At 40.4% G+C, this 121470-nt stretch overlaps 8 protein-coding genes and 1 pseudogene across 20 annotated transcripts; 4 read left to right on the top strand and 5 right to left on the bottom strand.

Moving 5' to 3' along the window:
* Positions 1–12043: 12043 nt before the first annotated feature.
* Positions 12044–13363, bottom strand: LOC113577102 (gamma-crystallin M2 pseudogene; annotated as a pseudogene).
* A 477-nt stretch (positions 13364–13840) lies between these two features.
* Positions 13841–21905, bottom strand: c9h2orf80 (chromosome 9 C2orf80 homolog). 5 transcript variants are annotated; one of them, XR_014123482.1, is made up of 13 exons: positions 21722–21905; positions 21275–21364; positions 20922–21097; positions 20736–20813; positions 20576–20609; positions 18134–20164; positions 17897–18005; positions 17668–17786; positions 17235–17327; positions 16730–16838; positions 16443–16543; positions 15045–15123; positions 14893–14953 (listed from the first exon to the last, which is right to left on the bottom strand). XR_014123482.1 is itself a non-coding variant. In XM_027009581.3 (9 exons), exons 2-9 carry the CDS (start codon positions 16768–16770, stop codon positions 14125–14127), a joined length of 627 nt encoding a protein of 208 aa, XP_026865382.3. In that variant the 5' UTR covers positions 16771–16838; positions 17235–17393; the 3' UTR covers positions 13841–14124. The 5 variants fall into 5 exon arrangements, 1 of the variants encoding a protein (XP_026865382.3); XR_014123480.1 differs by having other exon boundaries at positions 16443–16838; XR_014123483.1 differs by lacking the exon at positions 16730–16838 and having other exon boundaries at positions 16443–16524.
* Positions 21906–22191: 286 nt separating this feature from the next.
* uchl3 (ubiquitin carboxyl-terminal esterase L3 (ubiquitin thiolesterase)) lies at positions 22192–26256 on the top strand. Of its 2 annotated transcripts, XM_027009578.3 has the most exons (9): positions 22192–22402; positions 22590–22601; positions 22897–23025; positions 24314–24470; positions 24624–24709; positions 24863–24910; positions 25200–25275; positions 25417–25475; positions 25744–26256. In XM_027009578.3, the coding sequence occupies exons 1-9, from the start codon at positions 22361–22363 to the stop codon at positions 25825–25827; spliced, it is 693 nt and encodes a 230-aa protein (XP_026865379.1). In that variant the 5' UTR covers positions 22192–22360; the 3' UTR covers positions 25828–26256. The 2 variants fall into 2 exon arrangements, with proteins under 2 accessions (XP_026865379.1, XP_081569923.1); XM_081713797.1 differs by lacking the exon at positions 22590–22601.
* Positions 26257–29902: 3646 nt separating this feature from the next.
* Positions 29903–64378, top strand: lmo7a (LIM domain 7a). Of its 6 annotated transcripts, XM_081713790.1 has the most exons (34): positions 29903–30064; positions 30177–30247; positions 32285–32354; positions 35747–35853; positions 43012–43042; positions 43551–43664; positions 44443–44638; positions 45466–45703; positions 46070–46348; positions 46658–46936; positions 47239–47394; positions 47770–48510; positions 49628–49657; positions 50125–50239; positions 50794–50936; positions 51256–52183; positions 52681–52938; positions 53052–53166; positions 54023–54184; positions 56602–56777; positions 56881–56941; positions 57906–57962; positions 58985–59010; positions 59286–59393; positions 59756–59848; positions 60033–60577; positions 60960–61013; positions 61182–61237; positions 61429–61587; positions 61856–62060; positions 62217–62474; positions 62717–62825; positions 63511–63613; positions 63730–64378. In XM_081713790.1, exons 1-34 carry the CDS (start codon positions 29918–29920, stop codon positions 63750–63752), a joined length of 6213 nt encoding a protein of 2070 aa, XP_081569916.1. In that variant the 5' UTR covers positions 29903–29917; the 3' UTR covers positions 63753–64378. The 6 variants fall into 6 exon arrangements, with proteins under 6 accessions (XP_081569916.1, XP_081569917.1, XP_081569918.1 ...); XM_081713791.1 differs by lacking the exon at positions 46070–46348; XM_081713792.1 differs by lacking the exons at positions 46070–46348; positions 46658–46936.
* A 14448-nt stretch (positions 64379–78826) lies between these two features.
* On the bottom strand, positions 78827–80407 carry kctd12.1 (potassium channel tetramerisation domain containing 12.1). Its single transcript, XM_027009590.3, has one exon. It carries the CDS (start codon positions 80356–80358, stop codon positions 79498–79500), a length of 861 nt encoding a protein of 286 aa, XP_026865391.2. The 5' UTR covers positions 80359–80407; the 3' UTR covers positions 78827–79497.
* A 3363-nt stretch (positions 80408–83770) lies between these two features.
* acod1 (aconitate decarboxylase 1) lies at positions 83771–87391 on the top strand. 2 transcript variants are annotated; one of them, XM_027009598.3, is made up of 5 exons: positions 83771–83919; positions 84103–84264; positions 84396–84485; positions 85673–85872; positions 86088–87391. In XM_027009598.3, exons 1-5 carry the CDS (start codon positions 83908–83910, stop codon positions 87055–87057), a joined length of 1434 nt encoding a protein of 477 aa, XP_026865399.2. In that variant the 5' UTR covers positions 83771–83907; the 3' UTR covers positions 87058–87391. The 2 variants fall into 2 exon arrangements, with proteins under 2 accessions (XP_026865399.2, XP_081569915.1); XM_081713789.1 differs by lacking the exon at positions 83771–83919 and having other exon boundaries at positions 84246–84264; positions 84396–84489.
* Positions 87392–87623: 232 nt separating this feature from the next.
* zgc:162944 (glutamine amidotransferase-like class 1 domain-containing protein 3, mitochondrial) lies at positions 87624–89837 on the bottom strand. The gene is made up of 4 exons (XM_027009599.3): positions 89649–89837; positions 89087–89258; positions 88598–88796; positions 87624–87952 (listed from the first exon to the last, which is right to left on the bottom strand). The coding sequence occupies exons 1-4, from the start codon at positions 89754–89756 to the stop codon at positions 87757–87759; spliced, it is 675 nt and encodes a 224-aa protein (XP_026865400.2). The 5' UTR covers positions 89757–89837; the 3' UTR covers positions 87624–87756.
* A 92-nt stretch (positions 89838–89929) lies between these two features.
* On the top strand, positions 89930–96239 carry zgc:152951 (uncharacterized). The gene is made up of 9 exons (XM_027009593.3): positions 89930–90589; positions 91002–91249; positions 91623–91737; positions 93025–93098; positions 93265–93462; positions 93610–93747; positions 94573–94662; positions 94754–94897; positions 95058–96239. Exons 2-9 carry the CDS (start codon positions 91010–91012, stop codon positions 95184–95186), a joined length of 1128 nt encoding a protein of 375 aa, XP_026865394.3. The 5' UTR covers positions 89930–90589; positions 91002–91009; the 3' UTR covers positions 95187–96239.
* A 139-nt stretch (positions 96240–96378) lies between these two features.
* Positions 96379–108073, bottom strand: htr1fa (5-hydroxytryptamine (serotonin) receptor 1Fa). Of its 2 annotated transcripts, XM_027009594.3 has the most exons (3): positions 107864–108073; positions 100172–100380; positions 96379–98580 (listed from the first exon to the last, which is right to left on the bottom strand). In XM_027009594.3, exon 3 carries the CDS (start codon positions 98576–98578, stop codon positions 97475–97477), a length of 1104 nt encoding a protein of 367 aa, XP_026865395.1. In that variant the 5' UTR covers positions 98579–98580; positions 100172–100380; positions 107864–108073; the 3' UTR covers positions 96379–97474. The 2 variants fall into 2 exon arrangements, with proteins under 2 accessions (XP_026865395.1, XP_081569914.1); XM_081713788.1 differs by lacking the exon at positions 107864–108073 and having other exon boundaries at positions 100172–100405.
* Between the last annotated feature and the right edge of the window lie 13397 nt (positions 108074–121470).

The raw sequence follows: 121470 nt of genomic DNA, 5'->3' as shown, positions 1-121470 counted from the left end.
CCTGGTATGAAAGATCAAGATTGGAACTGTGAAGGAAAGTGAATGAAACTCCCAACAAATTTTCCAAGATTGTCTCATCAAGAAACACAACAAGCATTTTCTTGGAATAGTGTCTATTGGACCAGGTAATTTTCCATTAAAAGGGGACTGTCATGAAATATATAATTTGATTAATTCTGCTTTTGTGTAGGAAATAGCTAATCATGCTGCAGGAAGTGTTGCAAAAGAACTAATTTAAATGTAGACATACATGGTGTTTTCACCTTCTAAAGGTCTACCAAGAAAGGACTTACACAAAAGCAAAATTATTAAAATTATTACTTTGACACGTCAGAAGCACGTTTGCTGGCTTCAGTCAAAATTCCTGGTATGGTGACCTCTGGCGGTTAGAGCTAGAATTGCACCAGGGTGCATGAGTAGCCGTGCAGAAGAACTGAATTTAGTGCGAAATAAATGCTGACATTCTGCACTTCGAATTGGCATTCCTCTTTGGTGATTTAACTATATCCATCCCCATACACATTGTGCAGAACAATGTTGTGGAAACAGCAAACAGAATGCATCTGACCACCATTTGGAGTGCCACAGGAAAAGGTCTCAATACTGAAGAGATTTCTTTTCTTTTTTTTAAATAGCTTTTTGAAACTGTAGATTGGTAGATTAATAGATAATAATGACAAATATGCTGTCAGCAGTCAGACACACGGGTGCAATCAGCGGTGAACCGGTGTGACTAGTGAAGTCAGCCTTCTCATAAATCCTAAATCTGTGGGAGCCAGTGTACTATAGAAGTCAGAGACTGAGGGTTGGAGGTATAGGTATGTCACATTGAAACATAAATGTGTCTTTTAAAAGTATCCACTGTGGCACAGGAGCAAACAGCACTGCTGTAACCCGTCCATTCCTGGTAGCCAAGATACTCGCCCTTCCTCAGGAAAGCCGGATGGCCCATATCATTTTGCCTTTCCTCGATCACGTAGACACTCTCCATCCTGATGGGGCTGCAATGGTTGAAGCAGGAGTGCAGGTTCGTGCAGTGTTTGCTGCATTCATAACTACGACCTTGAAAATTCCTCTCCTTATAAAAATAATCTGAAAATATAATGACATACTCCAGTACTTAAGTAAATCAAAATATAGAAAGTTATTGTCCTTTCTCAAAACAAAGCTTTGTTATTCAAATGAGCACATTGTAATAAATACAATGACCAGAACACTTTGACGCTTGTACTAGAGAACAAAATTGTTTGTATGTGAAAAAGGAAAAATAATATCTAGATTGTGTTTTTCACATGCATAGACAAGAGAAAGGACTGGAATGGTCTTTTACCCATCCACAGTACCATAGCTGAAGGACAATATAGAACATCACTTTTGTATTAAAAGTGTTCTTTAGTAGTGAGGTCAATTACTGAGCTTGGTCAACACCAAGCACGCTATATGTCCTGCGAAGGTCAAGATGGAAGAATCCACACTCTGATTCCTCTCTCCTCCAGCAGTGTGGGCTCTGAAAACAACATGGTTATTTCATCATGTTTACTTTCTAAATCTGGCTAACATCATTGTTAATTCAGCACAGTTGAAGTTTTCTACTAAAAATTGTAACATGGGGTAAAAATGGAAGGGGCAAAAATATGGGAGCTACAGCTGTTCGTGCTTGCCTAAAGTGTACCAGACAACTTATAGGATATGCTGGAGCTTTGGAGAAACATACCAAGATGAATAAGAGCTGGATAAGAATAAGAACTGGAACATTTTTGGTGATATGAGCCTTGTTATGTCTGTTGAGAATAAAACTGCAATGGAAACAATCAATATTTTAGTCATTGTTAGTCTGCTCATCTTCAATTGTTTTATACAGAAAACAAGCCCACATGCTCATGAGTTATACATTTTGGTCAAGAAACAGGACAATGACCAAAACACACAAGAATAAGTTTAATTTAATTCTTAATATTTTATTTATTCCTTTTACAATTTTTCAGTTTCAGTCGTAGTGAACGCTTTTTAACTTTTAACTTCTGTAGTGGCATTCATTTCTAGGCAAAGTACATTTTTGTGAAGGCTGATGCGTTGTAACATGTTCATGCACAACTGAGCACCCAAGAAAACATAGCAACAAACAACAGTAAAAAACAATGAAGGCTAAATGTAATGTCACATAACTTCTGAAGGTGGTCATAATTCTGGGTTATTTGCACTGACATGATTTCTGATGTATAGGCTCATTTCATATGGCAGAGCTTTCAGTTATTTTTGTCTATAGAGAGCAGGTAGAAAAAAAGATTTAGGTTATATACTCTGCCTGCCAAAAAAAAGGTCAAACACTCTAATATTTCGTTGGACCGTCTTTAGCTTTGGTTACAGCACACATTCGCTGTGGCATCATTTCCACAAGCTTCTGCAATGTCACAACATTTATTTCTGTCCAGAGTTGCATTAATTTTTCCCCAAGATCTTGTATTGATGATAAGAGATTTGGACCACTGCGCAAAGTCTTCTCCAGCACATCCCATAGATTCTCAATGGGGTTCAAGTCTGGACTCTGTGTGAAATCCATGTGTGAAAATGATGTCTCATGCTCCCTGAACCCGTCTTTCACAATTTGAGCCTGCTGAATCCTGGCATTATCATCTTGGAATATGCCTGTGCCATCACCTGGTCGTTCAGTATATTCAGGTAGTCAGCTGACCTCATTCTTTGGGCACATAATGTTGCTGAACCTAGACCTGACCAACTGCAGCAACCCCAGATCATAGCACTGCCCCCACAGGCTTGTACGGTATGCACTAGGCATAATGGGTGCATAACTTCAGCCACCTCCCTTCTTACCGTGATGCACCCATCACTCTGGAACAGGGTAAATCTGGACTCATCAGACCACACGACCTTCTTCCATTGCTTCAGAGTCCAATCTCTATGCTCCCTAGCAATTTGAAGCTGTTTTTGCCGGTTAGCCTCACTGACAAGTGGTTTTCTTAAGGCTACACAGCTATTTAGTCCCAATCCTTTGAGTTCTCCTCGCATTGTGCGTGTGGAAATGCTCTTACTTTCATTATTAAACATATCCCTGAATTCTACTCTTGTTTCTCTACGATTTGATTTCACAACATGTTTAAGTTATTGCCGATCACGGTTATTCAAGATTTTTTTCCGACTAAATTCCTTCCTCGAAGATGATGTTTCCCCACTGTCCTTCCACTTTTTAATAATGCATTGGACAGTTCTTAACCCGATTTTTAGTAGTTTCAGCAATCTCCTTAGATGTTTTTCTGCTTGATGCATGCCAATAATTTGACCCTTCTGAAACAGATTAACATTGTTTCCATGACCACAGGATGTCTTTTGACAATGAGAAGCTACTCACTGCATAAGTTAGGGTTAAATAACTTGTTGCCAGCTGAATCAATCACCCATGCAGTAATTATCCAATGGAAGGGTCTTACCTATTTGCTTAGTTAAATCCAGGCAGTGTATATTTAACAAAATACAGTTCACAGGTTTTTGTTCAGATCTAGGTAGTAAATTCCTCAATCCTGTTTGGCAGGAAATCTAGCATAAAGTAATGCAATATAATGTAAGTGGATGCTACAGGTCTAATTGTTTGCTATAATTACTACAGAAAAGGAAATTATGTGCTTAAAATAATATATTCTGCCAAAGGATTCAAAATTGAATTTCCTAGAGTCAGGTGTACGCTACTGCATGACACAACAAAAGTTTATTTGATCAAGAACTTTTAAAAGTAGATCTCGTCTTAGAGATCAGAGTATGATCTCACAGAATCACTCTGGACCATCATTCAGTGACTGCATCAACCCTTTGTGTTGATGATACTTTTATATCTTCATATGTTTTGTTTTTTTTGTGTTTTTTTTCTAATAAAAGCCCAGGCCAGTATTCTTGGCCACCACCACCCCACCACCTCTTTATGGGGACATTGACTTCATATTTTATTTTCATGAATTCATATGTGATTGTGCAAATGTATAATCTTTGAGTTCATAATTAATCAGTGTTAAGTATTATCAAGTGTTCATGCTCAGACTATGTGTCACATCCACAGACCAGAGTGTTCCCCGCTTCCCTGGCAACCTACTCACTTCTGGGTTTACGTCCGTCTCTGTGGTTACCTGTCTCCTCCCCTTAGATTCCAGCTGTTTTGAGTTTGCCCCTAATTGTAGTGTTATATAAACCCCGTCCCTATGTATCTTGTTTCTTGGTCATTGTCTTTGTCTTAGAATGTTTCTATCATTGTGTTTCTGGTTCGATCTCATTTTTTCGTCTGTGTTTAGCCTGTTCTCGTTTGTTCTCCATGTTTGGTTACCCTTGCTGCATGTTGCTTTCCTTGTTTGGTTCTGTATCTTTGTCCTCAATATTGTTTGTTCATCTTATGTAGCCTGGTTCTGTGTTGTTCCCGTTTGTCTGTCTTTATGCTCACCGTTATGTTTTATTATTGTTGTTCTCTGTTAGTCTTTCTTTAATGTTTTATTCCCTCATTGTCCATTTCTCGGCCTCACCCTGTTATCATATTATTTTTCTATTAGTCTGTTTGTTCTTCATTTTATTCTGTATTGTTAGTCTGTGTCGATTATTAAACTTATTATTTGTTTATTCTTGTCAATCTGTTTGGTTCGTTATGGCATCATCACTTCGCACGTGTGTTCGCTCTCCACCCCCTCCCACATTACACTATGTGTGTAAGGCCTTTGTTCCAGCCCCAACAAAGGAGTTTCCCAGGTATGGTATGCCTGACCTTGTTCGCACTGTGTAACCCCTCCCTAAAGGCGCCCTAATAAAATAATAATTTAGGCAGAGCACATCTCAGAACCTTCATGTTAGTTCAATGGTAGCATCAACATGCAAGACATAGGGCTTCTGGGTATAAGCAAAAACCAACAGGCCTGGGTCAGCCTGCCTTTTAGCTCTTGAAAAGCAACATTGCACTCCTCAGTCCATCAGGAGCCAAAAAATTCAGAAGCCTTGAAGGTCTTACTCTGGATGGACCTGCCAACCTTTGATTTCCTGTTGTAATGCAGTGGATAGCACTGAAGTAACTCATTTAGAGGATGACATATGCTGGAAAAATCCTTTATGAAATGCTGGTAGTATCCACAAAACCCCAGGAAGGATCTGAGCTCTGACAGCATTTGAGGCTTGGGCCAGGCCAACACACCTCCATTTTTGACAGATCTGTGGTCACTCCATCTTGTGAGACAATGTGACCCACATTGGAAACTGAGGTCTTACCAAAGTGACCTTTGTCCAGCGACAGACCCTCTTCTTTCAACCAATCAAGAACTTTGAGAAGTCTCTTCATGTTCCTCCAGAGTTTTGCAAAAAACAATTAAGTTATCCAAATATACCAACACATCAAGAAAGTTCATATCCCCAAATGTTTGTTTCATGACCCTCTGGAAGGTTGCATGGGCTCCACAAACTCCCTGAGGCATGCGCTCAAATTGGTAAAAGCCTAGAGGACAAATAAAAGCTGTCTTTTCTTTATCAGCTTCACTCAGGAGTTTGATAATACCCACTTCTCAGATCTAAGACTGTGAACCATTTACTTCCTGACAGGCTGTGGAGGGAATCCCTAAGTCTTGGAATGGTGTACTGCTTGGGGATGGTTCGTTGGTTGAGAGTCCAGTAATCCACACACATCCTGAGTTTCCCAGACTTCTTACGCACCACCACTATCAGGGATGCATAGAGACTTCTTGATCCAGAGATGATCCCATTCTCGAAATTCATGAAGATGTTTGCATACATTCGCTATATCTGCTGGAGCTAGGAGATGAGATCTTTCTCTGAAGGGTCCATCAACCTGATCTCATGCATAGTACTTTTAGAACATCCCACATCCCACTCATGGTGAGAAACTTCCCCTCTCTCCATCATCTTCTTGCAGAGATGTTGCTTGGCACATCAGGAGACAATGTATTTTTCATATTAGAATTTGGACATGCCTCCAGCTGTGGAACCATGGTGACAGGAAAGATATTAGCAAGCGGCATTCCCCTTTGCAGAACAACAGGCTTGCCGGAGACATTGCTCACAGTGACAACTACACTCTTCCTGGACAGGACAGATGCTGAATGAACTTCAGGTCTCACTTGTACGTCCTCTGAGGAATATACCTCTTGATGCTGATCTACAAGCAACAATGAGTTAGTAAGTTTAACAGGGAATTTGGGCACGCCAGCAACACAAAGAACTTGACTTGGCTGCAAAGCGATGGGCTTACGCTGAACAAACCAGGCAATTCCTTTTTGTTCTGGTTCTTCTAAGGGATCTTCTGTCACTTTCAAAGACTCATAAGCTTTCCGGATCATGGGGTGTATAGTCAAAGTATTTAAAAATTGTTCCCCACCTTGAGTTCGACAGGAATTAAACAGCTTCCACACTATGAGTGTTTGTTCCCACTAACAGGGATATACATGACTCAGAAACAGGATCCGGACACACTAATGCCAATGTGTCTATTGTTTCCTGGACCCCTGCAATTCCCCCAGTAAACCCAAGCTTAATCTACAGAAATTAACAAACGTAACAATCAACAATAAATGGTTAATACAATTAATACGAACATGAACCAGAGTTTAGCTATGTCCAGTTTCGCACATGGATGTTCACAAGTGTCTGTGTTACAACTAGCTGGGGCCCAAACATTGGTGCACATTTGTAGAATACCTGATGAAGTGTTTGAGACACACGGAGTTGGTTGGTCCGATACTCACGAGTCCCTGACACGTATAAAGCTGTAGTGTCCGCAACGAGCAGCCACTCGCGTCTCCTCTCAGCTTCTCACATGACACAAATGCAATGATTTTTGTTAAGACTCTGGTCCTCCTTGTCTATCCACATGAGCAGCAGTGTGGAGAATTAAGTCCTCTTCGCTGAGAAGCAGCCATAACATAACAGAAGGACAGACAGGCCTTGAAGGAAGCAGCTGTTTTTAACTGGGCAGAAATAACTGGTTAAGTCTTCTTTGTCTCTGATGAACAATGAAGGGTGACAACATCCATGTTAAGACCTTTAAAAGTTTCTATCTGAGGTGCTTTCTTTTCTGCTGCAGTGAATGAGATAACAGCATTTGTGGCGCAGTCACTACAGGCAATAGAGAGGCGGAAGAAAACGCTGAGAGGAGCGAGATTTATAAAGGACAAATCCATCATCACAGTCCATAGAACAGTCTAGAGGCAAACATCCAATGTGAACAGATCCGGAAAACAACTTAACAGAAAGCAAAAATATGAAAACCGAAAACAAGCAAACTGACAGAAACACAATGAAATCAGGCTACGAGAGCGACAGGCAGAGAACAATAACCAGCGACATAAGTAGAAGACAGAGTAGCTATATGCACAGGGTAAGGAAAAACTAACAAGACACAGGTGAGACAAATGAAGGGTGGAATAAACAGAACGAAAATGAAGTACAGTAAAACCAAGACACGAGAAATGGTAATCATAGAAAAAGGGAACCAACCGTGACACGCTCATAATGCTGACAATCACAATTTTGGTGTGCATTGGTAACAATCAAAGTTCTAGACAGCAATAACATAAAAATCATGAATGATTTAGCATATAAAAGTGTTTGTTATTATTTGACATAAAACACAGTTACTGTGATCCATGTTGTAATGTTGTAGTACCAATCATGATGAATTTTTGTTTTTATTTACCTTTCCCATTTCCCATTGTGTAGTATGACTGTGCTGCATTGCCCCTGTAACATTTGTCTGATTAAAGTAAATTCCTTGGTTGTTTTATTCACCTTTTCATGCAAGGTAAGGACCTTGTGTTGGCATCGCTATCACTAGCTATCCATCCTTTCTCTACTATTTACTCACTCAGAATGATCAAACAGTCTCATGCTGTGGCAAGGATGGACTAATAATACATGGTGAATGCAGTGTATCTGCTAAAGAAAGTAAATGATTTTGAATTCTGGTTACCACAGCCATGTATGGTCAGAGCAGACACCCCACCTACAAATCACCCCACCATCAAGTTTCCCATCCAGAAGCCCTGGGTGGACAAAACCATCTGTGACGCTCTGAACTCTCGCACTGCTGCCTACACCATGGGGATAATCAGCGGGAACATGGTCAAGATGGCGCCGGTGAGGTCGGCTGCCGTCACGACTGCTCCGTCCACACCTGGCACTTTTTTCGCTCTTTTCGCCATCTACCCCTGATTTCTCTGCAGCCCTTCTTACACCACGACACATATCTCATACAGCAAAGATGCTCTTTTTTCTCTTAATCTACATAGCACTCACCTCAAGCCGTCTCTAACCCCAGACCCAAGATGGCTGACGGAGATCCTGAGGGAGAACAAAGGACGTGATGCGAGGAAAAGGCCTCGAGGGAAACGAGCCAACGTCAGGAACAGGCTGAGGGCTCGGGCACACCGAGCTCCCTTACCTAGCATCCTGCTAGCCAATGTCCAGTCTCTGGACAACAAGCTCGATGACCTCTGGGCCAGGATAAAGTTCCAGAGGGCCATCAGGACTGCAACCTCCTCTGCTTCACCGAGTCATGGCTGAATCCAACAGTACCAAACCACGCCATCCAGCCGAGTTCTTCTCAGTTCACTGTATGGACAGGATGGCAGATTCGGGGAAGTTGAGAGGCGGTGGAGTGTGTGTGATGGTAAACAACAGCTGGTGCAACCATGCCAATGTTGTTACTCTCACCTGCTTCTGCTTACCCAACCTGGAGCTGCTCGCCCTCAAGTTTCCTCCTTTCTACCTTCCTCGGGAGTTCACTTCGGTCATCATCAACATCGTGTACATCCCACTTCAGGCCAACATGGACACTGCACTGTGGGAACTTCATGAGCCTCTCATACAGTTTCAGGCACAACACCGGGACGCTGCACTTATCGTGGTTGGGGATTTCAACAGGGCTAACCTCAAGCGTGCAGTGCCCAACCTTTACCAGCACGTAACCTTCCCCACCAGGGGAAATAGGACACTCGACCACTGCTACACCCCATACAAGGACAGCTACAAGGCACTAGCTCATCCACCATTTGGTAAGTCAGACCACGCCACCATCTTCCTCCTACCAAAATATAAACAAAGGCTGAAATGGGAAGCTCCGGTTCAGAGGGAGGTCACACGCTGGACAGACCAATCGGTGGCCACTCTGCAGGACGCTCTGGATGACGCAGACTGGGACATGTTCTGGTGCAGCACTGATGATGTCAGCAAGTTTACGGAGACAGTAGTGGGGTTTGTTGGGAAACTGGTGGACGACACGATTCCAAGAACCACCATCAAGAAGTTTCCTAACCAGAAGCGCTGGGTGGACAAATCCATCCGTGAGGCTCTGAACTCTCGCACTGCTGCCTACAACGTGGGGATCATCAGCGGGAACATGGACGAGTACAAGTCTGCAGCATATGGAGTGCGCAGGGCGGTGAGGGAGGCGAAGTGGCGCTACAGGAGGAAACTGGAGACACAGTTCCAGCAGAGTGGCTCTAGATCCCTATGGCAGGTACAGTGGACGATCACAGACTACAGGAGCCACCCCCTGGACTGATGAGTGCAGATAAGTCTCTGGTGAATGAGCTGAACACATTCTTCGCTCGCTTCGAGGCTACATCTAGCAGCGCTAATGCTAACAGTTAATGCTAGCAGGGCTAATGCTAGCAGCGCTAATGGTGCTATCGGTGCAGCCAACGGCGCATGCGCAGAGCCCACCATAGAACAGCGTCTTCTCATCATCACGGAGAGTGACATGAGGAGAGTGTTCAAAACAGTGAATACCAGGAAGGTGGTGGGATCAGATGGTATCTGCGGGAGAGTCAGCTAGCCCCAGTATTCAGCAACATCTTCAATCTCTCCCTGACGCTCGGTATCGTCCCATCAAGCGTTCCACCATCGTCCCCGTCCCAAAGAAACCTCGACCCTCCGGCCTCAATGACTACTGCCCTGTTGCCCTCACATCAGTCATGATGAAGTGCTTTGAGAAGCTAGTCAGAGATTTCATCACATCTTCACTGGCAGCCTCCATGGACCCACTGCATTGGCATACTGCCACAACCGCTCCACTGATGATGCAATTGCACATCTGCTCCACACCACACTGATCCACCTGGACAAAGAGAGGGCTAATTATGTTAAAATGCTGTTTGTAGACTACAGTTCAGCATTTAACACTATCATCCCCTCCCTACTCATTATTAAGTTGGAAGATCTAGGACTGCATACATCCCTGTGCGACTGGATCTCCAACTTCCTAACAGACAGACCACAATCAGTACGGGTGGGCAACTGTGTCTCATCCACCCTCACCCTCAGCACTGGAGCTCCTCAGGGTTGTGTCCTAAGCCCCCTGCTCTACTCACTGTACACCTACGAATGCACAGCCACTTCCAGCTCCATCATCATTGTCAAGTTTGCTGATGACACCGTTGTCATGGGCCTGATCTCGGGCAACGATGAGAGGGCCTACCTGGAGGAGATTAAACACCTGGAAAACTGGTGCCAGGAAAATAATCTCCTCCTTAACATCAGCAAGACAAAGGAGCTAATCATGGATTACAGCAAGAAGCAGGAGCGGCACTACCAACCTGTGAGGATCAGTGGAACCAAGGTGGAGAGAGTCGATAGTTTCAGGTACCTTGGTGTTCACATCTCGCAGGACCTGTCCTGGTCCCGCCACACTAACTCCCTGGCAAAGAAGGCTCGTCAGCGTCTTTACCACCTCAGACGCCTAAGAGACTTCAGACTGCCCTCCAAGGTACTGCGGAACTTCTACACCTGCACTATCGAGAGCATCTTCACAGGGAACATCACAGTCTGGTTTGGGAACAGCACCAAGCAGGACAGACAAACACTCCAAAGGGTGGTGCGTTCAGCAGAGCACATCACTCATACGGAACTTCCTGACCTGCAGAGTATCTATTACAAGCGGTGCCAGACCAAGGCCAGGAGGATTGTGAAGGACCCCACCCATCCCAACAATAGGCTCTTCTCTCTGTTGAGGTCAGGGAAGCGTGTTCGCTCCCTGAAGACCAAGACAGAGAGACTGAAAAGGAGCTTCTTCCCACAGGCCATTCTGGCCCTGAATCAGGGCAACTGATAAATGTGACTGTAAATCTGTAAATTTGTAAACTGGAATTGTACATTGTGTACATACACACATCCATATATACATTGTACATTGTGTTTATATACATATTTTACATATATTGTGTGTGTGTGTATATATTTCCTTATGCACCACTGTTTCTTTCCTCAGTTTGGACAGAGCACTCACAAAACCATTTCACTGCGAGTTATACCGTGTATGACTATGTATGTGACAAATAAACCGAACTTGAACTTGAATCATGCTATAATCTTAGATCAAGAAAGCACTCTCAACCCAGACGGGAGTGGCAGGGGTTGATGGCAACTACAGTCATATACTCATGGAGATGGCCACCAAGCATTCCTGCCTTGAAAAATAACTCTGGTGAAAAATCTGTATGTTCAGGTTGTACATGTAAGTAATGAAACCCATCAAAAACCTTTCCTATGTTTGCATGCATGCATTTCATATATTTGCATGCATGTCAGCAATGGTGTTTACATTTATATAGAGCACATTTTCCAACTGTTTTGTTATTCAGAGTAAAGTAGACTCACTCAGCTGAAACTATACATTATTACAGCCATAATTATGTTTGCCACAATTAGTGTTTCCAGCAAAAGCTTATCCATTGAAATTTGCTGGAACATTAGGTCAGGTGGCCTTTACGCTCTTTTATGTTGTAAGATCATAAGGACCTGTACATTTTTGCCTTTATATAACAGAGATTAAAAAACTTAAAAGTGGTTATGCTGCAACCTTTAATAAAATGGACTCAAAGCAATATAAGTTCTTCTAATATGAATCCTTTTTCTTCATGGTGGACTAATGCTCCACACATTCAAAGCAATCTTGGCATGTACATATTCTAATAGAAAAATGTTCTAAAAGAAGACTATATACACAATATTCTTGATAAGAATAACTGTGATTCAAATAACAAAGCCTTTTAATTTGGTTAACAAGCTTATTAAAAATCGGATGCAAAAAAACACTAAGTGGGGCACAGATTCTATAAACCAGTGACACTGTAGAAGGAGCCATTTATGACACAGTGACTCTCTGGTCTGTGAAGGAGCGATTCTCACTGGGTCTTATGAAGTAATGGCGGCTGCAATAATTTGAATGCTTGTAAACTGTCCAGTAGTCCTCCAAAATGTTACAAGAGTACATACCAGGACTGTGGAGTTTGTCCTGAACTGACTTGCCATCATCAGAGAACTCCATCATCTGACCCTGGAAGTATGGACACTCATAGATACATACACACATGGTATGTCATGTCCTTGGCCTACAAAATAAGTGTTTTAAACTGAGCATTTACATAAAGAACATCATCACCTAACATTAGGTGGTAAGTGAAAGAGAACTGAAATGAAGATAATACAGAGAGTGTAAGCTGTAAAAAATCATTTTTGGACTAGAACACTAACACAATCGGAGAGCAACACAGCAAGTTTTATAATGTATAGTTACCTTTAAAGCAACTTTTACGACCACTAGATCAACCATGAGCATATATATGAGAGAGTTTGTGGTAAGGACATTTTTATTATTTTTTTTAAGTACTATTAAATAAGGGTGAAAGCAAAGTGGCCTATCATTCTATAAGTATATTAACAGTTTATTCAATATAAATTACTCGCATAGGAAAATGTATGGCAAGAGCAAATGGTGTCATTATAGCCCATCCAGCGTGGGTAGTCAGAGTCCTCTCCTTTGGTTAGCACATACTGGTACCCAGAGTAAATGGGTCTCTCATAGAGAACCCAGCAGCTACTCTCCACTTTAATGGAATTACATCGACTTAAGTGGATGTGTAAGTCGGGGCAGTCAGTGTCACACTCATAGTAGCGACCCTGGAAGTTCTTATCTTCTTAGAAGATGATCTCCAAAAAAGAAAAAAAAAAAAGATTTTTAACCAGACTCCAAAGACAATCTGTCAGAAAATCTCACTTAATTTTTTATGATCATGTTCTATAATATTGATACACCAGAAGAGCATTTCATAAAAGAATATACAGTATTTAAGTGATTTTTTTATGTGATAAAGTTAATTGTACTTTCTGAACTATTATGTAAACCTGTATTAGAGGCTATTCAGCTTAAGAACTATGGAGGCATCTATGGTCTTACATTTGTCATTCTGCAGCAAGTGTTAGACAAAGCAGCATGGCAGTCACACAAACAAGAGCACAGACTTAAGATAAAAACCCGAATTCCTCAGTGCAAATGCCTAAGGTCACATTACTGACCTTAGTTATACCACCCCATTTTGACTGCAACCACAGTAACATTTTTACAACATGGAAAGTTTAAACTGATCACAGAAGTCTCTTAGTAGCCTCATTACACCCTCTATTGATTTTGGTGTGCATATTCCTAATGTGTGGAGTGGAGAACTGTGGGAAGGTTGATACCGGAAGGTGAAACCCAACCTGCATTATTGTCTCCTGTACCTGCTTGGTCCTCTGTTTTCCTAATACCACCAAGACTTGTTTGATGGTACGTTTCTTAAGCAGTTTCCCTATTTCTTGCACAGGCGAAAGTCAGCAACACACAGGAAATGTAATAGTGCAGTAAAATAAATCTTTTAATGGATACTTATAATACAACCTTTCATTTATATTTCTATACTGTATAATAACTGAGAGCAAGTGTATTATAGCCACTTTATCTCCGCACAGGTGGAGTTAGCGTTGCGTCTGTTCATGTATGAGTTTGGAATGGAGAAAAACTGACTTATGTCTAAACTCATGTTTAAAAAAAAAAAAGGATATTCTAAGATTAAATGAGTGAAAAAGTGGAAGAGTAGCAAAACTATAATGAGAATGAGTCACTGGGGCATTCAGGCATAAAAACCTACTAAACAGAAGATGTACATGGTAGATGTACATGGTAGACTTCTGAAGAGTTTAGGCGCAAGTGAAATATTCAAAGCACTTAAAAAAATCCAGTAATCTTTGAAACATAATATCTCATTTAAAACTGGAAGTCTTAACGGTATAATAAAATGGATTGAGGTTGTACAGCCTTCAGTCTTGCAGAGTGTCCCAAGATCCTTCATAGTGTTTTGCTTGTTCTTTAAGGTAATCAGCACTATCCTGCACACACAAAACAGAAAAGTCTCATGTTCCCAAATACACTGTAAACAGCTCTAGATTACAAGATGGCAACTGCATCTGAGTAATCATTTCCTGTGTCTGCATTAGATGGGTTTAGAGGCAAACATGCACTGAAGACTAGGAGAAGGTGTTTATTTTTGAGTCAGAGCGACTCACACTGAAAGAGGTGTGAGAGAAGGGGCTAGAGGATGGCGCCTTCACTTTCTCCTGAAGTGCAGAGGCTCCTTGACTACGTTCGGTGTTCCAGCGCTTCAGCATCTGAGCTGGGAAAGTAAAAGGCACGTGATTGGACCATTTATGGTGATATTGATATGTGTACATATTATTAACTACTGAGTAATTAGTGAACCACTTCAAAGGAAACACCACATACTGTGTTTTCGTGAATGGTCAATGGCCTTAAAGGAGCTGAGCATGGCAAATGGGTGGTAGGATAAGGAGAAGGGGTGGATTATGCTGCTCTGGGCAAACGAAAGGCGAGAACGAGAAATAGAGGGGGAAAAGCATGCAGAACTTGTACAACATAAAAGGCTGTCTATTAACAGCTGTTTTGAATATACATCTGTCTTTATTCTATAGTTTTACACTATAATTTCATTTTTATTACATTGCCAAAAAAAAAATTGCAATCATAAATAAAACCACACATAACTTGCTTTACTTTAGTGTTTTGATCAGGGCAAGAGGAAGATGGCTTGCAGCTATACAGAGACAGGATGTCCTCTACTGGTAAACTATTCTGAAATGATAGAAAGGATACAAGTGGATTTATATATTAATACCAGAGTTCATCTGTTGAACACTAAATACAGATTTATTGAAAAGCTTACCAAAAGCATCCCTGCAAAGGAAGAAAGTATCATAGCTTCTCTTTCAAGATGATTGGGATACTGAGCAGGGCCGATTCCTCTATGAAGAGAGTTCATAGTTAAATATAGCCAAGAAGGGCAGAGTAACACTTTGTAAAGTCACTCAAAACAACAATAAAATTAAATATCTTACAAAAGTTCACTCTGAAATGGACTGTTTCCATTGTATTTCTCCAGCCACCATAAAGCCACACTTGCAGCTAAATCATAATGAGCCTGTTTAAAACATGAAAAGACTCATAAATATATAAAATACTTATATATATATTTGAATCTTCTACATCATTTCTATTTTTTTTCCTCAAATTATGTCCCTCAGTGATATTTAACTGGCTTGGTGTCATGGAATGCTCCCCCCTCCCCATGAGTGATGTGGTACGGCCCGCCGCGTGCAGGGAGATTCACGTGTTTTGTAACCAAGCTCCCCGGGACTGCGCACACCTGCACAGGGTTTACTATTGAATGTTTGTCTGTCTAATTAAACCCCTGTCAGTCTGTGCACCCTCGTTGGTCATTGTCGCTACGTGTGTGTTAATTCTGAGCTCTGTAGCTGTAACATTAGTTTGTGTAGTCACGTGTCAATGTGTATGTATTCATCGTTTAATGTTAAGTATAGAGTCATGTATACTGTAAGTGTTATGTGTGAGCTCCACCTGTGTTGTACGTGTTTAATGTTAATAAATGTCCTGCCCCGCGGCACTCGGGCCAGCAACGTTACACTTGGACAAAGCCCCATTTTGAATAAGGTGAATTTTAGTCCCAGTTCACACTCACTATGGAATTCTTCAAAATAATATGAACATGTGGAATTACAGTCACTAAGTTGGTAAAAACGTAGAAGTAAAAAAAAACCCCACCTTTTTAGTTTCTTTTTATGGAATGCAGTATTGCAATAGCTTATTTGTAAGAACTGCAGTGTCTTGCAGAAAAGTTTTAGTTTTTTCAATATTATCATCGATTTCATTTTTCAGAAATTGTTTAATTTTTTCATTATTAGTTTGCCCCAGACTACACAGATCAACTGGCTTATGATACTGTCCACTGGGGAAAAAATACAATACAGGTGCTATGGCAGTGATCCAGTGCATCAGTGACACAACTTCCTTATGTATGTCATATGCCATGTTATTCCATCAATTAATGAGAAAAGCAATACAAAGTTAAATACATTAAAATTTTAAACATCTTTTTCACCATGTCTTGTGGTTAGAAAATGACCACTAATGAAGGACTAATTAATTCAAATAGTGCATTACAACAGATGGAACATCGCTCCCAACTATAAACCTACAACTACACACCAAGGGGTTCCTGAAAATATGGCAGGTGAATGCATATGCCGAGTATGTAGTGCCTTACCAGATCATCCAGCAGTGAGAATGTGCCTTTCCCCTTGGGATCAAAGCCATTCTCCCTAAGTTTTTGTCCAATATATTCACCACTCAGAAAATAAGAAAAGACTTTTAAATGTTACATTAATCACAACATAGATGTTAGTAATACTGATTGAAGTGACTGGTATGTGGTAGATACTATATTTGAGTCTGAAAGTCAGATTACACGAGGCCAATTTAAGATTTAAAGTTTAATTCATTTAGATCTCTAAATCTGTAATTATATTTACTATTGAAATGCTTGTGACTCACAGAAGGGCTTTAATGTCTCGCTTAAGTTGTCTGGATCCCATGTTTTAGGTAGCTACCACCAGTCTGCGTTCTGGACTTTTACATCCAAATTTACAGGCAGAAATAAAATCTGAAATCATGTAAACAAGTACACGAAAAATCTAAATTCGGCATTTCAGATTTTTGTTCTCCATCTTGCCTGCCTCTGTATGCAAAATCTGTTACCAACACAACACTACACACAGTACAACCCTGAAACTCCATTTTGTTGTGACAATTAAGGAAATGTAATAATTTAACTTGGAATCCAGCAAGACAACTGTGTGGTCATCAGACATCAGCCAAATTCTAACTTACCACTCATGGAGTTAACAGTACTTGTTTGGTTTTTTTTGTTTTTTTTTAAATCAGTACACTAAAAGTTACAGTTCAAATTAACACCCTCGGCAAATTGGCATTACATTAAAGATGGCAATAAAGTACAAGTTTTTACATCTGAGTAAATGAATAAAACATTTAAACTCACCAATAGTTCCAAAGACAACTAAGACACTGAAGAAAATCAAATATCCATCGGTTGTTTCTGTGTATTGTGAGGTACAAAGCAGCTAGTCATGCTCTGCAGGAACAGTAAATGTCTCAGGTGAACAGCCGTTGTGAATTATTCAGGACCCGAGTGCCACTTTAATAACATGGCAACGAATACAGAGATTAAGTTTCTTCATAGCCCACAGGGCAGGGGAAAAGATAGAAGGGTTACTGAGGTATATCCAAACCCTTTCTTATAACAGCAGAATGTGTTCTGCTTTATGATTTTAACACAAATGCAATAATCACAATACAAAAACTATATTGCAGTCTTGACGATGGGGACTGTGCAATCAAGGAAACTATAATAAAGAAAAAACTTTATTATGAAATGACTAAATAAAAGAATGTGTGGTTAAAAAGAAACCCACAGTGACCGTGGGAAGGGTTTTAGTCCTTATTTTTCTTAATCCGTTTCTTCTTGCCATCTTTGAACACTGGAGAACGTAAAAATGTGTTATCGGAGAACTTGTCCCCACGTCTCATTTTACTGTGAAATGAAGAATTGAGAAAACTCAGTTAAAAACAGACAGGAACTCACAAAGGTGGTTGGCACAATGCTTTTAATAAGCAAAATGACATGAGATAAATAGCACTCACCAATTGAGAGGGGGTTCCTTGTAGGACACAACGGCTGCCTTTCTGCGGGTACGACCTAATGCATTAGTTGACAAGTCTGTGTTTGTTAATCTCTTCACTGCCCTCCCATCTATAAGAAATAATCATAGTAACAGAAGGTAAAAAAACTATCAAATAAACCAGCCCCTATGACAATCCAAGTGTTTTTAGATTACACAAATATCATGAATTAAGGTGTTTTGAGAAATCTTGGATTACCTGGGGACAGATTTGTCACATTAGAGCCAGGGTCCTCATAAATGTTTATAGTTCGAGTGGAGATCTCTGGTGGACTACAGGTAATGACTTGTGTGTCATAAGTAAGAATGTCAGAGGAGCCAAGATCTAAGGACTGCCATGGGCACCTCTCATCAGTGAGGAACCCACTCGGTTTCTCCTTCAACTGCTCAATGGATTTTGGAGTTGACTGGATGTTAATGTTATGATGTGGAATAATTGTTCTTCCATTTGTGACAAGAGAAATCCCACTTTCTTTCTTTGTTAATCGACTAGCTTCAGAGCCACCTTTTAACAGCAAACTGGAGGAAACAACATATGTTTCTCTGCACTTCCTCTTGTAGCACTGAATATTTTGTTTTAGGGTGACATCTTTCAGATTTGTGTCAAGGTCTTTTGTAGGACATATATTCTCACTTTTGTCAAAGTTTCCTAAGTGAAAACTGTCTGTGTTAGCAGTCTTGCTTAGAGAATCACCTCTAAAGCCTTCCTGAAGACTAGAACAATGCGGCCCTTCTGTTGGTTGCGGTAATTCATTATTGGAAGTGCAGTTTTCCTTTACACTGCAGGTATCAACCAGACCTTGTAATTCAGATGCCAAATGTCTTTTCTTTCCTAAAGCATTATGCTTTTCTCTTGAATCAACATTCTTCTTTCTTGCTTTCATCAACATATTTGTGCTGTCTTTCTTGGATGCAGTATGCCCTTTTAGAGAAACTTCAGAGGCAATGTCCAAAAGATTGTCATCATTGATAAGCTTTGAATGTTTTAAAAAAGATTTGCTTGTCATCAGAGGTAAAATATCTTGATGTGGTTCTCTGATCCCTGAAGAGGTGCAGTGTGCTTCAGGATTTGATGTTTCTACAGATCTGGCATCACATTGAATCTCCATTGCATCATTCAGAATGTCAGTGTGGATTGACTGATTGGCATGGATCACATATGTTCCCCTATTTCTCAGTGCGCTGGGGTCTGCTGTCAGAAAGGCTGACAGCATTGAACCTTTGCTTTGAGGTTTTTCTACCTGGACAGAGATTTCCTTGAAGTGAGTTTGAGTATTAGTACTATCTGAAATGGGAGTGGAAATGTCCTTACTTCTCTCCTTCATCAGTGATGTCTTTCTGCTCTTTTGTGTTCTAGATTTGGATGGAATTACATATGTTTTCCTGAGGTTTGTGCTTTCATTCTGGGAATCTTTTCCACATGTCTCAATATCTTCAGTCTCAGTGTGTCTGTCATTAAATAATCTGACATCACAGGAAATCTCTTTGTTTGTTTGAGCAATATTTTGACTTTCTACATCACTAAAATAGTCATCTAAATCACTGTTGCTGGAGACACAGTTTGTGGGGTGTGGAAGGACCACGTGTTTTTTTCTTGCTTCTTGGTTTCCTTCAGCCTGTTTTTGTGCACTACATGTTCGCCTGTTGCTTTTAGAGTTACGCGAGGTGATATGAGTCTTTGTGTGTGCAGTGACCAACTCTCCCTCTCCATACATGGTTTCATCTGGCTGTTGAAAACCCTCCTCTTCACTGTTGCAGGTGGACGTGTAGATGGCCTTATTTGTTTGAAGTTGGGCTCTAGAGGATGCCTCCATGGGCGAAATACCCATCATATCTTTTGCATGTGCTGACTCCATTTGTGCATCCCCATTAATGCACGTACTGCTCTGTCTACTCATCAGTAAACAAGAATCACTGTTCTCCATGCATCTTCTCTGTTCAGCCTCAGTGCTTTTTTTTGGCTTAGTCTGAACAGTGATTATTTCAGCCACATTGTCTACTATAGTAATCTCCATTTCAGAGACTTGCAGAAGATTCGGGGGCACACTATTGACTTTCTCTGGACTGGACAGCTTATTCTTACTTTTGGCTGAGAAGTGAGGAACATGATCATTCACCAGTGTGGCACTGATGTCTGGTAACAACACATTCTGCACATGTTTAGACTGAATGGTTGGATTCTTAATCCCAGGTAGCAATTTGCTTACAAATCCTTGTGGCTGGCATGCATCTAGAGATTAAAAAACAAACAAACAAAACAAAACAAACAAACAAAAAACCCAAACAAAAACAAAACAGAAATAAAAGAAAAACAATCACATTTGTGCAACATAGCATCACAGAACATAACTGGAAAATTTACTTGAATATTGATGTTAAAACATATTATTCATGCTGTTTAAACCTGTCAATGATATTCCTAACTGACAAGACCCATTATTGGCAGTATTAACAATGGTATACTTCATTTTATTATGGAACTTAAAAGCACAATAACTATAAACCTGGGCTGAAATGCCCATTTGGAATCCTGCTTCTGTTCAATCACACAAGCAACCTTCAGTGGGATGTCTGAAAAATTGACAGTCAGTACTGCAATCAGGTATTTTGGTATAACATAAGTAGCTAGTGATTTTCATACCTTCAGTGATCACTGATTCCAAGCTCCCTGGTACCTATTATGAAATAATTTAATAAAATTATGTTTCATTGCCAGTGATTCTGAGTAATTATTACAAGCAGTGGTGCAAAGGCATTCAGTTGCATATGGGGTAAACGTGGAATAGTGAGTGATGAATTACCTCTTCTTCGGAAATAAGATCCACAGCCTGAGCCATGCAGTCGAGAGAGGTGCTATAAAATTCTTTCAGAATAGCAAACTACAAAGTTAAAAGAGGTATTTACCAGTTACATAACATATTCCCTTTATGTATATTGCTTTAAAAAAGAAACAATCATTTTTGCTTTTGTGAGCTCCAGAGACCAACCATCTGTTTGTTTTTATAACGCTGGGTGGCAAGGTCAAAGCTCAGGGATTGCACAACTTTCTGCAAATGCACGGTCTCCATCTCTAGCTGCCGGGTTCTCTGCTTTTGTGCTGCCAGAGCCAAAGCAAGGGCCTTGTTGTTAGTTTTTAGTGAGATTTTGAAGAATGATGATGTGTCTAAGAGACAAGAGAAACACAGGCCAGTAGCTAGCAAACATTTGTGGGAATTATTAATTAAAGTTCAAGATACAGGAAAATACTATGTGAAGTGGCACATAAATTATGCAGCACTTAAAATTTACCAATGATTTAGTAGTTACAACTTTTAATTTACCGTAGATGAAAATTACTTACTATGAATTTTTGTTTTTATTTTAGCAGCAGTTTGTTTTATCGAGCTTTGCTTCTTCTCCATCATGAATGCCAGAGTCATTTTGCAACAGGCTTAACAGGAGCAAAAAAAGTCAAACCACAAATTAATCCCTCTGTTAGGTTAACTATTGTAATTTTACACAGGACAAGATGTCAAATATTCCGTGCCATTAGAACTTCACATAGGACCCAACCCATTCACTTCATACTCCGTAATTAACATTATGGAGAAAGATAGCTAGCTGAACTATTTCTAACATGGCTATCTAGCTAATATTAGGTCTGATGTCACATTGGCACGATCTAGCTACTGGGTTAGCTGACTACAATTAACTAGCCCTAGGTAACTGACACTAGGTAACTAGGCATCTAACTAGCTAATCTATTTTAGCTAGCTAGCTAACTATACTAGTTAGTTAAGTTACTCACCGGTAAGACGAGTTGCTTTATAATGTAATTTATCTAGCACAAATATTTGGCGCACGTTATACAACTTGCAAATTACTTGGAAGTAGGCATATAGTTCACTGTAGTTGTATAAACACGACGACTCTATTAACTTGGTATCCAAGTTTATGTATAGACGTGATTAACTGTGAATGTCATTTCAAACCCAAACAGTACCGCGCGATCTCAAAACACTTCTTCGAGGAATTTCTTAGATGAGTTGTATCGGTTTTCGAATGGACTACTACCACCTGCTGGACAATCATAAAACATACTCAATTTGGAATAATTAAATATTATATTTCTACCTAACCAGTTATAATTCTAATCATCAAAATACGTGATTGAAAAATATTCCTGAAAAAAAATTATTTAGAGGTAACGTTGCAATTTATACTGGCGATTTGTGTATAGGTTTAGACTTTTATTTTGAAAGGTCCATGAAACAGAAATCGGAAGACTACACTTAGTGGAGTAGTTGTATTTTGCTAGCTACCATCTATATGATTTCTTTCATCTGAAAAAGAAAGCTAACGACCACCAAATAGACCCTTGTTATCGAGAGCGAACTATTTTATCGTTTCACTATAACAAATAGATAGAGCGACTGTCGTTTGTGAAATGGAGGGCCAACGCTGGTTGCCGCTGGAGGCGAATCCAGAAGTATGCATGCTGTTAACCTACAGTAATTCCAGCTAGCTAACCACCCCTGTACTGAATTAATCAATCGATCATCGTAGATCAGTAGAATACTCTGCATGCTAGTTCACGTCTTTGTCCCGACACTTTAGTAAGATAACCTAGCTATCTGAGTTAGCTAACTGGTTTGTTTTCTTTTTCTGTCCTTCAGGTTATGAACCAAGTGAGTAGATGTTTCACGTTCTGGTACCCGGGAGTCGAATCTAGTCAAATTATTTAAACGAAAATTATTTATAATGTTTAAATCCAAGCCTTACACCGTAGCAGGCTTTCTCAAGCTATATAATTCGTATCCTACTCTATCTGAGCCAGAAGACATGAGACTACAAATTTACTCGGTCAACTCCCTTAAATTCACTTAAAATACTACATTAGGCTGTCGTTGCAAGACACGCCCTATGATTCAGTACCTTTAATATGTTAAACGCAGTTTTATTTTTATAACTGTTGTTTTATAGTTTTTACGACAGCTGGGCTTGGTACCTACTTGGCAGTTTGGAGATGTGTATGGTTTAGACCCTGAGCTGCTCTCTTTGGTACCAAGGCCCGTATGTGCTGTGCTGCTCCTCTTCCCGGTGACGGAGAAGGTAGGACTTTTTATGATGTCCCCTTGTAGTGCAGTTCCAAGTCATTGAAATTTTAGAAAATGGTCAGAAAACCCTTGAATGCTCAAGCTCTATTCAGTCTCAACTGTACATGGCTTTGGATAAAAGTGTCAGCTAAATGCCATAAATGGTTCCAATAATGTTGAAATGTGTCTCAGCTATTTACTCTGTAATTTTGGAACCCTGGAACCCAAAATCTCCTTTGAGATTCTGGGAACAAGCATTTTGAAAACCTTTCCCAGAAATGTGGTTTTGTGAAAGTGTGCTGGCACAGTCAGATCTGCATCGCTTTACACTGATTGAATACTGTTGTTGTGGCTTAATGTTAGTGTGTTGTCCCTTCATTTAAATTTTTTCCATAATTTGAGCCATTCCAATGAGAAACCATATATCAGCCATTTCCTCTTTTTGTGTAATCAGTTATATATTAGGTTTTGTACAATTTGTACATCAAAATAACATTCAAATGCTAAATATGCTTTATTTAGACTTGCCTTACTTTATTCTTGTAGGCATTTAAAAATAAAACTTGCGATATTACTTTATATTATTGTTTGTATTTTGTAGAATGTGGAATTATGTAAAGTAATCAAAAAGGAAAAACTGAAAGCAAGCATTAAATAAATGGGGTAAATGAACTCTGTCTGCAAACTTGTACATGCTAATCATATGCCACAGTTATAAGGTTCATGTTAAAACATAAACCTCTGCCAAGAAACTGGAATGCTTGTACTTGGTGTGTGTGTGTGTGTGTGTGTGTGTGTGTGTGTGTGTGTGTGTGTCTGTCTGTCTGTGTCTGTTGGGGGTGAGTGGGTGGATGCTGGCCAACTAGGGTATCAGCTGTCTAATAACCCCTGCAGTAAATGGGTAGAGTACTAGTCACCCTACAGCACCAACCAGTCTGAATGACAGATGCAAGAGACAGAGGCTGCTTTCAGGAAATAATTTTTTAAAATCTTAAACTTTTGCAGAGATGCGTTATATCAGGAAAACATGGTGTCGTGTCAGTGTGATGCACATGGTGTCATAGTTTTTCTGTGCCTCCAAATAGGAGGTGTGAGATAAAAATTCTGAAGAAATTCCTTACAGAAACATGAGACTGCAGAAAAATAGACAAGACAAATGCATGTGTATGGATATTTGTACAATAAAGTTGAAACAGCAAAAGACCCATAAATTGTGATTGTGTTGGCTTTTCTGTGGTAGCTAAGAATATTTAACTATAGTGAAAAGGGTTGTATCATCTTGTTTCTTTCTACCTGTTTTATAGTATGAATCATTTAGACTGGAAGAGGAATCAAAGATTAAGGCACAGGGACGAGATGTGTCCTCTGAAGTGTACTTTATGAGACAAACCATTGGAAACGCATGTGGCACAATAGGGTTGATCCATGCTGTTGCCAATAACCAAGGACATCTTGAGTTTGGTGAGTGTTCAGAAAGAAGCTTTCAAGGAGCCAGGTGACCTAGTCTGATTTTTAAAGTGTAATATAAATAGAAACATATTGTTTGTATTTTATGTATGGATATTTTTCCCTCTGACACATTTTGAAAAACTATGGAGAATTATTACTTTGCAGAGCCTGACTCTCCGTTGAAGGCATTTATAATGGAATCTTCCAAAATGAGTCCTGAAGAAAAGGCCATCTTTCTTGAAAAAGATGAGGTTGTTTAAACATATAATGCTGTTTTCTATGAACAGGTTGTGGGCTTAATTGAGTAATTTTCATATTGATTTATTAGGTGATAATGTCCTGTGTACTATGTGGAAGTTTTTTTGATGCTCACTCTAAGTTTTCCTCTTTCTTATTTAATCCAGAGTATCCGTGTAACACACGAGTCAAGTGCTCAGGAGGGACAGACAGAGGTTGGTGTTTTATAAACTCTCCGATATATTTACATAGCCACAATGGTTCTCTAAATGTAGGAAGCAACTTTGTTTGTGTGAATTTTTTTTTTTTTTTTTTTTAATGTGATGTCACAGATTTCACTACTTTCAATGATGCGTTTGTTTTAGTCCTAACGTTTTAAGGCATGTATAACTATGTAGGCATGTAGAGATCATGCATGTGCAAAACACATAATGGAGTAGCTAAGCGTAATAAAATACCTTTGAGTACAAAACTCAATATATTTTATACTCACTTGTGTAACAGGCCCCAAGTTTAGATGAAAAAGTGGACTTACATTTTATTGCCTTTGTGAATGTTGGAGGACAATTATATGAGTTAGGTAAGTAAAAAGATAATATTTAATTGCACTCAAGATAGGAGGGATTCCATGTATTAATCTATATATTTTATAGGCCAAAAATAATCTTAATGTCATAGTGCTCAGTTGAGATTTTAAGCATTTTATATGGCTGCCTTGCAGATGGACGGAAACCTTTTCCAATTGTTCATGGAAAAACAACAGAAAACAGTTTTCTTGAGGTGAATTAGCAGTAATTGCCTGACATGTTAAGATTTGCAAAAGAAATATCCACAACTTTGTGTACTGGAAAATCTTAATCTACTGTAAAATTGAGAGCATTTGACAAGTTGCATGTCCATGCATATATTTAAATGAAAACAAAATATTCCTATTTCTCTTTATGAATACTGAATATTTGTGGGACAATTTCTGAATTTTGCAAGTCAGAATAATGTGTTTAGAATTTATTTATTTATTCATTTGTTTGTATTCTCGTTTTGTCAACAGGACGCTGCAGAGGTTTGCAAGAAATTCATGGCACGTGATCCTCAAGAGCTACGCTTCACTGTAGTAGCCCTTTCCAAAGCATAAATGACCCATGTCCTTTGGGATTAGCCAAGGAGAAAACTGCCAATCATTCTCAAGTGCTAAATATCTTGAGATATGTTTGAATAGATTGTCTTTGATAAAAGGGTTGTTTGCTAAAACAATTTGACTATACTGCGGGTTTTCCTGTTTCACTATAAGAATGAAAATCACTTGTGTGGCTTAGATTGTAAATGTTCAGGAAAATGTTTAGACACTTTTTTAATGATAGCAGACTGCTCTGTCCCACGTACGACTGTTTTAAATGGTCGTGGATTCTCCACGTCACAACAAACTGGGTCCACTGGTGAAGGCATATATGCGTCATACTAATGTTTGTCTCTGATGGATAGGATTATATTAAAGAATAAGATTCGTAAAATGTTTGTGTCACGTTTTGTTGTCACGATGAATTAAATCACTTCATGACCACGAGACTGTTTTTTTTTTAAAATACAAGTAAGACGACGACCATAAAACTCACCAAATGCTAAATTCCTGTGATTGTACATGTCTCTTTAATCCTCGTTTTTGCGTGTAACCGTGATTGCTGTCTGCATGCCTTGGCATACCACTACCGCTGGAGGCTCAATGAACATGTTACAAAGGACACGTGACGAGTATACGCGTAAGGGCTAAACTTTGCTGAAAAACTTGAATTTATGAAAAAGCCCACAAGTAAAGTTGCGACAATCATTGGTATGTAAGAAACGATGTAAGAAAACTCGTTTATCGGTGTGCGCGTGGAACGTCAAAATAAACACTTAAAGGTAAACGTGACCTTGGAATGCGGGAATTCCCTGCGGACTGAGTGGGAAAACGAGTGTAACGCGATTATTTCTGAACTGAGCGTTCATATGATAATATAGGCTAACTATAGATTTAACGGAAATAATTTACAACAAGGAAGCCCTTAACACAAAGAACTCTGCCGTGTTCATGTAGGTGAGATGGAGTGGCGCGAGAAGTGTGTGTCTGAATGCACAGCAGCGTGTTTAGAAACACAGAGATGGATGGAGGTAAGAACCTCGGCAACAGCGTAGGTTACACACTTTTAATGCACTTTTTTCCTGTCTTTAAAAGTGGTGTTTTTTTTCTGAGCTTAAAGAAAAAGGAAAACTTTAACTGCCTAGAATCTTGTTAACCGGTCTTTTTGTTTGGCTATTTAATTTATTTGTATCACGTGCAGACTTGCAGAATTCCTCAGTTGTACAAGTGCACGCGCAGACGAACCCAAGCCTGTGACTTGCTAAAGCTTTTTGGTCTTGTGCTCGTAAAGACATCAGTCGCATCGGTGCTTACATGCCAGTACGGAAAGCAGACTACCGTTCTGCTCTGGGTTTAAGAAGTGTAGCCTACTCTAATTGTGACTTTTATTACTACTCTACAAAAAGTCAGACGTCTAATAGCAAATTTCATTGCATAATGATTTAGATCATAGTTCATGAAAACAAACGACAAAAACGAGGGTTTAGAGTTATTTAGTGTCTGTACCCAGGCTTACAATAGAACTTGGAATGGTTAACTTTGCCAGGATTAGTCCATCAAACCATGGGACATCCTTATTCACTAAAATAACAGAAAATAAGTGGGTGTTCCTAGCCTTCTGAATTATTTTCTCTGCGGGAGATGGCGGGGTCAGAGCAAGGGCTGTAACTAAACAAATATTGCTTCAGTTTCATGAGGGGTGAATCTGAATGCTTTCACTGTGACAGCAGATGCTAACACACACTAGTTCATTGTCATGGGTCGTGGGCCATTCAGAGCAGCCTGGAGCTGATTACTGCCTTGCAGAGGAAGGTAATGTGCCATTGGGTCTCTCATTTGAATGATTAACAGGCTGCCAGGTGCAAGGTCACACTTAACAAGGGTGTGTGTGTGTGTGTGCGCGCGCGCGTGCGTGCGTGCGCGCCTGCCTGCCTGTGCACGAGCAAGAGTAAAGGGCAGGTTGTTAAAGTGCTCTGAATGGTCTGGAGTCTGTCACATGCACATTCTTTGGCCAGGCTCCATGGTTGTGGGTGCACACATTCCTGTTCTGATGGTTTCAGAATGCAGGTTCAGATTCAGTCATGATCAAATTAACTGGTGTACTGGTGGTCAGAACACATGACTGTTGATAAACCCACGAGCTGATTTTAAGACAATATATTGCCAATCTAGTAAAAAAAAATGTTGCTCTTAAATTTGTGTAATTTTTATGATATTTGTGATTGGGCAATGTTAATTAACGGCTTGAAAGTCTTGCTTGTCATTTAGACAATAAGACTAGAGGCCATAGATGTTTATTTAATTTGTTGACAAACTATTACCTACTATTAGGGTAAACTATTACTATTAGGGTTAATTTCTTATGCATGTCAGCCACTGTTTGATTCTGCGCTGCATCAAGGTGTGAAAAAGAAAGTCTGAACAATTTATCCACCCATAAGGTTGAATGTGTGTTCAAAGAATGGATATTAGCTTGTTCAGTTCTGTGTAAACTGATTTCATTATTCAAAGAATAAGTTAACATAGAAATGTACAGTTGAAATGGCTGTGTAGACTGATGTTTCTTAACTAGCACTCACTGACCAGGAAAGTGTTTCACACATGGAGTCAGCATGCATTAACATTCAGTTTAGTATGCCATTTTGTAAGGATTAAAATGTCTTGATGGCGTTAACGATAGGTTGCACAACATGTGTTCACACAGGTCATAAATCCTTATTCTTCCTGATGGAATGAACAAACAGCTTTGTGCTATGGTTGTTTTGCGAGATGTGCAACTCCTTGATATGTAGGTTTTGTATCACATAACTCTTTACAGCAGTCATAAAAGCTTTACACCACAGAATGAGAAATAAATATCATCAAAAACCCTCTAACTGTAAGTCAGTTTGTCTTTAATGGATGATTGGAATTTTGTTGAATAACTTTAGGTTGATGATTTTTTATTTTTTTGAACGGTTGAAACTTACTATTGCATAGTGTGCATAAGCAGAATAGAGATGAATATTTATGCACACAGATATGTGCAAGTCCAGCACAGTCTGGTGATTTCCCTGATATAACATTTTTAAGATGGTAAGTAACTAAATAAGTTGTTTGAGCATGTAAATCATTGAAATACACAGGACTCCAGCCCTCTAGGAATGACTCTGGGAATCCCTGTCTTAAACCATGGAACTAAAATAATAAGTTGTTGAGGCAGCTCACAAAATAATGTTTTTTTATATGCAGTAATTGGTTCTGGAATGATTAATACCAAAAAGAAACACAAGGGGTCAGGATTTCTTATAATTAGAAATGCAGAATGACTTTGTAAACCCCTAGGTGTATGAGTTGGTTTACAGAGGCATATTTAAGAAATGTATTAGCATCGCAGCAGTGTGTTCATGAAACAGTGAACTGATTTAAATTGGATCTATGATAAAAACACGACAGTTTTCTCAAAACGTTGGCATGTATTGTATTAGATGAATCTGCACTTTATGGGAATGCCAGGATGAACTAAAACTCCCTTTCTTGTTTTTCGTTGGCAGTGTAACTGGATCTGGAGAGAAAGTGGCAGCGTGGGCCTGCAAATCAGTATTGTGAAAGAATGTTGCCATTATTTTGTTCCACTGTTGCTCTAAAGATATGTTATATGCTCTTTGAAGCGGTGCATATAAAGAAAGAAAACAATGAGTGAGCCATGCTCAGAGGATTGCTTTTCGGGCAGCGCCTACCGATCCCAGCTTAGCCAGTTCTACCTGTTTCACTCACGGAGTCCTCCTGATACAGCCATTGCCCCATAGTCTGCACGGCGAGCCAACTAGAGGTGGAGCTGTGGTGTGTGGTTTTTTTTTGTTTGTTTGTTTATTTGTTTTTTTAAATTATTTAAATAATTAGAATAGTTATTTTAGCTATGTTGGTTTGTGTTTATTGTGACTGTGTATATTTCCATCATTTGTGAGAATATGTGGAAAGTTTAATCTTTTAAGTAGATTTTTGCACTAATGAGTTGATGGACTCAAAATACATATGACACAAAGCCGACTAAAACCCATCCCGTACCATCTGGGAACTGGGCCACACTGACCTGTTTTACTTTCAGGAGGGCATATGCTAGTGCTACATGCTACACTGTCCTGGTCTTCGACTTGCAGATCCTCTTGTTCTCTGTGGTTTGGCCACTGGCCTCAGTGAAGAAGTGAAGTTGGCTGAAGGACTGGGAGCAAATGGAGGCAAAACCAAGCTCTTCGGGAGAAAACGCATGCTGTTGGTGTGCCGGTCATTTCAGGATAGCTGGTTAAAGTCTGCATCGTTCCTATAATTGCACACCTTTCCTTCTTACCCACTGGCTGTTGCTTCCTGTGTTTGTTCTCCCCTCACAGGCAGTTACTAAGAAGAGGTTTGGGAGCAGTAACTTCCGGATTTCTCTGCAGAATGGAATGCTCTTGTGTGAGTAAGTAATGCTATTTATACTACTGTAGTTCTACAGCAGTGAAACTTAATTGAGTTGGTTCAGTGTTGGTGCTTCCCTCTTCAGTTGTTTTAATAAGTGGTAAATAATTCAAGCATAACTCAGTATGGTGTATGCTGTGTAGCACTGATGTTCCAGAGAAATTATTGTTTTTGTGTAATGTATAGAAGGGATGCTTTGTCCTTGTACTGAAATAAGAGATTACATAGTTTATTACATAAGTACTTTCAGGGGAAATAACTTTAATATATAGTACGATGTTGTCTTGAATAACACTTAAATCATGAGTTACTGGAATTGCACCAGTGCTGCTCTAGGAGCTTGTGGTCAGCATGCGTGTTTTGGAACTTGCGGACAACATGCGTGTTTTCATGGGTGCGGTGCTGTTGTATCTGTGGTGTTTTTGTTGCTGTTTTGAAAAGCCCTCTTGCTGGCATGCAAAACTGCCCTGCCCATTCCAGTAATTCTTGATTGGGGCTTTAGAAGCTATGCATTTTATCTCCAGGCATTCAGTCACCCTCACACAAGCACAGAATAAGGAGGTGTGTGTGTGTGAGAGAGAGAGAGAGAGAGAAAGCAGGATGAAAGCACGGCTAGGAGGAAGGGGTGTCTAAAGGATGGCTTTTGATGAAGTGTTGCATAATGGCACTGCATTGTGTTATTTGCTAATTGTTATTTTTATATTGACCTTTATATTGCTGATGTTGCAGAATTTTCCAATATGCAAATGAACAAGTTACATATATCTATATTTTCAGTGCTGCAAGCATCCAGTCTGAGTATTCTCTGGGTTTTGCTAATGCAGCAACATGAGCCATAAAATAAATAAATAAAAATGCTGTTACACCAAATGTATGTTTAATATATTGCAAAGCGTATTGCAGTTACAATATGTAGCAGTAAGACTGTAGCTGAATACCAGTGTCAGTACTGTGCAGCACTGTATAGCGGCAGGCCTTGCAGGGTCAGAAAGGCGAGCAGCTCTGAGCTTTGAGCCATGCTGCTGAGACACGTGGCTCTGGTGCAAGCTCAGGACTTTGGCCTCCATCTGTGAACTTGACGGGATGCTTCTAGGATGAGGCGTGGGCGGCAGCACCTCTGGATCGACATGCTGCTGTCAGAGCAGTGACTCAGCAGAATGACACAGCCAGTCCACTGCCCTCTCCTCAAGATGTTTGCTACTTCATTAACACATGCACTGAGCCAAAAACAGTGAGGTTTTCACACTACTTAATATCAGAATGGCCAAGCTGCCTAAAAGCTGTCTGCATCCAGCGTTTACAGAGTTTTTATCCATATAAAAATACTGCTGAGATCTATAAAATGACTAAATGTTACTTGCAAACATGTATATATTCAGTAAAATCACACAACACAAATGTATGTACTTTGGCTACCATTCATAATTTTGCATCTTTGACGTTTGCTGAGTGTTACTAAGAGCTTTATGCAGCTTTTGGATTAAATCCCTTCTTTTAAATCACCACTTTTGAATTAACTAGTCTAAATTGGTTTAAATAAATCTGTTCAGACAAAGAAACAATGTCAGATGTAGCTCAATTCTGGCGATTTTGCTTAAGGGTCTAGAAATCTAGTGTCCGTTTTCCCTCGTTTTCACTGAAGAGGTTAAAGAGCTAGAGACATCCTTCTTTCAGTTTGGTTTTTAAGAGTAAATGCATGGAATTTAAACCACAACTACACACATAAATCATCTGAGTATTCCTCATTACCCTGCATACAGTCTACAAAAATGTGGCATTCACGTCTTCACCAAATTGCAGCAACTCTACGATTTACCAGTTTTCCCCACAAAGTATCCATGTTGGGTAGAAAGCTAGTCTTGGCTCCAACTTCTTTCAACAGACGCTTGCCCTTTCTTTTCAGGTCATGAAATGACTTTGGAATCTAAAGGCATGTGTTAAACATTAAACATCATTAACAGGTAGCAGATGCACCTTGCTGCTTTGTTTGCTGTGACCCTGCCTATTTTCTCTTTCTCTCTCTCTCTCTCTCCTCCAGTCTAGTTAACAAGATCAAACCTGGTATTATCAAGAGGCTTAACAGACTTTCCACACCCATTGCTGGCCTGGTAAGTTCCTGTTATTTATTACATTTTTTTAAAAGTGGAAGCATAAATGTGTACATCTCTGACCCTGAGGAAAAAAGTGTGGAAATATTGTATAATATGTACCATTCTTATTGTTATATGAATGTAACTGCCAGAGTAGCTGATGTAGAGTGGGCAGAATCTAAACATGAGTACGATGGGAACAGCTTAAAGTGTCCTGGCCTCCTGTAACATGACTCAGCACCCTTATGTAAAAAAATCTTTAATATTTCTAACCTGGCTGTATCTTAATGAGACGCTTCTGATGTGCAGAATTTCTTTTTGCACTATTACTGAGAGACAGTGAAGGATGACATGGTTGCCTTCTGCTGCTGCTGCTGTCATTCCAGTTGCAGACAGTCCTGAAAGATTTTCCCAAAGAACACAAAAATGACTCAAGTTAAGACTTGTATGTACTGAGGGTAGTGAGGTTAAACTGCATTAATGTCGCAAGCTTGTTTGGTAGCCATTACCCTTTAAAACAGTGGGATATTTACCAAGGTAAATCTGGATAAGCATCTCTGTGTCCAACAGGCATTACAGCGGTATTTCCTGAGGTGGTTCCAAAGCTAGAGTTTGCAGAGTATAAACTTTCAGTTGAGAATTGAAATGGCAATGTCCTCGGCAAGGCTTGCTAAAGAAAACATTTAAAAGCATACCCAATTTGGAGTGCATTTTTGTTTCCTTTTGAGTGACTTTATCATGAGAGTGCTAAACCAGGGCAAAAAAAGTGCAGAGCTGTGTTTGACTGATCAAATCTATTTTTTCCACTGAATGAAAGACTCTTCCAAGACTCTGAAACCATAGCAGCATTATTACTATGCTGTTTGTCAGTTTGCCATTGTTTTATGCTACTTGTTTTATGTGCATAGGCTTTCAGTCAGGGACAATGAAGGCTCATTAGGGTGAGAATGGAAAACTGTGGTTTAGTGCACCATTTACTGACTTTTGCCTGGGTGTGCTTTGCAGTATCTGCTGTTTGGTTTCAGCTTGTTCAGTTTTCCACAGCAGAACATTCCACGTTCCTTCAAACCCCAAAACTGTGGTTTTCCTCGCGGTCCCACTGGGTAGCTGATCTTCCTTTTAACAATCTGGAGAGGAAACCTACACTTCTGTGCTGTGCTGCTCAGCCACATTAGAAAAGTTGGTCTGTATCATCTGTGTTTTGGGCTTGAGCTGAGGAATGACTCCAACAGGCTTCAGAGCTCTGTAATTGAGCTGGGTGGATATATCTGAACTAAATCTCACCGCTGGGAATAGGGACCTGACAAAATAGATTATCTGGGTTTTTTTCCAGTAGACCACCAAGTTTGTTTACTTCATAGGTTAAAATTGTGTTTATTGTTTGATCATTTTATTGGCCCCAGTAGTATATTAAGGGTTATGTGTCAGATTTTATGTTGGTACCTTCTTCCTCATTTAACTTCAGTAATTTGATGTACAGAGGGCTTATATAAGAACATGTTTGTGTGTTTTTACTGTCTGTACTGACAGTGTCAGTCTGAGCTCTCTTAAACATGCATGTTGCTCTTATTAATACTACATGATTTACTTTTGTCTTTGGAGCAAGTGGCTGACATTCTTAAGAAGAGTCTTACTAGTTACCTGTGGGGATTGCAACTGTTGGTCATGGCCAGCATTTTTGACAGGATTGTGTGCACTGACTACAAAGTCATTGTGAGATGCTTTCAGTGTCATTATCTCTGTGATTTGAGGCCGAGTATTTAATTTGAACTTGCCTTGGTTTTGGATGGTAGACATGCTAAAGTTTATTACAAAGGACTGCTCTCTGTGAATTATTGGGCTTAAATAAGGACTTCAGCTATGGAAATGTTGGATAGATGCTGTTTCCTTACTAATTAAATCCTTTCATTTATACTTGCTTGACCTTGGTAGGAGTGGCATGGTTGAATTGAAATGAGTGAATATTCAGCAATAACAATTTCTATGTGGCATTTGTGGATTAAGCAAATCTATTGCAGACTTTGTTTCTACTCCATGAAACAAAAAGTCTGCAATAAAATTTATTTGGCCACAATGGCTATGTCATGGCACCTCCATCGGATCCAGAGAACAGGTGACTGCACAGAGCTCCTCCTATGATCTACCTATTTGGGACCAGCTAGCATGTCTGTTACCATTTCTGTATTCCTGCCTGTTCCTTTCTAGGAAGTTCTAGCTCAGTGATGAATGTACTCGACTGCCAGGTCGTCATCTGGCAGCTGGGATAAAAGCTTCATCTAAATGCTGTTCTTGCTCTGTGAGCTGATGAGGAAAAGGAATAGTGATATTAAATATAAATTCTTAGAGAGATTTTGCATTCTTCAAAAGTGAATATCTAGATGTCTGACGGATGAGCTGTTATTATTTAAAGTAATTTTTATGGAATGTTTACCAGACTTCAGAGTTTTTGTCCCATCACATAAAACAATTCTTTCCTGTAAACCAGGGTCTTTGGTGATAAATGGTGACCTCTGTCCACAGCTAGACGATAAATTTAACTGTCATTTAGGAGAGAACTGTTGTTGATCAGCGAGTGGCGTCAGATTCAGGAGGTTGCACTGCCATCTGCTAATAAGCATGTTGCTGTGTAAATATAGACCACAGCACCCCGTGATTATTTATGGCTACATTAAAACTATACACACCAGCAAAGAAGGGTTGGCTCGCACATGTCCAATGTGATATACTGATGGTGGAACACAACAAAGTAAAAGAGATTTAACATAATTTCTAAAATTGCACGTCAGCTAATCTAGATGTATGCAAATACACACTATTGTGGATGTAAGCACACATTCGGTGTGTAAACAGCTGAAACAGGAATTTCTTTAATAGGTGGAACCTTCAACCTTGTGGAACAATTGCTTAGGGGAAAAATAGTTTGAAGTTTAAGTCACCCTTCGTGTGTGTCATGGCAACCACATGTCTGCAAAATAATCCACCCCCCTGCTGCTGCCACAGGTATGCTGCCGAGAGCCACAGAGATGTTTTCTGGGTGTGAAGAGGAGAGTATGGCTGAGTTTGTGTGTGTGTGTTTGTACTTAAGAGGGGGCAGGGTGGGTGAGTGTATATGAGGGCCTTGCTTGACAGGGGGAGGGGACTTGGAGCGCTCACATACAGCTACAGTTCTTGGCTCCACCCCAAGGACCAGCTCCTGCTGTCACAGGCCGAGTGACAAATCAGTCACCACAGCCCTGCCTTCTTGCTGTATTGTCACTTTATTTGCCACCTGAAGTACGTCCTCTCCACCTCCCTGAGCTCACAGGAGGTCTGAACTTTGGCAGCAATGATTTCTGGACTGTGTGCCCAACAGAATTCTTGTATGATTACAGTCTGATTTGACAAGGCAGGCACATATTCTCTGTCAACAGGACAACGTCAATGTCTTCCTAAGGGCTTGTGCCAGGCTAGGACTGAAAGAAGCTCAATTATTCCACCCGGGAGATCTACAGGATTTATCCACACGCGTTACCAGCAAGTAAGTTGTTTTTTGTTTGTTTGTTTGTTTTGCTTCAGCCGTGAGCCTTTTCAGTTTATTTAATTAATTTGATCCTCTTCCAGGGTCAAACCTTCCTGCTGTGACGCTAAAGAAAAGTGAATTCTGTCTGGGGGTTCAAAGCTTGTTTATTTTGAAAGACACCCCATGATGTCCACATGCCTGTGTAAAGTGATCTTGTGTTACTGACCCTCAGTTTAAATTTAACTGAGCCCATTATCAGATCTACAAACCAACAAATCTGTGACTCCAGACAATAGCATTAAAGGCTTAAAACTGTAATGGGGAAATGTTGGGGTGTTTTGAGATTTTTGAATACTAAGCTTATGTCCATTATTTACTTTTTTTTCCCTTTCTTTTTCTAAAAGGAAAATTATTTTTTAAAAAGCAAAATGAATATAGGTGCAAGAGGGTGGAAGGGAATGCTATCTCACTGACCATGAAACTCTGATAAGGCCGTGGTAGCGATAAGAGGAGATGTGCAAGTCTAATTCAGACCTACATGTCAGGCCTACTAGAACCTGGAGACCTGATCTGGAAATGCTGCAGATAATAACAGCAGCAAAATGTTTGGAACTAATTTTTAAAAGTGCTGATGTTGTGGTGGTGGTGGCGGTTGTAGTAAGTTTAATGAAGATAATGATGATGACTATACCCTTAAAACATCTTTTTTTTGTGTGTGTGTGTGTGTGTGTGTGTGGCGGGGGTGGGGGTGGGGGGGAGTTGGGGCAGGTGTGGGTTTGTGTCTGTGTGAGTGCTCGTTATATTGTGCTGTGCTAGCTTTAGTGTTTTCTCCTCACCTTTAGTCTAAGGTGCAATGAACCTGGCATGTTGAACAACCTGTCCAGGTGTGTCTGAGAGGCAGTGGTTTGAACCATGACGGTGCTGCTCACAGCCAAGCAGCTTTATTTCACAAATCACTTACTAAGCATGACGGATTCATATTTTGTTCCCTTATTTTATAATAACTCAGCCTGCCAAACTACTTATTCACTACTATTGTACTGAGCTCTGGCATAAAACAGCCCATTCTAGTACTACTAGCTTTCACTGGGGTATTGTGCATTTAGAACTGCATGGTGATTCAAATGCAGGGAAGAAATGTAGTTCAGTTATGAGAGTTTTACTAGGAAGTAGTGAGAGGGTGTTCAGAATCAATGTTACGGGGGAAGATATAACAAAGCCAGCTCTGCTGCGTGACAGTAACCATGCCACACCTTCCAGGCCCTAGTAACCACACTGATCTGCTCCCTGTGGAGTGTGTGTGTGTGTGTGTGTGTGTGTGTGTGTGTGTGTGTGTGTGTGTGTGTGTGTGTGTGTGTGTGTGTGTGTGTGTGTGTGTGGTGCAGGGGGTGGAGGATGTCTGCCTACTGTCAGGTATTTGTCAGAGCAGGCAGTATACTACTTCTAATTTTAGAATGGGAAGGTCAGTTTGTGATGGTGCATGGGGTAGGACCTGATGACTAGCAGGTTCTATACTTTAGCTTTTCCCACCTTTTCTGTCTCCAGGGGTGGAACTTTACGTCTCCCACTAGACAGTCCTTGTGTTTACAGATATGTATGCTGTGTTTTGGTCTGAATGTTGTGCTGGGAGTAAGCTTTGCTGGGTGTAGGCCAAATGCGTGATCACCTGGAAAGGTTGCGCTGTTCCTCTCATCTTAAATGTTCACATTTATCTTAAATGTTCAATTACTGGATTTTTGTGGACTAAAATGCATAATGGATGAACACTGACTGTTGTCCCACGTAGCAGAAAAAAGTAATTACTGTAATAAGGCATCGCTGTGGTTTTCTGCCAGTGAAATGCAAGGTTATCTGGCCTTTTGGAACTTCTGACCTCATGCCTGGTGTCACCCAGAAGGCAAAGTGGAGCTGTTAACTGGACTCAGATAAGCTGTGCTTCTGTTTATTATGACTCATCTGACTGTAAAAAGCAAGTGTGTCAGTGAATCTAGCAGCTCCAAGCTCTGCTCCTCCTCATTATATCATTAGTGCCGTAAGAGGGGACCCTATGTGCAGAATGAACTTAGTCTTAGATGTTTACTGGACATGAAAATGACATGAAAGAAAAAAGACATGAAAATGGAAGACAGGTATATTTTAATTGGTTGGGATGGGTGAGATGGAGGTGTAGGAGGGTGCTGGAGAAGAGGGCATTGGGCAGTTGTGGTACTTCACCACCTTTTTATATATGTATACAAACAATGAACTGTGTGACATTACTAATGAAAAGGAAAAAATAAAATATGAAGTCAATGTCCCCATAAAGGGGTGGGGGAGTGTGCAGCCAAGAATACTGGTCTGGCATTAAAAAAAACAGCACTTTACAAATGTCCACCAAGAGCTTTTGTAACTCCAGAGCGCACACTGCTATTACTGAACAGTGATGACTACTGATGTCTGCTGCTTCACCTGTGGCTTACCTGGTAGAGTAGGTTGAAGAAGGTACCAACAACACCAAGGTCATGGGAGCACATGCTGTCTACTGATGAGTTGTTCTGGAGAAGAGCATCTGCCAGATGATGAAAATGTGAATCTTCAGGGTGTATTGTTTGATTTTCTCCCATGTGGAACTCATATTTCAGTTCAACACGTAGATGTTTGACATGAAGGCTCACCACCTGTGAACTGCACATTCTCTTGACAGAAAGTCAGGTTATACACAATCATAAATTGCAGTTCAGAGTCCTTAATTGTTGGTTGTCAGATGTGAACTTTGTACTTGGATCAAATATGCAGTATGCTAGCCACTGCGGACTGTACAGATTTCCTTGTTACCTACTATTATGTAATATTCCCGTTGATTAAAGTATGGTATCTTTTTGCATTTCAATAAAATACTATCTATGTGAGGCTCAAAAACAGCCCTATTGGACATAATAATGAGGATAAGCTCTAATTCTTGAATATTGGCTATATTTTTAGATATTCTCTTCCAAACTTTTTTTCAGGCTTATGCTTTGCTGTTTTTAAATGCCTTCCTCCAAATCCGAGATAAAATAACCTCAAACTCAGATGTTACTCATGCATGTTTCCTGCAGAAACTTTGTTCATGGCTGTTAAGGTGAGAGTTCAAGCAACCTCATAATCCATAAACAGAGCCCTGTTAGCCACAGCTATGGGATATCAGAGAATTCCAGTGCTGCATGAGACAGCCTTGTAACACATCTGTGGTTCTGATCTACATTTTTAGGCTCTCATGACGATTCACAGAGAAACCTATGGTCTTAGACAGCAAGTACTCAGGATTTCTTATTTCTCATAGTCTTTCTGTGGCTTTCAAATTTGTCACAGGTCCAGTTGTTTTCAATATTCATTTATTATGGCATCAATTATTGATTTAATTTAGTGGATACTTGATATTTAAATTAGATTATTTAGGGAAACGGTAGCTTTCTTTATTTGAACTTAAAAGCCATAGACCTTTGGGCTAAATTCTGTATAAATCCAGCTACAGTTTTCCAGCTACTTTTTGTCCTATAAAAATATTACTTGCATAAAAAGATTTCTCCAAATTCTCTCAGGGTAATAGAATTTTGAAATATGTGTACTTTCTGGAAAATACTTCAGTAAGCTTGAGTCACTGATGCTGCAGTATTTGCCTAAGGTTTTTCATCATTTGTGTGATGGCTTTGAAGTTCAGCTTCATTTGGGATTTTAAATTTATTTGAAATCTGTGTGCTCCCTTCAAAGGCATTCAAAATATTGAAATGGCATACTTGAGCTAAAAGGAAGGACAGACACTGCAGTGAATGTTGTTTGCGCTTTGGGCATGTGGGGCTGTGAGGTTGTCCCTATCACAAGAGCACTGATCAGCTTGTCCATTACAAAACAGGGAAAAGGCATTATGGTGAACTGCACGTCAATAAAAATCCCTTTGGGAACTGACTGTACCATAACCTGGTGAGCAAGGGCAGAGTTTGTGACTGTTGACTGATTATAGGTACTCGAAATTGCCAGTTTCACTATGTTTGCTTATGAATAGTAGGGGCTGGTGAGTAAAAGAATGAACCAGCCTCTCACGGACATATTTGTGACGTAACTACAGACCTTCTCTGACAGTCTTTCATGTCTGGCAAGATGGTGAGCTGGGAGGTGAAGTTTTGGCTTATTCTTAGTAGCAAACCTCATGTGGTGGCATTTGTTGGGAGTTAACATGTGAGCATTCTTTAGGAGCTGAGTGTTTGAGCAGGGCTTGGAGGGCACAGTTGCCCAGGTATGCATGTGCACACACCTCTTACTTCTTCTACTCAGCAAATTATTCTAAACGGCGGCGTTGATGTTTCATGCCTGATCCTTCCCATCTTTTGTCCGGAGGTTGCATTTGGATAACTCAACAGGGTTTGGTGAGGTTTGACTGGTCTCAAGGTTTACGTTGTACAGATACTGAGAATGGGTGTTACTCCTAATATCTAGACAATACGCAGGATGCTGTGTAATTTGAAAGTAGTAGTGTGGGATGGAATGCGTTATTGTGAGTTTGATTCTGTGTGTTGGCTGCTCCCTTTCACCCACACAGTGCTTTGTCATGTGTGCACAATTTACATGTGCTTCACTGGTTTTGGCTTTCTCATAAATGACTCATGCAGCATGAGTCACAGAACATTCAGAGAGCATCATCATTCTACACGCTTGACTAAAATTAATAAGGCATTCCATCATACATCACTTTGAAAAAGATCTCAGTGAGTCGATTGCTGCATTCCCAGATGCACTTTGTGTTGGTGCCCTGAGGGCTCTTGAGCTGCTCTGGCGTTGGGCCACTCAGGAATGCTAACTAGGTTGTTTTCCCATTCAATATACATGTGCCCCCAGAAGCATGTAGGAGCCTGGCTGTGGTTTGGATGTTTTTTGGCCCATCTCCCACTTTGTGGGAAGCTATCGATGTAAACACTCAGTGCTACATAGTGCACACAGAATTCTTTGCCATGAGCACATAGCTCAGCCGAGGGCACTGTGACTTACTCTATGATACCTTTGAGCAGTCTAACATGGGATTCCACAGTAAACACACACATTGACAAATTCATATTGACAGCATTAGATATGAGAATCTTTGACCTGCAGTACTAAATAGTTATTCACATTTTTGTTTGAAATCCCAAATTTTACCCTGCAACGTAAATAAATCAAACAGTATTAAGATGCGTTATGTAAAATTGCCGACATATCTTCTTAAGCAGCTTTTAGTAGCAGACACACCACATTTTATTACAATTTGGTTTTGTTCTGTCAAATATCTAAAGTAGATATTTAATTATCCTCTTCAACCCCCCTCCTTTAGCCAGTTGGATGTAAAACAGAAAAGCACCAATTAAATATGTAAATAATAATAAAAAAAAAAAACGTTTTAATGCAAAATTGATAGGTTTGTAAAATGCGCCCATTTTGTTGTTTTAATTTTTTTCCTTCAAACCAGACCTCAGAACTCAATGGGTCATGATGGTATAGAAGATATCACCAATATGAAAAATCTACAAAAAATAATTAGTTGTTTTGACATGATGGTAGCAGTTCTCTACTTGTGTATGCTTTTTAATAGAAGTGGCTTTTTGCCATGAACGATAGTAAATGGAAAAAATTGGATGCATTTTGTGGATTGTAACATTTTTCTCCTATCCTGACATTTTCAGCAGCAGTAAGACTCAATGACTCCAACTTGTAATTTTGTAAAATATTGTCATTGACCATGAACTCAGACAAATTCTTGCACCAAGTACCGGCTATGACTTTTTTTTGGGGGGGGGGGGGGGGCGGACTTTAAAAGAGTGGAGCACTGGTTCCTGATGTATTTTTACATCTCTGTTTCACATGAGTAAACAGCTACTCCGTGGGAATCCATGGGCCAAGTTTTAGCTGTGAGCAGAAGGCTTTCTCTCATGCTCTGCTCTTTGAAGGGTTCTTTGGCTTTTGCAGGGCTCTTCACTGCTGACATGGATTGTTCCTGAAGTCCCCATTCCAGAAGCACCATGAATGTGGACTTTGACAAAGTGCAGTATTTTTACTCCCCCACCATCTCCCCACTTTTATTGTGGTAATAAATATATATGATTGGGCTGGATGAATGCCTCGTTTACTTCACTTCACCTGAAGTTGTTCAGTTACTTGTGAAAAGTGAATACGTCACTATCTGCTCTGAGTGAGGTCATCACTGAGTTTCTGTGGTTGGCTGTTGTGGTCACAGTTTGACTTAGTTTCTTTTTGTTCATAAAATGTGCTACTGTAGGAATGTTGCCTCTGTACAGGAGCTGCTGCCACTGTGACTCAGGTGTCAGGAACTAGGGTCACACCTTGCCTGCCTAATTCTGTGCAACCATTGGGGAAACAAACCAGGATGGCCCTTTACCGAAGCTGAACTTCTCGATCACTGTGAGATCAAATAGAAAACAAAGATCAGTGCAGTACTGGCCATGGACTGTCTTGAAAGTTATGATTCAAACAGTTATGATTAAAAACAAATCTTAGTTGGATTTTTTTTGGCTTGTATTGACACACCTGTAGATTTATTGAGGTGACAGATACTGCTGGATGTGTAAAGGACAGTAGTTCAATCTGTATGCTTGTGTGATGTAGGCTGGCTGCATATCACTAGGATGTTGAAATAGTGGAGTGAGAGACTCCACATTTATCACAAACCTATGGTTGTTTGTGATGTCTCATTCAAGCTTTTGAGACAAAGTGCTTTAGCAATAGTCTTAGCCACACTTTAATGCTTGTTCATAAGAACTGGGTACAAGGGCACATGCAGATCCAACACATTCCCACTATATTCCTACTGTACTACATACCTTCTACACTTTTTTCATGCTCATACCTACACAAAGAGACTCATGCATTTCATAGCTCCCTGTTTGGGGATAGGAGAGCAGAGGGTGATGACAACTTTCCTGACTTACTAGAGTTGGATGTTGTGGTTGCTAGTTTTTCCTGTCATAGTTGTAGCCTGTGTGACTCTGTGCTGTTTGCACTCCTGCACCCAGTGCATGCAAGGATATTTTTGTGCAGTGCTGTGGGGCAGCCTGGCACTACTGACCAGGCTCTCACAAGGGATCACTGGCACCCAAACAGGCTGGCTATTCTTTTATCATCCCCATCCCTGACTGTTAGCAGTTAACCACATGCTCCTCTCCTCTCCTACAGGCAACGGGAGACCAGCAGAAGGCTCAGAAATGTAAGTGCAAATGCCACTTGCTTGTTTGTTTGTTTTTTTGGGTGTTTTTGTGTCAAATTTTAATGTTCATGACCTAGTCAGATTATTATGCGATGCCTTCAGAGGTCATGCACTGGTGTCACATGGATTGTAGCATTTGACCAATGTGAAATATAATGGTTATATATATATAGTACTGGTTGGTGAGGTTTTTTTTGTATGTGGTGTTTGTTTTAAAATCTATGCTGTCAAATGCAACCCTCACCACAATATGTTCAGGTAGTGGTATGTGGTTTCTTAGTTGCCTAGTATTGTGTAATTGAGTACTATACCACACTTACTGGAATGTGGAGATCAAACTAGAAACAATAGCCCAAGAACACCCAGCTCGTAGAATAAAGCTAAGGCAGATGGTGTATAGAAGTTTGTTTGTTTGTTTGTTTTTGTTCCCCCCCACACTTATTCTTGTTTCTGACAGACATATTTGCATTCAGCATTCCTGTGAATATACTTCTGTATTGATTTACAGGTTCTGATCACTATATACTGGCTGGGAAAAAAAGCACAAGTTGATCCTTTATATAATGGACCACACCTAAACCTGACGGCGTTTCAGGGGTTAATAGGCACAGCACCACATAAGGTAAGACCCTCGTAATCCTGAGACCATTATGGTAGTTTTCTCCCTGTAAGCGCCAAAGTAGCCATCACCTGAAGTCCCCTTTTGTTCTCCAAACCCTCTGGTATTTAAAACAAATGTTGCTGAATGGAGCCAAGTGGCTGCATGGCAGGACCAAAAACCGAATCTAAAAACGCACAGAAAATCATAGCATATCTGCTTCGCTCAGTCAGTTATTTTGGTCCTGTTTACTTACTCTTGTTATGTAGTAAAAAGACCACACAGTCAGTCGCAATCGGAAATCACTCTTAAATCACATACACAATGTACTACACCTCATTTTTCCCCATTGCTGTCAAGTTTACTAGAGATTTGTGAAATGTATTATATCGAATGCATATGCTAAGTCAGTAGTCAGCCAGTGCAACAGCAGCTGGCCTGGGGCCATAATCCTGCCACTGAATGGTTGCAGCAAGTCAGAGCATAGTTCAAACAAGGTGGTCAGAATGAATGGCAGTCTCCTTGATGTGTCTATGCAATGTCTGTCACAATGAGCTCAAGATGGTCAGAACAAAACACAGCAGCAAAGTTTTGTATGCATTCAGTCTCATTGATGTGACTGGAATGGACAATTTTCTAAAAGTGATCAGTGTCTGTGGGCTTACTGAGACAGCAAACTGGGAGGCAGTAGATTGAGAACTGAGAAACGCAGCCTTTCAACTGCTTGTGCTAAAGAGCTGAATCATGTTTGTGTGTGTGTGTGTGTGTGTGTGTGACTGACACCTTCCAACGTGCTTGACAGGCATCAGAAGATTGTCCGCCTGCACCGAGCAGTGACGGAGACAGTGGCTTTGGACACAGCTGGTACTCGGACAGGCAAGAGCTCTTCCCAATACCAGGCAGACACAAGAGAGAAGACTCACTAGACAGCTGGGATTCGCTGAGCTCCAAGGCTCGCGGCACATCCTCAGACACCACACTTAAAGACAGCAGCGAGGGTGAGACAGCCAGCCTTCTGTGGACATCAGTCAGCTTTCATTTCTTAAGCTTCATTTCTGTTATCCTTACCTTCTTTCTGGTAAGTTTTTGTTCATACAATATGTGAAAGTGCTCTGTGTTCTTGCAAGAGAAAGTTGCACACTGGTTTTCCTAATACTTGCAATGTTCAGCAGCATTTGAAATAGATAGATATTTGACACTGATCGTACAAATATCTGCATTGGTTGAATGAAAATCTCAAAATCCCGAAGCTAATGTTCAGCAGGTGAGGGGCATTACATACCGTTTGAGTTTGAGGAGGTTCTTTTTGTAAAATGCGCTTAGCAATTTCTTTTAGAACTAGTGTTTAGTGCCCTCTAGTGGTAAGCTTGGTCTCTGGAACACACTGAAGGCCACACAATACTGTTCAGAGTGGGTTTTTTAAACGCATGCCTCCGCTCTGTGTGTGATATTCAACTGATTCTTGTTATTTTGAGACATTGCAATTACCCTTCCTTCAGACTGTCTGTCTGAGTTCTGTGTCTCTTCCTGAGGCATCTCTGAGAGTTGTGGTTAGTCGAGAAAGAGCTGTGGTGACGCTCTGGATTCAGTCTGAGTTCACCTCAGTGAGACATTCCGCCATGATCCACACCAGCCTGTAAATGAGCCACGCTCTGTTCCCACGGTTACACCATCCTTGTTTTTACCATAGACAACTGTGTGTGTGTGTGTGTGTGTGTGTGTGTGTGTGTGTGTGTGTGTGTGTGTGTGTGTGTGTACCGGGCAGGGCGGGGGGGGGGGGGCAGGTATAGAAACAGCTCTTACCCGTCTCTCTCTGTCATTCCAGGTTGTGGTAGTGACTCTGAGGCAGAGCAACGATTCAGGATGTCTGAGAACTATCGCCGCTCACAGGTGATCGCACCGAAGGCGGTCAGTCAGTTCAACCAGTTCCTGCCAAGCAAAGACAAGACGACATCAGGATATGTGCCAGCCCCACTGCGCAGAAAACGGGCCGAGCGCAATGACGACAACAGGCGCAGCTGGGCCAGTCCCATTTACACTGAGGAGGGTGGAGCGTTCACCAGGTACAGCCAACCTCTATACAGCTCGTGTTATAGTGGTGTTTCTGGCAAGGGCGATCCTGGATGACAGCTTCATCCACTGCAATATGCAGTCCACATTTACTGCATGCAATTTTGGAGTTTGGCTGAAAAGTAGGTGTTATTTCTGACGACGAGACCGCTTCCAGCATGTTTACTCTTTTTCTCTGAGGAAAGATTAAAGCTCAGCTTTGTGCGTGAACAGATTTCTGGAAGCTGGCATATGTGGTTTTTATCCAGTTGGTGTGATTGGTTGTGGCCAGAAGGAACCGTTCAAATGCCGGTGCCTTCTCACCTTACTCTGTGTCCTTGTGATATGCACGTGTGACTGCTCCTGAACACCAAACGCAGGGGTGACCAGACAGACAAAGGCCCCTCCCCTGTCAGCACCCCTGCTGCCCACCATGCCTGGGTGTCCGAGTATGAGAGCAGTGATTCCGACGCTGACCGTCCGGACCCCGACCTGGTCCTGGATGACCTGGCCAGCCGTAGGTTCCATAATCGTTCTCCTGCTGCCCCACCAAATTTTGCCATACCCATGAGGTCGGTGGCATCCACCCGAGGGGCCAAAACCCTAGGGCCCCTGGTCACTGTCACTAACGTGCCCCAGCAGACGCTGACCTCCCTCAGGTCAGACTCCGCTCCCACGTTCGACACTCTTCCTATTTACCGTTGTCGCCTAGTCAGCGCTAACATGTGCTCTCTCCCCATTTTGAGTTTTTCAGTTGCTGTGACTTTACGTTTGACACCTTTTTGTTTTGGTTTGACTCTGCGATTGCTTTCATTCGGAATATTTTCTAAAGCACTTTCCTGTGGACTTTCCTTCGGCTTGGTTTGATTCTGCTTGGCATTCGATGTGCTCGCTCGTACCAATGGTTTGGTGTGTGGTGACCCGATACAGTATTCAGTGACTCATCTAGTCGACTGTCTCTTGATCAGCGGCGAGTTTCGGCCTGTTCGGACGTCCATTGGAAGGCCTGAAGGTACTGACGTCTGCTTGTATGACTCTGGGGAGGAGGAGGACGACATGGGTTGCGCTGACCCTGTTCATGATGACCTTTATACTCGTAAGGTGGGTCTGGTGGCACAGCCCCCTGCAATGATGTCCTACGACAAATTTCTTCCCAAGTTCTGGACACCTGAGGAGGACGTGCACGTGCAGAAGATCAAGACGGGTTCTCAGCGCCGGCCCTGGTACCGAAAGATCCAAGGGTTCAGGTGTGTTTTGGATGTGAGGGCAAGCTTCCCGCTTCTTCACATAGATGTATATGAAAGCTTTGCGTCTTTATTTCCTTATGCTCAAAGAGCTTTTCTTTAGCTGTCCTGATGGTGTCTTATACCACTGTAAATCTTTTATGGGTTTCTGGCTTGCTTTCTTGGTCACTTCCAGTCTTTGCATGTGTGGTGTTTGTAACATGTCTACTCTGCTTTCCACTGGCTGATGGGCTCTGATTTTTGTCTTTGTGTCCTTTCCCCTCTCTCCTCTCTTCCTTTTCCCTCGCCGGCCTCTCTGCGTCCAGCCGGAAGTCACCCGGCTCCTCCTCAGAGGACTCGGACAGCGACGTCAGCCCCTGGCTCTGTGCGTCCTCTTGTGCTTGTTCTCAGTCTGAGCCCCCTCCCTCTCAGCCCCACGCACCTGACGGCTCCGCAGGGGCCAGCCTCCCCACCACACCCAGGTCCTTATCCAACCCCCACTGGCACTAACTTCTGCTCCGAGCTAATGTGTACTAACAATCATCCTACATTGTTTACTCCAGTTCTCATTCACCTTTTACAGAAGGTAGTCATCTTGCTAAATTACCACTTTGTGTGGATTATCTGTATTTGTGTATAATGCAAATTTAAAATTTCAGATTAACACCGGTTGCTAATTTAAAAGTTTAGAAATTTTTGTTTTGCACGAGTTCTTTCTGCAGCTCTAGTATCCGATTCACGCCGTCTTCTACTCGTCTCCTCTCACTTTGTCCCCTTCTGCACTTGCGTACTGCCCCGGTGCCCCTGCTTGCTCTAAATCTCCTTCTGTGCTCTTCTTCTCTCTCGCACAACCACAGTCCTCCTGCTCAGCAAACCACTGCGCCCCTCAGGTTTGATCTGCCAGATTTCTGGCCGCACCCCAATCCTGCCTCGGGGCCGAAGCTCATTAAGTGTGAGCGATTTCCTCTCCGGGGCCGCGAGCACCCAATGGACCCCTACAACGTGTCTGCAGACATCCTCCCTGATTTGGAAAATGACGACATGTTCACTCGCCGCATGGCTGCCTTCCACACCAGCGCCGAGCTGGCCTGGCTTAAATATGGAGGCCTGCTCCAGTCTCGTCATGCCTCTGAGCCCTGCATCAGAGTGGTGATCCCAAAACGGTTCGGCCAGCCCATCTACCCGGACATTGAGAGGGATGACGTGCTCTACCGCAGGGTCCAGCAGCAGTCTGTGCAACGCCCCCCATCGGGGGCGCCCGATAGCTACCACCCTGTGCCTATCCCTGACCCCGGGGCCCTGCCGCCACACCTTCAGGCCAAGATGCATTGCACCCCATACTGCCCGATGTGGGAGGAGCCAGAGGAGGGACAAAGGCAGAGGGAGGAGCATCCAAAAGAGGACGACATGCTGGTTAGGAAGCTGAGAGTAGGGCCCATCCAGGGGGTGCGTAAACCCACTGGGGCATGTCTGACTTCAGGCAGCACTCAAATGGGTCCCGCCATCCCTCCAGCCCGCTGCGAGGAGGATCTGCGGAAATGGCAGGCCATCAGAGAAGCCAGTCGCCTGCGATATAAGAAGAGGCTGATGGTAGAGAGGTTAGCAGAGTGCTGCTGAGCACAGGAACATTCTCGTGTACCCCTCACATACCTGTCCCTTCCACTAGCAATGTTTGTTGCCTGTAGATATGCATTAGAGTGCATTAATGCTGGCTTAAAATTTCCAATACAATGCATCAATGTAATGCAAAAGACGCTTTGCAGACAGTATCAATGTGCAAATTATACACTTGTTTGAATTCTTCAAAGATTTACTTATATTAAACAATTTTGCTAATATGTTTTAAAATATTTTCACATGTATCAAATATTTATGGTGGACGCTTTATCCATGAACCACCAGACGATATGGGTGTTATTATTCCGGAATGACCAGCTACTGTGTCTCTCTTCATTTTCTGAAGGAATGCGATTGTCAGTTATGTGTTTTTTTTGTTGTTGTTTGTTTGTTTGTTTGTTTGTTTTTAACTGTTTGTCTGGCAAATAAAAACTAATTGAAAGCTTTTGTGATTAATACATTTAAGCAAAATTGCACGTAAAGTCCACTTGTGCATATTCTAGTGGCTCGGCATTGTCTCATGTCCGGGGCCTCACACAGACTCGCGGAGGTGGGAGTGTAAAGACCAAAGCCGTGGAGGAATGTGAAAACCTGACTCACACCTATAAATAAGTGCCAGACACAGGCGCCCTTCACAAGGCTGCCTTTGAGTGTAGTGGCTAGAAATTCCCCATCGCCACAAGATCCAGTGAAAGCTGGCAGGGTCTCAAACTCGACCAGCCAGTGAGAGCCAAGAGAAACACTCCAGTTGGTTGGGTACATGCACACCTGTAATACATTTAGTTATAGCACCTTGACATGTGGGGAACTCCAGTTTCTAGTGACATCACTTAACCTCTCACTTTCCCTAAAAGTGAGCTATTGCTGAAAACCTGTGTATGTTCACATACTTTGGCAGCCACTCAATAATGTGATCATCAGCCCTATAACCTTTGCTCTGCTCTGAGAAATGTCGCGACTAACCAATATGGATCGGTCAGCTTTCTGAAGCGGAATGGTTTTGCGTTTGAGGGAGTGTGTGTTGCTGCGTTGGCATGACCCATTTGGCCGATGCGCCAACCTGTCATCTGACTTGTTTCTGACTCTCTGGTTTCCCAGATTGTTACAAAAGGACTCCACCGGTGACGGGTGAGTTGAGTTCTGGAGTGTGGCGCATTTTGCTTGTGTCTCGCCCCCATAGCCTCTGCTCTATCCTGCTTGGACAAACGCCTAGTCCTTTATAACACTACAAAGTGACCTCAGAAGAGGCAAAAGAATGCATTGCACTCTATTGGGGAATTGTCCCTCCGTGATTGACACAAACCTCCACCGGTAGTGTGTGACATTCCATCTGTACTGAGCAGGTTCAGTGTCATTGCTCACTCAGTTTTAGTGAGTTTGTTATTCCTAGTGCACTCTTGAGTACTAATACACTAGTGTGAGATGTGTCCAGCATGCAGCAGGCTGATTTACTAATTCTGCAGTATGTATTTATTTTAAAAAAGTTTACATAAAGAGACTTTAAAATGGATGTCTGTTTTACTGTTTTGTTTCATTATTTTTGCCACCTCCACTAAAATGAGCAAAGATTTAATGGTTTGTGGATCTTGTGACAGGACCAAGTCCATGAGTGACATCCTGGCTGAGCAGAACGAGTTGAGGAAGGTCCATTATGAAGAGCTGCAGCAGATCCGCACCCAGGTGAAGGAGACCGACAACAAGTGGCAGGATGTGAGTATTGGGCCGACCGCAATGCCAGCACAGCCACACTGCCACTGGGCTCGTGTGTCCTGCCTGTGTGTACCATGATGATTTGTCAACAAACTGCTATCCTTTTCTTCCTTTTTATAGTTGAGCCTAATGTTAGTCATAGTCATGCAGACATATTTGACACAGACATGCTCGTAAGGTCAGAAGCGAAGGGCTACACAGAGAGTGAATGTTGGACTGTAAACACTCCCTATAGTTACATGAACACCAGCGGTCTCATGAAGGATGATTTCTCTGGTCTTGCACGACGGTGGTGTTACATTATGAGGGTGACTGTTATGGAAAAGGACTTTTTCTCGGCACGGCATTTAGGTCACATACGGGGCCCTAATGCACAGGGGACAGACAGTTCCAAGCAAACAAATAGGACACCGTGAAAAAAGATCTAGTCCACTCCCTCCTTTTCTCCCTCCTCTGCTCGCTCTCCTCTGTCTTTCTTTGCCTGTGCCTGCCCCTCTCCCACTCCGGCTGCGAGTGCAAGTGGAGGATGAACGCTACTCTTCCGTCTCCTCCAGGATCTCACCAAGTGGAAGAACAGGCGCAGGAGTGTAAACTCCGACATCATGAAGAAGAAGGAAGAGCGGGAGCAAATTGAGAACCTCACTGCAAGCAGTAGCACCAGGAGAACCAAAACCTTCAAAGAGATGGAAGAGGAGAGGTAAAGTGCACCTGGTGCACACGCGCATTCTCGCAGGCAAAGGCACAAAGCTATGGTATCACTTATCACCCACTCAACATTTTTATAGCAGTTTTATAGCAGTTTTAAAATCATTTTTTTTTTCTTAATTAGCATTAATTAAAAAAAAAAAATCAGTTTGGTGCATTCTCAAGATTTTCCATGTAACACCACTCAACTAGTGACCAGAGGAAAGTGTAGTTGGTTATGCTCATGTGCCGAGTGTGAGAGTGTAATCTAACCCTGACTCCTGTCCTGCCTCTCTACTCCTCTCTCTACTCCTCTATCTTTTACTCTGTAGGGAGGGACGGGGGCCGGGCAGCTTTAAGAGTAGCTTCTCCACTTCTGAAGACCAGGACGTCTTCGAGGAGCTGACACCCAGGACCAGGAAGTTACCATCCCGCAGCTACACCATCGATAACCCCTATGCTCTGTCGGGCGATCTCGCAGCACGCTCAGAGGTGCCCCAGAGGCAGGAGGAGCCCAGCAGCTCGGAGTCGGATGACGCAGGTTCTCCACCCAGTCCTGTCCCCTCCAGCCAAGATAGGAGCAGCTCCCGTCAGCAAAGCCAAGACAGCATCACTAGTAGCCGCAGCCTTCTGGACAACTCTCTTCCCACCCTCAGCATCAGCAGGAGCAGACAAGCAGAGCCCACCAGCAGCGTGGTGAGCCACACTGCGCCGGAGCCCACCAAGAGAGTGTTCAGCCACACCACACCGGAGAACACCAACAGTGAGTTCAGCCACACCGCGCCAGAGCCCACCAAGGGAGTGGTGAGCCGCACCGCACCAGAGCCCACCGGTGACGAGTTCAGCTGCACCACGCCAGAGCCCACCAAGAGAGTGGTTAGCCGCACTGCGCCAGAGCCCACCGGTGATGAGTTCAGCTGCACCGCACCAGAGCCCACCAAGAGAGTGGTCAGCCGCACTGCGCCAGATCCCACCGGAGACGAGTTCAGCCGTACTGCGCCAGAGCCCACCAGCAGACTCAGACCTGCTGTCCCCCCCATGCCTGAACTCATGCAGCCTGATGGCAGGCCGCAGGACCAAAGTCCAGCTCTGTTTAAACCCAATTTGGTGGACAGAAAGCAGGAAGCAGCGGGTCAGATTTCTGCCTCCTTCCCCAGGACATACCAGAAATCGCATTCCGCACGGCTCACCACTGTAGTTGCGCCAAGGCCTTTTGGCACCCAGACCACCAGGATCTCCTCCCTGCCCCGAGCCCCCACGGTAAAGTTCTCTCACACTTGTCCTCACATTCTCAAAGCTTTTTGAAGGCTTTTCAGGAGTGGGAGTTTAAGATATGTTATTGCATGTAACCAAAGACCACCCACCTGTTACAATGTGTGATTTGTTTACAGTGACTGTAATTCAGATTACTCCAGTAGACCAACTGAATTACCATGCTGCACAATTAGAGATACTCTGTGAGGTGCTGGACAATTTGATAAATTAACATTTTGTAAACTATGTCTGCGGACATATTTACTCCATTACAGCCTCGTAGTCTTAAATATGTTAGCATGTAAATGGACTCATCATCTGCATTGTTCTTCTCAATTTGTATGCTGTGCTGGACTAGAGATTATCAATATGAAAATATAAATATATCAATATAAAATGTATAACATATGAGTGAATGCAGTATAATTTGAATCTTTTTTTTTTTTGTGCAGCAATCTACATTAATCAGCACTAATATAATCTGCTAATCTAACCACTCCCAGGTAAACGACTCTCACAAGCGCTTCAATGGCGAGACAGAGAGCTCCAACAGGACTGCAGCCCCTCGACGGTATCCACAGCTAACAAAAGAGGATAAGGCTCTGTCCCAGGGCAGCTCTGCTCATAGCAGTGATGAAGACGAGAAGGAGGAAGATGAGCTGGTGGCTCCAGCTGTGCAGGCCTCCTCCTCTGCCCCTCACGTAAGCCGTGTGTCTGCACAGCCCAAGGTGGCTGTGGCCCCTGTCAGCAACACCAAGCAGGTGAGTTCACCACTGGTCTCGTCATCTCTGTGCACTAGCACCTGAGCTTGGACTAATATGAAATTCTTGTTGCCTGTAACCTCTAATGTAACTTTTTTTTCTGTGTCTTTCAGGAAAGCTACAGTGACATGAGGATCAGTTTGGCTCAGAAGCCCAAGAGTAGCCATGACTTTGGCTTCCAGACCAGCTGGGATTCCTCAGGGGCTCATGTCAAATCTATACAGCCAGGTATAAAAGAACAAAGTAGTGCAGGTTTTTTTATACATAAAAGTAATAATGGCTTTTCTGAAGTTACCATCAACACAACATATTATTTTGTATTATTTCACTAAATCCACCAGGATGAGCTGAGCATATGTTGCCAATAAGCTCGGTGCTCTGCTACAGTGCTGTTACTAAAAGAAAACGACTCTGCAGGTCTTGCTACAGCTATATAGGGCAGAATCTTTCTAGGTCATTTCTAATGAGCCACTCAGAATAACAGGCGTGTACTGGGCACTTGAGTAGCAGGAGGGAAGCTGAAGGGTAGTTGTGTAATGCAAGCTCAGATGACTTTCAGCTGTAAACTATGAAATAAAAATACCAGCCATTGTCATCTCTCAAGAAAAGGATATCTTGTTACTGTTCCTGTCTTACTGTAATGTAACCATCAGGATTGTTTGTGTTGGCACTGAGCCTTTGTGATACACATTTAGATGTGCTGGTGTTTGTCTTATTCTGCGTTCTTTGCGACACTGTTGCTAGTGACAAAGCCAGTCTTGTTTCAGTTCCACAAGGATGTCTAGAGCTGAGGAGGTTCTTGTAATTAAAGGGAGGGGATATAATTAGTGGTATTAGAAATGACTTTATTCACAGCAGTAAATCTCAGCTCTAGTCCTCTCTATGACTTTTGGATATTGGTAGAGGAGAATGACTGATGTATGTCTCACACTTGTACCCTCTGCTCCAAAGTGTCAAGACTAGGCAAAACTTGGTCTAAATGATGCACAGAACCTTCCTGACAGCAACTAAGAGGATGTGTTTGTACTGATGACCCTTTCTGTTCATTTACTTTAATGGCACGTGCCCATGTGCGTGTGTGTAGGCAGTCCAGCAGAGCTCTGCCACCTGCAGGTGGGGGATGAGATACTGGCGGTGAATGGACACAAGGTGGCAGACATGAGCTATGAGCAGTGGAATGGGAAGATGAATGAGGCCCTGCAGCAAGGCAGCCTGTTCATGGACATCCGCCGTTATGGCAAGAACAGTAAGTCCTTCTCCCTGCATCCCGAAGCCTCTTAGCTGAAGGAACGCCTCTATAAAAAGACTTGTCTAGCTCTGGTAATGGTTCCAAAGCATGGGGGTGAGCCTTGCTTAAAGGGTGTAGGTGGCCATATGCTCATTGAACACGAAAAAGGGCAGAACCCTTTTTTTACCCGGTGACACAAGCAATATAGCAGCCAATCAGAGTGACTGCAGGGTGACGCGCATCTAGTCAGGTTTAACGTGCATTCCAACCAGGTATGTGGGAGGCTTTGGGTGGTAAAACAAAAATGAAAGAAAATGTGTAGAAATTGGCAAAAATGAAAAAGATTGTTAAAAAGTAATGCAACTGGACTATTATGGATTTGTTGGTTATAGATTCAGAAAAAAAGTACATCCTCTTTCAGTTCCAGGGTTTTAGTGATCAGGTTTCAATATGTAGTCCTTTTTTCTAAAAAGGTAAAGCAACATTCAGAAAGTAGGTGGGAAATGTAAGTACATCTTATAATATAGAAACATGTAAAACCACCTGTGGGAGTTTTTTTGAGGAGTTCATTGGTCTTGCATCGTTTTGGAGAGATTTTGGCCAACACTTAAGTCAAATTTATTTCTATTGTGCGTTTTACAACAGCTGTTGTCACAAAGCAGTCTTACACATGTCTGAATCTAAGCCCCCAGTGAGCAAGCCAAGGGTGACATTGGCAAGAAAAAACTCCCAAGAGCATGAGGAAGAAACCTTGAGACCAACCAAGACTCAAAGGGGGTGGCCCATCCTCCTCTGGCCAAAGGGGGGCTCATCCTCCTCTTCTTTACAACATTGCTTCAGTTCATTGATGTGTGAGGGCCTTTTTTATGCTCAGCTTTTAAGATCCTGCCACATTATCTCCAAGGGGATGATTTGACTTTGCCATGCCAGACACCTTTTTTTTTTTTTTCTTTAGACATTCATTATGATGATTGGCTGGTGTGCTTGGGGTCACTGTCCTGTTGCATGACCCAGTGTCGGCCCAGTTTAAGATTCTGGACACACACACTCACATTTGTCTCAAGAATATGCTGGTATAAAGTTTCCCAGGTCCTGCTGCTGCAAAACAGGCCAAGATAAGCATCATCTACCATCACACTTGACAAGTCAGTCTGAGGGGTTTATGGTGAGTTTTCACCAAACTTGATGCAATCAAACCTCTTAACCAGACATCAGTCCAAAGAATATAGTTCCAGAAACTTTGGCCTTTTTCAGATGTAATTTTGCAGTAAGGTTTGCTGCCTTATTCTGTTTTTTAAAGAAGTGGCTTTTTCCTAGCTAGCCTTCCATGAAAGCCATACTCGTTCAGTGTTTTTCTAATTGTGCTGTCATGAGCATAAACATTTAATGTGCCTGTAGTTCACGCTATATTACTCTTGGTTTTTTCTTTATATCTCTGTACTTTAAAACGGTCTGACTTTGGTACTTATTTTTTCCCATCTGGTTTCTGAATATTGGGGGGGGGGGGGTTGTATTTGTTTTTTTATAAATGTTTGTGAATACCCCACAATTGTTATTTAGGCACTGATTAATAAAACATGGAATTGAAGGAGGGTATTCTCTCTTGCTTTGCTCATGACTATATTTTGTATATAAGTGCTAGGATAAAAATTGTAATAAGCATTTGGGGATAAATCTAATATAAAGTGTATGTATGTATAAAGTGTCTGCATGTTTTTGGGTTTCCCGTTGAACTAAATTGGTTTCACACCAGTTTTCAGCTCATTTACCCTTGGTTGAGTGTCTGTTGGCTGACATTTGAGAAAATCTGTTCGCTTTCTGTGTTTGTGTGTGTGTGAGATATAAATGCATGACTGTGCTTGTTGTCCCTCTTCTGTTTGTCTTGAGAGGGCGTTTAACATCCCACTCCTGCTCACTTGCATGGAATGAGTGTTTGATGGTGACATCTCCAGGACACGCGCGCACGCAGATGTTACTGTCTCTATCTGCTGAGCTGCCTCTCTGTAGCTTTTCCTTTTTCTTGTCTTTCTGGTGTGGTTTTGTCTGCCTAATAAGTGTGAACTATGCGGTTTTAACCCATCTTAAGGTACATGTGAGACTGTAGAAATAGTGGGGTTTTGTTTTACTGCCCTTACCAACAATCTTACAGCATTGATGACATTATTATTATTATTATTATTATATTTGTGTACATGTCCTTGTATGAGCTGAACTAAGTGTGAGATGCGCTGGGAGCTCTAAGCTTGTTGGTAAGCTGGTTGTGTAGATCTGTTTGGTCTGCATGGCAGGGGAAGGTGGTCTGTATGTCAAGCCCGGTGTTCAGCAGAAGCGAAAGGCTTCTCCATTCCACGTCTGTGTGTAACCGTGTGTCCGTTATTAGAGTCGCTAATTCTGTGTTTTTAAAATGGATGGCTCCGTCAATGTGCCTCTATCAGATTGGGCCAGAGACCTACCTTCCCTTCCATATAAAAGCCATAAGACCATCAATCTGACCAGTGCGGATCCTCTAGGTTCCCCTGTGACATACTACAACACCAACCTGGACTTTACCTCCCACCCAGCCACGGATGCAGCTGTGAAATCTCTGGACATAAGCTCCCAGCCTGCCAAGGCAAGTGTTTAATATACTGTACATGAGCAGTGTTTCTGTATTGCCTTTGTTATCAGTACATGCAGAGTTTTTGAAATCCTCACTGCTGGGCTTCCTGCTGTAGGATTTGACTTCTAATGGTGTTCATGGTGCATTCCAGGAGCCGGTGACCCTGAGAAACAAAGGTAACGCACATTTCTCAAAGATTGTAACTGGCGTACGATATGCTAAGTGGAAAACACACAGGACATCTCTTTTGTTTATGCCAGGATCTTATGCTTGTTGTCTATAATGCCTTCTGAAATATTGACCCCGTTTACACAATCACATACATCACAAGTGCAAATGCACCCAAACACATTTAAAACTGATTCAGTCAAGCCACCTCAGGAGGTGGTCTGAGGTGCATTTTAGCGTTTGTTATTTATGATTTGGTAGTATAAATGCATCCACCTCTTCATGCCACATTCAGCAGAAGACCTATCACCACGGGGAGGTCCACAGCACGATACGTTCCAACCAGTCTTCACTCTGTTCTCACCCCCAAATTGATTTGTGGACCGTATCAGCATTTGCTACTACTGCAACCAGGGTCACTGCTGTGTTAATTATCCTATCCAGTCGTTTTCTCATTAACATCAACTGCCACAGCTGGTGCCTTCCTCTAAGTTTAAAGAAATGCATGACCCTATGCAAAATTTCAATTTTTGAGGCAGCGATAATCTTTTGCATAGATGGAGAAACGGAGGCAGTTGATCATTGCATAGGAGCTGATTTCCATATTACATTCTACGCAGCAACATGATTTCAAAGTGACAGACTAGAGGGGCTTTTGACTACCAAGTGTAAAATAGGGTTAAAATCTTATCAGGAATACAGATACAGGTCTCATGAAAACACCAGGTGTAAATGTGGTCATTGTTTGATTTGCATATTTGAGCTTTATTTCTTAGTATCAGAGGTCCACATTTGTTTGTTTGCATTTGCTAACCTCACAAAAAGGAAATGTATTGTTTACCAAAGATAAACACGTGTCATTGTCTTACTGCAACATTTTTTCAAATGTAACCCACAAGTCCTGTTTCCTAGGTGAGCTAAACTTTATTCCATTCTCAATGTCCTGCTCTAATCTCTTTATCTCTCATGTAGAATCAGAACCAATTTCTTTGAAAAACCTAAAAAGGAGATCAGAGTTTTTTGAACAAGGTAAATGCGCAGCGCCAACTGGCCTTGGGCTTCTGGGGCCTGGCCCTTCTAGGCCTTCATCCTGACCTCCTCCTCTTCCTCACAGCCAAAGCCCTCATAAACCATGTGCTCTTCTCTCAGGCTTGGCAGGGAATGGAGTCCGTGCTCTGGTCTGTCTCTGTGGTAAACACAGCTAAGTGTGTGTGTCTACCTCCATATCAACACAAAGATAGGGGGAAGAGTGAAACCAGCGTGCACAGAGTTAAACCCAGATCAATGACTCCCTTTATTCCAAGGCTTCATGGTATCTTGTATGATCAGTGATTGTGCATCCAGAAACTGATGCCCAGGCTTGGCAAGACTGCCTGTCATGAACCATACCAACATATCAGCCCTCCGAGACCGTCTGAGCCATCACATACAGCCTTGGCGTCTCTGCAGTGCGGTGCTATCTCCTCTCCTGTATAAATGATGCAATTGAAATATCAAGAACTTGATTAGCATTCAACATATCACCGCTTGGCCAACATCTGTTATTGCTGGGAGTGTCATCTTCTTCCCAGGCTTTTGGCACAGCACTTCCACAAGTACGCCAGCCTGTGGGGAAGTTTCAGAACTAGTCTCTGGGTCTGGGGCTGCAGGCTGTACAGTAAGATTCAGTGTGGGCCATGTTGGTATGGTGTTCAGGCTGCACACAGTGTTTATCTGTCCCTCTGCATGCTGTACTGAGCATGGATTTGGCATGCTTTTTAATGGCCAGTGGTTGCATGTGGCATAGGACTGTGGTGCGTCCATGGGAGTGCGGGCTTTAAGTGTTACTTTGTTCTCCAGCTCTTTGCATGTGGGTCTGAGTACTTTCTTCCAGTTTGGCAATAACATACTGATAATATGAGAACGAATAATTTTCAGTCCAAGTATTCTGAGAAATACCATGTTGTTTCAGTTCAGTGGATTTCAATGTAAATGATGCAATCCAGTTTAAACTGTTGCAATTTGCAGTGTGCTCTTTTTGAAACAATACAAAATTTTGCTTTCTTTTGTAGGTGGAACTGAAAATGCAACATTAGATGTAAGTGAAGTGGTTGCTCTATATAAATGTTCTTCCACCAGTATGTTTTTAAGCTTGCTGTTTCATGTTCACTAAGCATAAGAGGAGTTCATTTCCTCTGCCCTGGAGCTGAGAATGTTTTTACACCTGGCAGCGTTTTTGGATGAAAAAACGAATCTGGTTTGCCTATGTGTAAAACGCTACAGCCAGTCATATTTGTAGCCTGGAGTTGATCTAGTTGATCTGTATGCTATGCACATTTGCAGATAGCAGGCATCTCGCCCTGTGCTCTCTAGGTCCCTGTTCCCCCTCTCTCCACCTCCTCCAACCGCTGGTCCTGGGACCCTGAGGAAGAGCGCCGTCGTCAGGAAAAATGGCAAAAGGAGCAGGAGCGCCTCCTACAGGTCAGCTCCCCACTAGACAGTCATTGTGAAGGACTCTATTTACTGTGTTTGTGGCAGGACCAGAGTAAATGGGTGTGGTTATGTCCTTAAGGCTATACAACCTGTTGTCATTATTAGTCAAACACACACAAATGCCAGCATTACCAAAGTTTACTAAGGGTGCTTGACTTTCATATGTGAAATATATCAACCTATGATTTTAATACCAATTAAATAATTTATTTTCTTTTAGTTAGGTTTAGTTATTTAATATCCCATGTTGAAGTACATTTGACAATTTTTGTACAGTTTACTGTACAGAAATAACGAAGTTCCAGACATATGGGGCGGAAAAGTTTTTTTTTTTTTTCCCCTTTCCACAGGAGAAATACAGGCAGGATCAGGAGAAGATGGAAGAGGAGTTTAGGAAAGCCCAGCAGGCGGCTGTGCAGGAGGGCACAAAACAACATGAGGAGGTGAGTATGCCACCTGTCATTTTTTTTTGACAATAACAAAAATCATATGACTAGTAGCAGTACTACAGAACTCATTTGACAAATGACATTTGTTCATATTTAAAATCTCAACATTGTAAGCTCTGTATGGGGGTCACTGTGGGAACTTGAGTGTCATGAGCTCCTTTGTGATTCCACTCAACAGGAGATGAGGAGGCTGGAGCTTCATCGACACAACATGGGCCTCCACTCCCCTCTGACCCCCCTCAGGCAGGACGAGATGGAGGCCTCCAGAGTGGCCCTCCAAGACCAGAAGGAGAAGAGGAGAAGGGAGCAGGAGATCCGCCACCTAGAGGAGGAGAGGAGAAGGATGGAGCAGCAAGGGCGTCTAGAGGAGGAGAAGAGAAAGAGCGAGCAGCAAGAGCGTATTGAGGTGGAGAAGAGAAAGAGGGAGCAGCAAGAGCGTCTAGAGGAGGAGAAGAGAAAGAGGGAGCAGCAAGAGCGTCTAGAGGAGGAGAAGAGAAAGAGGGAGCAGCAAGAGCGTATTGAGGAAGAGAGGAGAAGGAGGGAGCAACAGGAGCGCCTAGAGGAAGAGAAGAGAAAGAGGGAGCATCAAAAACAACTGGAAGAGGAGAAGAAGAAGAGGGAAGATGAGGAGCATCAGCAAAGGGAGGATGATGGGAGGAAAAGAGAGCAGGAGGCCCAGAGACTGCAGAAGAAGAGAAAGGAGGAGGCCCAGAAGAGACTTGAGTAAGTAGCAGCCGCTTCATTCAGACTGCTGAAGGTTTGGTCACGTTTCAGGTACAGAAGCATATGTGTAGGTACGTGTGCTTTTTGAGGCATTGCCATCGGCTTCACGCGCATGGCCTAGGCTCTCTGCTTCATATCCACGTGTCTAACGAAGAACCGTTCTGCACGCCGCACTACAGTAGCGTCAGCAGTATGGTGATGAAGAACTTTTACCATCGCTGCATGATTGTCATTCTGAGCAAAAACATGCTTAACCAAAACTCTGTTGCATGTTAATTCATGTGATAGTAAACCAGACCACTTTTGTGTTCTTCTGTATCCATCTGTGTGTGAACGCTATAAACCCCTGCTTGTCTGTGCTGCTTCTGCTGTTTGATGACAGTGATGTGGACATTGGCTATACCAATACTTTTCCTGAGCTATCCTACTCACACAGGTAAATATAATGATACACTTTTAATATGTACATGCTACATTTGACCTTTTCTTCACACATAAAACAAATAGAATTGAATGCTTAATTAGAACAAAAATACTTCTAAATGGCTAACATGCTTTTTGTTAAATGTTCATTATTTTACTACTTTTGTTTCATTTTGTACAGGATAAAGTCCAAGTCCACCCCAGAGCTTGATGAAACGGGAAAAACAGATATTAAAGGTCAGTATGTTTGCAGTTCTTTTCCCACTTTCCTTTGACCTTTATGGATCCCTTGATCCAACTTGGGTCATGTTAGATCCCTTCCCATGCAAGAGTGAACCAACCTGCTGAACCTTGGCATACATTGCCTGGTTCCCAGCTAGTCCATGTGGTACAGTGCTGGGTTCGAGTTTTTTTGCGGCTGTATGCAGGTGTGTATAGCAGGCACAGGGGCCTAGCCAGCTGGCTCCTGGAGGAGGAGATGAGAAGAAAAAATGATCCTCAAATTCAAAGACAACATGCAGCATCTGAGCTGGAACTAGAAAGGAAAAGGATCCTTAGTGCTATGAGATACAGAGACCCGGAGAGAGGTGGGCCCTGGTTCAAGACTGTCTCCATCAAGAAGCCCAGCCAATCAAATCATCTGAGATCTGTGATCAATTCAATCAAGTCCAATCGAACATGTGTCCTGTCTTCATCACTAAATTGATGTTCAGTAGACTTTGATTAATAATCACCATAATCTTATAGTCTGATCACAGCTACTTTCAGTTGGAAATGGAGTGACCTTCTGTGTGCAATTATTTCCGTTCATCACATATATGTGGTCGTGATCAAACAATTCCCCATTGCTTTCAGTAGTGAGTGGTGTTCTGGGTGAGAGCTCTTCGATTAAAGACATCCAGAAGAAGAAGGAGCCGTTATCTCAGGCTGAGCTGGAGAGGCAGCAGATCATACAGGAGATGAAGAAAAAGACTCCACTACTGACAGACCGCAGCTGGATCCGCCAGAACAGTGCGGTCACGAGCACTAGCAGTGAGGCCATCAGCATGCCCATGAGGAGGTACCCGATTTCTTTATTATTTTGAAGTTTATGAATGATGATCCTTGAATAATTGTGGATATGCTAACAATAACCTGCTATAATTCCTGAAAAAAAATGATATTTTTTTGGTGGGGGGTGGGGTTGGACACTAATGCTACCCTACCGACTTGGCAGAGGCGAGTCTCTGGATAACCTTGACACGAGTCGCCCATCCATGAGAATGTCATGGGCACCAGGTAGCACTTCCTCCATCCCAGACTACAGCAAGCCTCATTTGGCTGTCTCCGGCTCCACCTACCGTGGCGGGCTTCCAGGCTCTGCCACCCTGCCTGCATCCCAGTCTCTGAGCTCCCTCAGGCAGGCATGGTCCCAGCCTCAGCATGCCCCTAACACCAGCACAGAGCCTGGGCGTCAGACTCCTCCCCAGAACAGGTACTGCCTCACTGTGCCGGTCTGTGTCAAATCACCAGTAATGTCATACATTTCGGTGCCATGTGCTTTCCATATTCAGCCAGTCTGCAAGCAGGTCACTGTGTGTATACTGCGTATCCTGCCTGCCGGGCCTCGACACAGACGCAGTTGTTAAGCGGATGTGGCAGCCCAAACAAGCTATTGAGTGGTGTGGCGTTTTGTCTCGCTGGTGTCTCAGGACATGTTTACATTCTGTAATCTAGGTCAGTCAGTGGCAAGAAAATCTGTACTTACTGTCAGATGCCACTGGGCAAAGGAGCAGCCATGATCATCGAGTCTCTGGGGCTCTGTTATCACTTACCTTGCTTTAAGGTGAGAGTCCCAAACTACTCATTCTTGGTGATTCAGGTCATCCTGCCTGCACTGATGACTAACCTGCCTTACTCTGCCCTTCTTCTTTGAAGCTTAACTAGATCAACTGTTCCGCATACCAGCATCATTTAACCACTGAGGCAAATCACTAATTCCAAATAGTTAATCTTTAATAAATAACTCATGTCTTTTGAATTCTCTGAGTCTCTGTTTAACTGTTATGAAAACCCAGCATGATTTAGCTGCCCTCATCCACTTTGTCATCCATGAAATAGGACTAATCAACCATTTCAGGTTGTGTGTCCATGGTTACAACTGGACTGTGAGGATCTGTGCCAGAGAAGCCAGTCTCTGCAGAATTCAGAATTTATGTTAGTGCTCCAACACCTTCATAGCAACGTGATTAAATCTGAGCTAATCGGATCAATTCCTGGGCTTCTACTGCTACACCATGTATCATCTCTTAGTGCTTTACATATGTTTGTGCCTAAGTTCAGTGTCTTGTGGTGGTTGGTCCTGTTGGTGAATAGTTTCCACTCTGATTAAAGTTTCCCTCATTACTGAGAGAAGACTGACTGCATCTGCGAGTCAGAGATCATCTCTCCATTCAAAGAAATGTGTGTATGTACCTAAAGTTTTCATGATCCAACCTATTTATTTTGCATCCTTGTCTGTTGGGTTTCAGTGCATCGAATGCAAATCTGATCTTGGAGGCTCGCATGCTGGAGCTGAAGTCAGAATCCGAAACAAACAGCTATACTGCAACTCCTGCTATATTCGGTTCAAAAGTAAGACAGAGTTCAGCACATAAAGTGCTTCACTGATTCATCTACTGATTTATATTTTGAATAAAAAAATCATAGCATTACTTTCAAGTAATTACATAATGGCTTTCTCTTCTCAGATGCGCAGCCCTCTGCCCTGTGAGCTCACTGTGCTACAGCAGATTGAGGAGGAGCCCACTATAGCTAAGCAGCCATGAACACTAGCACCAGAGCCCATGCTTGTGATGAACACTTGGGGATTTGGGGAGTGGATATTAAACAATGAGCTTCAATATTTCCTTTTACTTCTGAGAGGGTGAGATTAAATAAAGTTATTTGTTTCCATAAAGTATTACAGAATGCTTGTACAAAGTATGCGGGACATGTATTTAGTTAGTGTCTAGTAATGTATTTGAAAGAATTATTGCATGCCATGTTTTTTACACGAGAGATCTGGGTGATTTCTGGCTGGCTGAACACGGTTTTGGGTTTTTTAATAGTACAGTAGTATACTGCTTACTGAGAATCTTTATAAGTCTGTTATGTTGTGGCTTATTGTCATAAATATTGTCATTCATTGTTGTGCCTTGCTTTTGGGGAAAGATAACTTGGAATAAATATATTACAGATCTATTTTAAAGTGACATGGTTTAAAGGAAGAGGTTTATTTGCTGATGGAATCCACTTAATATGTCTAAGGATTTTAAACAGTCTTGACATGAGACAATGTGAATTGTATTCAGTAATATTTGTAAATAAAGTGAAATTCTGGCTGAATTTAAATGACAACTGAAATCTCTGTATTAATTAGGTTTACTTGACTTGTTTCTATCTACGATGTGTACTGGCGAATGACTGAATTTTAATAAGCTTATAATTAGGCTGCAGAGGATTTCCACCTTGTATATCCAAACATAATGGATCATGTGTGCAGATCAGTGTAGGGTATGCAAGGTATTTGATTAACCTACACTGCAATGATTTCTAGGTTTCATATTACATTTAAACATGTCTTAATAAATTTTACATTTGCGTTTTGAAAATATGGGTAGAGCTCTGTGGCCCCAGAGCTTACGAACAGTACATTTACCTGGTGCTGTTATCCAAAGCAACTTACAGTTATGACTGAGTACAACTTGAGCAATTGAGGGTTAAGGGTCTTGCTCAGGGGCCCAACAGTGGCAACTTGGCAGCAGTGGGGTTGAACCAGCAACCTTCCAATTACAAGTCGAATACCGTAACCACTGAGCCAGTGCTGCCTGTAGATTTTGAAATGAACAGGGATTTCTGTAAAATGGGATTTTTCCTCAAGCGTAGCACACCTAATTTTTGGCATCTTCTTTTAAAAGAGAAGCTTGTCATCCAGGCCTTCAAAACCAGCTTGAGTTGTGAAGAAGGCGCCTGGCGTCTGAGTGGGAGCATCCTGCCCAGCAGTGGCCATGTTTACATCACTGTCCATAAACTGTCTGTTACAGTAAATTGTAGATGATTTATTTGTGTGTGCAGTCCAGGTTGAATATACATAGAGGACATCTGCTAATAAACCTAGATTTTGATCCATTTTGAATGCTAATGTAATGACTAATGTGCAGTTTTAACATCATCAGGTCCAGTGAAGATGATCCATAGCCATTCTTGTTGACTGCTAATTTCAGAATGGATTGTACATGCAATCCAGAGAGAGGAAGTGTTGGTTTTAATGTTCAAAAATAGCTTTTCCAGCTGTCTAGAAAAATACTTTGATATATTTAGGACTATACACTGTGAATTGACTCATTTCACCTGAATATGCTCAATAGTTCCAGGTATGTGGAACAGAATCTGGACATGTCTTTTGATGACTTGGGGTGCGCCGGGCGAGTGTCGTTGGATTAGGATATACGTAGCCATTAGATCTCTCAAATAATCCTGTAATCCTGTTAAAATTCATCTGGGAAATGTGGCCTTTGAAACATCATTTTCAGCTGTCTATGCACAGCAAAGAGACACTGCATTACTGTCTCAGATATTGCAGGTAACTTTGTGAAGATACATTGACTGAATATGTCTTTGTGAAATCAGGAATTCCTTGATGTCACATTTCTGCCAACCACCTCCATTCACAGACTCAATCCAGGCTGATCTTAACACCAATGATGACCCTGGAGTCATGTTTTTATCATGTCATGTTTACTTTTGGTGCTGGAGTGCTACATTTCTCAAGATAGCCATTTTTAAGAGATACATTTTTAAGCAATTTCTCAGTACATCATATGTGTAACAATAAAAAACTGTCAATGTTGATTTAAAAAAAAAAAGAACTTACCCTTTAGCATGTGAGACAGGTCATAACCCTTCACCTGGTCCCCGAGTTGATATACTGCCTGCAAGCTGTTAAGAACACACTGAAGCAAATAGAGATAATTTCAAAAGAAATGTGTGCTATGACACCCTACTGTATATCAAAACACGTACTGTATTCACAAGACCACAATGCACTAATGTTAAATGAAGAAGGATCAAAAAAGTGGGACCAGCCATGATTGGTTTTGTTTGTTTCTTTTTTTACACAATGGAACTGCCTTAATTATGACTTAATTTAAAAGCTGTACACAGTGTCACTGGGGTGCCATATTTGTATGTGCCTTGTTCTCATATTCCTGAAATTCACGCTGTTTTATCTACAAGAGTTGCATTTATCATTTCCCACAGCAGTGGATCTTCACTGATAGGGATGTTTAGATACATTTGAAAAAAGGGATTTGCCATGCAGTGGCCTATGACCTTTGATTAATTATTGAAAGTCAAGCAAACACTCATTGCCTTCTCTGCTACCTTCAGTATATACTGCTGGTTAAAAAGTCAGTCTCTGCAGAGAAATATTTTTTTACTTAACTCACAAGGTAAAGTGCTTTTAAAAAAAGAAAAGAGAAAAAAGCCTCTAAGTTGAATAGTTTGGACAATCAGATAAGCAAACTTGTCAATATAGTGCACTATTTGCAATAATCTCACATAATCTGTTTTGGAAATTTGCATAATATATTCAGTTTTATTCAGGTCATCTAGCATGCCATCCTCTGCATCATTGCTGTCATGGCTTGTTAACTTCAAAGATCGGGTCTGTAGCCTCTGTAACTTGGTTGAGGATAATGTGCTTATAAAGTGCTCATTATACCAACACTTAGTAACCTGCCTTTGTTTTTCTCCTGATCTTAAACTGTAATTTGCTCTGCTCTGAAGCACAAAGTGGCAACACCTAAGTGTGGCTCAGAGAGGTGTTGCTGTAAAGGAACATTTGTATGAGAAATGATCAGGAGAATTGGACTGATTCAACAAAGCTGAGTACTACTGTTTTTTACCAATAAAATAATATGTGCAGAAGACCCTGTAAATGACTAATCAACTTCCTTTTCTTGGTACTTGAGCATACATGTCTGATCAGATATTGCCACATATAATGTTGATTTCTAGTCCTTAATGACATATTTCTACTATACACCCGTCTCACAGTGCTCCTCTCAGGCTGTCCTAAAGTAAGCTTTCATTTGCACTGACTTAGAAAATGTTGCATTTCTCATGCATGCTAAGGCAGCCACAGCTGGGAGACGCAGATATGCTTGAGCAGCTATTATACTGAGAACATGCTCCCCATCTCCATGTACCTTCAGAAGCTTGATAAGCTGAGAGGGTAAGAGAACATTAATTCCTGAGTTAATATTCACACTCATCTTTCACACTAAATGATTCTCATGATCACTGGTCAGATATTATATAATACAAAAAAAATTGTATATTAAAATGTATAAATAATCTTTAAGTAGTTATATATGATGGTTTAAAACTCAAACAGATGAGTGTAACCATTTAAATTAAATATATTTATTCATCATAAATATTTATCAGTGTCTGTGGTGTCCTTTTGTGTTAGTTTCTCATTTATATTAATCTTCAGTAATGTTTAACAAATTAGTGATGACAAGTTTCTGGTGGTAGAATAAATCTCGAGGGTCACGACTACATGTAAAACTGGGTCCCGTTCTTGGCTCTCATGTCACTCCATTTTCAGTTTTGATGAATCCCACCAATGACATCACATCATTTTCATACTCTGTTAATTAGAATTTTATCAGAGCGCTTCAAAGACGGAGCACATTTTAAACTGCCATTCTTTTGATGTCAGGACTATCAGATTGGCTTTTGAAATGTTTAGGGTGTTGAAATGGCAAAAGGGTGACATTCAACATGTCCCTCCTTGGGGATCTCAGAGAGATTACCAAATCATGCAGCTAGAGTTCTATAGTAGCAAATTAGGTTTTTAAAAAATTTTAGTTAGTCAGATAACTTGGGATATAAAATATGACATTTCATAAAATGTTTTTGCAGTTGACAGGAGTCTTGCTAAAGGTATCATACAAAATCTGTGCTGCTATTAAAATCAAAATATGAGTTAAAACTGAAATACACAATGAAATGCAAGTAACTAAATTGCTGGAATTCAGACTGGTTACTGCTAGTTTCCTGTGTTTCAGGCCTGTTGGTCACACTAACTCATAAGCGAAGCAGAAATGTGCTCTGTGTTAAGTCAAGCTGCAGGGCCTTAATGCACACTGTATATCAAATGTCATTTCAAATAAGGAAATATAGCTGGAAATATAGCTTGGTATACAGAGGGTAGTGAGTTTTTGTCCTTCATTTTTTCAAAATTTTCATATAGGGCTGGGAACAGTTTGGTTTAATGCTTAGGGCACAATCCCTAAGGTCAGAAAGTATTAAATAAACTAGACCAGCAACCCATGAATTAAGTGACTGAGTGGAAAAGGATATCTTAACAGTTTTTGATTAGTTGTAAAGGAAAAGAGGGGAATATAACCTTAGATTTGCTGATCTGCTGAGTTTTTGGATGACCAAACTGATCTGTGAAAAAGAGATAAAGGAGGCATTCAGGGAAGGTTTATTACACTCAGTGCAACACGACTCTCCACACCATGAAGTGGTCACTTGCATCCTTACCAGTGACACTCCCCAAAGTTTCCTCCACCCTCTCCCCTCGTAGGCACTGACTGCCACACGTTTACAGTAAGGACTGCTCCTGAGTGACCATCCAGTTCCCAGCCTGACTCATTTTCTTGATGATTCAGCGGATTCAGACCCCTAACAGCCTTTCGCCTCATATAAGTAAAGCTGTGGTGTTCCTATTTCTAGCCTGCATCATTATTTTTCAAAGATTTTAAAAAACTGTGCAGAGCATTTATAAAAATATCAAATAGCCTACTACAAGCACTTACAAGATTGTTTATATAATTCATACTGAAACAACTGCTGAGTGTCACTGGGATTTGAGAAATGTTTTCTCTCCTGAGTTTGTTGTGCAATGCGAAGACTTTATAATACATTAGTCATTTTATGTTGACAAAGTTTGTAGACCAAGAGGTGTCATTTCAGTCTTTAAAATGGGGAATTGCCCAAAACAACATCATGACCATCTCTGGAATCACAGCAAGGTTCCATTAAGTGGAAACTAGTGTTATGGCTGGCCATGAAGGTACTGAAAGAGTTGTGTCTTCATGCACTGCAGCTACCATTACCCTCCATTAAAGAGATGTAAAATAAGTCTTTTTTTGTTGTTATTCTTATAATTTGGGATGGCACAGAAGATAAGAAATCACTGAAAATGGTTCTGCTAATTGGAAATAATAATCCCTGAATCTCCACTCAGTAAAGTAAATAAATAGAGCAATAATGTATGCAATGCTATTTTCTTTTTTCTATGGCAAATGGAAATTCAAGGCAGCAGGAGTTGGCAGGAAAAATGAGCTACAGCAAATCCAAACTCAGATCCCTAATACTGTGCAGTCATTCAGTGCTGTGAATGTGTCCGGCTGCCACTATCCATTTGTAAACTCTAAAACATCTGCAGATGTAATGGGATTCACACCCGACCCTGATACTGTGCTCCACTCCTTAAAGCATTAAGGCACTTGAGTTTGAAGCCACAATTAATGATTTTCACATTGTGCATTTTAAAGAAGATTTTCTCAGTGCTTGGCAATTCACCAATTTCCTGACAGAAAATTACTTCTTTCTGTAATTTCTTTAATATGCCCGACCTGCCCGAAATACCTCCCATTTTAGCAGACTTTGCTTGCTTTAGAAATTTGCATAAGCTACAATGTGTCTAATAAGCAACTTCATTTTCACTGCTCCAGTACCATCAATACAAACTTCCTCACTTCATTATACCTCTTTTGCTCAGTGACTGACTGAGTTTCTTTGAAAATAATATTTATTTTAAAATGCAACATTCATTTGAAAACCCCTTTTTCCCTTATGAAAAAAAAACTGTATTCAAAGCTTAATCATTCACATCACCTCACCTCTTTCATTGGCCTTAGGCCTCTGTTTCATCGCCTGCAGTTTACAGGTAATCACACTCCACACTCCACCATTTCACTGCGTGTTGTACTGTGTATGACTATGTATGTGACAAATAAACCAAACTTGAAACTTGAAACTTGAAACTGCACCCAAGTGATAAACATTTTTGCCATTTAATAAGGCCATGGTCTGAGGCCCAATCTTCCTCACAGTCATTGTGCTAAGAATGTTTTTAATACTGTCTGTTCCTGCTGTTGTTTATTTGAAGTCCTCTGTGGAATTTATGTAATTATCGCAAACATCCCTGGAACACCTGCAATATGAGTGCCAAACATTTAAAAAATGTTAAAGAGGCTAAATTTCAATTGTTTATATAAAGCATAGAATAGTGTTCCAGTGTCCATTTACAGTACAGTACAGTATTTACACAGTAGTTCTTAAATGGCTTATACTGCTCCTGTAGATTTGCAGGTAGGGTTTGGCACTAGTAAGGTTATAGGTTCCATTTCCAGGAAGCACGTCTACCATCATACTACTCCATATGTAAGAGCATGTGCTAAACGCTGTGCACGTGTCACACTAAGATTCAGTTACTGCTAAACTGCAGGGAATTCCAAACTAACACCATTTTGCTTTACTTTAGAATTTCAGCATTTTATACCTTCTAATCTTTTTTCCATTCTGAATGTGCATGTTAACATAAAATGTGTATTCCTTTTTGAAGGGGTACTAATGATTTTTATTAGCCACACTAATTAATGTTGCTGAGTTCATCCTCAGCATTATTTGTACTGAAATGTAATGTACACATTTAATTCCCATAGTTCCATCCATCATCTTCTGTTGAAATTTGAACTTCTAAAGTTTATGACCTGTACAAGCCACAGTAATTATGTGTTACAGATAGTCACTTAGAGGTCCATAATGAGTAAAGGAGAGTGTTAGGAAAAGTGTGGTTTTACTGGACCTGATTTTAAAATTCCAGGTACTGATAACATGGTGTAAAATTAAATCCTTGTCTAGTCGGATTGTGTAAACTCAGTTTCCTTATCAGCCTGTTAATCACACTGAAGTCATGTCCTCAAAATATGCAGAGCAATTTTCTTCTGTGTATATAGGTGTCTGTGAAATTTTGTGTTTCTGTCACATATACCAGAGTTTTCCAGGAAAAAACATTGTGCTACTACCGATGAAGTCCAAGGTGTTACGATTCCAATAGGAACAAGGCAAGAGGTAGAACGCAAATGCAGGAGGTGGTTTATTAAATGAGGGAAATACGAACATGAACGGCAAAACAAACAGAGGCAAAGGACTAACACTTACAGTAAAATAATACACGACCGGAGTAAACGGAGAAGCAATGGCGATGACAGTACAACAAGCATCCGGTAACCCTGACGGAAAGAACGTAACTTACTACAATAACCGACCACATGGGCAACCAAACACAGGGCTTAAATAAACAAGACAGTCAAGCACTATCAGGCACAGGTGAACATATGAACAGGGAGAACCAAAACAAGGACTGGAATGAAGAAACCAAGAAACGGAACAACCAGGAAACAAAAGGAAAACAGTCACAACAGGGAAACTATGGAAACAGGGATATCAGGAGGGTGGCCATTCGTGACACAAGGCATCATGAAGAAATCACGTTACTTCACTTGAGTGATAAGGAAATTCCTGGAAAGCCATACTTCCATATATAAAACTGCAATTCCCATGACTCAGTTCACCAGTTCAGTCTGCTTACCTTAGAAACCTAGACAGACAGCACCTATATGGATGAATTTCTTCACCAAAAAAAAGTCTTTTATTGAGAGTACTGAACAAGATCACATTATACTTAATAAACTCTTTGAATTCAGAACAGTTATATTGTACTGAATTGTTGAAACAACACTTATGTAACATTGTTAAAGTAAAAAATTCATGTGGAACCAGTATACCTATTGGAATTGTTTAGTTGGTTGGTTTGTTTTTTGATCACAGATTATTAGGTTGCTACAGGGGTGAGGTAGTTAATTTTACAAGATTGTTCTATTACTACAACTTGAATCTGAAGGTCAGCAAGACTAAGGACCTCGCTGAGGACTTCAGAAATCCCAAGAATAAACCAAATACTAATTAGCATTACTATAAATCGTCAGTTGCTTTTGGTTTCTTGGCCTATAAATCTCTATCGAAGTGTGTGCAGCTGTTCTGAAGACTTCCTGTACTTCCTGGTTATTAAATGCCTTTATTAGGAGTTCAAATAAAAACACCCCCTATTTTTGGTTAATATTAGAACTATACTCATAGCTATAGATGCACAGTGCTACCCAGCTTCTGGCTCATGTGCTGCTGGTCCAGATAACCCTTATGTCTGGTCCCAGCAGCAATGACACGGGGGAAAAAAGCTCTGCACATATTACTACAGCACCACAAAAAGTGTCCACACTATGTAATTGAGATGTACTACAGAAATCTTTAGGAACTGACATAGGTTTCATAATTGAGATTTATACCATCAGCTGTAGCAACAAAAACCAATGCATTATTCTACATTATTCAGAAAATAAGGATTCCAATGTATTGATATGTAGGGTAGTTTTTAGTTCTATGCTTTAATTAAATTACTGCTCTACTGTAAATGAGACCACTGTGATTTAGCAAATTAGAGTAACTTTACAGTATGTGGCTTTTATATTCCTTGTGTTCAAAGCCACAGGAAGATGCATTTTACTTCTTCTGGACAACGAACCGGCGATAGAGTTGAACTGTATAGCAACGCCTGAGGAGCAATTCGACTTAAAGTGTTAGGTCAGAGGTTTTCACACATTCTGGACAGGTGATCATTTTCCACTCACAGATAGTACAGAACAGATAGTACAGGCTCGTGCAAGTGTGGTGTTCCCTGGAGCTTGTTGGGGGCTTGTTCTGTCCCGGAGCGCTCTGTGTAAGAGAGTTTTCCTGAGAGGCAAGGATGGCTCCCTGATGCTCACTAGGGATGTTGGTGCCACTACCATCACACACAAGGAGACCTGTTCTGGCTTCCTTGCTCGAGGCTGCGAGGGGGCCATGGAGCAGGTTTTGCAGTGTTATTATGCTATTATAAGTCCTTTCTGTTTGTATGACGATTGTCAATCATTGATAATGTTACACTGGCTTTATTTATTTCTGGTTAGTGCACTTTTAATGTTTAATTTTGTTTTTGTCAGTTTTGTTAAACTCTTCGGGTGGAGACGTGTTTGCGTCCACCTTTATCCTGCAACTTCTATGCCCATAACAGTCTGAAAGCTAATAGTGGACACATAAACCTCTGAGACAAATCATTTGTGACTGTATTACCAGTGGACCTACATATTGTCTTCCAAGCTTTTCTTAGAATGATTATTTGTGCCATTTGTGGAAAGCTTTACTAAGTACGGTCTTCTGTGACATATTAGTTATATTAGTCTTGAGCAATATGTTTATTCTGCCTGTGTGCCTCATCATTATCAGGTCATTCATTTGTTTGTTTTACTCTTGGCCCTTTTTCATGCCCAACTGGTCTAGCAATTGTGATTTTTCCAAGTTGTTGGAAAAGCCATGTAAATAAGATTAATGTTGTACTGAAGATACAAGTTGCATAGTTCCTAAATTCTGATGCCTGAGTATTGAAAAGTATTCTTGGAAAAACAAGTTCGTTTGACTTTTGCTATTTTAAAAAGTATCTGAACTATTTAAGGTTGTCACAAGCAGCTGTTTTATCCAGAAAGTGGGCAGAGTAGTGAGTACACTCAGTTAAAATGGTACCATCTGACTGCACCCTGGTGGGCAGTTTCCCTACTGCCCCCCCAGCCTGATGTTTAACTCAGATCAGTATCCCTGCTTGCGCTGTCTCAAGCACGGGGTGCTTCCTCTGCCATTTGTGGGGACTGTATAGTGGATGAGTGTTTGACGCAGGCTGCAGAGGGGAGATAAGGGGTCGATGTAGAGGTGTGTGTGTGGTGTCTGTGCAGTGATTGCCCGACACAAAAACTGTTCCATTTCTGAGTCTCCTGTCATTTTAAACTGGGGCAACACACAAGCACACAGAGAGTCTTCATTAGTTTTAAACCAATTATTAGTAATGGTATCCCCTTATATTTAGATTGGTATCCTCCTATACTTCGACATGTAAGCTTTGACTGCATACAGCATTAATAGATAATACATTAAAATTACTGTCACATTTTATATATGCACATAATATGTAAAAGCATTATTCAAAAACAATTTATTTATGATGAAATAGAAAAAAATGATACCTAAAAAACTTAAAACCTCTGTTTATATGTGTGTGGCTGTTGGAATTAAAGTATATTCATCAAACAGAGGTTAAATGTGCAGAATTTTGTCAAGAACTAAAAAGCTTATTTTGAATAGTGTAGTGCCTGTAATGGATGGTCTACCTTTGTATTTCATAGCATGGTGGGGCATGGCCTCCCAACATGATACATATTTTATGCCTACACACATAAATCGCTTTATTTGAAGTTGAAATGGATCTTCGTGATTCGCTTTCCTCTGATAATCTGGGACTGTCTTATGCAGGATGAATATTTGCTTTCTCTAGTGGTGCTCCTTGATGTATGTAATGTGAAACTGCTCGAGGCTGCAACTCAAAATTTGTAGTATGCTTGCGTTGTCTGGTATACTGGGAAGTACAAAAGCAGCTTTTCTGATACAAGAAATGTCTATGAATATTCTACAACTGCTTAATTGTTTTGTAGCAGTTAGGCTGTTTTAGGGCGATGGATTAGATTACAAAAGACAAGATTATACAAGTATGGAAACAAACAAAATAAAATGAGGATATAATGTCTTTCACCCATATGAAATTAATCTACCCGCTAAAGGATTAATGTATTCTTTGAGAAAACAGGAACTATTAATTATGTCCATCCAAAATCAATTGGCTCCTACACTCAGGGAAAATGAGCATAAATACACCAAAGAGACATCAATCAGTTATTGATTGATTAGGATCTGTTTCTTTTTTATTTGAAACATCTATGTTCACTCGTCCTTATCTTAACGTTAGCTGAGGTAGGAGATTTGAGATACAGAATCTCTTCCTTGGAATTCACATAAATTGTTAGAAACGTCACTGAACTGCTGTGAGGTGGCTGATGCAGCTAATCTCTTATCGTAGCACCAGGGTTTTATACAATGCTTGAGGGGGCTGTTCATGTACCAACAGTGGTGTAGGTTTCATTTCAGCTTTCAGGGAGGAGTGTACTGGAGTGTAGTGTTTATGGGCCTTAAAAACAAACTGATGCAAGAGCACAGAAAGACTTTCACGTGCTGCACATCTGCACATATGTAACGAGGTCGAGATAGAATAAATATTTTAATAAAATCAGGAAATGTGTGATGAGGCTATAACTGCTCATAATTTAGATTTGAAATATGTCACATCAAACTGCATACCATATGTCATTCCCAATGAATGCTATAATTAAACAGAAATACAATGAATGCGTTATTTGGTAGCTCACCTATCTATCCTATGGCACTCTCATTTGCCTGATTATGAATTAATTTGTCAGCTGATCATATACAGCACATGGAGCACCAACAACCAGTACCAACACCTGGTTTATACAAATGATAGAATGTCCCTGCTGATCTCTGATTTGAAGGCTATAATGATATTGGATTTGTGATTTTCAGTGAAAATGAGCTGTTGGTTGAAAATTGTAGTGGTTTATGTCCATTCAATGTCACTCTTAAGAGTCCAAAAGGGGCCATTCTTTGTTCATGTGGCTGATTAATGATTGTGATCTATGAAGGGCTCAATCTTGTTGAATAATGCTGGACAGATGTAGGGAGGCAGGCAGGCCTCGGTATATCCGGGGACATTATCCAGTTTTGAAAGGGATCATCTTAAAAGGAAAAGGTTGCCATGGATTTTGTCTTTATTGAACAGTTTGGCTCAGCTACAAAAAATGTCAAAAATGTGCATCATTTTTTCTTTGACACAAAGAGCAGAAATTGAGCATTTTACAGGGAACATGGACTTGAACAGAACATGAAACTATTATGATTTACTGAGGGGGGAAAATGTCCTTTTAATTAAAATAATTATTGTACAGTTTGAAGGTGATTGTATCTCTTGGACTCATTGTACTGGTAAAGTGGTTTGGCAAGCTGGACACCATATCAGTCTTTAATATACTAAACAAGTTTAAATGGTATGCAAAATTGAGAATATTTTGCAGTTTATTATGTCTCTTGAGATTTCTTGTGTCATGTCTTACTGTACAAATATTCAGATTTTTCTATTAATTGTTATAATAAATAGGTTGTGATACATATTAAATAAAAAGGCAAAGGGTTTGAGGTTGTGTTTATGATCAACAAAATTACTTAAATAATAATTCCAGCATGCTGAGAAAATCTTTTTTCCTTTCCTTTCCATGTATAAGGAAAACACTGTTCATATCACAGCTGCCCAATATGAGATGTCTCTCTCACACACAGATGAACATGAAATGCCTTTATAGAATAGGGAGACTAACTCCTTGTTCTAATTTAAATAACATAATAAAAAATCAGCATATGCCTGTAGTATAAAACTACTTAAATGTTGGATGTTGTTTCAGCCAGTTATGAAGGCAGCAGTGGTGTGGTACTTGGATGGACTGATTTAGATTCATTTACATTTGAATCTTTCAATGTAGTTTAGCTGTGATAATAAAAAGCCACTATATGTAAATTCATATAATAAGCGCAAACACGTCCACACTCATACATATTCCCAAAGAGGCATACAAACACACATGCATAAAGAGCACAGGGAGGTTGCTTTTGCTCAGGTTTGTATCTGTCTCGTGTTGCTCTGTCACACCTGGGAGGACTGGAAGCCAACAGACTGCAGGGTAATTGCATTAGTAAAAAACTTGATCTCTAAAATATTATGCAGAACACTTGCACTATCAAAATTTTCACCACTGAGAACTGCAGAAGTATTTGCTTTGCTGATTATAGTTTATCACAGTTCTGATTTGAACATAAGACCTGATTTTCCATGCTTTCAACGTCAATTAAAGATACACTGAATTAACAGTGAGTAATGGGCAGTATTTATTCCTCAAAACAAAAATTAGAAACTATAACAAATGTCATAGGGAAGTACAAAAACTACAATGAGAGGGAAGGTGGTTTCAACAAAAAAAGAGCACTGCAGATAATGAAGTGATTCACTGTACCAAAGTAGTTTTATGGAACCATTTTTCTTTTTTTTACTGAGAGGGATCTCAAATTCATTAACATTACAAAATTTCCAAGGTTAGCCATCAGCATAGCTGGCTAGCTACTGCCTGGTTTCCTGGGAAGTGATAAAGGTTAGGTGGGCCTTTCTGTGGACAGATAAACAACATGAGCCATCACAGCAAACTATATATCACTATAATAAAATTCAGATTATACAATTTTTTGTCAGATGTCTTTGGGTTACTGTAGCATCTGCTACAGAGACCACTACCGGAAAAACAAAATGTTCCTTTAAAGTAAATGATTTCTATCAGTCCTTCATCACCAGTAGCCTTGTTCTAGTAGCATCTGCAGTGAAATTACATTTTTTCCCGATCTGCAGAATGCACACAGCGATTGCACACAAGGGCTGTTGAGAACAGAGATTCCAGTTTCCAGCCCGTCTGCCATTCCTGAATGTAAGCCTGACTCGATTCAACCTGACTCAGCAAGTCCAGACTCTAGATATACTATTACTTTTGATGTATTAATATTCTAGATATATTGCTGGAAATATTGTTACAGTTAGAGTTTGTTTAGTGGACAGTTGTTTCACATTAGACTTTTTGGACCCTACATAAGTGAAGTGGGCTATTGTTTCAGACTTACTAAAGAAATGCATAGATCTGTAGAATGGATGTTCAAAGTGTTAAGATATTCCCATATGTGAGAGATGTGTGAAAGTAGATTTTTAATTCACACCTTAATTAGAATTACTAAGTCTTGGTAGCCAGTTGAGTTTAAAGTTAATTTTATGACATCCAAATACAGATAAGTTACTAGACAGCTTCAATTCAAAATAATTATAAATTGCTTAGGGAATGTCGGTGATACTAGTACAAATATTTATGTCAACATTTTCTAAAGTGTTAGCATAACCAAAAGGAATTAGATTTATTTTCTATGTGAAAGAGTCCAAAAGCCTTGTTGAATGGCCAGTATGTCTCGTGCATTCTCATTGTGACAAGCATTGTCAGATATCTTCAAATATATATATATATATATATATTTAATGCGGTGAATAACGAGAGAACGAGGTCTCTCTAGGACACAAAGGTTTGTCCCTTACGCGATGGACCTTTTTATCCCCACAGCTGGAAGCTTTTGTTATTTACACTTGAAATAATGACATCATAATCGGGATACAGCTGCATCATTTGCATTTCTGTTAGAAAAACGAAAGCGTGCCACCTTAGAATTTCTAATTCTAATTATGTGAAGAAACCATCATATTACTGACCTAGTTACCATATTTTTATACATGGCAATATTCCATTGCTTAGTCAATGAAAATCTCTGTGTGGAATCTCAGATGTATTTTCCTCTATGCTTTTGGGTAATTTCCTTGGCATATGTACAACCACATGAATCTGAAACCACGCATTTTTATTATTTCTAATCCTTCAAAAAAGCTCTTGTTGATTTGTCATGTCTATTTTCTGAAAGAACATATATAATGAATATTACAGACATGAAATATAATCAGTATTCATTTCAATCTCAAATCTCATTTCAATCTCAAGTTTATTTATGCATTTAGTGTCAGATGCATAATGCATGTGGTTGAAGGATTGAAGATATTAGTCCAAGAAATTTGTTGTAGTAATTTTATTTGCTCCCTCATTCACATGGCACATAAAGACATTAAAAGACATTTAGTAACATGTACTAGTTGTACATGTAAATAAAACAGAATTTATTATGAATAGAAAGTTTATAATTATATGAATGCAGCATTTGTATTTTTCAAACAGGTCACGGTGAAAAGTACAACAGCTTTTTAAGACTCATGATGGAATGAAGCATGCACTTTAACAGATCTAGAAGTCTGAGTCACATGAGATAAAGGTCTGAAGCTCAAAGGGTTTTAATGTACTTCAGGGATGCTGTAAATCATTTTCTGTAGCTATTTCCAGTCTAGTGCTACCGCCTCACCCCTTGTGAGATATGCTTCCCCTTCCACATACAGCCGAGTCAGAGGCTTATTCGGGTTTTTACTAGAAGAATGTACATGAATGATACTACATGTGTAAAGAAAACTTCCAAGTCATCCTGCCATAATAATAATATTTTAATCAAAATGGCTCTGGTCTGTATGTACATAGAATGTTACTTGCTATTAGCAAAGCGTAATTCTGTTGTTATTACCTGAGCCAGTGCCGTGGTTAACTTGCTTAACCTAAGCAAAGATGACTACAATGATGCTTACATTATATAGACAAAACACATTTAAAGAGAATGAGTTTCTGTTGGTGACGCATACAGTAGCCTATTTAACTGCCTATACAAATATTTCACTCTCGACAAAACACGTACTCTGTGTAACTTGTCCAGATTTTATCCTCGCTTGGGTCATTGCTGGTATAGGCACACGTCCCAGTTGAGCTACAGGCAACCATATGAAAGCCAACCTCCGTTAGTCTGTCAAACGCCTGCTCGAGAAAATTGTACTTGAGGTAGTAGCGGGACGTATACCTCTCTGGAGGCCTGTCGGGGTCTCTGCTCTCATTCAGAGTGTCTCCAAATACTTCTTTGGCGAGAGAAGTTTTCCCGCACACAGTGATTCTTGCCACTCGTCTGAATTTGGCATCAGTTTGAGTATCCCTTCCAATAGTATATGAACCCCTGTATCCAACTGTTATGTAGCCCGATTTTTTGCTCTCTGCGGATGGCGACTGTGTGGTGCCAAAAGCGGAGAGCGCGCGCGAGGTGTCCAAACCCGTAGCGCCCTGCAGAGGCGCGTCCTCCGGATCACTGTGGAGGAGCTCGTCGTTGATGGAGTTCTCCTTACTCATGTTTGGACTCAAGCGCTTATACAGGTCTCGCAACTGAAAAAACTCAGCCTCCCTCTGCAGTCGGTTCTTCTCTGGAAAATAATCTGGCAACACAAGATTAAGGTCCCGAAGGTAATCTAAAATATAGCGGAACAGAAACCCATCCCTATCCAAAAAGAAGCGCCCTTTGCTGTCTCGTGCCAGCTCTTTTGGTGTTTTCTTACTAAACATGCTCCAAAGAAGAGAGTCCGGGACGGCGATTAAAGTTTTGTGTCTTGTCACATACACTTGCCCCCCAACATTTAGTTCAATAATTTCGGAAAACAGGGACACAGAATCTGTGCCATTGGATAGTCCGTGCTCTGGGTTTGCCAAAGCCATGCCGTCTCGCTTAATTTCAGGAATGACTAGAACCGCTCGCGACAAGCCCGTGAAGATACCGAAGCAGGGTTGTTTAAATAGACAGCGTGGAGCGGTGTGGGAGGAGAAAGCAGAGTGCAGACCGCGTGTGTGCAATGATGGGCCATAGGCGTTAACCTTTACTGGCAAATAAGTGAGCTGTTTGCGAGTTTTAATGTCGCATATTACAATATGTGTCTTATAAATCTTCCACACTTCTCTGGAGGAACGTCGTAGTACAGATATCTGCGCTCTGGAACATAGGATCAAAAACGTCAATAACCATCGATAACCACGAAAAAATACACAATTCATAGCAATATTCATATAAAGCAAAATTCATATATAATTTGGTCAAAGATGTGTTGTTAGTGTGTGCATTTGCATTATATGCATAAATATCTGTCAATTTGTCAGATTATTCACAAATTGAACTATTGTTCACGGTTGCCATCTAGTGCTAAAAACCAGAAATTTCCGATTTCTTCAGTCACTATGGAAACACCTGAATTGAAACGTTATCTAAATTGTTTCGGTATGGACTAGTGCCGCAAATGACCACATTACATAACAACAACAACAACAACAATAATAGTGATTATTGTCATTTTAACATTATTATTATTCTTATAAAGATAAATATTTTGGATGGGCATGTAAAAGCATGAGCATGTTAACGTAATTACAGACAGACAGGCACAAATGAAGAAGAAGGGGAATAAGGAAAAAAATAAGAGGGAGGAGGAAGAAGGGAACATTCAAAATGCCACGTCACCTTGTTCATTTAAACCGTCTGTGAATGACCGTACTGGATCATTTCTTTTCAGCAGTGACTGTGTTCCAGTGACACCCAGAATGTGACGACAGAGAGTGAGGAGAGAGTTACTTATAAATGCCTCTTAAGTTAGCCCAAGTGAAGCTAATGTGTTATCCACAAACTGCTTCTGGGGTGGTTGGCTTTTTATTGTAACCTGTATGCCATAGAGTTCTGCACTGACCATACCATACTCACCTGGCTACTGGACTTTAAAGAGTCTAAGCACCTGTGGTTGAGATGGCTAGAGACAGAGGTATTACTTTTAGATCCTTTGGAATATGATTCCCTACTGCTCCCAGTAGGGTGGCCTGGCAGGAAGTGATGGAATCTGGAATTGGCACTGGAAGGGGGATGGAGAGAGCAGTTCCTGGCCAATTGATATAAAGGCCCAAGACTTTATGGCAGCTTTGCTCCAGGGCTGGGTGTGGTCATGTTCAGAGCTGCTTATGATGCCTTTCACTACTAGGAATTGCTGAGTCTCCTGGGGGATGAGAATTAATTTTCTGGGCCCAGCCCCTATCACTGATGCTGCTAACCAAGCTGTTACCATGGCCTAAATCACAAAGTGGGATGAGCACTATGCAGTGCCAGATCAGACCGGTGTGGCTACTGTGGCTACAGCAGGTGCACACTCTGCTGCCTGGGTGTGAGACACACACTACTCTGATCCACTGGCTGGTGCAGCCCTAAAACCACATACTTACCACCCAGCTGTCCATTCTCACATCCCAATATCAGGCCAGGCAGTATAGCTTAACCTGAGACTAAAAGTGCATTTCCCCTGGGGAGATGTTGGTCTGCTGCTCCATCGTTCGGGAGTCTATAAATGACAAGGTTCATGAGTGCCTTTGAAAGAGAACTGCATGCCCTGGCATGCCTGGTCCTCAGCATGATACTGAAGTGTCCCCACATCAGCCAGCACCATAGCAGCGACTGGGGCATGGTGCATAACACCTCCTGAAAGCACCTGACTGATTTCAGAAGCTGTGGTTTGAAACCCAATACTGGGGAGCCTTTTCCAGATTGTAACTTAAGCCTGGCTCCTCGACCCACAGCAGGAGCTGATGGACAGTCCGATGAGGCCTTGCTCTGTTTTGTTTTGCATGTTGGATGTAGTCTACTGGGTTCAGACAAGGGTGGGCTGACACACATTGTTGGTGCCTCAAGGCATCTTGGGACCGTATCACCCCCAGGACCCCATTCCCTGTCCAGCCCACTTCTAGCAGGTCCACAGACAAAAGAACACAGTTTGGAAAAAGAGAGCACACAGAGAACTGAAGCTATCCAAGAACTGTTTCACTATTGGAGCAGTTCAACGAGATTAGATTGGGTGATTATGTGGCAAGCGATTTAATTAATTTTAACGTGAATAATTTTGTAATTAATAGTGATTAATCACATAACTGAAAAATGCTTGTTTGAGAGCCCTAATTATGTGCACAGATAATTCTTTTTTGTTTTAACAGAATCTTAAAAGCAAACGAATAAAGCTATTGATTAAACAAAACATGCACTATGGGAATCAATGAAAGTACCCAGGAGTTTGACTGATTTCGTTTTCATTTAATCTTTAGAGGTTTTGTAACCAGCGTAAGCTCCATCCACTTCAGTCATTTGGTTTGTTTCCTGCCAAAATGAGGAACAATGGCAAGAAAAGAATTTGCATTCTACAGGTCTATACTAAACCTCGGAGTGTCTACATGTGATGTGTCCAGTTTCATTTCCCTATCTCATCAGCAAAAACACCAAACCCTATTCTCATAAGGCAGACAGTATATATTACTCATTGCATAGCACAGAAGATGGCATATGACGATATGGTTATTGTAACAGGTTGTTGTTTCCAAGATAATTTACATAAAATATTTATATCAAATTAACATTGACATATGCTATATGCTGTTATACACTGGTATATGTTATTCTAATTAATACTATATTAATGTTTATATTCATGAGGAGGGGTTTGTTTGTGACTGTGATGAATGAATATATATGATGTATATGTTGTATATACACTGCCTGGCCAAAAAAAAAAAAGGTCCCCACCTGGATTTAACTAGCAAATAGGTAAGAGGCTCCCCTTGGATAATTACTGCATGGGTGATTGTTTCAGCTGGCAACAAGTTATTTAACCCTAACTGATGCAGTGAGTAGCTTCTCATTTGTTAAACAACCATGTCAAAAGACATCCTGTGGTCATGGAAAATATGTTAATCTGTTTCAGAAGGGTCAAATTATTGGCATGCATCAAGCAGAGAAAACATCTAAGGAGATTGCTGGACTCTGAACCCCATTGAGAATCTTTGGGATGTGCTGGGGAAGACTTTGCGCAGTGGTCCAAATCTCCCATCATCAATACAAGATCTTGGGGAAATTTTAATGCAACTCTGGACAGAAATAAATGTTGTGACATTGCAGAAGCTTTTGGAAATGATGCCACAGCGAACATGTGCCATAATCAAAGGCGGTCCAACGAAATATTAGAGTGTGTGACCTTTTTTTTGGCCAGGCAGAGTATATCTTATGACTTTTTAGGTCACTGCATTAAACTGTGAGATTGTGAAACCATGAACTTTTCCATTGAGTTGTTTCTCTTTTTTGAGTGGTTTGTTAACCCTGGAAAGTTGATGTGCCAGTTCTTACAGGAGCACATCTATATAAGGAAAGCAGGTTCCTTTTCAGACCTCAAAGTCTCATCCTAACCTCCCAGAATGCTACGAAAGGTATTTCCACTTATTTTCAGCCAAGTGACAACTTTAGAATGACCTTTTTTATATTTAAAGATAGGCAGGCAACAATTCTTATATATTGTGAAGTGATTAATATTTACTTTGTTTTCTGTTTGTTTTTACTTAATTTTGTTATATTCTCTTAGATTAAAATATGTATCCTTGATTATCTGTTAGAGTGTTACAGAAAGCTTTGGGGCAGCTATATCATCTTTGAATGCAGCCCACCTGACAGATGGAGTTGTCCAGAGGAGTAAGAGAATGTTATTAGACACGCTTGGGGTTGGACTGCTTGGAACCACGACTCCAGTCTTTCATGTGGCTTTAGAGTACAGCAAGGTAAACATCTGGAATGCCACATTTCAGAGTATAAATGCTTTAACAAAATTACAGTTTTAACCCAAAGGTAAACTGTGTTTGTATCTTTTTTTTTTTTATTCTTGAGAGATTGTTTATTTTCTTTTTACTAGAGATATCAAGCCAAGGAGATCAGCAGTGTGTGGGGCAGACCAGAATCATCTCTTCCACCTCATTATGCTACATTTGTGAATGGGGCAGCAGTAGGTTAATACAAAGATAATTGTCCAAAATTGAAATTATATTAAAAATGTATAATATATATTACATTTATAAAATATAAATAATAATAACAACAATAATAACAATAATAATACACTTTATTTATATAAAACATTTCACACATTAAAATGCAACTCAATGTTGTACATACACAAAAACAAAACAGATAAGCAAACATTTATAAAAATAATAGAAAAATTGTCAGTATATCATTTTAAAATAATGATTAGCAAAAGCAGTATAATACAGATTAAAAGAAATAAATAAGAGACATAAAAAGTCAATAAAAAGCTAAGTAAAAAGCTAACAGTAAACCTAATTAAAAGTAAATAAGTGTTTGAACCTTTTTGTGAGAGAGGGAGCCTGACGAATGTCTATGTTTGTATGTTCCAAATCTTTGGGGCATAAAAAGTCTGTTTCTCTGCTTGTTTTAAATTTCATATGAGGGAGGCTACCAGTAGATGATCTAAACTCATGAATGGGAACCTATTCAGTTAGGCATTCAGATATATATTATGGTACTAAACCATTTAAAGATTTAAAAACTAGTAATAACATTTTATAATCAGTTCTAAAAGAAACATGCAACTGGTGTAGTGATGCTAAAATTTGTCTAATATAATATTCTCTGGTACATGTTAATATTCTTGCCAGTTGGAGTTTATTTACTGCAGTTTTAAGAAGCCCTATAAGAAGTGCACTGCAGTAAAATAAGCAAAAAAGACAAATGCATGAGTTAGTTTCTTGGCGTCTTGTGATCAAAGGTATGGTATTACTCATGCTATATTCCTCAGATCAAAAGGCAGTTTTAGCAATCTTATTAATTTGACATTTAAACCCCATATTACTATTAAAAACATATTAAGAAATTGTCCCCATTGTTCTTTGTGTCTATTGTCAAAATAATTCTCTGAAAAGAAACTATGAAAAACTTGCTAACATCTTGAATGTATCCAATCTTTCTTTGCCCCAAATTTATTATAAAATTAATCAACCTATTTCTAGACCTATTTTTTTCACTAATCTTAAGTAGTCATAAGCATTTGTTTCTTTAAAGAAGCAAAATGATTTGCCAAAGCAGTAACATGACTTCATTTGTTAAACACTTAAAATGAAAAATCCCTTAAATATACAGTGCTTCACTGTAACTTGTCAATCCTGAATTCAGGTGCATGCCATGGATTTTGATGACACCTGGCATCCAGCCACTCATCCTTCTGGAGCATTGCTGCCTGCTCTTCTGGCTCTAGCTGAGTCTCTGCCCTCAAAACCTTCAGGCTTGGAACTGCTTCTGGCCTTCAATGTGGGACTTGAAGTTCAGGGAAGACTCATGAGATTTTCAAAAGAAGCACATAACATCCCCAGGAGGTACACCTGCCTTATGTTTCCTACTGTACTGTAGATAGTTAGGAGAGTGCAAAAGGTCCTCTGGTTTTAGCATACAGATATATGGTGAATAAGGCATTCTTCTTTCTTCCTTATTATATTTGAGCATCAAATCTAAAAAAAAAAATTTTCAACAATTTAAAAAAATTTTTTGTAAGGGTCACACAACCATTTTGAACCTTGTGTTTCTTTCTCAGATTTCATCCACCTACAGTTGTTGGGGTTATGGGCAGTGCAGCTGCCACAGCTAAGCTTCTTGGCCTGTCCCCTACTCAGAGTATGGCAGCCCTGGCTATTGCATGTTCATCTGCTGGGGCTCCTATGGCAAACACTGCCACTCAGACCAAGCCCCTGCACTTGGCAAATGCTGGGAGGAGGGGCTTGGAAGCCTCTCAGCTGGCCCTGCTGGGTCTAGAGGGCAACAAGCAGATTCTGGACCTGGAGTCCGGCTTTAGAATCTTCTATGAGGATTATGTTCCGCATCATCTGGCTGAGGTTTCCCCAACTGCCCCCTACAGATGGGTGCTAGAAGATCAAGATATCGCGTTTAAACGTTTTCCTGCCCATCTCGCCATGCACTGGGTAGCTGATGCAGCAGTAAAGGTCAGAACCAAAATCCTGGACCAAGACCCAAATGCAGATCTTAGTCAAATCAAGAGGATAACGGTGAGAGTCCCGTTATCCAGGTATATAGACCGGCCTATTCCAGACACAGAGCACCAAGCTAGACACTCTTTCCAGTTCAATTGCTGCAGTGCACTGCTAGATGGTGCAGTCACTGTGGAGTCATTCAGCAATAATCTCATGGGCAGGAAAGCTCTGAAAGAGCTGCTCCTTAAAGTCCATCTGGAACACCCTAAAGACAACCAGGCCAGCTTTGATAAGATGTACTGTGAAGTTCTGGTAGAGACAGCTCAGGGAAGGACACACACAGCTCGCTGCAACACCTTTTACGGTCACTGGCGAAAACCGCTGACTCGCGAGGACTTGGAGAAGAAGTTTAAGGCTAATGCATCAAGTGTGCTCACTTCTGATGCTGCAGATGGGATTGTCCAAATCATCGACAGCCTGGAGACAATCCCTGACTGTTCTGTGCTCGGGTCATACATGCAATTTCACAAACACACACCACACAAAGAGAAGTACTTCTATACTGCCTCAGTTTGAGTATCACTGCAATGTTTCAAAAAAAAATATTATCTGTCTCATGCTAAGTCCTGACTGTATTTTCACTTTGATAAATTATTCTATACCTGTTTAAGTAGATAATAGACTGACTTTCTCGAGTTGTTATGAATAATCCAATTTAAAATTAGACTCCACTGCTGACTGCATAATGCTATAAATATGTAGATATTCTGACACATACTGGTTATTGATGGTAATAAACATTAAAACTCAATTGTTTTATAATTTAAATATCATACATGTAAGCTATTTGGGTACAGAAATCAAGACTTTGTTAGATTTAAATAAAACTTGTATTACTTTAAAACTTCAATGGTATTTAATTTGTGGCCATTGATCTTGTGAAGAACTGTCTACTGCAAAAATAAGTACAATTGAATATCCCACTTTTGGCAATACTAGGTTTCCTCAGATTCACAGGATTTCATCACTTGTCTGTCATAACACTTGGTTTTTAACTAATGTCTTGAAAATGGAAATGAGAGGAATTTCCACTGATTGGGTGTGTGACTATGGATAGAAGAAACGACACGATGACCACTGACTAGACTTGAATAACGTGCGACTCAAGTGAAGCATTTATTTAACACAAGCTGGCCATTTAGTTGTTGTTGTTTTTTTTACATTTTGAAGTAGAAATATGTCTGCCCTTGAGAGGTTTATTGTGCTAGAGTTCATTCAGGCTAATTTGAGAGTTTCCTGAACCATTACCCCAATTCCATCAAATATCTCATGGAGAGGTGCCTTGCACATGAAGGCACATGTAGTTACAATCTTATTTTTCTCATCCACATGGGCTTCACTGACATTCTTGCAGATGTGCTTACAGCCCAACTCGGTGATGGCCTTGGCAGTGTCTGGGACATCGGGACACCTGAATACAAGAAAACACATCAACACACTCAATACAGCACTCTCATTAATGTTATGCATTTTCTCCTTCCTTCTTAGTGAGACGTTGAATGTTTTCTACATACTATTTACAAAGAAATATCAGACTATCACAGCACTTTCTTGGTGTAAACATACTTCCAATTTAGCATGATAATTCTATCACAACCTCACTAAAATTAAAATAACATTTCTTTGTAAAACTAATAGAAAATGTAAACAAAACATGAGTAGTAAACATTGTAGTGAATAAAAGTGCATTTATATATAAATCAACTAAATTTAATTTATTATATATCCTGTAAATTCATAGAAAAAGTACATTTTGATGACTGTAAAATAATAGCTGGAGTACAAATGCATGTGCAATTTACACCTAAACTCCTAAGCTACGCATGTATCTGCAACCACAAAAGTCTTATATAATAAACACATTGGACATTTAACAGATACATTGTGAGATTGTTTTTGCATGATTGAATGAAACCTGCGTCGTCTTCAGCTTTGTATTTATATGTTGAATGTGTTAAATGTGTAGTAAATTACACCAAAAACATTTGAAGATTATCAAACGCTAAAATAGCACACTACACTTAATCTCATGTGCTATTAGGATATTTGGACGTACCTCTCATCCTTGTCATGGCCAACTGTTACTTCACAGCCAGGGAAAATCTTAGCTGCCAGCACTGGGGAGATACAACACAGGCCAATGGGCTTCTCCTCACTGTGGAAGGCCTGTAGCACTGCTTTCACCTGCTCATTGACCAAGCAGTCTTTGCCTTGTACTGCCCAGGTACACAGGTTCTTAGCAACTCCAAAGCCACCTACCAGGCAACAAATGAAAAGACAAATGTGCGAGGTTCTGGATTCATCACTGGTAGGCCTGCCACTGCAGCTGTTAAAGAAAAGGGGGTTGTAGCATTTCTAGGAATGCAGACTCATGGTCCACCGGGATCTGAGATCTTTGCGCTACCAAACAATAAGCAGAATAATAGAGCATTAGTAAAGACATACTGTGAATGTGGCTATTAAATAAGAGAAGAGGGGACCATAAAAAGGTTAAGAAAAAACGATGAGAGGAGTTGCAAAAAAGATGAGCGCACGAAGTTCTGACCTGGAAAGATCAAAGCATCGAGATCTTGTACACTGAGCTCGGATAAGTCTTGGATGTCGCCTCGGGCGAGCCGAGCGCTTTCCACAAGCACGTTCCTCCTGTCCTCTGTGGGAGCGCCTTTCACGTGATCTACCACGTGCATCTGATCGATATTGGGCGCAAATATTTTGACCTGCGAAAAATTAGACAAATGCAGGGATAGTGCGCAATTTATTCTACATTTACTTTTTGGCACAAAAGGTTTGAAGAAATAAGGCAACACGTGAAAGAGAAACGACACAAAGCCAATTCAGAAGTAGTGTAGGCAAATTAAACCGCTTCAGCGTACGAGTATTAAGTTCCATAACAGTCTGTGCTCGCACCGGTAAATGTCAGCATGAAATACAAGTTCGTCGTAGCTAACTAGCTACAACGCTGGATAGCTTTTTAGAATTGTCAAATTAATGCTTAACATACAGGACCAAATGTAGAGTTGCAAAATGCAAGAAACCTTTAAAAACATTACGACGAAGCTAAGCTAGCTATCTTAGTGCGTTCACCTAAAGGAAAGAACTTGACCTACACTCGCTCCTTGACGACTTAAATGAACCAGCGTTGCAGAAACCTCGTGGATCTCACTACCGTCCAAAACACCGCAGCCTGCTAAAACAACAGCCACGCGCTTACTCATTTTGTACAGTGCTAGCAATGACACACTTAATATACTGCGTACAACACCTAGCTACAGCCGTAAAGTTAAAACAATGCGGAGACTCACTAGCACCCCCAGTTGTTACGGTGGAGAATATACATCGTTAAAAGCGCTTGCCAAGGGACTCTTAATTTGAAAGGTGATGGCTTCCGTAAGTAACGGAGGACGCGTCCGAGAAATGGACCAGCGGAGTCACTAATACAGCATCGAGATTGGGCAATATTATCTACAGTATCTGCACAACGATCGCGCTAATACTCTTATTTAGAGACCTTTGAATATTTTAAGAGCATAGTGTCAGCTTCTCGATTTTTAATGTTTATTCAAAGTTTCCGTTACCTTTTACTTGGCAGGTCCCACTTAAAAGGCAATTAATGCTTAGATGAGGAATGCTCTATTTTATCTGTTGTTGAATAGATACTGAAAAATTTAAGTAACCTGACGTTTGAAAGGTGCTAATACCACTCGTCGACTTATACGTCCGCAGTATGGATTTTCCCAAGTGAAGGTGTCAAGGGAAAGTGAGCTAGGGTGTAAGAGGATTGAATTGGTTGACATACATTTGCCGTCTTTGAGGAAAGGCGACCTCAACAACAGAAGAGACGTTTGATTTATAGAAAAACAATATAGATAAATAAATAGAAATAGGTTTAAAAATATTTTTTTAGGATTCGGACGTAGGCCCGAAGGCTGTAGATAAGCTGAAGTGTCCTGCTTTGTATTTCAGCCTGCGACGTGTCGCTTGTTACACCTGGTAGGTCAACTCCGCCGTGATGGAGAGAGTATATTCAAAGCAACTCCTAGACTGACAGGTATGTACAACCACCCGTCGATTTACACCATTTATTTCAAGCATTTAGAGTGTCTCCTTTTGCTTGGTGGAGGTATGCCAGCCGCCACTCAGTTGTGAAAACGTGGTTAAATGGTAATTAATGTTGCCCTGGGGCAAAGGCTTTCAGCGAAGGTTTTGCGGTTCATTAGCTGTATTATGAAGCAGACGAGTCAGCGATCAGCTCGTCTGGCTTATCAGTTTGAGCCTGAAGAGATCATCTCCAGCATCGTTATGCTTTTTATTAGGAGGTGTTTCAATTCGTTAAACTGTAACTTTAATTATGAATGATCCGACCTCTGATCCTGTGGAAAACGTATCCGACCACTTTGCGTGTGGGGAGGTGAATGACGCTCTGGTACTTGTAACTAGTGTCGTTTCTCTTCATTTCGCAGGTATTTTGATGGCTGCGTCTGAGAGCCGCATAGCGGGAAGAGTGATTGTGTACTCCATGCCAGGATGCCCCCACTGCCTGCAGGCCAAATCTACACTTGGGTCTTTGGGTTTGCCAGTGTGGGACATAAATGTCGCTCATGATACCGCTCTCAGGGCCCGACTAAAGGAGCTGACCGGTAGCAGCACTGTACCACATATATTTTTTAACAACGTCTACGTGGGAAGAAATGAACACCTTCAGAACCTGGCAAGTGACATGTACAGATAATCTTCATCATGTTCGGAATATTTCCTATAAACTTTTTTCCAAACCAAATTACATGCATTTACATAGTTAAGGGGCCACTCTAATGTAAGTGAAATTGTGTAAAAACTGTTTCAAACATAGCATTGTAAATTGTTCGGTAATTTACAGTGATGTGTCAGTGGTGAAGGTACTTGACTTGTATTTGGAAGGTTGCTGGTTCAAGTCCCACCACTGCCAAGTTGCCACTGTTGGGCGCCTGAACAAGACCCTTATCCCTCAATTACTCAAGTTGCACTCAGTCATAATTGTAAGTTGCTTTGGATAAAAAGCATCAGATAAATGCCATAGATGTAAATATAAAATGTGTTCTTAGTCCCCTGAAGCACTTGAACGGCTGGTACATATGGTGAGGGAGGAGCCTGTGCCGTCAAATCCCTACCCGTTACCTGCAGGAACCAGCCCTGAGACTGAAGAGAGGGATGGAGGAGGTTTGTATGTTGTACATAAACTGCATGTTGCCTGTTTGAAGTAGCAATTATTTTGTAGTAGACTGAATTAGGAAATGCAGTGCAACTAACTCTTGGCAAGAGTTTTTGTATATTACTCTTTCTATTGTATATCACATGTTGGGTTTCCAAGTATGCTGTCTATGGTCATTCTCGTAGTGTGATGTCAAGAGCAAGAAAACCACTGTGTATCTGTCATCTATAGATACATTTTCACAACTCCACCAATTTTCTGCTACCATACATTTCCTGTCCATTTGAATATGTATCCTACTTTATTTCAATACATGATAGTTTCAAAACAATAGCTAAGAGATTTATTTCAAGTTTTACTTACTAAATCAAACAAATGCACCAATTTTTTTTGCATACACTTTGTTAATGTTGCTGGTGGTGTTTTGAATATCTTTAATAACTAATCTTGCAAGCTTCGCACACTACTTTGTCTGGATCTTTTCCCTTTCTTCCTGATAGAGCTGGTGTTTCTCAGTCAATTTTGTGGGTTGCTTTTCTCACATCCCTTTCCAGTTCAGTCCAAATTTTCTGTGAGATTTAGGTCAAGGCTTTGTGATTTCCACTGCTGTACTTTCACTTTAACTTTTAAGATATTTTGTCACAGCTTTGGAATGCTTAAGATCATTATCTAGGTGTGACCAAGTTTTAACTTTCTAGAGGTTGTCTGAAGGATTCTAGAGGTTGCCTCAGGGTTAATTGTGACACTAAGGTTTTTCACAGCTGTACCAGGTGCAGCTGATAGGCTTGCAACATTTACCATTAATTCAGACCATTTGTCTCTAGCAGCTTTAGGACCCAGAAGTAGGGGCTCTGTTTTACCCTGGAGGAAGTTGTCTGACATGCATGCTTTTATGCTTTTTTCCACAGTCTTATTAAGTTTAAGTTTATTGTTTGGATTGCTCTATACGCCCTTCACACCCTCTCCATTTCACTGCATGTGGTCCTCTCAGCCTGCATGTGTTTGCAATCTGCATGTGAGTAGACACTTTTAAGATTGGCATTTATATTGTTGCGTTCTCTGGGTGTACAACATCATGCACTGTTTTCAGTAATGGCCAGTAAATCAAGGTATTAAGGCCAGATGCAGTAATTCAAATGTATTCCTACTATTGAATTCAATACATTGGGTGCACTTTTTGGTATTTATTGTAATTGACTGTATTCAGAAAGTGATGTAAGATAAGTTGGACAGAACACGGGGTATTTATTAGTGATTTACATGATTGTGATGTTCATTGATGTTGGCCCACACAGCTTTTGAAGTATCTGAGGCCCTGCGGAATCTGATCCTGAAACTGTACTCTCACCACCTTTCTACTGATGGCAAGGTACTGTCTTACCCAGTACATTAAGGCCAGACCTCGACAGAGCAAACAGACGAGCTCACTGTCACACAGACTTTGTTCAAGTGGGTTTGGTGGATCGGGGGTGGATGATTTCTCTGCGTGATACACATATGAGATCGTTGTCTTTTCTCCTTCCCCCTCGGTGCAGTCAGTGGATTATAGAGCCATGTCTAAGAGTCCATGGCTCGAGCGTTATTGTGAGTGGACTCTGCAGCTGCAGCAGGCAAAGCTGCTATCTCTGAGCCGAGAGGAGAAGCTGGCCTTCTTCATCAATGTCTACAATGCCCTGGTGATCCATGGGAACTTGCGTCTCAGCTTCCCTAAGACCATGTGGCAGAGGTACCGGGTAAGTCAAGACACCCAAATGGACACGTGTGAAAATCTTTTCTCAGAGGTTGGCTTTGTTTAAGTTGAGCTGCAGTTCTTACTTGAAGGCTTATACCTGTGAACAGGAAATAGGAGTTAAATAAATAAAATTGCACTCATGTTCCAGTTTTTCAACTATGTGAGCTACCTGATTGGAGGAGAGGTGTTCACACTACAGGATATCGAGAATGGTGTGTTGCGAGGTAACAGGAAAGGGGTGACGCAGCTTCTGAAGCCCTTCTCAAATAATGACCCTCGACTGCAGGTGACGTCCATATAAATCTGCTTTATACTGCTTACACTGTAATCTTATTGTCGCATATACTTAGAACCCAACTATAGATTTGTTTATGGGAACGGTCACAATTCTGTACTTGGAAAAAGCAAGAAAAGTCTTTATAGCACTAATGCCTATACAGTCAATTTCTCAAAATGTCTGCCAGCCTTACTTCGTTGTCCTATGTTTATCAGTAACCACTTCTTCATGAGCAATGTCTTGTTTGATAAATATTTCATATTCAACACTATTGTAGACTAACAGATTCTGCATGAATGGATTCTGCATTGTGTGCCAATTAGCTGATACTGCTCTTCTGGTTTTGCATTCATTATGATCTTTTCTTATGTTGTTATCTCTTTGGATGTCATGCCTCAGTGGTGAGAAGCAGCACAATATGCTTTTTTAAATCTTACATAAATTAGCTAACAGGGAGTTAATGTGATGATGATTTAAGACAAAGCTTCATTGTCCCTTGAGGACTGTTTCATGCAGACTTTTCCACTCTCGCACAGTGAGTAAGGTGTGATGCTCGGTAGTTGAATTTATTGCTCAGTAGTTCTAAAAACCAAGAGGGGGTTTATTTTCAAGGGCCAGAACTGAGTATCAAGTGTTCAAAGTACAAGCTTATGAATTATAATATGTGTTGGTTAAAATGCACTGAAGCCATACACACAGAAGAATGTTCCCAGAGAACTCTGCAGTGACCTTTACTTTTCACAAAAGGTGTAAATAATGAATGAAATTTGTACCTTTTTGGAGAGGCAGTGGTGCCCACGTGAACTAGCCCTGTGTTTTCTGACACCTCATTAGGTTGCCCTTCCTGAAGTGGAGCCTTTGATTCACTTTGCACTGAACCATGGTGTGAAGGGCTGCCCTCCAATTAAAGTCTACAGTCCACAGGTGAACCGCACGCTTGTTTTTGAGCTTGGTTCATCATTTACTGCACAGACTCTGGGATTTTGGATATTTGAGCACAGACGTCTCTCAGCAGGACATCAAAGGTCAGCTTCACAGTGCTGCGGAGGCTTTTCTGGAGAGCAGTGAGGGCTGTGTGGTGGACTATGTGAAAAGAGAAGTGAAGCTGAGCCAAATCTTTAAGTGGTACAAGGTGGACTTCGGTGGTGCGGATGAAAAGGTAACCTGGCTCAAACACCCGAGTCAGTGTTCTTCCCTCACTTTTATAAAATTTTCTTTTTAATTGAAACTCCATAGCCTTCCATTATTAGATCTGTTGATGCATTTCTGATCTGTAAGTACTCTATAGGTGCGTGTTTTAATGATGTTCTCTCTCACAGCTGCTGAACTGGGTTGTAGACCACATGGGGGAGTCAGAGAAGAAGTCACGACTCAAAATCCTTCTATCTGCAGGAAACGTCAAAGTGAGCTACTTGCTTTATGACTGGTCCACAAACAGCACAGACTAAACAAAGGTCCAACCGTCACTTAAACATTTTAGGGCTTTGACCTGGACTGCACAGTCTCTGGTAGGTTAACATTTCCTTTAGCAAACAGATCAGAGCAGTGATGTTCTCTAATAAAACTGCAGCCAGTTTTGCTGTTAATCCTAGAGTAAAAACTAATAAACACAAAATGACATTCTTTCCAAGGAGATAACTATGCATATAGATTCCTATAAATAGTTATTCCACACTTGAAAGGGCAAGTTGAATTTGTGATCTTAGCCAATAGTATTTTCAGATGTTTTTTCTACCAGCAGTTTTCCTAGTAATGATACTGGGTTTTGCACTTCTATTATAAAATATTATATTTAATTGTCACGGAGTGATTGCAACAGTATTTGGGCAGAGAATTTAATCTATTTCTGTACATTATCACATTTTATTTTTATTTATTTAAAAATTCATGCATATTTAAATATTGCTATGCAAACCATATTTTTACCTCCTGGAAGACACTGATGTCTACTGGAGTCATTATGACTAGACTCATTTAGCTACCCATACTCACAGGTGATCCAAACGGTTCTATATTTACAATGTCAACAACACAGTTTACATAGCATCATAGTATATTATCTGTCCTAATGGCTTGCTAGCTGACTAGATACTACTGATGGAAGTCATGATTTCATAATCTTCGCTGTTAAAAAGCATGTATCGAGAGACGTGTTGCATGTATTATGCAAAAGGCTGGAATGAGAGCACAAGGTAGATAGTAGCATATTGACTCTGGTTCAGCCAGTGCCACATTCTAGTCACCCATGGACCACATTATACTAAGTTCAGGAAAATAAGGTAATTCACTCTGCACTGTAAGCATTTTATGGACTTAAAAAAACAATGCATAACATTTATTTGGTGCAGTAAATGGGGGCAGTGATAGCAGGTGAACTCTTTCATAAACTAGTATTGCACTTATTCTACTGCATGAACCCAATTTATATTATTCTTGAGCAATATTGTGTCATGAATAAATGAGTTTGCAAAATCTAAAAATAAAGCATGCGTGCAAAATCTGCTCTGTCCATTTTACATTTTCAGTATTTGTTAGAACTCTTATCCAAAGCAACTTATGTTTATCAGTATGACAGTATTTTTAGCACCCAGCTGTGTGCTCTACCAGGAGAGCTTCAATTAAATGGTCACTCACCCTTTTCTCATCCCTTTGTTCATTTGTGGCTTATCTCAAGTGTCAATCAAGCAAAATTCTCTATAAATCATAGCTGTTTGTCTATAAAAATTTTAACCTTTTATAACAAATTTTTGTGGGTCCTTTAGATACATTGCAGTTCTTGTTATATACATGTGAGGTCACTGTTGAACTCTGAACACCGTTGAACATTTACATTTATGGCATTTAGCACAAACTCTCATCCAAAGCAACAAACAGGTTTTAATTGTCTACTATTTTGAGGAAGTAAAATATGATTTTTGTTGAATGAAATTAATCCAGGGTCCTGGTACCCACTGGAAAATCATTTTGCACACATTCAATGAACATCCTGTTCCAGAGACGTGTGTGTGTGTGTGTGTGTGTGTGTGTGTGTGTGTGTGTGTGTGTGTGTGTGTGTGTGTGTGTGTTTTCCCCTCATAGACCAATGCAATGAGAATAGGAATGTACAGAATAATTGCATAACAAATGAACTGAGTCATTCTGTGAATATGCATCAGCAATAATTACTGATCCTAAATAGTGATAGAGATTTCCTTGCAACTCAAAGAAGTTAGAAATTGATTATTTAATGAAAACGAGCCATTATTTATCAATTAAACTCTTTAGATTTGCTTTGGTGCAAATGGTAGAATGTAGAATATTATTGGTCTGTATAAACTGCAGTGTCTGAGGCAACAAATTAATTATGCATATTTTGTTCAGATGAAAAATGAACACTGACTGTTTATTGTCTAGACTTTCTTCATGAACATTAAATAATAATTTTCTCTCAAATACAGACTAACTTGACACATTTCTATACTGCTTATTATTTAATTAAATTATTTTCATACACAATCATTACAAGTATGTTTGGAGGATGTCAGCCAGTTATGTCAATATATTTTTACATGGTATATATGTACACACTTACATATATACATGGTATATATGTACATATTTATACAGAGGTATTAGTGCTAGCATAAAAAGTGAAATCCTTAAAATATTCACCTACCATCATTTTCTTTCTTTCATTTTTAGTCTTCACATCAGTTTTTCTACTTATAATGAATGCAGTATCATTCCTCTTTCCACATTAGTAATAATTACAGCACTTGACCAGCTTTTGAAAGGCCTTCTTGAAATCCTCGTTAAAGATCGTGTAAATGAGGGGGTTGATAAGAGAGTTGAGGTATCCTAGCCAAGTCAGAAAGTTTGCCATCTCACTTGAGGGGCTACAGGAGGAGCAGGTGTTAACGATCACTTCCTGAATGAAAAAGGGCAACCAGCAAATGACGAATGCCCCGAGGATAAGGCCTAAGGTCGTGGCTGCCTTCCTCTCCCGTGTGCCCGAGATACGCTGTCTCTGGAGTGACCTCTCCCTGTGCGGCTGGACATTCGGACTCTGTGCAGAGAGGCGCACCCGGTCACCCTCCGTGGAGGGTTCGGACACAGACTTCTCTGGTGGACTGAGGGTTTCCAGGCTCTGCTGTTCCCTGTCAGAGCTCTTAGGGATCGTGTGTCCGTTCATCTCAGCCTTACTCAGGTGGCTGACCCCTCTTTTGTGGTAAAGGATTTTAGCAGCACGGTATATCTTATAGTAAAGGATAAGGATGAGTATAAGGGGAATGTAGAAGGCCCCGAAGGTGGAGTACAGTGTGAAAGCAATGTGCTCATGTTTGATGAAGCACTGGTCCTCTGCGTTTATTTTGTGATGTCTCCAGAGTAGAGGAGGGATGGAGATGAGTATGGACAGCAGCCACACCACACTGATCATGATGGCGGCTCGGAATGACGTCCTCTTCCTGGAGTACTCCACAGCGTCCGTGATGGCACGGTATCGGTCCACGGCGATGGCAGCCAGGTGCAGGATGGAGCATGTGCAGCAGGTGACATCCACACTGAGCCAGATGCTGCACATCACCTGGCCCATGACCCATGTCTCCTTCACAATATATACGATGCTGAAGGGCATGACCAAAATGGCCACCAGCAGGTCTGTCACTGCCAGGGAGCAAATGAGGTAGTTGGCAGGGTGGTGCAGCTTGCGAGTGACAATGATAGCGGTGATGACCAAAGAGTTGATGGCGGTGGTCAGTACAGCCAGCACAGACAGAGTGACGGAGAGGAGGATCATGCCCAGTGAGCTTCTGCCCGGCCCATCTGCACGGCTCTCCCGGTCTGTGCAGTTTAAATCCATTCCTGGGACAGAACACAGTGGGCAGAGTGCAGGAGAGAAAATCTTTGTAAAACCTTAACACGAAGACAATTTAGTATCCTTAATGAATGAACTTTTACCAATGCAACATTTAAAACCAGAATGCTATGGGGTCATTTTGATGTCTATCGCACAACTCCAATAAAACAGAAATCCTACAGGGTCCTATTCCTTGACTTTTCATAAAATAATGTTTTATATTTCATGAGTGTTAACAGTCATAGAAATCAAATCTAAAATTGGGTAAAAAATTGTAAAAACAGGTAATCATTTACAAAGAAGTTGTTTAGAAGTGCTGTGTGCATATAATGGCAAGATGTGTGTTTTGCCATTTTTATTTAGACTCTATTTCTCAGTTGTAACGTAGAGATCATCACAACTGTCGTCATTACTGGGGCTATAGTGGATCAAAAAAGGAGAAGGTTCTTCAACAAGGGATACTTTGTCAAAAATCGAAGAGCAATATAAGCACACAAAAGGCTGTCTTGACAAGATGGCAAACACATAAAAAGACGGTGAGACGTGGCTATGAAAATACAGGTGGAAAACAGAGGCAGGGAATACAATCACAAGAGGGGGCGGAGACAACATGAAAACAAAGACAGATGGTGCAGGTGCCATGGGAACAAGAGGGGTGAACCGTATGGTGAACTGAATCAACATACTGTGCAGAGAATTACAGGTTTTGATAATTTTATGCATTATTGTATTGACAAATAACAGGAAGAAATATATTCTGACTATTATGTCTTTGGTTTTATGTGCAGACTGGCAAAGCGAGGTTTCAAAACATGATGAAGCACATATTAAGAATGATCATGAAAAAGAATTGTGTATAATGTGAGGAATTGGTTGCATTTTAGGTCCCAATAATTTTTAAATTTACCACTGGTATTTATTAGCAAATCAATTAGCACATAAAAAGGCTATACTAAGCTACTACAAATAGTGTAAATATAACTGACAAAATAGCGTAATATTTCACCTGGACTTAATTGTGGTCTTCAAATTTGTAATAGTAAAACACCATATGTGTGAGGTCAAAATGACCACCCGTTGGCTCTAGTGTTGACAACACTATGAAACCCAGCAAAACAGAAATAAAAAAGCCCAGACATGTCCCACCAAGGATCTATACACTGGGTCTTATTGCCCTGGGTGCAATACATGACAAAACTTCATTGGGTTACTCCCACTGTAATTAGCTCAAGATATTTCCATTTGTTTAGTAACTGAACATGAATTTAAGCAGTGGTGTAGGTTTGAGCTGCTGTCATTGGTATGAATGCTATTACTGTTGGGTTTATTTTTATCAGGACTGTGTACCATATGCGCATCATTAGGGTGAACCGATTCACTTACTTCCACATTTGTGAGGTGCATGTTCATAACACCCAACCCCGCCCCCCCACCCCCACCCCAATGACCTTTATGGACATGATGTGCACTCATCTTGAACATGTCCCTGTATTGGCCTTGTCTGGCTGGTCATCTCTGTGTTGCAGAGCTCTGTGACAGTGGGCTCGTGTACGAGCTGCTGTGCCCATTCATTTTCAACTTGACATGTGACTGTACCTGAAATTCGTTCATTTGCTTCAGTTAGCACGTGTCACCGGAACGACGCATCATTGTGCTTTCGTGCTGATGGAAATCGTGCATGGCGATATGTGCCATCGCCTGCCAAAAGGTCAGGGGTGTAGAGCGTGAATCAAGCGCTGGTGTTGGGAAGGTCAGGGTGGGACTGTGCTGCTAAGGACAGCACTCGGGGGCCTACAGTAAAATGACTGCAAAAGAAAGGGAGCGGATGCGTTCAGGTTAGTTGGAGCTTTGCAGTTTCATCATTCACATAACCAGATGCAACAAATCATAGGACACCCTGTCACTGCACAGCCTGTCCACTGTAACATACAAGAATCACTCCCTCAATCAACTGCAGGAAACTGTTCCAAGAAAAACAAAAGCGCTGCATGGTTTTCCAAACTGCCATGTATGAAGAAGGCTGGCAGCTGCTCTGCTCTGATGCTGGACATACATCCTGTAGTGATGTAAAAGAACTGTGTATACTTGCCTAATCCACATTCTGTGGAGATGTACAGGAGCTACATATACCTGCCTCATCATTCTTTGTGTCCAGTACCTTTTACACCAGATCCTACTCCCAGTATATATATCTTTAGAAGCACAGCCTGTTTCTTCTCCATGTACCAAACTGCCACAGCATTGTCATGGTTCAAAGATTTTACATTTTTTCAAAAGAAATCATAGAATTGGCCCAAGTGAAATTTCTTCACACCATAGAGTTAGCTTCTTGGCCAGGGATGTGTGTACTTTTGGGATCATTATCCTGCAGCTTCACTCCCCAACAAACTACATTTCACCTCACGCCAGCTGTTTGGATCTTATACACCTTTTCCTCCAGGCAGTAAATTTAGTGGCTGAAGGTCTGATCAGTCTCTGCCTCCTCTACCTTTTTCAAGCAGGAATGATCTGAGCAGGGTAGGACTCACCCTACATGAAAACAATGCTTTGCAGAGATTTTTTGCTTGTCATGTGAGTTTCAGCCAGTCCCCACCAGGGGTGTATCCACTAACAAATTGTTTCATCAAAGTTTGGCCTGGTGTCCTTGAACATACCACCTCGATCAGATAACATTCCTACTGCTCTCGGCTTTTGAAGTGTGTGAGCTGCAGAACTGGGCTTCACAATGTGTAAATTTATATTTTTGCCCTAAACCTCAGTTTACTGAAAGAATGAAAAAGGTCACAACTCAAGGGAATTCATCATCCAAACTTTTTTTTTTTTTTTCTAAATTAACCCCATGCCCTGGAAAAGTTAGGATCTTACAGTTTCACAAATTAAGAGAAATTTCTCTCCAATGCTTATGCATATCTACATGTTTATTAAAGAGAACTAACATTTAATATATTTACTAAATTTAAATGTATTTTTAAAACATATCAATATCAAGGAGCATAGAAAACATCTAGATCCAATTTATACCTTGCCTGTTCATACCCTCATAATGCATTGAGCAAAATACCAGCACAATACTTTAGTAATTGCCTATCTCCAGAAGGAGTTCTCCTGCCAGTCGATTGTGAGTGACCTGACTACAAATGATGTGCAAAGTATTTTCAGCTGTGAACTGCAAGGTACAAAGAACAGCATCTTGGAGGTAGAGCTCCAACCAGGGAGAGGGTAGAGGAGGTAACATCATCATAAGATCATTGCTGTGAAGCCCACCATGCTTATGAATGCACCTCTGCCAGTTTTAAGGAATGGTTGTCATAGCAATGGCTTTTTGTTTGTACGTAGTATAAGGAATGAGATATTAAGGCTGATCAGCTTACTACTACCAAGTCAAATCAAAAGCAGGTTCCTGTAGAACAACCATTTTAAACGAACACAGGCCCTTCAGAATGTGGGGTTCTTTAAAAGTGGCAGTTCTTATTCATCTTAATGGCTCACAGATACATAAAAATGATTATAAGGGTAACATTATAAGGTTACCCTTAAAAGCCAGAATGTTTCACAAATGTTTGGACATTTGTAAATATAACCAGCCTCTTTAAAATAAAATGTTTTAAAATATGTAAAAAATAAATATGTTAAAAAAAATAAATAAATCAACAATAGTGGGAGATAAGCAATATTAAAAAAATAAGACATATGTCTACAGTAGCAGTACTCTCTGAGACAGGCTTTGTGCTTTATAGTATCAATATTACGCTCGGGCCATTCAGGTGCTTTCAGCAGTAAACATTTACAGCTAAATTGAACTTTTGTATAGAATACATACTAAGGATAGAACATGAGGGTGAGCTTTGTAGATGTTTTAAATAATCAGTTATTCCATGTTTTTATTTCCTTTCATGCAAATTCTTTGCAAGAGCAGCTTGCTAGCTCACTAATAGAAATGTATGTTTCACTAAAAGCTGTATTGTCTTGTATCTGTCAGATGCAGACAGGGGAGGCAATACTCACCATGCTCTCTGTGCACCCTAACCCTAACCCTAAACCTAACCCTCACCCTCACCCTAACCCTCACCCTCACCCTCACCCTCACCCTCACCCAAACCCTAACCCTCACACTAACCCTCACCCTCACCCTCACTCTAACCCTAACCCTAACCCTAACACCCAGCATGCAGAACACACAAGGGGTCCTTTCAAGGCTTTGAAACTATTACTGTCTAAACAAATGTAATATTGAGCTCAGTGGATGAACTACAAATATTCAAGCAGAGAAATCCATTAAACTACATTATATAATGTTAAGGTCTGACTTTCCAAAAGTAAAATATATCCAATGATAATGCAAGCAATGGAAAACTAAATTACCATTAACTTATATTTTAATTGGAACTAACCTTACACCGACCTCCGCTAAATTTTCAGCTTAATAAAAAGCTAAATGTCTAAATTTGCCAGCTGTTAACATTTGCTGGAGGTAACCTCAATCCAGCTCTTCTAATGTCTTATACGTTTAACACGTTGAGAGTACGTTTAACATTGAGAGCTCACGCGGAACCAAGAGTCTCCAGCGACAGAAATTCACTGTTTCACCTCCCACTTCTATCACATTGTCAGTTTTTATGCAGTTCCTCTCCATATTATCCATATCACTGGTGGATTTAATAGTCTTATTTCTGAAATATTTCTGTTTTTACAAAACAGGTTTACAGTATTCCTTCACAACATTGACTGTGTTAGAATTAGTATATGGTTGTCAAAATGTAATTTAACAAAGTAAGAAAACCATAAATAAGATCAGATATTTTTATTAGACAACTGCAGACATTGTTCATGTAATGCACTATGTGTTACTCATTGTTTTGACCTGGTTCGGAGGTTGTTTATGAAGGATTTTAGACATCCAGGTCACCAAAATGCCTAGTAGTCGTCAAGGCGACTAGCCTTGTGCTGTAATCTTGAAGGCATTTCGCCACTCATCTGAGGGGCTTCATCAGTGCAGCTGAGTGGTAGGAAATTGCCTGACATCTAAATCTTTGTGGGAGTTTCACAATTCTGACGCCATGAAACTCATCAAGCACCCAGAGCTTACATACCACGATTTTCACCACCATTCGCAGTTAGTTTGGGAAAGAGTGGTTCCTTGAAAAAGCTTTCCTTATTTTTAGAATGTGACTAGTCTGCCAAGTAATCATGCAAAAACATATGCAAATCTCAAAATACCGAATAACCAGGTGTGACTGTTTCAGGTGCAAATACAGTTGGAACTGTGGTAGCTGTTCACTCAATTAGGGCTCAGGTTGGTATGCCTGAGTAAACCTGAAGGTACTTCAATTACAGCTGGAGTGGAGCCAATGAATATGTGTTTGATAGATCTATTTCAAACCAAGTGCTTAATACACACTTCCTTGCCACAGCGGATGCTAATAACATTGTAACAACAGATCATTTAGTGACATTTTTTGGCAACACTTTTATATATTGTAAATAATACCAGTAAGACATTTGTAGTTTCAACATGCTGAAGCATGAATAAGTAGGAAATTGATGCAGAAATCAAAAAAAAGCAAATGAATGGAATCCTTGGAAGGGAACTGGGCTATAAAACTGAGTACATGCATGTTCTTAATAAAGAGTGCAATGCTATAAATCCAAGAGCTTTAATATAACAGCTGATATCACAGCTGAAATTAAGACCACATACTAAAAACAGCACACCACTGTAGTGGTGCAGTATGCCAAAGTCCACAGCATTAAGATTCTCCAGCCTGTGCAGGGATGATGAGAAGATCTGCCTGTGAGACGGGAAAGCCACAAAATGTCTAAAATCCTTCATAAACAACCTCCTCTGAACCAGGTCAAAACAATGAGTAACACGTAGTGCATAACATGAGCACTGCTTGCAGTTGTCTAACAAAAATATCTTCGCTTATTTATGGTTTTCTTACTGTGTTAAATTACATTTTGACAACCATATACTAATTCTAATACAGTCAATGTTGTGAAGGAATACTGTAAACCTGTTTTGTAAAAACAGAAATATTTCAGAAATAAGATTTCTCCATCACGCTATGCACGGTGCACGTCTGTTCTGCCAGTCATTCAGGATAGGGCTCACGCTCAGAACGCTTTCAGCTGAATGATGTTTGATGAAGTTCTTTAGCTAGAAATGAACATTGCATTAAATGAAAGAGGCTCTGTGATTTGGCCAGTGTGGCTGAATTAGGCTTACTGGGTCTTCTGTGTAGCACATATTGCAAATATATGAAGTAAAATATAACATAAGAGGAGAACAATCTAGAGTTCTTGTCTGTTAAGGTAACAGTTATGTTTATATTATCTTACTCAATGTATTTAACCTATGAGACAGGTTGAGATGAGTCACACCTTTTCTCAATGCAATTAACCTGCCAGGATATGATTGGAAACTGTGCATTATTGCTAAAAACATAGCAATATTGTAGCATTGTAGTATTGTACTTCCCCCTTTTATGGGAAGATGTGCATTATGTTTCATAAGTTGCATGGCTCTGGGAGTGTAGTGGTACAACAGGATATGAAATGGACCCATTTGCTTGATTCAGAGTGATGCAAAGTAGATACATTATATTTTCTGACCACTTCATATCAAAATTCGCTGTAAATAATCTGCTGGTTTTACCAATATTATTTCCTCTGTCTAAATAGGAGTGCATAGAATACATTTGGAAATGTATCCAACAAAAGCGTGTTCAGTTTATTAAGGTCTGAAGCGCAAAGATTAGTGTCCAAGATATCTCCAAGGAAAGAGTTGATTGATTTTAGACCTGAAAAATCAACAAGCTAGATGCACATAATAAACTAACCTAGATACACAGTGAGCCATATGGTATGTGGGTCAGCAATCCCTAATGATATCCAATTTTTAACTTGTGAGACATTTAGTGATAGCCTAGTTGTGGATTGATGCTATTTTGTATTTTTCTTGTTAAATAGATCTTTAGACAAACAAACAAACAATACCCTTGCTCCTTGCCTTAGTACTGATAACCACTTCATGTGAATAATTATCTGTAAGGAAAAATAACTTTTTGTTTGTGAAAATATTATATTGTATCATTTAGAAAGATGGTCATGACCAAATAATGTTGTTATATAACAAACCTACAGCACTCTCAAGTGCCTCTGCACATTATAATGGCTGGATTACAGTACTATTGTTTAGTAACCATGTTTTTTAGAATAGATATCATATGCATTATTGTATGTATGCTTCAATTATAACTGTAATTGAATGTAATAGTTGTATGCTGAAGTACACATAATCTATGTTATTGTGTCTGACTGTCATTTGTCCCTGACATGTTCGATGTAATCTAGCTCACAAATGTCTAAATCATTTACGTGGCATGCCAGGGTGATACAATACATAGGAATAATGTCACTCTGGCATGTCATGTAAACGACAGCTTACATCACAACCAAGTATCAGACACAACATCATAGATTATGTGTACCGCAATATACAAGTGCTTGATAACTATTCTATACATGTAATTCGGCCATTGATTATGTGGTATTCAGGGGCACTTGACAGTGCTGTAGGTTATATAACAATATAACAACAAGAATGTCAGAATGATATAATACTTAGGAGTCAGGGACATTATTAGAAGTGAGAAGATCCTTTGAACTCGCGAAGCAGTGATAAATTGTTATTAGGAATTTGCATAATATTTGCAATACGACAGTTCATACACTAATAAAGAAACGAATGTAAGTACCAAGTATGAGTGAAGTAGGGCCATATTACCAACAAAACATTAGCATAATGATAAAACTCATAATTAGGTAACCTTGTTTTGCTACACTTAAACCTACGAGGACAGGAGCTGTTCGGGTTGCCATACCATAATGAGAAATTATTTTAAATTTTAATCTAATATATTATTTTGGTTTGATTGACTTGTTTAAAATATTTGATTTCATTTACATATTTTATCGACATATCAAGTAACGAACGACGAAGCCATTTATATAGTGTAATTTACCTTTGTCATAGCCTAAATTGCATGTCTTCACTGTGCCGTGTAGGCTATTACATACCTCAGGAAAATTAAGAAAAATATACAACATATTGTCTTCAAGTAAGCTATCATGATTATGCAACAGCTTCCACCTTAGCGTCTTGTTTAGTTTACGTTTAATTTGATAGTTGCATACTTGGCTCCTGATTGCCCGGGCAAATGACCAGAGAGTAAGAAATCCCAGTCACAAGAGAAGGAGACGCGTTTGTCTTACTCACGCGCCTCTGTTGTGTATCATCGTGTGTTGTGTATCACGTGTGTTGCTGTCGTGCCTGTTCGAGGAGCAAGTTCAGGTCTTTCTAAGTTTATCTGTAGCGTAACAATTTATACATTGGCTTTAAACAAATATGATGAAATTTGTTCAACGGCTTGCCAGTTTTCATTGAACGTTTTCAAATGAAATAATAATGCAGCCAAAAGCAAATGCTCCTGATTTAAAGTACAATGTACAATAGAGTGCACGAAACTAAATAAACTAAATAAAATGGCATGAAAAAGAACATGAAATGAACACTGGCAAGTTACAAGACTGCTATGTACTGACCTTCCAGTTGTAGGAAGCATTTCAAAAACATTTTAATCATCTCGAGCTTTTATGTCACTTAATAAAAAATCTTTGGTTAGATGTCGATAATGAGCTGTTGTTTGTAGGGCATGATGTCAGAGATGAGCAACTACATCCTGCTTCCCATCACACAGCAACAAGTTCCGCTGACGGCACTTGGATGTAACTCAGTAAATGAGTAAACCAAGCAAAACCTAAGATTTACAGAAAACGACTTAATCTTAAAAAGATGTTCTATGCGTACGACGTAGCGGTGAATAACCTCGCGCCCATGCAACAATTTACAACGTGGGAAAAATCTTAGACCGATTTAACATGCTACTAGTGAAATTTAAAGCAGTGAGCCTAACATGATGTAAACTATTAAACGACTTTTAGCTTCTTGTGTGTGCGTTTACATGTAAAATGCATGCAAAAGCATGTAAAATGAAACTGCTATCTGTTTCCCAAAATATGAAATTCTTGCAAATATTGTCTGGAAAGACAAAGTAGCATAATTCAAAAACAAAACCAGCAAACCCGTATTTATATATCCCTTATTTAGAATGTGGAGCATTGTACAACATAAACTATACAATGTTAAAACTCCCGCTGAAAATTCTTCACAACCTAAAACCTACGCAATCATTGTTACACAGACAAACTACTCCAATAAATACTCACGTCTTTATGGTATAAACCAGTAGGTGCTCACTGGAATGCCCATGTGAGGATTAGGAATAATGAATTCGCTACCTTGCCACTGCGAAAGAGATGTGATCGCTCGAGCTGCCCAGGCGCGCGTGCAGCCAGTTGCTGCGCACGTAAGGATGTGCTTATGTGATCGTTTGTTGTCGAAATTTAGCTTTGCCTTGTGTTTGGTAAATGCCTAAATCCTAATCTTTTGATTATTTACGGAATAATCGAGATTACAATCACAATCTGTGTCGGACTTCACATCTCTGTGGAAAGTTCTCTCTCTCTCTCTCTCTCTCTCTCTCTCTCTCTCTCTCTCTCTCTCTCTCTCTCGCTCTCTTTCTCTCTCTCTCTCTGTCACTCATTCACACGCACGCACACACACGCACACACGGTGAAATAAGATTTTTATGAAGCTTGTTTGGATCATTTTAACGTGTTAAAATGTATATTTGTTAGCAAATATACAAGGCCTACTGCGGACTGAAAAAAAATAGATTATACTCATCACCCACGTTATTAGAGCAACTACCTTGTACATGAACCCCCTGGTTATTAGGCGAGTTTAATGGGTACACATAAGAGGCATTTTAGATGACCCAGACTTTTCTGTTGATGTGCAGATTCTGTCTGGCACCCTCAACCTCATTCATTAGATGTCCATTTCTAACCACAGGATCACTGCTGACTGGGTGGTGGGCCGTTCCCAACAAAGCTGTCACCAGTGACATTACAGTAGCATGGTAGCAAGTGCTGTGCACAGTGGTGTCTCTAAAGTCTCTAGAGTTTTAATATATATTAGTATCAGTTCCGGGTTTAAAGCACTTCCATCCCAAAATGTCTAACCCCAGGATGGTCGCAAAGTCAGTTTATGACATAGTTCAAATAAAAGGAGTGATTCTGCTGTGATATTTTGAGCTGGAGTGATGCTCCAAAGTCATATAACAGTCAGGAGTCACATGCTTTCATGACAATGCTACCAAACGTTTTAGTTTGTATCTGGGACAACGGTGCCAGCAGGTTGAATTCATTATTTAAAAAGAGTGGGTGTCAGCTTTGTTACTACTGGTAATGTCTCTGATTCATAGTGTATGCCTCTTTAATGAATTGGCACAGAAATATACTTCATTATTATAAAAACTCAGACCTGACAAATTCTTTACAAAGATCTGATCATTTAGGCTATGATGATGCAGGAATTTTCAGGTGACCAGTTGAACATGGTGTAGCACTAATTGTTCACTAGAGAACTGTAAGTTTGACCAGTGTGCATTTCTGACTGGACAGCTGCATGATAGAATATAGCATTTAGTTTATAGCATTTAGTTTATAGTTTAGTTTATAGCATTTATCATTGTTTAAGATAGACCTTATGTATTTTGCACTTCTAGGTATCAGCATTCATCCCTGTATTCTACAGTATTCTAGTTCATTGGTATATTTAATTCTAACCTACTATACTGTGCTTGAATATATTCTATGAGTAAATGACAAAGCACTTGTGTAAGTCACTCTGGATAAGAGCATCTGCTAAATGCTGTAAATGTAAATGTAAATGTAAATGTAAATAGAATGACCCTCTACTCACCAGTATATTCATCACAATCAGTATCACATATTTAGGAATAAAGGTTTTCGCTTGGTCGTCTGAGGTATTCCATCTAAATGTACTACAATAGCAACTACAATGGCAACAATATTAAACATTAAAGAGCAAAATAAGTAAAGAGAAAAATAAGCAATAAATGTCTATCCCAGTTTTCTAGCAGTCCTAGTCTGGGTTTGATGAGTGTAGATGTGTACAAAACCCATCTGGCATGAGAACGTCTGTCCAGTGCAATGGAGAAGTAGGTAGCTGGGGTAGAGGGTGTGTGGGCCACCGCAGGGGGCCATCAGGGGGTAGTGCGAGGAGCCATGACAGCTGAGACAGGTTAAGGCTCAGCAACAACATGACATCAGTAGTAGGTGTACCTTGGCAGAAAGAGACAATAGATTATTAGTCATGTCCAAGTACAAATGTGTGTAAACTAGTGAAACATAATGTGCAAGGATGGATTCCAGCAGAGCTAGCTATCGCAGCACAGCTAAAAGGAAAGAGCCAGAGGGAAACACAGGCATGCAAACTCCCTGGAACATCAGCAAAAAAGAGGTGAAGTGACAGTATCATAATATCCAAGTTTAACTCTCAATGCCCATGAACCCCCAGATCTACATCTTTACCTAAGAAGGGAGGAATTTTATTAAATGTTTCTCTATACAAATAGGTTTTCAGCCTCCTGAGACTGTGTCTGAGTCTCAGACTTTGACAAGAAGGTTATTCCGTAGTGTGGGATCTTTATAGGAAAAAGCTCTGCTCCCTGCGGTAGATTTCCTTATTTGAGGTATTAATAAAGATCTGCATATTTTAATCTAAGCAGATGTGGTGCCTTATAATGCACCAGGAGTTCGCTAATTTACTGTGGGGCAAGGATGTTCAGTGCTTTAGGTTATTAGACGTACCTTATAATCAATAGAAAATTTTAGTAGGAGATAATGTAAAGTAGCTAAGATAGGAGTGGTGCTCAAACTCTAGAACTCTGCTTCATTTTGAACCTACTGGAGCCACGCAGTGGTACTGCCATAGTACTGCCATTACAGTGGTCCAGTCTGAAAGTGATAAATGCTTGAACTAACTTTTCTTCATTGTCTAAAGATAGTATGTTCCTAATCTTTGCAATGTTCCTGAGGTGAAAAAAAAAGGCTGTCTTAGAAATATTATTTGCATGAGCTTCAAACAAGAGGCTAGGATCCATAATTACACAAAGATCTTTAACTGTTAAAGATGGTGTGATTGGGAGACCATTAAGATTTATTATATAATTAGAGAGCATACTCCTGGCTGCCTGTGGGCACTTATGTTTTTTCAAGATTAAGTGAGAGAACCTTTCTCAACATCCAGTGTCTGATATCCTTTACACATTTCTCAATAATATTAGGCTGATATTTGTCTGGTTTGGCTGAGACATATAACCTAGTGTCATCAGCAAAGCAGTGGAAATTAGCACAGTGTTTATGTATAATTTCAACTAGAGGTAGCATATATAAAGAATAAAGCAGGTGTCCTAGAATAGATCCTTGAGGGACACCAAAACTAACCTTGCTGTATGCTGAAAAGTCTCAGTTTATGTTTACAAACTGGTAACAATCATCTAAATAAGATTTAAAACAAGAAAGGTCTATTCATCTAATTTCAACAACATTTTCCAGTCTATCTAGTAAAATGTTGTGAACTATGGTGTCAAATGCTGAGATTAAGCAATATAAGCAAAGAGACATAACCCTGGTCAGAAGCCAACAACAGGTCATTAGCTACTTTATTCAGCACTGTCTCTATACTATGGTGAGTCTTAAAACCCAAAAATTTAATGAATTTGGTTTTGATTCAGGTATGAGCTTAGCTGTTGAGCTACAGCTTTTTCTAGGATCTTGGAAATAAAGGGAAGGTTTGAGATCCACCTGTAGTTTGACATTGTCAGGGTTTGCTTTTTTGATAAGTGGTCTGATTACTGCTAATGCGAATGATTTAGGAATATAGCCAATATTCATGGAAGAGTATATTAAATTTAGTAAAGGTAAAGGTTCAATTACTTCAGGTAGAATTTCTTTCAGAAAGTGTGTGGGCAGTGAATCTAGATTTTGAGCATGAAAAGTTAGTTCAGGCTCTTGGATAGGAGTAAATGATTCCAAGGCTTTTACTGGCATGTTTGATTTGTTCTCGATGTACCTGCCTGACATTAATATTCTGAATGTTATCTCTAATGTTCTTAATTTTCTCATTGAAAAAAATCATGAACTCATTATTACTAAGTGATGTATTCTGAGCATTGGTGTTAGTTTTATTCATAGTTAGTTGTGCAATTGTACTTGATAAAAATCTAGGATTATTTTTGTTATTTTCTATTAGGGTGGAGAGATAAGATGTTCAAGCAATAATAAGTACCTTTCTATACTTGAGAAGGCTCTCCTTCCATGGGAGCTGGAAAACTACACATTCAGTGTAGCACCATTTGCATTCTATATTTTGAGTGTTCTATTTTAAATTGCAAATGTTATCATTATACTACAGTACTAATTTTCCTCCTCTATTTAAAAAAATTATTAATTTGAACAACACTGAGTGTACAGCGAAACGCTGATTCTAAGAATTCAGTCATTCCTAAGATGATCAAGTTCGGTAGGGTGTAAGGGTATCCCAGTCAGAAATAATAAATCTGCAAGATTTGCAATAAAGCTAAGTGCAGTAGCTGACATGATTGTGTGTCTGGTGTGGTAGCGAGGTGAGATTAATATATTGTGACTGATATGAAGTCTGAGAGGACATCAGACTGGGGATGGAGGACTATGTTTTTTATGTCTATACCATACATCAGCGCTCAATCAAGCAGGTGTCCGCCAGAGTGCGTGTGTTCTCCTACACATTGAGTGAAACCAAATGATACTAGCATAGAACTAAAGGTAGATCTTAAAGGGTCATGTGCACTAGATCTAGATATTAACACGGACGCAACATTTTTGTAAAAATACTCATGCTGAGCAAAAATGCAAAAGTACAGTTAATTCAAGACAAGATTAGATATAGGACACACACGATGCAAAATGTTCAAAATGGCACTTGCCAACTCAAACATACAGCACATACAGCGTTAACCATAGCACAAAAACCACAATATTATTGAACAATATTATTAATCTGCAATTCTCAGTTGTTGTTTTTTAATAATTGTTTTCCCATCTCTTTTCTTTTTGCCATATCTTCTATTCACTTGATTCATGTGTAGGGGTATGGGTGAAAATCTGGAGAATTTCCAATGAACACAGTGGTAAATGTTGTTTATAGACATATGAACATTAGAAATGTGTAATAAGAACTGTTCCCCCAGAAAGGGGATCAGCTGGTGTTGGAAAGGCCAAATACCCTTTAAAAATCAAACAAATAAACCCTAGACCTATACATTAACAATTACCATAAGGGGAAAATAAAACCAAATATTAGAAGACCACAGTAGAAAATAAATAAAGCAAAAAATGTATTTTAAAAAATGACAAATTGGTTATTTAAAAAAAGCAATGCATTTCATTCACATTGCAGGCAACCATTATTAGAACAAAGAGAAAGCAGGCAAAACTGAAAAAAGAAAAATATGTTGAAAAGGTCAAACTGTCACTGGCCTTTTGCTTTCTTTTTTCCTTTGACAATAACATCCTCTCAGATGGTAAATTGGTGCTCCACTCTCTCACTCTGGCCAGTCGTGCTTCAGAAAAACGGAGCCTGTTTGCAATTAAAGAAATGGCACCTGCTGTCTTCATGGGTCACCTCCATGTCCATCTTCATGAATATTTGCTTATTTATGGCTCTCTGTTTTCCAGAGTGTTTAATTAGTAACTGGTTCAATTTCACATTGCATACTTATCTTTTTAATTCCATTGCTTGAAACTGTGTACTAGTGCCTCAAGACAGGCCACTGGCAGGAAGAGAATGTGGGGAAAATAAAAACAGAAATGATAGTGGTCTTGTATTATTCCTCCCTGTTGGGAGACTCTGATGCAGAAAACAAGAATCAAAATAATTGTAGCCTTTGACTAAATAATATGTGTCTACCCACAAAGTGTTTTTGCAGTATCTATAGCTCTACGTTATCAATATTCTGTGGTCTCACAACAGCAGCTTATGTTCCAACCAAAGAGCTTAGCTGTTCGCACTGAAACAAGGAACAAATGCCAATAATCCTCTCAAATATCCAGTGGTCCACCTCTCTTATAGATTTATGGTAACTGCCTTACCTTGGCAATGGTAAAATTAGTTATTGAGTCAAATTATAAATATCTAATAGACGTAGATATTTTATTCCAAGGAACAACACCAAGAAATATGATGACCAGCTGCACTCTTAAGAGAATCGTAGGCTGCTTGAAATCATTCTCACTATTAAGAGAATCATAGATCAAACTTATAGTAAAACTGCTTGGGACCACTCCCACTCCTAAGAGAACCATAGACTACCCTTAGAATAAAATATTAGATCTATGCAGTTTTTGTCTGCCTTAAGCCACCTGCTTGCTAAAATGAAGTCAGGGTGCCACATGTTCAACAGGGTTTTGACCATCTTTGTCCTTCGTACTTTTATTCTACCGAGAGAATATGCATTTTTAAATATACAGTTTAGGAAAGCTATACTTTCTGAGGTGATGGAATTTTATCTCTGGTGTGCCCACTGTTTTGAGATGAGAGCAAGAGCATTAGTCACCACATTTATCCCTCGCACTGACTACAGATGCATAGTGCACTGTTTCACAGTATAATAGACAGAAACTTCTCTCCTACCATCATGTATATGCACTTCTAAAAGGTGTTGGTTTTCTCACAATGTGCCACTCTCCATGTATTGAAAGCTGAAAAGCCCTTTAAAAAGCACACTGAGTTACTGCCTTTAAGTGACTTTATCAACCAGGCTTTTTAGGAGTGGAAAGTCACACACACAGATTGAGAAATAGAGTAAGAACTAAAGTAATTGCTCTACACATTCTGTTCAACATGATCTTGGTAATCTTTTTCATTAAGTATGAAACATGTACTTCAAAGACACTGTCTAACACCTCTTGGATTGGAGACATATTAAAGCTGACCAATAACAAGCTAAGTCTGTTTTATTAGAATGCAGTGTCTGGAGATAGATTGGAGTGATGTCTCCTTTCTGAAAGCTCATAGTAACGAATTATAAGTTGCAGACATTTGCCTTTCTGCCCACAAAGAAGCAGAAGCAAATATAGTCAAATTCATAAATGCTTACTGGAGATGTCTTAGAGCAGGTTGAGAATAATAATACCCTAAATGTATATTTTTTTCTTTGTTGTTTTCTATTAATTTATTTAGCTCTTTGAAGACAGATCAGGATGCTTTCTTGGAGTTTATTTTGTTTGCAAAAATACGTTTTAAAGGTAACTATGCTACATCTAGCATTTTTAAATGGTTAGTACACAGTCAGCACACAACCTCAAACACTCCCAAGGTGTTCCTTCTAACAGTAAGGGTTCCTGTTCCAGGTAATATCTTACATGTCGTACTCTGTCAGGGCCGCTTGAATTGGGCATCTGTACAAAAACAGATGAAGAGACACGAAAGCAGAACGACGCTTCATGCTTCATTATCTCAGCAGAATGTTTAACACAGTGAATAAACACATTTCCATTCTTGGGTGAAATTATCTCAAGGTGGGAGGCAGGATTCAATCATAAGGATAGCTAGAAATAGAAAGAATGGAATAGCAACATTCCTCAAACTGCTTGAGGACAATAGGGAGACCACTGGGACAATAACAGGCATAGAAGTGCATTGAAGAAGAACCGAAATATCAGTACGTGTAATTCTGATAACCAAAAGGATCCCCAACACTGATGACTGAAGCCACTGAACTTGTTTTGAGTAGATTGAGAGCATTTTGTTTACTAATGAGAAGCTGTCAGTGCTAATTATAATGTTTTCCATAAGTCATGCAAAACCTATCTTGACAGTGGCAGTCATTTATTAATTCCAACTGGACTAGGCAAGGAGTGCAAGTTATATTGAGTGTGATGGAAATATTCTCAGCTCTGCTTCCCTTAACACTGTGGAGAATTATAAACGAATGCAATTAAACAGGATGCTGTTTCTGGTTCAGTCCTGGCTTTCATTAACTTGAATTAAAACATGGCATGCTTGTTTCATTAACATCTCATCAACGAGAGGGAAATGTTGTCTGATCAGGAGAGGAGCAGATTAGATGGATAGATATGACACAGTATATTAAAAAGATATGAGTGCAGAGTCCTTCAATATACTAAAGGCTAGCCAAGCCAGTGTCTCTAATGACTAGCCAAGAAATGACAAGCACAGCAATAATCACTTGGCATAATTTCAGAGGATTTAATCAAGTGTGATTCCTGCCATCTCAATTAAGGTGTCCCTTCGCTGTTGCCAGTAACAACGCATAATCACAACTAGTCATTTGTACTCTGAATAAACTTCAGTGGCCAGAGGTTCTGCTACAGTTCTGAATCTGGGGAGATTTAGCTTTCAACGGAAATTTGTATGTGAATAAGATTCTTTCAGAGAAGTCATCACCACATTTTTATGAGAAAAATATAACTATACTTTCCGTATATTATATTTTTAAGATATGCACAGTGTTAGAACAAGAGATCCAAAGAAAGTCAAGAACAAACTGTGAACTGTTCTCAGTTTGGATTGAGAAAAATATTTTCATTTCTGCTACACATTTTGGCAAGGCCAGTACAAGAAATGTGAGATATATGTCCCGTGTTTAGTAACCTGATTCACCGCCCAGCCACCCTAACCCCCCCCCCCCCCAAAAAAAAAAACTATTGCCAAAATGTCTTCAAGTTTATTGATAAACATTTATTACATCATAGCTTGACACTTAAGTGCATGAAATAAGATGTTTGTACAAACAGGTGAAAAAAACAGTTCAGTCATCAAGTCCAACACTGCCAAAGATATCAACTAGTGCAAAATAGCACTGCTGTCACGGACTGCTCCTCCCACATAAGTCATGTGGTACGGCCCGCCACGTGCAGGGGGATCCACGTGTACTGTGTTTATTTGTGTTGTAACCACACCCCCTCCTCCCCCTGGGATTGGACACATGCGCACAGGATTTAATGTTAATGTCTTATGTCTATTTAAACCCCTGTCCGTGTGTGCTCCCATTGTTGGTCATTGTCGCTATGTTTGTGTTTAACTAGATCTGTGTAGCCATAAAATTGGTTTGTGTTGTTTTCATTAATTGTGTATACATCTTTTAATGTTAAACATATAGTCATGTTTATTGTAAATGTTGTGAGTGCCACCTCTGTCTCACGTGTTTATTGTTAATAAATGTTCCTCACGAAGGAAGAAGTCTGTGTGTCCTGCCCCGTGCCCTGCGGCACTCAGGCCAGCGGAAATGTTACAACTGCCTAATAATATTCATGACATATGAGTCCACAAAATCAAAACTTTCATTCTAGTACTCCAAAAGCCCCAGGAGAGCTAGTGTATTTTCCTGCTGCTCAAATTTCCTACTGTTTTATAGGAATAATAGTCCAACTTCACAGGCACATGTGCATGAAAGGAACATGCCAGGTCCAGTAGAATCCAGCAAATCTCATTTCTGGCAGCTTCCTCCCGTCGCTCATCTAGAGTAGATAGAATAATGTTTGCTTGGCTCAAACACATCCCTTGGATGGATTGACATTCTTGGAGATATAGGAGATATGATTATCCCATATCAGGTCTGAGCTGAATTGAACATCTAAAATCTTGAAAGACTCCACATGCTCCACCCCATTGTGCCTGCAGGAAAGGAGAAGGAGGATCAGTTCTGTAGTGAGGCTTCCTGAAACTGATAACCATATCTTTTGTTTTTAAAGCATTGGTCAAGGGGCAAAAAATCTGCACCCACTAGTCTCCTATCAACAGCAGCTTGCATCTGTCCAAGAGCAGATCGCTTCAGCAGCTCAGTGAAGGTCAGGTCATCAGCATACTTGATGGACTCCACACTATAAGGCAGCATCAGATCCAGAGTATTCTTACAGAGAACAAAAGACGAGGGGATAAGAATCCACCCCGAGGTACTCCGGGTTGTCAACACTGTGCCAAGGACACACAGTTTCCCCAGTGTACGACGTGTTGCCTCCTCATCGGATAGCTATGCAGGACCAGTTGTAGATTTTTGGAAATACCACAACAGGCCAATGTAGACATAGGTTCATCAAAAGACTTAGAGAAGTTGATAAATGAGCTATGGGGGCTGCATCAGATTCTTTCTGCTAACCTTGCACAACTTGCAGGAGAGCAGAAATAGTCCATCTGTTTTCCATGAAAACCTTTCGTTTGTACTTTTTATTCTATTCATGTGATCAGTGTATTTTTTTGTTGGATTTAGTTTAAGGGCAGTCACCATACTCATTCAAAAAGATGTAAAATTGTATATTAAAACAAAAATTCTGTCCTTTATCACTATAAAAACATGGAATGCAATACTGCTCTCTGCAGGCATTCCTCTGAGAACCAAACTATAAAGCATTTAGAAGGTTTTTTTTTCAGTATTTGCCATTATGTAAAGGTTTTCTTCTTTGGTCAGAGTAACCATCTTCAAGGAGAAGCAGCCTGGTAAATAAAAACAGGCCAAAATCCCAGAGTATCTAAATCTAAAAGTACAAATTCCTGGTTTAAATCTTTGAAGTACGGAATATGATGTTCAATAGTTTCTTATCTTCCACCTCTTCCATCCTACTTTGACTTCAAGCAAAAAAAGATCAAGCAAAAAAGGGGACACTGGTCAGTCTGCAGAGGTGCAGAAATCTTTAGTTCCAGAGCACTGTGATAATCAGATAATCAGAGAATGTGAGAAGCTTTTAGTTATATTTAAAAAAACTCACAGGATGCAGTCACGTTTGACTCATGAAATACATTTTAAGAATGTAAGGGTGAGAAAAGCAGAACTTCATCTGCATTCTGTAAAGCTGCACTAATTGGGCCAATACAGAGCACTTTCCCAGGCCATACGCGATCTCGCTGGGCTTAACAGGGGTGTGCTAATGACCAGCTTGAGCTGCTCATTACAGTTTGGGGAAAGCACTGCCAAGGCTAACTCCCAGAGGCAGTGAATTTGCATAATTCAGAATATACAGGCAGCACCCTGTAATTCAAGGCTGTGATGATTATTCTATTATCTTCATCCATTGCATTCTGACAATGTCTATGATATGATAATTGCAAAAGTGTGCATTTGAGAGCTCAGAAGGAGTGAATCCTTCAGTACATGACATGCATTTGAATGATATGCATGGATATTGGAATGACAGAGAATGATGATGTATTCTATGAATTTTGTATGGGGAAAAATGTTTATATATTGTTTATTAGTTAATGTTTGTGAATGGTTGTGAATTATTAAGTTGCTAGGGTGAATACCAAGAAGGCGATGGGACCAGACCGGTATCTGCGGGAGAGTCCTCAAAGCCTGCGCAGATCAGCTAGCCCCGGTATTCACCGACATCTTCAATCTCTCCCTGACGCTTGGTATCGTCCCGTCCAGCTTCAAGCGGTCCACCATCGTCCCCGTCCCGAAGAAACCTCGACCCTCCAACCTCAATGACTACCGTCCTGTCGCCCTCACATCAGTCGTGATGAAGTGCTTTGAAAAGCTAGTCAGAGACTTCATCACATCTTCACTGCCAGTCTCCATGGACCCACTGCAGTTTGCATACCGCCACAACCGCTCCACTGACGATGCAATTGTACATCTGCTCCACACTACACTGACTCACCTGGACGAAGGGAGGGGAAATTATGTTAAAATGCTATTTGTCGACTACAGTTCAGCATTTAACACTATCATCCCCTCCCTACTCACTACTAAGTTGGGGGATCTAGGACTGCATACATCCCTGTGCGACTGGATCACCAACTTCCTAACAGACAGACCACAATCAGTACGGGTGGGCAACTGCGCTTCATCCACCCTCACCCTCAGCACTGGAGCTCCTCAGGGTTGTGTCCTAAGCCCCCTGCTCTACTCACTGTACACCTACGACTGCACAGCCACTTCCAGCTCCACCATCATTGTCAAGTTTGCTGACGACACCGTTGTCATGGGTCTGATTTCGGACAATGACGAGAGGGCCTACCTGGGGGCCTTCCTGGAAAACTGGTGCCAGGAAAATAATCTCCTCCTAAACGTCAGTAAGACAAAGGAGCTGATCGTGGATTGCAGCAAGAAGCAGGAGCGGCACTACCAACCTGTGAGGATCAGTGGAACCACGGTGGAGAGAGTAGATAGTTTCAGGTACATTGGTGTTCACATCTCGCAGGACCTGTCCTGGTCCCGCCATACTAACTCCCTGGCAAAGAAGGCTCGTCAGCGTCTTTACCACCTCAGACGCCTAAGAGACTTCAGACTGCCCTCCACAGTACTGCGGAACTTCTACACCTGCACTATCGAGAGCATTCTCACGGGGAACATCACAATCTGGTTTGGGAATAGCACCAAGCAGGACAGACAAGCACTCCAAAGGGTAGTGCGTTCAGCAGAGCGCATCACTCACACGGAACTTCCTGACCTGCAGACCATCTACTACAAGCGGTGCCAGACCAAGGCCAGGAGAATTGTGAAGGACCCCACCCATCCCAACAATAGACTCTTCTCTCTGTTGAGGTCAGGGAGGCGCTTTCGCTCCCTGAAGACCAAGACAGAGAGGCTGAAGAGGAGCTTCTTCCCACAGGCCATTCGGGCCCTGAATCAGGGAAACTGATAAACTGTGGGGACCACCACCACCATGTAACATAACTGTATATCTGTATATATATATTTATATTCAATTACCTTGTTACACAACAACTGTAGGTATGTTATTATACGAAATGGATCTGTACATTCTGTAGATTGTGTACATATATACACAACCATATACATTGTATATTGTGAATATAATCATAATATACATATATTGTACATACATTGTTAATATATTTTGTAGATACATAGAATATATATATTTATCTTGCATATATATATTTCACATATAGAGAATATCTATATATCTCTATGCACCCCTGTTTTCTTTTCCTCAGTTTGGACAGAGCACTCTCCACCATTTCGCTGCGAGTTATACTGTGTATGACTATGTATGTGACGAATAAACCAAACTTGAAACTTGAAACTTGCTACATGTGTTAAGTTATATTACATTATCCAACATGCCCAACAGAATGAGTTTCTTTCAAGGAAAGCAAAGGAAAGTTTGATCATATCCTAAGGTGCATTATTTCATTAAAGATGGACTTCAGCAGTCTAACCTTTGATACCAATAGTGGAAAATATTGTTATGGGATGTTCAAAAACTATTAGAGCAAAGGCCCAGTCTATTTATAGTCCTCTCTGAAAGGCTATAATAGGAGCAACTGACAGGAACCCATTGTGAAGTTGAGATGACCAGTACGGATGAAGTAAAAGCTCTGCAACCGAACATCTCCTCATCATTCCCATTCTCTCTCTCTCTCTCTCTCTCTCTCTCTCTCTCTCTCTCTCTCTCTCTCTGTCTGGGTTCCTCTACCTATTCCTGTGTCCCGCTCTCTTTGTCTGTCTCTCTCTCTATCTCTGTCTCTCTGTCTCTCTCTCTCTCTCTGTCGCTCTCTATCTCTGTCTCTCTCTAGCTCTGTCTCTCTCTAGCTCTGTCTCTCTCTCTCTATCTCTGTCTCTCTGTCTCTCTCTATCTCTGTCTCTCTCTAGCTCTGTCTCTTTCTCTAGCTCTGTCTTGCTCCCCCTTATTGCTGTGTCCTCACTACATAACATTGCTTCATATGAGGTCATCCTCTCACATGTCACTTCCTTGCATAGCTTCTGATTGCTTTTTTCTGGTGGGTAAAGAACCATGAAATAGTGCAGCTGCCCAGGTGCCTCTGTCAATCTTTAGTCCTTATCAGCAGCTTGTCATTGGCAGCTCACCGAAGTCCTTTCCCTCATCAAAAGAGAGAATCCCTCTATTAAAAGTGCAAGGTGCACTCTTTCTGAACCCTG

Source organism: Electrophorus electricus, chromosome 4 (genome assembly GCF_041902795.1).
Source record: "Electrophorus electricus isolate QZ-2024a chromosome 4, ASM4190279v1, whole genome shotgun sequence".
NCBI lineage: Eukaryota > Metazoa > Chordata > Actinopteri > Gymnotiformes > Gymnotidae > Electrophorus > Electrophorus electricus.
Note: the sequence above shows the minus strand (reverse complement) of the source record. Positions and strands in the feature narration are given on the sequence as shown.

What these genes read in the sequence shown, in the direction of transcription:
- c9h2orf80 (XM_027009581.3), bottom strand. Translation starts at nt 16,770, where the DNA reads ATGGGATCCAGACAACTTAAGCGAGACATTAAAGCCCTTCT. An exon ending in CGAGACATTAAAGCCCTTCT is followed by an intron (nt 16,525 to 16,729) that starts GTGAGTCACAAG and finishes TTATTTTCTGAG; the next exon opens with TGGTGAATATATTGGACAAA. An exon ending in CCTTTGCAGGGATGCTTTTG is followed by an intron (nt 14,954 to 15,044) that starts GTAAGCTTTTCA and finishes CTATCATTTCAG; the next exon opens with AATAGTTTACCAGTAGAGGA.
- uchl3 (XM_027009578.3), top strand. Translation starts at nt 22,361, where the DNA reads ATGGAGGGCCAACGCTGGTTGCCGCTGGAGGCGAATCCAGAA. An exon ending in AGGACAATTATATGAGTTAG is followed by an intron (nt 25,276 to 25,416) that starts GTAAGTAAAAAG and finishes GCTGCCTTGCAG; the next exon opens with ATGGACGGAAACCTTTTCCA. An exon ending in CAGAAAACAGTTTTCTTGAG is followed by an intron (nt 25,476 to 25,743) that starts GTGAATTAGCAG and finishes TTTTGTCAACAG; the next exon opens with GACGCTGCAGAGGTTTGCAA.
- lmo7a (XM_081713790.1), top strand. Translation starts at nt 29,918, where the DNA reads ATGCTACACTGTCCTGGTCTTCGACTTGCAGATCCTCTTGTTCTCTGT. An exon ending in ATCAGAGTTTTTTGAACAAG is followed by an intron (nt 57,963 to 58,984) that starts GTAAATGCGCAG and finishes TTTCTTTTGTAG; the next exon opens with GTGGAACTGAAAATGCAACA. An exon ending in ATCACTTACCTTGCTTTAAG is followed by an intron (nt 62,826 to 63,510) that starts GTGAGAGTCCCA and finishes GTTGGGTTTCAG; the next exon opens with TGCATCGAATGCAAATCTGA.
- kctd12.1 (XM_027009590.3), bottom strand. Translation starts at nt 80,358, where the DNA reads ATGGCTTTGGCAAACCCAGAGCACGGACTATCCAATGGCACAGATTCT.
- acod1 (XM_027009598.3), top strand. An exon ending in TGGCTTTAGAGTACAGCAAG is followed by an intron (nt 84,265 to 84,395) that starts GTAAACATCTGG and finishes TCTTTTTACTAG; the next exon opens with AGATATCAAGCCAAGGAGAT. An exon ending in GCACATAACATCCCCAGGAG is followed by an intron (nt 85,873 to 86,087) that starts GTACACCTGCCT and finishes TTTCTTTCTCAG; the next exon opens with ATTTCATCCACCTACAGTTG.
- zgc:162944 (XM_027009599.3), bottom strand. Translation starts at nt 89,756, where the DNA reads ATGAGTAAGCGCGTGGCTGTTGTTTTAGCAGGCTGCGGTGTTTTGGAC. An exon ending in CGATGCTTTGATCTTTCCAG is followed by an intron (nt 88,797 to 89,086) that starts GTCAGAACTTCG and finishes GTTGCCTGGTAG; the next exon opens with GTGGCTTTGGAGTTGCTAAG. An exon ending in GGCCATGACAAGGATGAGAG is followed by an intron (nt 87,953 to 88,597) that starts GTACGTCCAAAT and finishes TCTTGTATTCAG; the next exon opens with GTGTCCCGATGTCCCAGACA.
- zgc:152951 (XM_027009593.3), top strand. Translation starts at nt 91,010, where the DNA reads ATGGCTGCGTCTGAGAGCCGCATAGCGGGAAGAGTGATTGTGTACTCC. An exon ending in TGAAGAGAGGGATGGAGGAG is followed by an intron (nt 91,738 to 93,024) that starts GTTTGTATGTTG and finishes TGGCCCACACAG; the next exon opens with CTTTTGAAGTATCTGAGGCC. An exon ending in ACCTTTCTACTGATGGCAAG is followed by an intron (nt 93,099 to 93,264) that starts GTACTGTCTTAC and finishes CCCTCGGTGCAG; the next exon opens with TCAGTGGATTATAGAGCCAT.
- htr1fa (XM_027009594.3), bottom strand. Translation starts at nt 98,578, where the DNA reads ATGGATTTAAACTGCACAGACCGGGAGAGCCGTGCAGATGGGCCGGGC.